This window comes from Pseudochaenichthys georgianus, chromosome 12 (genome assembly GCF_902827115.2).
Source record: "Pseudochaenichthys georgianus chromosome 12, fPseGeo1.2, whole genome shotgun sequence".
Classification (NCBI taxonomy): domain Eukaryota; kingdom Metazoa; phylum Chordata; class Actinopteri; order Perciformes; family Channichthyidae; genus Pseudochaenichthys; species Pseudochaenichthys georgianus.
Genome location: NC_047514.1, coordinates 18738819 through 18845630, shown reverse-complemented (window position 1 = coordinate 18845630; position 106812 = coordinate 18738819). Strand labels below are relative to the sequence as shown.

The 106812-nt window shown below is 41.0% G+C and overlaps 7 protein-coding genes across 10 annotated transcripts; 1 reads left to right on the top strand and 6 right to left on the bottom strand.

The window, feature by feature from the left end:
* The first annotated feature begins 16267 nt into the window (after nucleotides 1–16267).
* On the top strand, nucleotides 16268–23028 carry LOC117456268 (prosaposin-like). The gene is made up of 10 exons (XM_034096082.2): nucleotides 16268–16378; nucleotides 16495–16553; nucleotides 17757–17831; nucleotides 20527–20655; nucleotides 20746–20859; nucleotides 21275–21355; nucleotides 21481–21664; nucleotides 22233–22291; nucleotides 22382–22441; nucleotides 22532–23028. Exons 1-9 carry the CDS (start codon nucleotides 16327–16329, stop codon nucleotides 22430–22432), a joined length of 804 nt encoding a protein of 267 aa, XP_033951973.1. The 5' UTR covers nucleotides 16268–16326; the 3' UTR covers nucleotides 22433–22441; nucleotides 22532–23028.
* A 2370-nt stretch (nucleotides 23029–25398) lies between these two features.
* mat2aa (methionine adenosyltransferase 2Aa) lies at nucleotides 25399–40048 on the bottom strand. Of its 2 annotated transcripts, none has more exons than XM_034095720.1 (9): nucleotides 39722–40048; nucleotides 30482–30559; nucleotides 30251–30373; nucleotides 29513–29625; nucleotides 29234–29377; nucleotides 28622–28840; nucleotides 28352–28534; nucleotides 27858–27991; nucleotides 25399–27768 (listed from the first exon to the last, which is right to left on the bottom strand). In XM_034095720.1, exons 1-9 carry the CDS (start codon nucleotides 39813–39815, stop codon nucleotides 27666–27668), a joined length of 1191 nt encoding a protein of 396 aa, XP_033951611.1. In that variant the 5' UTR covers nucleotides 39816–40048; the 3' UTR covers nucleotides 25399–27665. The 2 variants fall into 2 exon arrangements, with proteins under 2 accessions (XP_033951611.1, XP_033951612.1); XM_034095721.1 differs by having other exon boundaries at nucleotides 39904–40048.
* Nucleotides 40049–41172: 1124 nt separating this feature from the next.
* Nucleotides 41173–57489, bottom strand: LOC117456675 (inositol polyphosphate 5-phosphatase K). Its single transcript, XM_034096623.2, has 13 exons — nucleotides 57063–57489; nucleotides 54101–54676; nucleotides 50707–50814; nucleotides 50438–50546; nucleotides 49972–50088; nucleotides 49428–49603; nucleotides 45971–46082; nucleotides 45717–45826; nucleotides 45399–45609; nucleotides 44458–44595; nucleotides 44286–44351; nucleotides 44094–44198; nucleotides 41173–43047 (listed from the first exon to the last, which is right to left on the bottom strand). The coding sequence occupies exons 2-13, from the start codon at nucleotides 54667–54669 to the stop codon at nucleotides 42592–42594; spliced, it is 2277 nt and encodes a 758-aa protein (XP_033952514.1). The 5' UTR covers nucleotides 54670–54676; nucleotides 57063–57489; the 3' UTR covers nucleotides 41173–42591.
* Nucleotides 57490–59311: 1822 nt separating this feature from the next.
* Nucleotides 59312–62560, bottom strand: smtna (smoothelin a). The gene is made up of 8 exons (XM_034096273.2): nucleotides 62391–62560; nucleotides 61823–61922; nucleotides 61544–61619; nucleotides 61321–61449; nucleotides 61199–61232; nucleotides 60230–60350; nucleotides 59963–60114; nucleotides 59312–59828 (listed from the first exon to the last, which is right to left on the bottom strand). Exons 2-8 carry the CDS (start codon nucleotides 61901–61903, stop codon nucleotides 59687–59689), a joined length of 735 nt encoding a protein of 244 aa, XP_033952164.1. The 5' UTR covers nucleotides 61904–61922; nucleotides 62391–62560; the 3' UTR covers nucleotides 59312–59686.
* An 899-nt stretch (nucleotides 62561–63459) lies between these two features.
* Nucleotides 63460–72428, bottom strand: slc35e4 (solute carrier family 35 member E4). 3 transcript variants are annotated; one of them, XM_034095766.2, is made up of 3 exons: nucleotides 72318–72428; nucleotides 70342–70952; nucleotides 63460–66322 (listed from the first exon to the last, which is right to left on the bottom strand). In XM_034095766.2, the coding sequence occupies exons 2-3, from the start codon at nucleotides 70931–70933 to the stop codon at nucleotides 65790–65792; spliced, it is 1125 nt and encodes a 374-aa protein (XP_033951657.1). In that variant the 5' UTR covers nucleotides 70934–70952; nucleotides 72318–72428; the 3' UTR covers nucleotides 63460–65789. The 3 variants fall into 3 exon arrangements, with proteins under 3 accessions (XP_033951657.1, XP_033951658.1, XP_033951656.1); XM_034095767.2 differs by lacking the exon at nucleotides 72318–72428 and adding an exon at nucleotides 71674–71785; XM_034095765.2 differs by lacking the exon at nucleotides 72318–72428 and having other exon boundaries at nucleotides 70342–71142.
* A 2033-nt stretch (nucleotides 72429–74461) lies between these two features.
* osbp2a (oxysterol binding protein 2a) lies at nucleotides 74462–87008 on the bottom strand. Its single transcript, XM_034096054.2, is given in 16 exon segments — nucleotides 74462–74565; nucleotides 75460–75632; nucleotides 75634–75679; nucleotides 76856–77076; nucleotides 77152–77336; nucleotides 77884–77979; nucleotides 78189–78292; nucleotides 78627–78747; nucleotides 78819–79064; nucleotides 79151–79288; nucleotides 79374–79440; nucleotides 79539–79656; nucleotides 80549–80717; nucleotides 80815–81065; nucleotides 85216–85421; nucleotides 86557–87008. Coding segments are annotated over 16 exon segments (2412 nt in total). The 5' UTR covers nucleotides 86724–87008.
* A 3916-nt stretch (nucleotides 87009–90924) lies between these two features.
* atp6v0a2a (ATPase H+ transporting V0 subunit a2a) lies at nucleotides 90925–106379 on the bottom strand. Its single transcript, XM_034096221.2, has 20 exons — nucleotides 105727–106379; nucleotides 105112–105190; nucleotides 104828–104925; nucleotides 103022–103159; nucleotides 102082–102179; nucleotides 101845–101971; nucleotides 100872–100954; nucleotides 100686–100779; nucleotides 100392–100604; nucleotides 96285–96435; nucleotides 96042–96181; nucleotides 95808–95965; nucleotides 95095–95185; nucleotides 94884–95002; nucleotides 94118–94328; nucleotides 93926–94045; nucleotides 93719–93838; nucleotides 92707–92824; nucleotides 92431–92602; nucleotides 90925–91887 (listed from the first exon to the last, which is right to left on the bottom strand). Exons 1-20 carry the CDS (start codon nucleotides 105835–105837, stop codon nucleotides 91785–91787), a joined length of 2544 nt encoding a protein of 847 aa, XP_033952112.1. The 5' UTR covers nucleotides 105838–106379; the 3' UTR covers nucleotides 90925–91784.
* Nucleotides 106380–106812: the final 433 nt, after the last annotated feature.

The following is a 106812-nucleotide window of genomic DNA, read 5'->3' as shown; positions in this document are numbered from 1 at the left end:
TTGATATATTTGGGTCCTAGCCCGTTTAGTGCTTTATATGTGTGCAATAAAATCTTAAAATCAATTATATCACTCACTGGAAGCCAATGCAGCTATCTCAGCACTGGAGTAATGTGATCTGTTTTCTTTGTCCGGGTTAACACTATGGCAGCAGCATTTTGAATTAGTTGGAGTTTACGGAGTGATTTTTTTGTGAGGCCTGTGAAGATGCTGTTGCAGTAGTCAAGCTTGCTAAAAACAAATGCATGGACCATTTTTTCAAGGTTCTGCATGGACATAAGGTCTTTAATACGCAAGATATGTTTTAGATGGTAGTAGGCTAATTTTTCCATTGCTTTGATGTGGCTGTTAAAATTGAGGTCAGAGTCTAAAATTATCCCTACGTTTCTTGATTGACTTTTGGGTTCGAGTGATAGTGATTCCAGGTGTGCAGCGACTTTAACTCTCTCTTCTTTGGTTCCAAAAACAATTACTTTGTTTTTTTTCGTATTGAGCTGTAAGAAATGACGGCACATCCAGTCATGTATTTGTTTTAAACATTTGATCAATAAATCAGTAGGACAGTATTCATCTATAGAAAGTGATATGTAGATCTGGGTGTCATCCGCGTAATTAAGACATGAAATGTTGAATGTTTTTCAAGTGGCAGCATGTACAAGTTGAATAGAAGAGGCCCGAGGAATTTACTGTATGTGAAAACTGTGATGTTTAATAAGTAACTGCATTATATTATACTACCATTTACAGTATTTTAAGTGGGAAGGTAAGTAAGTAAGCTGTTGAATACATTATTTTCTTATTTTCATCGTTTTTTTTTTTAAAGCATTTTTATACCATTGAAAAAAAAAAGTCTACTTTTTGACATTCTGTGGGCACATTTTTTTAATTTGGATCCAGTCTTTTTTTTTAACAGGAGAAATATTTTGTATCCCAAATGTTGGAAAAAACACTTTTTTACATATTTTTGATAGCCAACAGTAAACATATTAGCAGCACTTTGACAGTTTTCTTTATATCGCTTGTTTACTGATGTTGCCATTTTGTGGCTGATGGCCCTCAGTGTTACCACACATAAACTGACTTTAAAAATAGGAAGGGATGAATCGACAGAAAGATAACTAATTGCCATCTATTTTTTAGTAATTGCAGTAAGTAGTTTTCTATTCAAAATAGTCACACAGAGGATCGGAGGTAAATAATTTGTTTGCGTGAGACGTTGTGTAATCTTTCAACTGTATGTGTTGAGTACAAGATTGCTATATGTACAAAAGCCCTTTCAGTTGTCACCCAAAACTTTAAAACCAAAGAACAAATGCTGGAGAAAGCCATCGACCCGTGAAGAGACATTGCTAAACAATAACTTACTGACTGCCACTGATTAATGTGATTTGCAGGGTGTTATATCAGGAACTATTTTAGTCCAAAACACATTTAAAAAATCTTTAAAATGATTCTATTCTAACAACCTATTTTTATTTAAAGAAATATTTCACTTTGTATGGCCGTCAGTTGCTACAGCAGACTGAAGTAGTAGGTCCATGCAAAAAAGTCAAATTTCAGTTTTCAATTTCAACCCAACATGTTATTTTATCCGACATTTGAGTTGTCATAATTAGAATAAAAATGGACAGATACCTTATAACACCAATATTGGTTGATCTTTAAGTAAACGTATGTGGCAAATTGAATACAAAAATTCCCGAATTTAATAACAATGGGACATTTCATAACAATGGGACGTACAACCCCGGAAAGATTATTAAAACAATGTTTTAGTAATGTTTAGCTTCTCTTTGTGTAGTTGGAGCTCCCAGCTTCCGCGTTGGCAAAAGTCGGCCCCCTGCCGGAAAATGATTTGAAATAAAACTGTTTATCGATTACTAATGCCTCCTTTTTATTTGTCCGTTTACATTCTGTGTCACAATAATGTAATGTGAATCAAAATGTATTTATTGGCAAGTCTTTCCAGGCAAATATTAATGTATTCATTTAATTAATTACTCTATAAAATGTTGATCGATTGACAGATTTATCTTTGCACATCATGAATGAGCATCATTTCCCCCCCTTGCTTTATAACGTTATGGCAATGTGAAATAAACAAATAGTCTTACCATGCAGGAGAAATAATATTTAAAAAAAATCATTTGATACATTTCAATGAGAGTTACATTTTAATGCTTTTTTACCAAAGTAAAGGGTCCCTTTTCTCTCAGAACATCATTGTGTTTGCAACATGCGCCACAGAGTTGCTCTAATCATTAACAGTTCCCTATTTGGAGGAAGTAAAAAAGCAGAAACGTACAGCAATGGCTGAAACGCTATTAGTCAACCTGGGGTTGTGTTCAAGACCAAAGGGTGCTGTTGGGAAATCCAGCTTTTATAATCAAGCAAAGATTCTGATCTGTCATGGAAAGAATATCGTAACTCAAATTGACAAAAGGCCAGGTTCATCATTTAGTGAGTTGCAGCTTCAACAATGCCCCACAGTTTTATTGGTTAATTCAGTGTAATTCCCCTAATCCAGGAAGCAGAGTCAACGAGTCATGAGTTATTTATGATAACAATGACAAAGTCATATAATACAAACCTCACCTTTACTACGAACATAATAAGGAAGCATTGTATGTTGTACCGGAGCAGTAAATGATAGGTGTCTTTTACCCAGATCGATTACGCTAAAAGGAATTTCCACTTGCAGAAAAACCTATTGCATATGAAAAGCAAGAACATAACTGCAGAAGCTTATGTGTTCAACCATGTGCAAGACTGAGGGCTTATTAACATAGATGCAATTAGCACAAAACAAATAAATATGAAATAGTAGCTGTTCTTGACATATAAAATAAATGCAGCTTTCTCATTTTGAAGACATCCTGTCCAAAAATAATCCATGTTATCAAATATCAGCATCAGTGTGTACAGTCGAGAACAGTTTCTGTTTCACTATAAAAAAAAGCATCTTATTATGATCAGCTGTTTGTTATATGCACGACATCTCATAAGCTTAGGAAAGCATTAAGAAATATTAAAGCCTTTCTTTTTATGACTCTAAATAAACAGCAGCCAGTTCATTATATTTGACCCGAGTGTAAAGTCAGCAACTGCGTGAGTTTAGTTTTGTAATTTCTTGCTAAACTTAAAGCCAGATTGAGGAACACAAGGCCAAATGTTGGTTTTCTCTCTATGTTCATTTCCTTTTTTCACAGAAAGATTCATTTAGTTCAGTGTTGAATAAGCTTTACTGTATGTTTAAAATATAACATTTCACTAAAAAAGGATGACATATCTTGACTTTAACTTGCCCTAGGCCCACTTCACCACTGTGTCGATTATGTGGATAAACACATGTAGTGAGGTCTTATAGTAGATATATGCGTTTCAGATTGGTTTATATATTGTGCATAATTCAGCAAAGTCTAATAGATAACTAGGATTGAGTATTTCCTTGTTTTTGGTGTATTATTTTTGGCAATAATAATAACCTGGAGCTTGTTCTTAAACGTGTAGTTTCTGTCTCAAGTTCAGAGCCTGCAGGTAGCCGAAGAAATGTACAAAATGCCAAAGCCATTACACAAGCTAAGCAGACACAAAGAAAAAGTACCAGGAGGGAAAGTTACAAGGACGATAGGAACAAAATGCCCATTACTCTTCCAGACAACTATTGTGACGCCAGGTGACAAACATACAAGATCACTCAACAGCACACAAATACAATTCCAGATCTTTCTACCCTCAGTCTCTTTCAGCACCTGTTTTACTTCCCCTGTGTTAAAGGCCGCTAACATCACTATATGCTCAACAGGAAGTACTATGTTGTATAATTTCCAAACAGTGGTAGAAGAAGTATTTTGACCTTACTTAAATAAAATTAGTAATACCATCCTGTAAAAATACTCTAGTATAAGTTCTCACTAACATGTTACTTAAGTAAAAGTAAGAAAATATAATTAGCAAAATGCAGTTATGAAACGCTAAAGTAAACAATACAGAAATATCTGAAATATATATATCTTTTTAAACACCTTATTCAATAAATTACTATAAACATTATTCAGATATTTATACCCGTAGATGCCAATTCAAAAAGCGGTTTACCATTTGGCTTTATAAACTTTTGTCACAGATGAATAACAAAATATCATATTTTATAAACTATGCCAAAATCTTAATTTCTTAAGTAATTGGCAACTAAAGCTGAAATATTAAACAATATTACAAAAAATATGTGGATAGTAGTGGAGTAGACGTATAAGGTTTATAGTACAAGTACCTCAAACTTGGAATTCAGTAAAAATATTTGACTAAAGTAGTAGCACTACTAAGATCAATCTATCACCTGAAGCTTACTTATATATCCCTGTAAGGAATACATCAGTTAGGCACACTTATCTGAGGCGTGCTGCAGAGTTTTGAATTACTGGAATGACACACTGATACTCGCTACACCATAAACTGCTGTTTGTAAAGATAAGCCATGGGATATGTTTGGAAACCAATTGAATGAAGATAAACGGTAAAAAGCCACAAATTGAAAGTTCATCTTTAAAGCTATGGGGCAAAAATGATCCCTTTTGAACAAGTGACTGCACATCAAACATATTTAATCAGAGTTCGCCATTAACCATGACCGCCAAGATACATCCGGTCTCTCTTGAGAGTTGCAGACTTCAGACTTCACAACCACTACGGCCGCTGGTAGACACACACAACAACAAAGACTAAAATACCCCTGTTGTGCAAAACCAATTTTCCCGGTTGCATCTGAACAATGTCAGCAGGCAGCAGGTAAAGACGAGACAAAACAGAAAGGTGTCGAGGAAATAAAATGAGTCTCGCACGCGAACAAGATGAACTTGAGACGGTTGACATTATGTTAGCAGCTTGGGTTTCTAATAACTACATGGCAACAAAAAAATACAACACCTTAGATAACTAGAAAATGCATTTCCTGCTGAAAATGCGTATGAATGCTGTAAACTGTATTTGTGGCTGAATTTAGCTGAAAATGCAGAAATAGCTGAATATGTTATTAGCTGAATATGTTATTAGCTGAATGGTAGCTTCTTTTAGCTACAGAAACCAAGTAAGTGTGTTGCTGAATTTAGCGGAGAAATGCAGAAAAGTGAAATGATTTGAATCAAAATTGTTCCAGCTCAAATTCATTGCAATGACTTTGTTGAAAACTTGAAAGTGAAATGTTAAACTGGAAGAGTAGGACAAACAGTGAAGAAGCTTAATATTTAAAAGAAAAGGTTTAAAAAAGGTATAAACAACCAAATGTATAGCCTCAATGCCCTGAAATAGCTGCATAATGTAATAGTTGAATGTTTTCTGCAGCTGAAAGTAGGCTGAAGGAGTTAGATATTAAATGTAGTAGTGAATGAATGTGTATTAAGAAGAGCTTTGAAAAGCAGCAGAATATTTTAACTGCAAACTTTTGAACTAAAACCATACGGAACGTGTTGAAGTCAGTATGAAGTCTCCATCATTTCATTTCATTGTTTATTTGAAGAGGGACAATGCACATTGATGAACATTTTCAACAATTAATGCTTCAAAATGTAAATATGCCGGATTTTAGCCTTTAGCTCATTTCCATTCGTAGTCCCTCACATACAACATTTTAGAACATGACATTTATATACATAGCAGAAATAAATACTTGATATGCAGAAAGAGCATGAGCAGCATATACAAGCATTAACCATATGGCAGTACAATGTAGTGTTGCACGGTGTACCGATACTTGAAAGGTACCGCGATACCCTTTCGTTAAAAACGGTACGATTCCTCCGTTTCATTAGTATCGGTACTTTAAGAGTGACGGGGAAAAGTACTCCCGTGAAAAAGCGCCGTTTTAATAAGAGCCGTGTGTGTTCAGCGCTGTGTGTTCAGCGCTCTGCTTCCACTCCCTGCAGCGGTGCCTGCAGTCCCGCTCCTCTCAAGCACGTTCTAAGTCCCTCCCCTCTCTCGTGCACGCGGCCACGCGCTAGCTGCCAGAGCATGTGAGAAAACGAGAAGCATGGCTGCAAGTGGGAGTGCAACTGCCGCTGCGCCTCGGCTTGTTAACAAAAAAGACGCCAGAAGTCTGTGAACGGGCCGTTCAGGTGTTCAGAGCAGAGCTCCCTGTCGGAGCGGCAGAGCGTGATGTGCACTGAAAAGTTTTTCTGTCGCAATATTATCGTTGAGCAAACTTAACTAGCAAACTAGCATCACTATCTGCTAACGTTAGCTTTAGCCTTCGTTTTCTATTAGTTTTTTTCATAGGCTATAAACGGAGGTGGTATATGTCATAGTATTGTTAACTGACTACAAGGGGAGTTGTCATATACGTTACGGCATGTTTACGACAGTTACAGTAAGTGGGGGTGGCGAGAGAACCACCGGAGGCAGCAATAAAGAGTCCTGTTAAATAACCAACTGTTCCGTTGTCTGTTAATATCCAAGATATTACATGGTGTCAGAAGTGGTCGAGGATGGCAAAGTTTCAACCACCAGAGAGTTTTTGTTTCGAGAAACCCGCCGAATGGTCAGACTGGAAGAAACGGTTTACACGGTACAGGACAGCTACTAAGTTGGACAAAGAAGAAGGTCCAGTTCAAGTAAGCACGCTGGTGTATGCGCTCGGGAAGGAAGCAGAGAACATTCTCAGCTCTTTTACCTACGGGGAAGAGGAAAATGAGTCGCAGTATGATGTTGTACTGGCGAAATTTGACGCTTATTTCATCCCGAGACGCAACGTTATACATGAACGGGCATGTTTCAACCAGAGAGTGCAGCGCGCGGGAGAGCGCGCAGAGACATTCATCCGCGCACTATATGAGCTGTCGGAACATTGCAACTTCGGAACGGCTCGTGAGGAAAACATAAGAGACAGAATCGTGGTGGGAATTCTAGACAAGGATCTGTCTCAGAGGCTACAGCTGATCCCTAACCTCACTCTGGAGATGACGGTACAAGAGGCGCGTCAACCAGAGGAGGTAAAAGCTCAAGTTAACCAGCAGAGAGAGCGGGCTTACGTCGTGCAGGAAGTAGCACAACGGCATAGCAGAGGTGCAACACAGAAGTGGCGGCATCCACAGAGAGAGAGGCGCCAGGAGAGAGAGAGTGAGAATGACCACAGGAAGTGCTGGCGGTGCGGCAAAATGCCACACAGCCAGCAGGATGACTGCCCAGCAAGGAGGTCTACTTGCAATAATTGTGGGAAAAGTGGACACTGGGAAAGGGTGTGCAAGAGCAAGCAGGTGAGAGAAGTGACTGAGGGTGAGGGATCAGAAGATGGACAGTATTATTATCTGGGCTCAGTTAATAGCATGCCTCACAATGATAATGAATGGACAGTCACATTAGAGATTGGCAGCTCACCTGTAGAATTTAAAATAGATACTGGAGCCGATTGTAGTATCATAAGCGAAACTGTGTACAAAACACTGGAGCCAAAAAGGGTTCTACAGAGGCCAAAGAAGGTGCTGAGTGGTCCCGGGGGTGGATTGAACTGTTTAGGGCAGTTTATAACTCAGACCAGCTACAAGGGGAAAACATACACATGCAGGCTCTATGTCATTAGAGGGCAGAGTGTGAATAACCTACTCAGCAGGCCAGTAGCTGTAGCTATGGGGTTAGTAAAGCGAGTGGGCGAGGTCAACACAAGTGAACAGGAGTTTGGCTTACTGAAAACACAGCCTGTGAAGATAGCTCAAAAGGACAATAACCAGCCCTATGCAGTATGCACAGCACGCCGGGTCCCCATACCGCTCCTGGGTGCAGTGAAAGAGGAGTTGGAGAGGATGGAAGCCAACGACATCATTGAAGCCGTGACTGACCCAACAGAGTGGTGCGCACCCATGGTGCCAGTCCAGAAAAAGTCTGGAAAAACACGCATCTGTGTGGACTTAAAGAAGCTTAATAAGGCTGTCAAAAGGGAGAGATTCATCTTGCCGACATCAGAGGGGATGATAGCTCAGCTCAGCGGCTCCACCGTCTTCTCATCACTTGACGCAGCGTCAGGGTTCTGGCAGATCCCACTGGACAAAGACAGCCAGAGGTTGACCACATTCATCACGCCGTACGGAAGGTACTGTTTTAAACGTCTTCCCTTTGGGATAAGCAGCGCACCTGAGATATTTCAGAGGAAGATGGTAGAGACGCTGGAAGGGCTGGATGGCGTTGCCGTCTACATGGACGACATCATCATCCATGGCAGCAACACCAGCGAACATGATGAGCGGCTGCAGAAGGTTCTGGATCGGCTGGAGTCTGCAGGCCTGAAGCTGAACAATGAGAAGTGTGTGCTGAGAAAGGAGGAGCTGCACTTCCTGGGTCAGGTGATCAACAAAGATGGTGTACGACCCGACCCGGCCAAAGTGTCTGCAGTCAGAAAACTTGAACCACCAGAAAACGTGCAGGAACTAAAGAGAGCACTCGGCATGATCAACTACCTGGGGAAATATATTCCAGACCTCGCCACAGTGGGCCAGCCACTATATGCACTGTAGGAGCCAAAATGCTTGTTTTTGCCTTGTTTTTACTTATTATTTGTATTATTATCTTGTATTTCTGTTTGCATCGCGTTTCATTCTTGTTGTTTATCACTTCCGGCAATGGTCACGTGGGTGTGGTTTATTGGTATTTAGTCACCTGTTGGATGCCGGTTGGGAGGATATGATGTAGGAAGAGGGTGAATTTGCTCCGATACTTTCTGTTGACCGTCAGGTCTGGAGTCGTATATTGTTTGTTTTCGTCTTTATTAAACACCATGGACTACAAATGACTACGGACTCTTATATGGAACGCGTCACAGCAAAGAGCATCTTTTAGCCTCTCAGCAGCTAACTCATAGGGAGTTATTGCCGCTATAATTAGTCAACAGAAAATGGATCGCCGCATCGAAGACGCGACGGAATGGACCGGATCCTAAGCAGACGAAGCCAGGACGTTCGGGATCACGGAGTTGGAACACTGAGACAGTTTCCCCCTCGGCGAAGTGGAAAGGAAAAACCACAATTCACCGTGGCCGCAGGCGGAAACTGATTGACTGGAGCACATCACAGCCAGTAGGCACAATTGCGTTCATTCTGTGTATGTTTTATTTTGGAACACAGTTTGGAAGTGCCGCCGTTAGTCCATTGGGGACTGCTATTTGGCCTGTTTTGTGCGTGCTGGTTATGCCGATATCGGCGAAGGTTTGGATTTCCGGAATTGTTTGTAACGTGCACAGCTGTGATCACTGATCAGGCGCCACGTCTGTGACAAGATTGACATTAGTGAACTGTTGTGTGCATATTGGAACATGCAAAATGAGTGACAACAACGAAAATGAGGATGGAGTGGACAGTGTGTTAAATATTCGAAACAGAACTAGCAAATTTACTTTTCATGGCTCAAGATCCAGAGGAAGCCTTTCAAGAACTGCACCTGCTTATATAAAAGCTCAGGTGGAAGTGGCCGCCCTGATGGTTTTACAAAATCTACTTCAAAAGAAACATGCTTTAGAAAAACAGGAACATGCTTTAGAAAAACAGGAACATGAGCTGAGGAGAAGAAGAGAACAACTGGACCTAGAAGGAGACATCGCCGCCACCATGGCTAAAATGAAGGTTCTTGCTGCATCAAAGAAATCCAGTGTTCCGAGTAGCTGCACTACAGGATCTGATGGCAAGCAGTCATATTTTGTAAATGAATTTAAGGAAAAGAAAACCCTTCATGTCAAAACAGATCCTTTTGTACCCCAGCCACAAGTTATATATACATCTGCACCAATCATTCCAGAGCACAGTGTAGCTAATCTAAAAACATCAACAATAACAACCAAGGACAGAGCTGACACTGAAATCATCACATCTACCATAACACTCGAGTCACAACCTCATCCAGTAGAAAGCAAATTTGCAACCATGAAAGCGGGACAAATTAAATACGACATAGAAACAAAGGAAACTAAGATGTACAGAAAAGAACCAGCCTCTTTGCATACAAGTGGCCTTACTGGGGCCGGTGAAGAGGACTGCAAACTCTCAGAGTCAGTGATGGGTGCCAGCAGGACATCTGTAAGGACAGTGGATATGCTGTGGAAACATCAATTTAAGATGCACTATCCTGAAGGTGGCAGAGACATCCAGAGACTTTCCATGGGGAATCAGCGGTTCCGGGATCCAGTCTTAAAATCTGCCAAACTATTGGAAGGACCAATCACATTAGATTGGAAAAGGACAAGGAAAAAAGGACTTGTACTTGGGATTCAGATGAAGACAAATAGTGGCTTTCTGAACATACCCCTCAGCCAAGTACACCTTTTTCATGAGGCAGAGAAACTTTTGCCATGTCTAAATAATTTAAAATGTTTGACCTTGCTCCTTGCCCCCTGCATACAGTGACTATTTTTGCACCCTGCACTCACAATACTACACACAGCAGACTTGATTGCTTGTATACTGATCTATGAATACTGGATTTAAAACATGATGATCTGCATATCATTAGAATATACAGTGCTTTATTGTAATTGGTTTTGAATAATTATTATAAATTGTTATATAATAATTAGGGGCCGGAATGTAGGAGCCAAAATGCTTGTTTTTGCCTTATTTATTATTTGTATTATTATCTTGTATTTCTGTTTGCATCGCGTTTCATTCTTGTTGTTTATCACTTCCGGCAATGGTCACGTGGGTGTGGTTTATTGGTATTTAGTCACCTGTTGGATGCCGGTTGGGAGGATATGATGTAGGAAGAGGGTGAATTTGCTCCGATACTTTCTGTTGACCGTCAGGTCTGGAGTCGTATATTGTTTGTTTTCGTCTTTATTAAACACCATGGACTACAAATGACTACGGACTCTTATATGGAACGCGTCACAGCAAAGAGCATCTTTTAGCCTCTCAGCAGCTAACTCATAGGGAGTTATTGCCGCTATATGCACTGTTAAAAGCAGACTCGGTGTGGATGTGGGGTCCGGCGCAACAAGCAGCCTTTGAGCGAGTTAAAGAGCTCCTCACAACGTCACCTACCCTGGTGTACTATGATGTTACCAGGAGCACAGTGGTCTCAGCAGACGCAAGCAGTTATGGGATAGGCGGTGTCCTGCTGCAGCTCCATGGCGAGGACTGGAGACTGGTAGCATACTGCTCAAGGCGACTGAGCGACGCTGAAACCAGGTACGCTCAGATAGAGAAGGAGTGCCTGGCGAGCGTGTGGGCGTGTGAGAGGTTTCAGATGTATCTCTACGGCCTACCAGCATTCAAACTGATTACGGATCACAAACCCCTCATCCCACTGATGAACTCCAGGGATCTCGACAATGTGCCACTCCGCTGCCAGCGACTCCTCATGCGGTTGATGAGGTTCAACCCGGAGGCTGAGTATGCGCTGGGGAAAACCCTGGTGGTGGCAGACACACTGTCCAGGAGCCCACAGGAAGACAAGGAGCTCAGTAGAGACACAGACGTGGAGTGTTACGTAGCAGCTGTGATGAGCAGCATTCCAGCATCGCCGAAAAAGATAGACAGCATCCGCGCGGAGACGGCAGCGGACGAGCAGCTCCAAGAAGTGATCAGGTACATACAAGCGGGGTGGCCTGAACACCTAGCACACATAAACACCTGTGTTAGGGAGTACTTTCCCGTTAGGAACGAACTGTCTATGCATGATGGGGTAGTGACCAGAGGGAGTAGAATAGTGATACCAGGGAGATTGAGGTTAGAGATACTAGAACGCATACATGAGGGCCATCAAGGTCTTAACAAGTGCAGAGACAGGGCCAACACTTCGGTGTGCTGGCCTGGCATAGCCACACAGATCACACACAAAGTCGAGAACTGCATGTACTGTCGTGAGCAGAGGAGAGCACAGAACAGAGAGCCTCTCCTGTCAACACCTCTCCCAGACAGGCCGTGGAAGAGAATTGGCATAGATTTATGTGAACATGAGAGAGAGAGTTACCTAGTCATAGCTGACTACTACTCTAGATACCTGGAGATACTCCACATGCCTACCACGACTAGTGCACATGTGATCTTGAAGCTGAGAGCCACGTTTGCCCGGCACGGAATACCGGAGCAGGTTGTCAGTGACAACGGACCGCAGTTCAGCAGCGATGTCTTCAGAGGCTTTGCCTGTGACATGGACTTTACGCACACAACCTCTAGTCCCCACAACCCACAAGGAAACGGTTATGCTGAACGTGCAGTCCAAACGGCAAAGGGGATTCTGAGACAAAAGGACCCCCTACTTGCTTTAATGGTTTACCGTTCTTCTCCACACAGCAGACCGGTGTCAGTCCGGCAGAGCTCCTAATGGGCAGGAAAATCAGGACGACGCTGCCCACTCTGGCCAAGAACCTGCAACCAAAGTGGCCGAGCAGACATCACATCAGAGCTCGAGATGCTGCGGAGAAGAGAAAACAGGCCTTCTACTATAACAAGCGCCATGGCGTGAGAGAGCTCACACCACTGCAGCGAGGAGACCATGTTCTCACCAGACTGGACAATCAAAAGACCTGGTCCACACCTGCAGTAGTGGCAGGTGAGAGTGTTACACAGAGGTCTTATCTCATCGAGACGGAGCAGGGTGCTCTGTACAGACGTAACCGTCGACATCTCCAAGCGGTGCCCGTCGCGGTGCCCGTCGCGGGGCCTCCAGCGAACGACGACACAAATCCCAGGAATAACACACCAGACATTCAGATGAGCCCAGAACATGGCTCGCCTGGTCCAACAAGGAACACTGATGGACTGATCCAAACCAGGTCTGGTAGACCTGTTAGACCTGTCCAGAGACTTGACCTGTGAGGGGACAGTTCAATAACAACAACAAAAAAGGGTGTTGTTATTGTAAAAAAAAAAGAGAGAAAAAAAAGGAGAGATGTCATAGTTATTGATGTGTTGATATTGTTAAAGAAAGATATCTAAGTTATTGATATGTGTTGAATTGTTAGAGAAAAGATATCTAAGTTATTGATATGTGTTATATTGTTAAAAGGGAAAAAGGGAGATGTCATAGTATTGTTAACTGACTACAAGGGGAGTTGTCATATATACGTTACGGCATGTTTACGACAGTTACAGTAAGTGGGGGTGGCGAGAGAATCACCGGAGGCAGCAATAAAGAGTCCTGTTAAATAACCAACTGTTCCGTTGTCTGTTAATATCCAAGATATTACAGTATAAGTATATATCTTGTACTTGAGTAAAAGTAGAAGTACCCGGGTCTTGTACTTGAGTTAAAGTAGAAGTACCAGAATGTAGGAACAATCCTGCAATTAAAATGTTCCTCAAATAAAAGTACAAAAGTATTATCATCAAAATATAGTTAAAGTAGCGACAGTAAAAGTAGAAGTACTCAGGTCTTGTACTAGAAGCACCAGAGTGTAGGAATACTCTGTTACAGTAAAAGTACTGCATTCAAAATGTTCCTCAAGTAAAAGTATTAAAGTAGCGACAGTAAAAGTAGTCATTGTGCAGATTGGTCCATTTCAGAATAATATATATGATGTGTTTTATAATGATTGATCATGAAAGTGTTCTCAAAGCTGGTGAAGGTGCAGCTAGTTTGAATCTTGTGGATTTACTCCAGGTGGAACTAAAGTCTGATTTAACACTTGGTTATATTTCACATCATTCCTCCACATCTGTGAAGTAACTAAAGGGATTAATACATGTAGTGGAGTAAAAGTACACCATGTACCTCTGAACTGTAGTGGATTAGAAGTACAAAGTAGCAAAAGAAACATTGAAATACTTAAATAAAGTACAAGTATCTCAAAATTGTACCCAAGTAGTACTTGAGTTTATGAACTTAGTTACTTTACACCACTGGCTATAAAGATAGAAAGACTAAGCCTTGCACAGAGGCAGGAAAATAGATTTTCAAAATGCTCAACAGTGCTGCCAAAATGTTAAACTCACTGCTACACAATTAAAATAAATGCTTTTATATATATTTATATTTGATGTGACTCTTTGGTGTTTCTGTTCTTAGTAACACTGCTGCTTTAGTTGTTCTGACTGCTAAAATCATCTGTTATTCCTCATTTTAAAGCCGATATTCCGTGTTTCCCTTTTTTTAAGAAAAGTATCGAAAAAGAATCGGAATCGCAATTCTTGACTTGGTATCGGTATCGAAACCAAAATGTTGGTATCGTGACAACACTAGTACAATGTAGCAGCTACGACATTAAGTGCAAGAGAAGATACAAGAGCGACATAAAGTGCAAAAGAGATACCCCTGTGTTAAAGTGCATTTAGCGGTGATTGCACGTGTGTTTGTTTCATTCTTTTAGTTGACTTTTAAAACTGTTCAAAATGGGACAATCCCGTAACTCAGTTGGGAGGCTATTCCACATTGAGCTGCCAGGGGGGCCAGTCCATGTCAACATTTATAAAAAAAACACATACTTTTAAAAGACTTACAATGGTCAAAACTCAAGAAATTGTCTTTTTCAAGGATGGTACAGTGGTGGTGTGAATTTGGCTTTCTGTCAAACACCTTGATATCTCTTGGACAGCTGTTCTATTGGTTTAAGGTGTGTGGCACAAGCAAACGACCAGTTTGTAAAACAGTATTCAATATGGGATAGAATCATACAGTGGAGGTATGACTTTGCAGCATTGGCTATTAAGAAAGGTCTAATTTGAATTTAATGGTATTGGATACTTTCTTAATATGTTTCTTAAAAGTCAAGTTTGAGTCCAGTATGACTCCAAGATACTTGAAGTGGGAGACTAGTTCTATTTCTGCTCCGTTTACAAACACATTGGATCCTTCGATTTTGACTGGTCATTTACTGAACATCATGCATACTGACAGAAAAGAATAGGCAGAGACAGTCTGTTAAACTCCAGTCTGTGTGTTTGTGTTTGAGGTGACGACGTTATCAAACACCTGTGTGTGAGCCCAGAGATCAAAGGTTACCATGGAGATGTGCAGTGAAAGGAGAGCCTTTCCATTGATCTGAATGAGAGATAAACCTCTTGCATTTCTAACTATAGTTTAAAAACGGTAGCAGCTATCGGTAAAATGTCAACGTGTGGTGCATGTCAGGACCCTGGCGAGTGTCTCAGTCTGCTTTTTGTGTACTTTCTTGTCAATAATGTGGCATTTTTTGCAGATTTACTAAAGGTGTGCAGCTGGTGCTCTGATGAAAGATCAGGCTGAATGTACAATGAGGAACAAGAGGATTGGAAGGTTCCTCCCATTGAGTTACATGGTAAAAAAAAGAGTTTAGAAAGCTGAGCATTTCAAAAAGTATAACATATTTTGAAAAGGTTGAAAGTTTCCCATCATGTGCTGAAAAGGCTGAGTATGTTGATATTTGAATCGTTTCTGTAGCTGAAGGTATGCTGAAGTTATTGAGAGCCAATCTATTTGGTGAAATAAGAAAAAGAAGATGATTAAAGAAAAGAAGAACAATAGTGGAATGCTGTAAACAGCATTCACACTAATTATCTGCAACAATGATGCTTACATCTGTTATAATTAAATGATACCCTATGATGTCATTACGTCTTATTTTCCTTGGATTCATCTAGGCAGTAGATGTGATTATTAAGAAGTGTTGTAATGTAAATTGCGTCTCTGGGACAATTTTAAATCTTCCGCATACAATCCAGGACAAGTGTTTCAAAGATGTCAGATTTGAGGTGAAAGGGACGGCCTTACATGGTTTATTTGTATTATTTGCAGACACTACAGTTTCTGGAAAAAGTCGAGGGGACCATTTTTCAGCAGGGGGAGTATTTGTCTCACTTTAGGTTCTCCGACAACAACTAATTAGATGAGTTCAGTATATGATGTAAATGAAATGTAATGTAAATGCAGTATGAGATCATGTCGATATGTGCTGCTGTTTTCAGCCATTACAAGGCAAAGGAAACAACACCTTTTCACAACAACACCAGTCCTGAGACCCACTTGACTTCAGTGAACGTTGGTCGTGGTTGATTTTTTACGGACATTATTATAACTGCAAAACATATGGTAGGATACACAGCTAGAATAGACCATACTATAGTTGACAATGCAGCCTCGTACATTTGAATGTTTTAGCACATGTGACACATCTGAGTTACGTACAAAACTATCTAAAGTCTGTTCCCCTTTGTTTGAGGAACTGAATATGAAACTTCGCGAATCAAACTAATTAGATTATTGAGCGGCCGAGAAAAAAACAGTTCTGCTTTGTTGACAAGTTTCATCACACTTACATGAAGTCTTAAAGCTGTTCGGGGGGGGGGCTACAGGTGCCCGGGTAAATATAAGCTGCACTCACAGTTCCCCTGTGCAGACCTCAGGAGGGACATTCAGATAAACACCTGAAAATATCTGACGATGGCCATGCTCAAGATCGCTCTGCTTCTCGCCGTTTGTCTTGAAGGCTGTGGTGAGACTATACTTTATTTTACTAAGATTATCCTAACAAAGTCAATCGTCAAACAATGAGAGATAATAAGACATGTAACACTGAGGAAGATTAATTAAGAATATTTCCCCCTGCAGCTTTGGCTTCAGCTTTGCAAGTTGATGGTGTGCAAAGTGTTCCTGACGACCAGAGAGCAGTAAGTACATAATTTAAAAAAACTTCTTGCAACAAAAATATAATTTGGAATTAAAACACACTTGATTATGATGTTGAGGATTATAATATGTTTGCATTGCATATCCTACTGATTAAGAACTCTGAACACTCAGATATAGTTTATGCAAACACAAATTGTATTGTGTGGTTAAATTGCATGGTGTAATGCATTTAACAACCTTTTGCAGTGAATGAAGAAGTGTTCATATTATTGACATAAGTAAAAGTAATCAAAAATCAACAAAGTGATAATAGCAGAGTGAAAAACACTCAAGAGAAAAAATGTCCTTAAAGTATCGAAGCAAAAGTATGTGTGTTGCCCCTAGGGCAGATATAGTAGTAAATAGGACATTAATAGTCGGTTAATACTGACGCATCAATACATAATCGGTGAGCTTATTATACCAGTATTAAAAACAGATTTTTTTTGAGTGATTATCATTCTTTAAAACAGGCCTCAACTAGACACTGTCGAGTCACATGTAAAAGTGTTGATTTAAAAACTATACATTGTATTTCACTGACCTTAAAAAATGTAAACAAAATCTTAAAAAGTAAAGCACTAATATGTATATCCACCAAATGAATGCTGTTGAGTAAAGGTTAATTATTTCTCTGAATTGTAGTGGAATACAATTATTGAGGGTACAATAAAAAAGAAAAGTGTAAAGGAAAGTGCAAGTGCATCAACAATTGTACTTACAAAAACATTAGTTACTTTTCATCAATGCTATTTTGGAGGAGCTCTGGTAGTGCTTCAGGAGGACAATATGATACTTCAAGGCCATCATTCCATTTTTAGCAAAACACGTAGAATTAATGGAAATGTTCACATGAATTAAAAGCAATTAGACAGATGCAAAGACGTGGTTGACTTCTTACTAACTGAGAGAACTGAGATTTGCATTTCTTCAAAATCAGGAAGTCTCTTCATGGCTGAAGCTCCACAACTTTCACATGGTTTTATACTGTTTCGATTTTGAACATAGCGGAACTGATACAGCCATACACTAGTTGTTTCCTTGTAAATCATACAAGAAACCTTAAAAATAACAAGAAGTGCCTTTCACAAATGTATCTCATGCTCACATCAACTTAGAATAAGGAACCTGGAGTGTGTAAGTGTTCAAATCTATTTCAGATGTTTATATATTTTCATGAGGTACCTTTACTTTATACTCAGACTGGGGATGTCTGCCAGGACTGCACTAAAATAATTGAACTCCTTGCTGACATGATCTCCAACGCAGACCTCCAGGTGAGTACACAAGTCAACTAAGCAGTACAAGTGTTCGAGAGGATTTAATTATATAATTGATATTAGTTTTGTCCATATTCAAGTCACAATTACACACAGTGCATCTCAAATGCTACATTTCACCCAATAATAAAACATTAACTTCCACCTGTTCTTTTATCAGTTGAAAATCATTCTTGACATTCAGAGATGCAAATCATTTGAGATCAGGCATGCATTGCAGTGATATTCAAGCATGCACAAAGTAAAGGTTCTCTTTTCTTTTTTTATGTAAATCACTTCTCTTTTTTCTATTTCTACAAAAAGTTGAAATGAAATTTCACAGGTTTTTCTTGTTTCTCACCTGACCCCAAAGATCCTCTTTCTTCTGAGCTCATTCTGCTCTTTGGAGATACAACTGTAATTGTGAATAAAGAGTTCAGTTCAGTAATTATAAATACCCAGAAACATTTTGTTTACCAATATTGAAAATAATGCATAGTGCTTTATAAGGCAAAGTAAAGATGGAACAACAGGAAGTGTACAAAATAGAACCTGTTACTTTGAGTGTCACATTGGAAAATTACATTTATAAGTCAAAAAACAATGTGAGACCTGTGGGAGAAACTTCTGAAGCAATTGGAAACAGGACTCAGAGACACGAGGAGAGATGGAGCTTTGATGGCAAACACTGACGGTTTATTTGGAGTTACAGCCGGAGAATTGACAAGACAGGTGGTGTGTCACGAGATGACACAGCGGTTGCCAAACCAATGAAGAACTCTTCTGCAGCTCGATGTTTTAACTAGTTCGGAGTGTAATAATCAACATTCTCTATCAGTGAGACTAAACAATTGTAGACCCTGAATCTAACTAGAGCTCTCGTCCATCGAAAAGAAAGTGCGCCAGGGAACCTATGTCCCTTAACAGTAAACTACCTCATGGCGTCTTGTGCTCTGTCATATAGACTGGCAACAACAATGCGCCCAAGCTGCTCCTCCTTAAGAGAGATAGCAGCAATACCCAAGGCCGTAGACCTATGCCATGGGAAGGAGACAGTGAGAAGAGAAAATTATGAACTGTGTCGAAGGTTGAATACCAAAGCAAATTATTCCCTAACAAGACCTTGCTGTAAACCAGGGGTGTCAAACTCAACAGTGGGCTAAAATAAAAAATTCGGTAGCCTACTAGTCGAGGGCCGGACTGGTTCAATGTTTATTGCAAAACTTATTTAAATTAACTTATTGCACATATTAAACCTGAAACTAACAAAGCTTAAATTATTGCCTATAAAAACATTACACATTATATAATCAGTTGCATTCATTTCTTATGGCTCGATCTGCAAACGTCTTGTTTGTGATTGGACAGAGCCAGCCAGAGAAGCACTGCTGTGATTGGTTGTTTTTTCTGCCAGTCAAGAAATGACGCTTCGTGATTTCTTGACTGGCAGCAAAAACAACCAATCACAGCAGTGCTTCTTTGGCTGGCTCTGTCCAATCACAAACAAGAAGTGTTTTCCCTAAAGGAATACCCTTTCCGTCCAATGTGAAATGCTGTGGTGTCTTGCACTTTAGGGCCACCGTAAATACCAAAGTAGCCTAATTAAATAAGCAAACTATTGCTGATATAAAGCCCACACACAAACAACTACACAAGGCTAAATGTGCTAACTAGCTAGCCGCAGTCTAGCTTGCCTGGCTTTGACTTTTATTTGGCATTAAATTAAGGCTGTTGATAACGTCAAAGGCTAACTTTTAAATTCAGTTACCTCTGCAGCTTAATGAGTGTGAAGCTGACCGTTGAGCGGCCCAGACCAAGCAAGGAGGCAGAGGCAGAACGTCCAAAAATATAACCCGGCGTGGGCATTTATTAAAAACATGGGCACAAAGTTCATAGCCTCAATCAATCCTGCTGTTCTCCTTGTCCACATCCTGCAGCCACAAGGATCTCTCACACACACACCCACACCCAGCCCCTCAACAGACAGGGCAACAGAGCCTAAATACCCACACTCCAATCATCACAACAAGACACAGTTGAGGGGGGAGGAGACAACACAGGACACCAGGTGCACACAATCATCAGCCACAGACAACATATACTGTGCAATCACGCCAACAAAGTGCCCTCTCACCCGGCCTGAAGCCGTCAGTCCATAGTGACGAAGCCACCTTCGTCACAATGAGTCAAAATAAGTTCTTCGTGAAAAGATACAGCAATGTAAAACCAAGAAAAGACAGTTTTCGCTTTACTATTTATTTGGATCTAGCCATAGCTATCTAGCCGTTAATGGGCCTGCTAGAACATGATTGGCTGACAGAGGAGGGGGCGCCGACTGATAGCTTCACGGTCATGACTAATTTCATACAATTCATAAATTAAAAAATAAACTTCGTTGAATGTCCAAAGTAAATACATATCAAGGTATTAATCACATTTATTCAACTATTTGTTGGTTAATTTATATTACATTGAATGCTTGTAGCTCAAAGGCAGATTGCCAAAGGGGTGGTATTTAGAAGTCATAATAATGCAACTAGGCCTGCATTGCACTTAAAGATGATATGCAAATGACAGCTGAGTAGAAGTAGTAGATAATAGAGATACTCAAGTAAGTTACATCAAGGTTTAACTTGAGTACAGTTGAGTAAATATACTAGTTACTCTCCACCCCTTTTAAAGACCACACACCTAATGCAGAACTGTATTTCAGAAAAAGGTGATGGATGGCATTGAACATGTGTGTGACCTCCTGCCTGGGCCAGCTACCACTGCCAAATTCTGCAAAGACGAGGTGGAGAAGCTGCTCCCAGTGGCCCTCAACTTCATTGTTGGTTTTGTGGTAAGTAAACGTGTGTCATATAGTCTGTAGTTTGCCTTTAGTGTGTCTGATGCTAAAGAGAGGTTTATGTCTTGATCACATCTTTTATAGAAACCAGCAGATGTCTGCAATGCGATCGGTCTCTGTGGCTCCGGTGACGAGCAGGAGAAGATGCGCAGCTTTTTGGTCAAGGAACTCCTTCAGTTGGCTCTGACAAACGAAAATGTCAGTAAAGTACAGCAAGCACTCCTCTAATTAATAGATACTATACGTTACATTAACACACATCTTGTTACATCTTATGAGCCACTACTTATATGCAATAGTCTGAACCTTGCACATGTCTGCACAATCTTTAAAACAGCAAAGCCCATTTAAATTGTATTTCTTTTGACAATTTTTTCTTATTTTATCTCGTTTTAGATTTTTAAACCGTTTTTATAACAATTCTCCAACTAAATTCCTTTTACTGTATTATGTCTGCACCATTATACACCAAAGATAATACCTTAAATGTGTAAACCTACTTGGCAAATATTCTAATTTTGATTCTGCTAGAATGGACAAAAGATAATATCATATGTGGACCATAGTTGTTGACAGGCTCTTTAGACTTGACTCCCTCTGCTGTTTGTGTCAGGTGCAGCCCACAGTCACATGCCCCTTCTGCCTTCTACTCATCAAGACTTTGGAGGAAATGCTGCCAAAAGACAGGACTGAGGTGAGTCACGCTCATGCAGTCAAGGAACACACACAAACAATATCCCTTTGTTCTGCACACCCACACAGACATGCAGATAACTCTAGGCAGCACTGACGACTTTAGGACGTCTATGACTTTTGCAGGATGCTGTGATCAAGCTGCTGGGGGAGATCTGTCATATTTTGCCATCCAAGTTCAGACATCAGTGCGAGGACATCGTTGGCAAGTTTAGCAAGACTGTGCTGGATGCAATTGTGAGCCAAGCCACCCCTCAGACCATCTGCGCTCTTCTCCTTATGTGTGGCGGGCAGGAAGCTCCTGTTGTGGGTGAGTCTGGTTCCCCCCCAGGGATGTGTGCAGGGCTTCATCTTCAAACTACTTATTTTAACAAGGGTTCTCTACATCAACCACATACAGTACAAGCTTAATTTTGGATAACTTAATATCAAAAAGTAGGGCCTGAATGTCTTATCTGGTTTTCAACGTAATGTAAAAAAACGACATCGTAAAAATGTGGATAAAACTTGAAAAAGTCAAATGACACCTTCTTGCAGGAAACCAAAACACATGCAAAGGGGCTTTCAGGTGGCCAAATGAAACACACCATTACTTGACTTTAGTTTCCGATTTCCCATGTTTGACCATCTTTGGACACATTTTGGTATAAGATCAAAGATCAAATACAATACATTATGTAGAGATTGCACATATTATTTCTGTAAGTTATCCCAGTATTAAATCTTACCAGTGGGAAAGTGGGAAAGCATGAAAAAACCCCAAACAAAAATATTAACTTGATAAAGGATGACTAATCAATGATCAAAATTCAAAGATTTTCTATCAACAAATAATTCAACCATCACATTCACATGTCCGTTTTTTTTGTCCCTCTCAGACCCATGCACTTTGGCAACATACAGGTGCAGAGACATGGAGACTGCCTTCAAATGTGGAGTAAGTCAAACAAAAAAAACCTCTCCTCTCTAAACACGGTTAACTTCTGAATGCTAAATCGTGATTACCTCTGCTTTCTCTACACCACAGACTGTTTTCTACTGTCAGAAATTTGCCTGGAATCGTTACAACACGCTTTAAAATGTTAAAGTAAGTGGATTTCTACTAGAACTTACATTTGTGTTATTAAAAATAGAAAACACATCAGCAGAAATACATTTCTCCCTTTTCTCTTTTCAGGATTGGACTAATTTCAATGTTCCCATGGACGACCAAGATCTTTCACCAGCAAGCTGCAAATATTTCCCTTATTGCTCGGCCCCTGTGCCATTCTCCATGATGAATAACCTTTCCAGACACTGATCGATATCTTGTGCATTTCTTGATTTTGCATCGCCTGTCGGACCTAGCTTGACCAAATATCATAAACAAGAAGGTGATTTGAATTGTAATGGGATTAAAAGTACCAACAAACAGATACAAAGCTCAACTCTAGAAAGAGAAAGTTGAATGATTAGGAAATAAAAATGAAAGGTCTTCACAAATATTCTGTTTACTTGACAAGATTTTTGTACCAATCTTTGTTATGTACATACAGTTTCATTGCTTTGTCTGCCGTTTAATTTATTTACGTAATCCTTCATACAGTCAGATGATCGCAGGAGAATTATCTGAATAAATGTTGTTTGAAATCACTTCATCCTTCTCCTCTTCTGCCAATAAACAGCTTTAATTTATTTTTATTTTTGTCAGACTGATTGTATCGGCAGCTGTTTGGTGTAAATCAATAACTGGTAATACATGAAACCGAATGTAAGTACTGCAAAGCGAATTTTTTCATACAACACAAATTATTTTACTGAGTGTAAAGCAGGGCCGGACTGGGACAATAAGTCAGGCCGGGAATTATACACCCAGCCAGCCACTACCATTTTTTTTGTGCCATTTTGCTGGATTTATTTGTGAATATTTACAGCGTTGCTGCCCATAGTGAAAGCCCTATAGTTTACATCTACCCAATAATAATCATATGGACAGGGGTTACTATTAAAAAAAATGTGCAAATGTATTTGGGAACCTATCCATGGGAACATATTTTAAATGGGGGACGACCTCAAACCCGGGGGTCCGGGGGCATGCGTTGCAAATACAATTTTTTTATAATTTTTTTATTTTATTTTGAAAATGAAATTATGCAATATAGCATTGTAGATTGAATGATTTAATTTTCTAAACACAAATAAACTAAAAATAAAAGATTGTATTTGTATCAGTCATTCATTTTAATCATTTGTTTTGGGTGTTTGTGAGCTTGTCAGAGTCTGTTGTGAAATTGTTTCGTTAATGCAAAGTTGGATGAAATGCAGACTGAGCCCCGGAGCAGACCGCCAGCTGCGCGCTCTCGCGCGTCCTCTACTCGTTCCCGCGAGTCCACTACATTCTGTAGCGGTATAGAGCGGTGTTTCAACTTTTACTTGCCTGAAATGTTTTTAAAACGGCCGGGAGAAAAACAGAGAAACAATAACCACAGGAAGATTAGAGGGAAAGTGACATCAGCGCACGGACGTGACTGCTGCAGTGTGATGCACAATACATATGGGGGTTATTCCCTATCTTTATTCAAGAGCGTGGTCTTTAAATTTGAGAGCATACTTTATTGATTTCACGTTCAGAATATGTATTTCTTTCCCTCAAACCCTGTCCTCGCACTCAAATAGTGCCTGCTTGCGTTTAGATGTGCTCTGCTTCTGCTCAAACTACGCTTGCACTCAGATATATTGCTGCTTACAGATTTCCTGTGTTCCAGCTTAAAACCTTCTCTCACTCAGGCTGTTTCTGTGCGCTCGTGAAATGTCTGCTCTCAGATTTCTTCTGTGCGCGCTTGGATCTTTTGTGCAACAACCCTGTCAAAATCCTTCTGTGGGGATTCGCCACAGTATTGAGTATGTAAGTCGCTTTGGATAAAAGCGTCTAACAAGTAACTAATGTAATGCGCTATAAATGCGGTTGCCAGGTCCACATTGGGTATACGTACGCCGTCTGGTGTTTAAAATCACCCAACGATAATATCTTCTGTTATTTTCAGGCATTCAAAGGGAACAGAGGGACACTGAGGGCATCCTATCAAGTCAGCCTCCACACACAAAAAGTTAATCAGTTGCCAAGTGTTGGAGTTTCTTTGTCTCTGTTTTACAACAGCTCTGTTCATTTAAAAGTGTTTGTGTGTACATAGTTTTTGATCTAGTGACAAACTTAATGTTGCACTTCTGATCATTTAAATGTGGTTTCACCTGTGATGTACTATACTGCACTTCATGTTTTGTCCCTTTCGGTTTACAACATGTTTGTTCTTTGTTCATTTAAAATAGTTTAAAATGGTGTGTACATAGTTTTGAGCTAGTGACAAACTTAATATTGCACTTTTGATAATTGTATATTTTAAATTTGTACTGTATATACACTTGACTGCACTTCCCATGTTTCGTCTTTCTGCTTTGATCCTTATTTTTTCTGGGCAAGCTCAAAGGGAAGGTTGTTATGGTGAGAAACCCAATTGCTGCGATGCACTTTTATAATTAAATAAATATTTTCATTTTAAATTCATGGTGTGTTGCATTCTTTGTTTATAACTGTAGATATTATGGAAAATCATGAAATTTTTTGAGCTTGGGTCCCTTAGGACCACAACATTTCTGTTTTGGGTCTCATGCTGAAAAAGTTTGGGAACCCCTGATCTAAACCCTCGCAACCGTGCGGCGCCACACTATGCGCCGCATAATCTCATAGGCCGCCCCCCCCCCCCGACAATTTACTAGCGGTACCGTAGTGGGCCGGTCGAGAGTCCCAGTCCACCCCTGTCGGCATGCCACATCATGTAGACAGACAGTCACCCTGTGTGAGGCTGACCCACATTTGCCCCGCGTTACTTTCACAATACATACTTTTTTTTACATTTCAAACTACAACATTTTGTCATTGTATCAATTCAATTATTAAACGATTATAAAAAAGTAAAGGTGAAGTCTGTGTGTAGAGTATGTTCTTAAAATTAAATGACCAGCATCAGTTTCATGATACAAAATAAAAAAAAGCCAAAAGGACAGCAATTGAGCATAAAGAAGAGTGCAGTTTATTTTTTTAATGGTATTGAAAGAGGAACTCAACAACTCAGGCTCATCAGTGTGAATTGTTGAAGCAGGAGATGTTAACACATCAGTTTAGAAGATCGTGTCGGATTTAATTAGGCAAGGAGTAGGATATTTGGGGGGAAAGGGATAAGGACATTGCAGCAAAAGAGAAAAGGCACTTTTACACATTCAGCATCCACACTGAAACGTCATCAAGTTATACAAAGTATTGAACAGTAAATAATGTTACCCAACCACAGGAGAGAACGTAAACAGGCTGGTTTCTCTGTACAACACCAACCAAGCATTTCTCTCGTCCGTGGAGGAGCAACAGGATGCAAACATATTGTTAACAAATATTTGAGAGGTAAAGTTATTCCAGTGAATGATCACTTGGTTACAAGCTTAATTAGAAATGCTCTCAGCCCTTTGTGTTGCAGTACACTCGAAGATCCACAAGGCGATGCTAGAGGAGCCAAACTGAATCAGTGACATCAGAGCAGAAAACAAATCTTAATGTCAGTATTATATGAGCAAACATTGCCACCTGGCTACACACTGAGGACATTTTTTTTTTTAGACACGCAGCTCAGACAAAATACCAAACGTGATGATCTAAAGTTGAAAACCGACTTCACTCGGGCTAGCAGCTGGCTTAGCATTAGCAAATACATTGTGAAGATACTCATCCGAGAGTAAAGTCAAAGGGACGCATTGAAATGCATACACAACGTATTCGGGGTCAATCTGGCCAGGGTCTCTGGCACACATCACCCAACTTTATCTGCATTTCTGCCCTAACCCTCAATAAAGCCAGGACTTATTAGTTAGCTACTAACTAACTAATACTTTTAAAAAAAAGAGACTTGTGCCATCCATTACGGTTTGGTATAAGAATGCCGTTTTAAAAAACATAAATAATAAAGAAAAAGAAAAGCTGAATATCAATTTAGGAAATACTCTACACACAACATTGAAATAGAGACCTTTTCCACTTTTGGCAATTCAAGTTAAACTGAACAGTAGCATATTCTGACCCCCGTCAGCATGAGTACAACACCAACTGCTGGGAAGACCAGAGCAGTAATGTAATGTCTTACATTCACTTAGCCGACTGGGCACTGTGTGTCTGTGGCCTCATCTTCCGCCATACAAATCTACCTTTCACATTGTGTGCACGTGAGACTAAAAGGTGTCAGGGAGCCACTATTTAGTTAAAGAAATATTGTGGCACACAATATTGTGGCACACATTAATCCATCCTTACTTGTCCCACAGTAGTCAAAGCCATTTTATAAAACAAGATGCTGCCCTGGAATAAAAGGCGACTGAGCTGGGTTTCTCTGTAGCTACACCCAGAGTCGGCTCAGGCAGGGTGCGTAGTGTACCACGCCTTTATCTTGAAAACATTGAAACAGTTAAAAAAAAAAAAAAAAAAGTGGAACATTCACATGAGATTTAAACCAAGAAAATAAATTACAAAAATGTAGCGATTTTATGGTGCAGTCCAACAAAACCACAAGCAGCTTCTGACTTCTCTGTAAATCGTCAGAAAGAAAATGGCCTGAAGGGACAGCACGAATGAGAAAATGATCTGATATCAAATCAAGTCATGTGATTGATCCTGTTTGTGCCAGCAGAATTACACAAAAAGGGTGAGGTTATGAGGGGAACAGAGCAGAGACTTTTTGCAATACTTCACTGCTTGTTACCAAACACAGTAAGGGGAAATGACATGGGGAAAAATAACTGAGCACGCCAACTGCCACTGATCACTGCAGTGAGATCCAGTTTGAATAGATCCAGATAAAAGCAATATCCTGCATACCATGAATACTAGCAAATGCCCATATGGATCACGATGGAAATGTTCTAGAAATAAAGTTTAAATACATACCGCAGAGATTAAGTTATTCTATTCTTAACTAGCATTATCAGGGATATAGATGGCCATTATTGATCAAAATGTGGCGAGCTGCCAGAATAAAAGATAAACAAACTGCTCGAATCTGTACGCGCAATTCTTCCAGCATGGTTGTTCAACTTCATACATGCAACTCAAATACTCTTTATGTTTAATAGAGATGTGTACAATACTAACAGGTGGAGAAAGGGAATGGTTTTGATGATGTAGAAGCTGCGCTGATGTGGCTGTGTGTGTGAGGAAGAAGATACAGGAGGGAGTAGACGGGCACAGGTTTATCTGTAGTACACCTCATGCCCGCTTAAAGATTAGAGGAAGGGGTTCAGTATTTCAGAGCCTTTGGCACCTCCCATGTAAAGAGGTCTCGACCAAAGTGCCCGTAAGCGGCTGTGCGCTGGTAGATTGGCATCTTCAGATCAAGATCCCTAAGGCAGAAATAAAAAGTTTTTTAGAGACCAAAAGTATGTGTGAAATGGGATCTTAACTAAACGACAAATTAGACACCACAGGATACCTCACGATAACTCCTGGACGAAGATCAAAGTTCTTCATCACAATTTCCAGCAGCTCCCTCTCGCTCTTCTCGGACGTCCCATAGTGGAAGATGGAGACAGAGAGTGGATGGGCAATCCCAATGGCATATGCTACCTAAAACAGATGAACCCATCAAGATGTTTTGTGAAGCTGGAGAGACATTTTAGATACTACTAGATAATACTTTAGATTAGAAGCTGAGACCACAGCGTATACAATACGTTTTTACACAACAAGGTTTCTCACTTTTTATTACATTCTTTATGCATTAGCATCCCTAGTACTAACAGGAACTCTGTGATGGGGTAATTGGAGTAAACTGAGTAAACCATTACGTAGTTTATTCCACATGCCATAAAACCGTTTTTTGGGTGGGATTACGGTTATTGCATTTTTGGAAGCATCTATAAGCCTACAGGTCTGATTCTGTAATAAATCGATTTGGGGCAAGATGTCACTTTGCTGTACGCTCACCTGGACCAACACCCGCTTGCACAGCCCTGATTTCACCAGAGATTTGGCCACCCAGCGGGCAGCATAGGCTGCAGAGCGATCTACTTTGGTGTAGTCCTTCCCAGAAAAGGCTCCACCTCCATGGGCACCCCAGCCCCCGTAAGTATCAACAATGATTTTACGGCCAGTAAGACCAGCATCACCCTGTGGGAAGAAAAACAGGAGTTATGAACATTAATGACAAACACAACTTTCATGATTTTATTCAGTTTTAAAGTGCTCCTGTCTCACCTGTGGTCCTCCGATGACAAAGCGTCCGCTGGGCTGCATGTGGTAAACCGTTTCCTCGTCCAGGTAGCCACTAGGAATGACCGCTTTCACCACTTGCTCCTTCAGACATCTGCGCATCTCGTCCAAAGCGATAGCCTCATCGTGCTGCACGGACACCACAACGGTGTGAACACGCAGCGGCTGCATGGCGCCTCGATGCTGTCTGTACTGAACAGTCACCTGAGGGGAACAACAAACAATAAAGAATAAGATAAGATAAGAATACATTTATTGGTTTACTATATTATTGTCAATCTGCAAAGTAAATGATCAAATATGTATGCCGTTACAAAAATGTTAGGCTGTAAAAACTTGCATGTAGGGCAAAATTCAACCATGGTGTTTTTTCAGGAGACGCAGTGCTTAAAACCAATTAGAGCCATTGGGATCATTTATGAAGTGCCATAAAGCATTTAGTGTTGACTAACCCTTGCACCCCTTTTACTCACAGCAGCCCATCTTATCCCACCAAAGCAAACCTGCACTGCAAATGCATATATTAAGTCTATACCACATTTACTTACGTTTGCCATAAGTAACCATTGTAAATTATGTGTTATTTCTTTGTCCTACCTGAGTTTTGGAATCAGGCCGGAGCCACGGCAGCGTCCCATCTCGGCGCAGCTCAGCCATCTTGGCATTGAGTTTGTGAGCCAGGACAATAGTGAGCGGCATACACTCCTCAGTCTCATCAGTGGCATATCCGAACATCAGACCCTGTGAGAGGTGCAGTCACAAACCACAGCATTAATAGAGGTCAGAAAAACATCATAAACTTTGTAACACCACATTTATGGCTACAGTTACCCGGTTGTGGATCATGCTCAAACATAAATCTAAAAACCCTCTGACCTGGTCACCGGCTCCCACGTCCTCCTCTTTGCGATCCATGTGAACGCCCTGAGCAATGTCGGGGGACTGCTGCTCCAAAGCCACCAGCACATTGCAGGTCTTATAGTCAAAACCTAGAGAACAAGACCGTGAGCCTCAGTAAACTGTTTCACATGACAATCCCCACCAAGACCCTTTTAAATATTTACTTTATTTAAAAACTCTGATCACTCATCATGTTGACCATATAATTGTGTGTGTTTATTTATTCAAAAAGGTGTAATGTCAGGTAGTCAAACCTGTTTAAGACTATCAGTGCTATATTCAAATTCAGAAGTCATTCGCTCAATGTACCTTTTTGCAGTTTTCACGATGCAAAATGATAGTTTAGTATATAATATCACCGGTAGTGGACAATAACTAAGTACACTAAGTCAAGTACTGTACCCAAATACAATTTTGCTGCTTATAATTGTTGACTTTTCACTTAAAAGTATGACTGTAGTATTTATACTTTAAGTAGATCTGGATTTTTTTGTACAATACTGAAAAACATTAATTATGTGTGATGATTGCAGTCCAAAATAACTTTAATTCTCGCTACATATTCTGACAATACTGCTACAATTGGAAACGAGGAAATCTTTAGGGTGATTTGATACAATCCTATGTGTACCATCTAAATACTCACATATTTTTAAATAACTGCTATAGTATGTATTTAGGAAAGAGGTTTTAACTGTTACTTTAAAACCATACCTTTGGAGGAGTCGTCATACCCAATGTGTTTGATTGTTTCCCTGACAATCTTCTGGTAGTCAACGCTGGCTCTGGAGGTGATCTCCCCAGCCAGCAGGATCATCCCCGTCTTAGCAACAGTCTCTGAGGACACAATGACATGCAGTGGACGAGAGTAAGACTAAGTAAAACAGATCATTAAGGACAAGGTGGTGAAGGTTGTCAAAGCCAACAAAGATTTCACTTTCGTACCACATGCTACTTTGGCATCAGGGTCTTGTCTGAGGTGTGCGTCCAACACAGCATCACTGATTTGGTCACAAATCTTATCTGTAAATAAACACAAAGACATTCAGTTTTATATGATACAAAACAGTAAAGCAGGAAACTCGTTTTTGCCTGAAAAATACTTTGATTGTTATTTCCTTATTGTAGGAGCCACATATGAAGCCATTTCTGTGTTTGTTAAGATACATGTTTTTTGAGTCACTATAGGTGGTGGGCGTGTCATTGCATTGGGGTGGTGACGTTTGTGTTTATATCCGGTTGCTTTTACCTGTGCAGGTGGCAATAGATGGGGGAGTGCGCTAGAGAAGGACAATTTTTGTTGACCTCACGCAGGCACATACAAGGAGATACGTACATTCATATGGAATATTGCATTTTTGGAAAGCAAATAAAAGGTCAAACGCATACTGTGTTGGAAAGACTGAGTTTTTGCGCGTCCACAGTGTTTTTTCTCTTGTTTAGTCCCTCGCGGCACTTGGTTTAAGATTACTGCCGCAATATTAAGTCAACAAAAAAAGTTTGTACCACAGCGTGGATCTACGGAAAACGAAGATATATACGGAGATTCCTAGGATCGATCTGGACGCTGTGGAATTAAAAGGAAACATTGTGTGCTGTGTTCGCCGCTGTATTGGAGAGCGGATTAAGGAAACTTCAGCGTACTGCCGGGAGGATAAGGAAGGACTGACGGACAATCCACACAGCATCAAGAGCGAGCGGTATGTAACTTCTTCATTCATGCTGTGTAAATGGTTGTTAGAACACAGTGTGAATAAGTTACTGCTGCGTGTCCATTGGGGACTGACTTGTTGCTTGCGTGTGTTGGTTTGTGCCGCTAGAGGTTGCTTATTATCGGCAGCTGTGATATATTGAGCGTTCGGCTGAGTGGATTGGAGCTTGTGTTGGTGCATTCATTAAAACATTAAAAGAATATGTCAATAAGTGGAGCAAATTCAGATGTCAATGTGGCAAAAATGGATGAACAAAAGAGAGAGTCGATACTCACAGCCAAGGCTTTGGCAAATAAAATGGAAAAGCTTCAAAAGGAACGTCAATCAAAGGTTCACAAAATGAAAAGTGTGATTAAAACAATGAAGGGTCTCATGCAAAGGGATGACAACACTTCACAAATACAAACTCAACTTGAGCATTTAATTCAACTGGTTAATGAAACCACCCTGTTACACAAATCTGTAATTCCTCTTCTTCCTGCAGACGAACAGGAAAAACAAAATGTATGGTTTGCCAAGACACTGAAATGCAATAATGGATTTATCGACGATGTCAAGCAATGGCTTTCTGAAACTGGGAGACAACCGAGCAGCACCATTGCACATGTGCCCTCAAATGAGATATCTGATGAACACCAGCAAAGTATGTCTCATGTTTCAAAACACTCTGGGAAAAATGTTGAAACTTCCGAAGCACAAGATGAAATAAAACCAAGCGACAGTGTTTCAAACATAGGAAGCATTGTGTCTTGCAAGCAGAGCTCTGCTGGAACCAGGTCCAGTGTTTCAGCTACATCCTCATGCATCAAAGCTGAGGCTGACATGGCCGCTCTCATGGCACGACAAATGTTACTAAAAGACAAGCATGCATTGGATGCACAAGAGGAAGAGCTCAGGAAACAGAAGGAAGAGCTCAGGAAACAGAGGGAGGAACTGGAAATGGAAGTGGAAATAGCCGCATCAAGGGCTAAAATGAATGTGCTAAGACGCTCTGGAAGGTCTCGTGCTGCAAGTAACGCATCTGTGAGTCCCAATGGCATGAATTCTTATTTGGAAAGGGGACGAAAGGAAGCCACACTCAGTGCTGGAGCAAAAACATTTGTGCCTGACACAAACAGGCCTACAGGTGGCCAGTCTGACGCACAGTTTTCGCACAGAGAACATGAAGTAGCCAATGGACATCTGCAACATCAAGCCACAAGAATCTCAGAGGCCAATATACATCAAAGTTCAACACAATCACATCCACAGTTACAGCACCAAAGCAATCACCCAGCAGCACTGGCACCAAGCAGCCGTGCTCAGAACCCATTACTTAATGTCTTAGAAAGACAAAATGAAATAACATCCATGTTGGTTCAGCAACAGTCTTTCTTTTCTGCCTAAAAGAGAAATTCAGATTTTTGATGGCTCTCCATTTCAATACCAAGCATTCATAAGAGCTTTTGAGCACAGCATTGAGGAGAAGACTCACAATCCTAAAGACCGCCTGTATTTTCTCGAACAGTACACCAGGGGGCAGCCTTTGGAGCTTGTCAGAAGCTGTCAGCATATGGCCCATGACAGAGGATATGCCAAAGCAAAGGCTTTGCTACAGGAGCATTTTGGTAATGCACAGAAAATAGTTTCAGCTTACATGGAAAAGGCTCTTTCATAGCAGCCAATAAGAGTAGAAGATGTGCGAGCTCTGCAAGCTTACGGTCTCTTTCTGAGAGGATGCTGCAATGTCATGGAAGAGTTGGAATTCATGTGTGAGTTGAACATGCCTAGCAATATGCTAGCCATCATAAAAAAGTTGCCCTACAAATATAGGGACAAATGGAGAACCCTGGCCTATGACTTACAGAAAAGGCAGGGCCGGAGAGCTACATTCACTGATATTGTTAACTTCATTGAAAGACAGGTGGATATTGTGAGTGATCCACTGTTTGGAGATATACAGGATACTCCACCAGCAGCCAACAAAGATGTGAGGAAAGCTACATTTGAACCTCGTTCAAGGATGAGGGGAAGCAGCTTTGCTACTACTATTACGACAGCCAATAAAGTGGAACCTGGAATAAGAATGAAGGAGAGAGGCTCACTAGATACAAGTGTTTGCCTGTTTTGTGGAGGTGGACATACACTGGATCTGTGTTTTCAACTGGAAAGAAAGGCTCATAGTGAGAAAATCGCTTTCTTGAGGGAACATGGTGTGTGTTTTGGATGCTTGTGTATTGGGCACATGAGTAAAGACTGCAGGAAACGCCTCTCGTGCAAAGTATGCAGTCTGAAGCACCCAAGCATACTTCATATCTACCAGAAAGAGAAAGAAAATGACACAATGCAAGCTAAAGGAAAAGCTGTAAGCAGTGCTCTGATCTCCGTTCAGTCCAGTGGTCTTACAGGGGCCGGTGAGCCAGATTGTACTCTCTCCATAGTGCCCATTCAAGTAAAGTCTAAGAAGGGACATGAAACAATCATAACATATGCCTTCCTGGATCCTGGGAGCTCAGCATCATTCTGCACGGAGCGGCTGATGAACAAACTGAATCTCAGGGGAAGAAGAACAGACATTCTCCTTCGGACAATGGGTCAGGAGAAAATAGTTGGAAGTCACATTGTTTCTGACCTGCATGTGGCTGGATTAGACAGCAGTCATTATTGTGAGCTGCCTGACACCTACACCCAGAAAACTATGCCAGTTCATCGAGGCAACATTCCTCGTCAGAAAGACCTTCAGAGATGGCCACACCTGAAACATGTAATGATTACTGAGATTGATTCAGATGTGGACCTGTTGATTGGAACTAATGTTCCTCAGGCACTGGAGCCATGGGAAGTTATTCGGAGTGTAGACGGAGGCCCATACGCAGTCAAAACTATGCTGGGTTGGACTGTCAATGGACCTCTCAGAGGAGACAGGAGTAGTGAAATGACTTGTGGACAGCCAGATGTCACTGTCAATAGGATATCTGTTGCAAACCTTGAAGATCTGTGGAAGCAGCAGCTAAAGGCAGATTTCCCTGAATGCAGTCAGGATGAGCAAATGGGACCGTCAAGAGAGGACTGTCACTTTATGGAGTACGTCACAAAGTCTGCTAAGTTGATGGATGGCCATTACTGTATTGGCTTACCTTTAAGGAAAAGGGATGTTAGTATGCCAAACAACAGGAGAGTAGCAGAACAACGTACACTGAGCCTCAAGAGAAGGTTTGATAAAGATGTTTCATTTCATGCTGATTACACCGCTTTCATGAATGACATCCTTTCAAAGGGCTATGCAGAGAAAGTGCCAGTTGTGGATCTGGAACGCAGTGACGGCAGGGTATGGTATATACCACACCACGGTGTATACCACCCAAAGAAGAAAAAGATCAGGGTCGTATTTGACTGTGCAGCTACATTCCAGGGAACATCGCTGAATGCGCAGCTCCTACAGGGACCAGATCTTACCAGCACACTGGTTGGAGTCATGACAAGATTCAGAAAGGAACCTGTTGTACTCATGGCAGACATTGAAGCCATGTTCCATCAGGTTCAAGTACCAGCTGAGGATTCGGATCTGTTGAGGTTTCTCTGGTGGCCAAATGGAGATCATCATCAGAACTTAGAAGAGCACAGAATGGTTGCACATCTGTTTGGAGCTACATCGTCGCCAAGTTGTGCTAGTTTTGCCCTTAGAAAGTGTGCAGAGGACCATCGGGAGCAGTTCAGTCCCAAAGTAATCAACACTGTCCTGCACAATTTCTATGTTGATGATTGTCTAACATCAGTGGTTTCAGAGGAGGAGGCAGTGGCACTCTATCATGACCTTTGTGCACTTTGTGCTCAAGGGGGCTTTCATCTCACAAAGTGGATTAGCAACAGACGTACCGTGCTTGCTGCTATACCTTCAATGGAGAGAGCGAAAGAAGTTAAGGATCTGGACTTGGATAATGACACACTCCCTGTGGAAAGAGCATTGGGCGTACAGTGGTGTGTTGAGTCAGATGTCTTTAAGTTCAAGATCATGATCAAGGACAAACCCATAACCAGAAGAGGGATCCTTTCCATGGTCAGCTCAATATTTGACCCATTAGGAATATTGGCACCTGTGGTCCTATCAGCCAAAGATGATTCTTCAAGACTTGTGCAGAAGAGAACTTGGTTGGGATGATATTATACCAGCCTCAGCTGCACAAGAGTGGAACAATTGGCTGAAGGAGCTCTGCAATCTCGAAGAGTTTAAAGTTGACAGATGCCTAAAACCGGTGGATTTTGGGGAAGTGACCTCTGCTCAGCTACACCACTTCGCAGATGCAAGCGAAGACGGCTATGGAACAGTGACTTATCTGTTATTACATAACATCAAAGCACAAGTGCACTGTGTTTTCATTATGGGAAAAGCTAGAGTGGCCCCATTGAAACCAATAACCATCCCTCGAATGGAATTGACGGCTGCCGTGGTTGCAAGTCGTATGGACAAGATGTGTAGGAAGGAGCTGCAAATGCAACTTAAAGACTCCATCTTTTGGACTGATAGTACTTCCGTACTGAAGTACATCAGTAATGAGACATTAAGGTTTCGAACCTTCGTCGCAAACATGGTTTCAAAAATACGCAGCGTATCAAATCCATCTCAGTGGAGATATGTTCCCACCGCAAGCAATCCTGCCGACTGGGCTTCCAGGGGAGTCAAAGTGGAAACGCTCCTGAAAGATGACACATGGGTGTCTGGACCTCAGTTTCTCACTGGACCTGAAGAACAGTGGCCTGGGAACCCTGATGGCTCTGAAATGGCACCAGAAGACCCTGAGGTCAAGATAAGTCTGAATGTGAACGCTGTGCAGGTTGAAGAAGAGATGGATGCTGTAACCCGATTGATCAATCACTTCTCTTCTTGGATCCACCTGAAGAAGACAGTTGGTTGGATCCTTAGGTTGAAAAACCTGCTGCTGTGCCTTAGTCGGAAGAGGAAGCAATTGAGTCTGACTCTTGCTCAGTCTGGCTTGAATAAGGAACAACAACACCGAGAGATGAAAAAGGAAATGCAGACTATCAAGGCTCAGGTGGTCTCCGGTTTTCTTTCTATTGAGGACCTCCGGAAAGCTGAGAAAGAAATTATCTGCTTTTGCCAAAGAAAAAGGTTTCCTGATGAAATTAAAGGCTTGCAAAAGGGAGAAGGTGTGAAAAGGACTAGTCACATCTACAAGCTCAACCCAGTACTTGAAGATGGTGTTCTGAGAGTGGGAGGACGTCTCAGTAGAGCAGCAATGCCTGAAGAATCTAAACATCCTGCTATATTGGCAAAAGATCTTCACATTTCTGACATCATTCTACGGCAAGTACACCAAGATGTGGGACACGGTGGTCGTAACCACATGCTATCTAGCCTGCGACAAAGATACTGGATTCCTGGTGCTAGTGTGGCTATAAGGAAAACCCTGTCAAAATGTGTTGTTTGTCGGCGACTAAATGGAGCTCCAGGAATGCAGCAGATGGCAGATTTACCTCGAGACAGAGTTTCTCCAGATGAACCTCCATTCACTCGTGTTGGAGTTGACTATTTTGGACCTTTTGAGGTTAAGCGAGGAAGGAGTACAGTTAAAAAGTACGGTGTTCTCTTCACATGCTTAACAGTAAGAGCCATCCACATTGAAGTAGCTTCATCCTTGGATACAGATTCCTTTGTTAATGCTCTTCGGCGCTTCATCGCAAGACGTGGACAAGTACTGGAATTACGCTCAGATAATGGAACCAACTTCGTTGGAGCTGAGCGTGAATTGAGAGAGGCAATAGAAAGGTTGAATATTGCTAAAATCAACAACACCCTCCTTCAGAAAGGAATAAAGTGGACTTTCAATCCCCCGTACTGGATCCCATCATGGAGGAGTATGGGAAAGGTTGATCAGATCTGTGAGGAAGGTTCTGAATTCCAGCCTGAAGGCACAGAACCTTGATGAAGAGTGTCTTCACACTGTTCTTTGTGAAGCCGAATCCATCATCAACAGCCGTCCCATAACGAGAGCATCCACAGATCCCAATGACTTGGAAGCACTAACCCCTAACCATCTTTTGCTGCTAAAAACCAAGCCATCTTTTCCACCTGGACTGTTTCATAAAGAGGACATATATGCTCGTCGAAGATGGAAACAAGTTCAGTACATCTCAGACTTGTTTTGGAAACGATGGATTAAGGAGTACTTGCCTCTACTCCAGGAACGACAGAAGTGGTCAAATGTCAAGCGCAACTTCATACCAGGAGATATTGTGCTCATAGTCGACGACTCAGCACCTCGCAATTCATGGCTTACAGGAAGGATTGTACAAACCATTCCAGACAGAAGAGGACTTGTACGTCAGGTGCGAGTGAAGACAAAAACAAGCTATCTGGACAGGCCTATCACAAAGATCTGCCTTCTACAGGAAGCAGAAGAGCCGTGAGGAAATTAGTGAACTTGATAGACCTTGACGTTTTTTCCGATTTTTAAGTGATAGTAAAGATCACTCCTTCATAGGCTAACAAACTATATCTTTTTTATTTTATTTTCTATTTTTTGCCTAAAGAAGAAAAGGACACTTTGATAAAAGGACGTTTTATCCTTAAAAGTTTTTTCTTGATTGTCTCCTACATAATTTTCCAGTTGTGTAATTATTATGTTGATATAATTAGGGGCCGGAATGTAGGAGCCACATATGAAGCCATTTCTGTGTTTGTTAAGATACATGTTTTTTGAGTCACTATAGGTGGTGGGCGTGTCATTGCATTGGGGTGGTGACGTTTGTGTTTATATCCGGTTGCTTTTACCTGTGCAGGTGGCAATAGATGGGGGAGTAAGCTAGAGAAGGACAATTTTTGTTGACCGCACGCACTCACATACAAGGAGATACGTACATTCATATGGAATATTGCATTTTTGGAAAGCAAATAAAGGTCAAACGCATACTGTGTTGGAAAGACTGAGTTTTTGCACGTCCACAGTGTTTTTTCTCTTGTTTAGTCCCTCGCGGCACTTGGTTTAAGATTACTGCCGCAATACTTATCAAACCAGTTAGCCAAGTTATGTTTCAGTGAAAAGACCGATAAAATAATTGCTACAGCTGTACAAGGAATGTTTGCCTTTTTCCTTCCGCAGCTCCCTAATTCCTAAACCCTTTGAGGCCTTCAGACATGTACTGCAATTAATCCCCTAAACCCCAATTCAGGACTAGTGTGAAAGCATTTCTAAGAGGATCGAAGCAGTTTGAATTTGTTCCAAATAAGTAAGCAGCTTTCTATTAATGCAGAGTAAATGTACACTTAAAAACACCTTTAGTAGAAATCTCTTTAGGTTCTTCTATGTTCCTGAAACTATAAACAAATGTGTATGTGACTGTTACATCCACAGATGACCAGAAGCCCCTGCACTGCCTATAATTAGGACTACTGGTAAGCCTATTAACAATGAAGCTCGCCCAACTGAGGACGGAAACTACAGCGTATTGTACAAGCTGCTGTAAAATGTTCTCAAATTGAAACGCAGTATGCTGGATATGTACTGTACTGTTATTGGTTTAGTTTTTATGAACAGTTTTGAAGTTTAATGGATACTTTGGAGGCCGAAATGTGTATAGGTTAACATTTAGTTTAGCCTCACTGACAGCACAGAACCACATTCTTAAAGGTTTCCGAATTACCATAATGCTTAATTGAGTTCTAAAAAAGGCTTCATCATAGAGAACATTGTTCACGTACGTTTTGTGGGTTTTGATGTGGACCTGGTTCAATGTAATCTAGACCTTTAAAAAGCAGTGAAATCTCCTATTTTTTTTTGCATGTTCACAAATACGACAAAGACTTCACAAGTGGAAAATGTATCTCTTGCTTATCTGTGATAATCTAGTTCAGTGAAAGTATTGACATTTTTGTAGGAGACCTCGTTCAATGTGGTCCAGGTTTTGGCAAAAATAAAAAACACGTACTGAAGTCTTCCCTTTTTTGCATTATTCATAACAGAATATAGCTTTGACAAAGTTGTAAGTGGGTTTCAGACAGCATAAAGGCTTTACCTACCTTTCTAACATGCGACACAATGTAAGTCTCATTCAGTAAGTAAATTGTACACTCTAGAGCAGGAGAACCAGAAGCTGGGAATCTGAACGAAACTTCAGCGTGTTAGCTTAAACAGTTAGCCACTGTTTGGTTAGCATTCAGCTACGACGCTCCAACTTCAAATTTCATAAGCTGGCAACATTAACCTAGCATTTATGAAGTATGTTGTAACTTCATGCCTCAATTACATGCAGCTGGACTACTTTATATACACTTGTTAACGGTGACGACAGAGAGAAACAGAGATGATGCGCAGGGTACTTAATGGAGAGCTGACACACAACAACACGCTGAGCTACGTTAAGAGTAACAAGCAACGTGACCTTGTTTGAGAGGCTAACAGGGTGCTATCAGGCTACTTATCATACAATAAAGGAATACTACTTCAAGGAATGCAGTTAATATACATTAAAAACTTACCGGGGTGTCCCTCTCCGACTGATTCAGACGTGAAGAGGAAGCAGTCTTCATCAATGTGCGAGTTGTTATGGAAACCGTTCTGAGAGCCGTTCATTTTACCCAATAAGCAGGCGGGAAGCTAACAAGCTAGCCGTTCAGTTAGCAGTGTTAGTGAAGCCGTGCAGGGTTGTTAGAGCCTTTACCTGGATCTGCTGCTGTCAAACAATCAGTGAGCACGCTGCTTCACGTGTATCCTCAGCAGGGTGTAGTGCCGATTGAGTCAGACTGTTGCCTAAACAACTTCTTCAGGCCCTTCTAGTCATTTCTCTGCAGCCAATGTTGTTGTTGAGCACACACCATGTGGTGCAAATGGGCGTGCTCTAATTTAATAACGTGAAAGTCCCTCGGAGTAACAAATACACAAGGAAGTGACGGTTAAGCATCCTTCTACCATGCCTTCTACCTTGACAGTGGTGTTCAATATTTGTAGTTTTGCTTAAAGGTAGGGTAGGTAATTCACTTCAGAAACACCTCCTTTTATACTTTCCCAACAACAATAAATAACTAACACTGTGTGTTACCTTCTTGAATACAACTTAATCAATTAATTGAAGTGAATAAGGGACGAATTTAAATACTACAAAACTATATCTGACTGCAAACTTATGCATTTTCGCTCAAACCTTAAAAGCTTCCTCTATAAACCGCTTATTATCCGTGCTCGTCTAAAGTGTATTAAATAAGGTTTTAGTTCAAATGAATGTGCTTGGGAAGTAGGATAAATAAGAATTATATTGCCGTTGTTTTCTTTGTACATAACCTCCTTTTAAAGAAATACTTTCCCAACAACATGACCGTAAATAAATAACTACTGTGTTACCTTCTTGAATAAAACTTTGTTTTTCTCACATGCCTCCATGAGGAACCAAGAATCTTATAACTGAGAAAAGTCTAAATTAATTGAAGTGAATAAGGGATGAATTTAAATACTACAAAACTATAATCTGTCTCAATTCATGCAAACATGTGCATTTTAGCTCAAACCTTACTATTTAAAAGCTTCCTCTATAAACAGCTTTTTATCCTTGCGCGTCTAAAGTGTATTAGATAATAAGATTTTAGTTCAAATGCATGTGCTTGGGAAGTAAATGATCATGCAGGATAAATAAGAATTAGATTATACTGCACAAGTTGTTTGAGTATTTTTGTCAATGGAAATGTTGAAATAGTTTAGCTGTTAAAGTGTTTTAAACATTGTATCGGTATAAGCTTATACACATTTATTTGGGACAAAGAGTTAAATTAAAAGCAAAGCTACCATACATAAATAAATAAATAGAGGTAAATCATTTGAATAAGGTTTAAAGGTTAAGCTGATTAGCATATATTAACTTAAAGGTCTTAAAGTCAATACACTGACTCCATGTTTAAACACAAATACACATCTTGTTGGAGTAATAGTATTGGCTCCGTTTACTCTTTTTGTTCTGGTTTTATTTGCACACTCACACAATTAAATGTCATTTCCATTAAGCAAAACAAACAAATGAGTACACCCACTCACTGACTCCGTAGAACAAGGCTGCGAGGAAAAAGAGCATTGATCTAAGATTACTGTTCAAGTCACAAGGACACGTTTACATTACTCTGAGGACGTAAAATGCTCCTTTTTAGTTTACTTTTAAAATGTCAAGAATACAGACCAAGAACTACAGAGTTAAAAGTTTAAAACATCTGGTCCAAAAAAATGCACGTTTCACACATTTCTGTTTTGAACACACAGGTCTGCACAAAGTCTCTCTCTCTCTCTCACTCACACACACACACACGCACCCACGCACACTGATGTGAACTATGATACCATCTATGCTTCCGGTCAAGTGTCCTTATTTTCACAAAGGACTGTTTACATGGATCCATATTAGAGCTGCAAAGATTAAATGAAATGCCAACTATTAGGAAAATCAATTATTTGGTTTTAGAAGATTTCTAAGGAAACATAATTCCGGTTTGTTTACTCTATGAGTCTATCTGTCGAAAGCATAAGACATTTGAAGACGTCATCTTGGGCTTTGGAAAACACTAACGTTTTTCACTGTTTTCGGACATTTAATAGATTAAACAACTATTTGATTGATCAAGAAAATAATCTACAAATTAACAAACAATAAAAAATAATATCTAGTTGCAGCCCCAAATCGTATTGCTGTAATTAAAACCCGGTCACATTCATCACAGGTTTACTCTGACTTTGGTTTCACATTCAATATGTTTGTTAACGTATGATATAGCTTATGAATCTATAAATAAAAGCACTTGTCTTGAGGAGTCAGGACACATCTTTGACTCCAGGATACACATAGTGTATGAGGTGATGGTAGATTCAGAGACTGCAGTGCTACAACGGGAATGTTTGCAAACTACATTAGGAGTCACCGAATGTGCTGCTTCTACGAGCACTGCCACTTTGTGGGATATGATCGGACCCTGAATGCATGAATATTGCCGTTGTTTTCTTTGTACATCACCTCCTTTTAAAGGAATACTTTCCCAAAAAAATTACCATTTGTACATAAATAACTAACAATGTGTTACTTTGGGTTCTTGAATAAAACTTTGTTTTTCTCTCATGCCTCACGAGGAACCAATAATCTTATAGCTGAGAAAATTCTCAATGAATTTAAGTGAATAAGAGGTATGCAAAACTATATGAAAAAACAACAACATTGAAATCAGTTCCTTCATGACTTTAAAAAATGTTTTGAGGTTAATGTGAAGGCATGGAAGATAAACAATGTCTTTAATAATTCAAAATAACATAGCGTGAATTATTGATACACAAATGGCCTTTCTTTGTGTGAAGTATCCCTTTAAAAATAGATGTTCATATTCTATGTGTCTGTTTTCCCTGTCTTTCCTATGTGTTTGACCCCTGTGGGGCTAACCTGAGCTGGTCTGTGTTCACCTAGGATGGCAGCGATGAGAGCCTCGGGTGCAGTCACCCCCCTGCCCGGAGACACCGGGCTGCGGGGGGTGAGCGGGCTGATGGTGGGGGACAACACAGTGTCGGGCGAGACCAGTCGCTCCTTCTTAGCAGCAGATGAGGGGGAGAGAGTCTGTCCTTCTTTGGAGCGAGGACAGAGGCTGAGGCCCTGCAGGGAGGGGAGTGGGTTGGAGGAGAGAGCAGGGGGGGCGGGGCTTCGGCTGCGGCGATGGCGGTGTTTGCCGTTTTTGGGGCTGGGGCTGCGGGAGCACGGAGCCAGGAGGACCAGAGTGCTGTCGTCTTCTGAGCTGACCTCCGAGCTGCTGGAGCGACGCGCGGTGGGGCTGTGGATGGGGATCCTGATCTGTGCATGTAAGGGATAAGGGCATTCAATAAGTTGCAGTAATGAGATATAGCCCTGAGGTATGTGGGCACACATCTACATATAATTTCCTAAGTAAAAGAAAAAAAATCTACATTATAAAAATACTCCACTATAAGTAAAAGTACTTCATTCAAACTTTTATTGAATTCAAAGTATAGAAAACAGATCTTACGAAGTACTAATTGTATGCCCTTTCAGAGTTATTGAATCATTTGTTTTTCATTTTGGAGCCACATTTTAATGTTTTACATCGTTTAGGTGTAGTTAATTTACTTAATGTACTGTTATTCTATAGCAATGCATCACATGTTGTACACGTAGCACATAAAAAAATCAATAAACAATATGTATTTGCAACAAGTAGCAATGGATGTTAGATAAAGCAGTAAGAGGTACATTATTTCCTTATACAGTGTAATAAAAACATGTATTAGCAGAAATACTAAAGTACAAGAAAGTATCATGCTGAATCATTTTAATCCAAGCTTATATTTCATAACATACTTTTAATTGTATTTTTAACTGATTCGAGTTCATGGGTTTGCCGTTTTAAGAACTTAGATGTGGTTTGCATATTTGTATTCTTTTAGTGCTTTGTTATTATGTGTTTATGTTCTTTGATTGCTAAGGGATCTCAATTGTAACTTCGTTTTGAGAAGAGAAAATGTAATATAAGCATTTTAGGAAAATACATATATTATTATTAAATGAAATGATTGGAAACAATACATTTGTCAATCTAGTTGCTGAATTATTTTGTGTCGATTGACTAACTTTGTTGGAGTTTTGAGAAGGCCCTGTCCTGTTTAAACAGGATGATGCATCCAGTAGTAGTAGTAGTAGTAGTAGTAGTAGTAGTAGTAGTAGTAGTAGTAGTAGTAGTAGTAGTAGTAGTAGTAGTAACATGGCTGTGTGCCTGGGAGTACACATACTTATGGCCTTATACTCTATATGGGCATATTCATTAATAAACACATCATACCAAGCCGTGAGTGGCTAACCTTTTGTCCTCTGACTTTTGTTACCTGAATTGGCATCGACAGTCCAACAATGCTGTTCATGTTGTTACTGTAGTAGCCCAGGATGTATTCACCATCATCTCTCGGCAAATCCTCATCTGAAAATGTCACCTGGGGAACAAAAAGAACAGAAATACAGTTAACATTGAAATTCAGCTGCAGCTCAAAGTAAATGGCATTTGAGTGTCTGACAAAAACCTGTGTTGCATGCTCTCCCTTGGCCCATATGTATGCCTGGTAATCTTTGTGATGTCTGAATCCAACCTGTTGCAGAATAACAAATGGGCATCATTTCAAATGCTGAAACTGGGCATTAAATAAAAGAGATTTTTTTTCATGAGCTTTTGACCAAAATCGAACTGTGTGTTACCTTGTATATTGCTACCCAGTCCCACGAGCTGCGCTGATAAGTCGATGCAACTGTGAATCGAACAGTTGCTTCTGAGACTTTACACCACTCCTTGTTTACCTGCAGCTCCACCAGGGGCATATCCACCTTGAATGGGAACTAGGAGAACGAGAATATAGACGTTAAAGGGACAGTGTGGGTTGTTTTGAAGTGAGGTCGAATTAGTTACTCATCCTCAGTAAGTGAATGAATGTTGGCACGCCCCAAGTTTAAAGAAATAGACAGCAGAACCAGTAGCATTGAAGTAACCATATCAGTTTTAGTTTAATCTATATTTAGAACTGTTTAACCTCTTCATGGGTATAGGGCTAGGTTGACAATTTAATTATTTGTATATTATTGTTGACTTTAGTGTTTGAAACAGGTTAAGATAAGTTAAGAGACACACACACACACACACACACACACACACACACACACACACACACACACACCACACACACACACACACACACACACACACACACACACACACACACACACACACACACACACACACACAGCTTGAATGACACACAAAGACAGAAGTACTTGTACTGTAATGTATCCTATTCTTTTCTATGGCGTTATTGACTGTATGATCAGTATGTCAGATGAACAGCTCCTTATGCTACTGCAGCTCCTTATGCTACTGCAGTGGTTTCCCAAACTGGGAAAAGGGCTGTCTAACGGCAAGATCAAGCTGTGAAAAACTGTAGGTATAGCTTAAACTTCAACTGATATTGTTTTTAGGGTGTTTTGCTGCTACCCCTGTCCATAGCAATACATTGCTTTGCTCTGGTACCCATCATTCTGAATGAACTATCCCTCTAAGTAAAAAAATAAACTATACAAAGATATCATTAATGCATTTGTATTGCTGTATTTAAGATAAGATAACATTTGAGGGAATATCGTCTTACATGCAGTGAAAACACAGCAGACACAGGCTTGTGGTCGCTGATGGTGTAGCCCATGTGACTTCGGTACACATGCTGTGTCACTTTAGTCGCTCCACCCAGCCAGGAGGTCAGACCCCGCTGCAGTGCTGCATTGTGGTTAGGAACTGGGGAGCCGGTGCGACGAGTGCGCCAGAGGATGCGATCTGTCCAGGCCGGTTTCCTCTTCTTCGCACTGAAAAAATAAGAGTCAACGAGGGGCTGAATGTCAGAGTGGAGTTTTTACAGGAAACTGCTTATAGAAAATAAAATGTATGGAGTAAGTTTGGCGACTGAACCAACCTGGTGTCGTACGTGTGAGTGCCCACATCAAACTTATAAGTAGGAGGGAAATGTAAAGGTCCCTCAAGGAAGCCTTCAAGGACAGACTCTGTGTTTTTAGCCATGTTTAGCTGTAGAGAAGACAAATGAGGGGAGAATCAGAGCAGAGCAGTGCCCTCTGTTGGTTGTCGTTGGTTATTTAGAGACAAACAGGTGGTGTAAAGCCTTCTAAAATAATTCATATGTGTGGGGCGAAATCTTTTAAAATGCCTCACCTGATCTCGCTCCAACAGAAGAGGAAGCTTACTGCTCTCGATGGCACATTTCACCACATGGATGTCATAGTCCTCAATACGGAAATTTAAATCCCCAAACCAAAAAACGACACTGGGGACAGAAAAAACACAGAAAATACATTTTCATTTCAGCAGTTGTTTATTTTACTCTAAAAGGAAAATGTAAAGGTTCAATTGAATATCTAATTGATTTTATATTAGATGCTATCCCAAGAAAGCTGTGGCATTGTTTGTCAAATAAATTGTCTAACTTGAAACCAAAGACACATTCAAGGTCAAATAATGAGACTTTAAAGCTCCATCAGGGGTGGGGAACCTCCGGCCCGTATGCGGTCCGCAAGACCATTTGATATGGCCCTCGAGGTAATTTATTAACACACGCAAAAAAACAAATCTAGACCGCAAAATAATTAAACAAGTGAGTGCCTGTTTTTCCTGGCCAAGGTCAGGTTCCTTGAACACAACACAAGCCTAACGTGTGGTCTCATGCTCCGGCACTTCAAAAATTGCAGTAGCACAGTGGTTCCCAAAGTGGGGGGCGCAGAGGCATGACAGGGGGGACGCGAGAGACCAGGAGGAAAAATGATTATTAAAAAAATAAATAAATCATAATTAAAAAAATTATTGATTAGAAAATAATATGATACAGTACTATTACGTTTGGGTCTCTGTTTAATTGAAGCTCGGCTCTGTGTGTGTGTGAAACGAGCCATTTTGTGTGCGTGTGCGAGCGAGAGAGAGAGCGCACCGGTACCGGAGATCGTTGTTGTTAGCTTCTGGTGCTAGCGAGCTACGCTAACGGATATAACAACAAGGTGGAGGAGAGTCCTCTTCTGTCAGACTGAGAGACTCAGTGAACTACAGGACTCTGTGTTATCTCAGTGGGTCTCAAACGTTGGTCACCATTAATGTAAACAATTATTTCCGAGGCACACGTTTATATGATCATTATAGTTATAAAAAAAAAGAGAATAAATGAAAAACAGGTATGAAATACTATATGACAGTAAAAAAAGAATAAAGTTTAAAAGGGTGATTTGTAAAATATCCATAAAGAAAAAGTAAATCTGTTTACAGTTCTGTTTCATATGGATGTTGAGAGATGTATCCATAGATCTCTTCATTTTGCTTTCAAAGTGCACCAGATTGATGCTTTTAACATCAATATTTAAAAATAAATCTTCCCCCTATGTGAGGTCCACACACCACCTATAAAAATAGCACTTTACCCCTGCTTTCGAGCCTTCATTGTAACAGTTGCGGGTACATTGTGTATATGCGTGGGGATTGTTGCAGTAGAAAACTCCACTGTAGCGACCGGTACATTAATGGGAAACCCTAAATGTTTGAGCACCCTCTATGAAACGTCAAGCTACCCCACAGCACCCCAAAATAAATATCTGGAGCCGCCACTGAGCCTGACTATTTGTGTTGGGGGGGCCCCGACTTATTTTTTTCTCCAAATGGGGAGCCTGACAGAAAAAGTTTGGGAACCACTGCAGTAGCATAAGGAGCTGTTCATCTGACATACTGATCATACAGTCAATAACGCCATAGAAAAGAATAGGATACATTACAGTACAAGTACTTCTGTCTTTGTGTGTCATTCAAGCTGTGTGTGTGTGTGTGTGTGTGTGTGTGTGTGTGTGTGTGTGTGTGTGTGTGTGTGTGTGTGTGTGTGTGTGTGTGTGTGTGTGTGTGTGTGTGTGTGTGTGTGTGTGTGTGTGTGTGTGTGTGTGTCACGAGCGCATTTTGTTTGAGCGAGAGAGAGAGCGGTACCGGAGATTGTTAGCATCTGGTTAGCTAGCTATGCTAACGAATATAAGGAGCTTTTTCTACAACCAGGTGAAAGAGAGCTCTCTCCTGTCAGACTGAGAGGCGCAAATAACCTCAGCTCAGTGAGGTAAAGGCACACCTTTATATGATCATTATAGTTATAAAAAAAATAAGAGAATAGATGAAAAACAGGTATAAAATACTATATGACAGTAAAAAAAAGTTCTTACTAATAAACAAGAATACAGTTTAAAAGGAGAGTGATTTGTAAAATATCCATAAAGAAAAAGAAAATCTGTTTACAGTTCTGTTTCATTCTCTTAATGTTGCTCTCAAAGTGCACCAGATTGATGCTTTTAACTTCAACATTTAAAAACAAATCTTCCCGGGGGAGTAGGCCCATCCTCCACTTAAATCATGTTCACATGGATAGGATACTAAATACATTTGCACACATCTTGTGTCCATATCTTTCTGTTTTGGTGGTCATGCCACAACCGTGCACGTGCATACATGCGCGAGTCATGGTAAGATATCTGGATGAAGAGGTTGCCATTTCTTTGCACAGCATGAAAGAAAGGCCAAATGAATGGGCTGTGATTTTAGTTTTTTCAAGCAGAGGTTGAGTTCAATAATTTGTACGGCCCTTGGAGGATTTTGTAAATATGTAAATGGCCCTTGAGAAGGCAAGGCAAGTTTATTTATATAGCACTTTTCAACGCAAGGCAATTCAAAGTGCTTTACAAAAAATGAAAGACATTAAGCATTAAAAAAGAAAAGCTAATAAAATAAACATTAAAAGGAAAAATACATGGATAAAAGTTACAGTGCAGTCTAAAATATGAATAGTTCAATTAAACATTAAAAGAAAAAGTACATGGATAAAAGTTACAGTGCAGTTTAAAATATGAATAGTTCAATTAAAAGCAGCGACAAAAAGAAAAGTCTTCAGCCTGGATTTAATAGTAATCAGAGTTGCAGTGGACCTGCAGGTTTCTGGGAGTTTGTTCCAGATATTTGGAGCATAATAACTGAACGCTGCTTCTCCATGTTTAGTTCTGACTCTGGGGACAGAAAGCTGACCAGTCTCTGAAGACCTGAGAGATCTGGATGGTTCATAATTTAGCAGGAGGTCAGTAATGTATTTTGGGCCTAAACCATTCAGTGCTTTATAAACCAGCAGCAATATTTTGAAATCTATTCTTTGACACACAGGAAGCCAGTGTAAAGACTTCAGAACTGGAGTGATGTGATCCACTTTCTTAGTGTTAGTGAGGACTCGAGCAGCGGCGTTCTGAGTCAGCTGCAGCTTCCTAATAGATGTTTTAGTGAGACCTGTGAAGACACCATTGCAGTAGTCGAGTCTACTGAAGATAAAGGCATGGACAAGTTTTTCCAAATCCTGCTGTGACATTAGTCTTTTAATCCTAGATATATTCTTTTAGAGCGGTTTAATGACTGCAGTTTTCAGGGCCTGTGGAAAAATACCTGAGAGGAAAAAGGTTCCCCACCCCTGCTCTATCATGTAATATGCCGCCCCGAATATGTATTAATTATTGGTGAGAAAATGTGGTGCAGATAAATCTATTTTGTGAATGAACGTGTACATTTGTTTTATGGATAATCAATCTTGAGCTACTTTAATTCAAGTGTCACCCACTCGTGGTCCAGCACCCCCGTGGCAGTGCCTCCTTCAAACTGCTGCTGCTGCAGGATGCTTTCAAAGTCCTCCATGCGCTGCTCCAGGTTCCTCATGTGAGCGGGCAGGTGACAGTTAAGGAAGCACACCGGGTGGCCGAACATCGTCATCCTCGCACTGACGCCCCCTTTATTCCCCTTAGAGGGAGGGAAAAAAGGGCAGAGAGAGGACATAATGAGAAATGGATCCCTTATGTATTACATTTGTATACTTCCCTGGATTGTATCTGTGTTCAGGGACAAAGTCAGGATGTTTTTCTGCCCCTGAATCAAAGCACCAGACAGCCAGACAGCCTGCTGCTGCTGCTGCACTGACCTCAAAGAGAAGGAGACTGCAGCATGCAGGGGTGATGCTGACATCAACACACAGGAAGGTCACACATGCATGCATCCACACAGAGGAGGGACCACACACACCACCTTTTAACATCCTGATAGAAACCCCCCACCAACGTTTCAATGTAATACATCTCAGAATTCACAGCAGCGCCCTTTGAAGCACGTACCCAATATCCCCCAAGACCTGTGCGCGTACTCTCTGTCTGAACACCTCTGAGGAAGGGAAGATGGCACCATTTGGAAAAAACCAGCAGCAGCACTCCCTGCATACGCTGGGACGCCACCTAAACGGATGAAAAATAATATATCAATACGGTGAACTGGATTTTATAATGGCCAAAAGAGGATAAGAATTAAAAAATACACAGTTTAACTCACATATCAATAACAATATTCTGTGTAATATCAGTATTTCATAGGTGAAGTCATGTGAATTCAAGCATTAAGTTAATAAGTTATTTTTAATATTTACCGTTTACTTTATTATATCTATACTGTTTTTTATTAATTGTATATTTATTTTTTTGACTGATGCCTCCTGTTGCACTGTCCACTTTGCTGCGGTTATATTACAAATGTCCGCACTATGGGACTAATAAAGGATTATATTGTCTTATGAGCAAATGTACTGACCAAAACATATCCAAAAGGACTGAGTGTATCCATGCAACGCTCACTCCACTGGTCTGAAAAAAGAGCCTCCTTTAGCCGCTTGTTTATCATGGAGTTGACTTCCTGGAATCTGTGCGGTGCCAGAAAAGTAGAGAAATGTCATTAACAAGTGGAATACAACAGCAATAATAAAAAGGAGAGTGATGGGCACATCAAGATGAACACAGATGACTGAGTGGGCACAGGCTGTCTCTCTGGCAGCACTGAGCCTGTCGGAAAAACTTGCTTACCCGATGATAAACATGTCAACGCTCCCATCTGAAACATTTGGTCCAAACAGAGAAGTGATGTCATCTGGCGGGACAGCTGACCCCACATTCCACGTGACGATGTACACCCTTTCAGAGGGTAGAAGCATGGGAAATGCTGCATTAGATCCAAGTACTATATATATATATATATATATATATATATTATATAATGTAGGGTGTAAGAGGACATCATCTGTGCTATAATAGGGTTGTACTGACATTTATATTAATTGATTTTAAAATATCAAAAAATTATGAAAAATGTCAAACAGAGGTTCCCAAAATACCTGGTGGTGTCTACTAATGTCTAAAGTTCAAATCCCGCAGAGATTCAGTTAATTATTGTAGAAGAAAAGCAACACACTGTGACATTTAATATCTGGCATATTCACTTGAAGTATGACTCAAATGTTTAATTAGTATTCAAATAGTTGCCAGTTTATTTTCTTTTGATTCGCTAAACAATTAATCAACTATATTATCCTTAAATCAAGCCTTAAATTGTGCTGTTCTCTATCCAGATTTATGATTTCTGCAGTCACATGAAAACAGTGCAAGCTAAAGATATATATAGTTCTTTTAAACAGGATTTTCTTAAAGGACAACATTGGTGTTTTACCTAAATAAAATGTTCAAAGGCATCTAAGATTTTTTTCATTGGACAGTCTATAACACGAAAGTTAATGTATTGTACAGTAAAAGGAAATTAGTTTTAGACTGAAACTATCAGAGGCAAAATGTACCCTTCTTACTCTCAAATGTTTTTAGCGTTGTATTTCATGCATTTATATCTTGTGAAATATTGTGTGGCCTTGGTTTAAAAACTGACACATGAAAAGGTGTATAATTATCTTAATTTGTTGTTGCTTTTGTTATTATTATTAGTTTTCATCAATGTTATCATCATCATGTTTTATTTCTGAATACAGGCTGCTTTAAAAACTCTCCCCTGTTGGTGCATTCAAGGACACTTTGTCAGGAGTGTTGGCTCTAGAACAACATTTATTGTCAAAAATTGCCTAATTTTGGCCCAATTCTTTTACTTTTTTTAAATGTTCTTGTTTTGTCCTTGTTTGTTAACAAACACACAACATACATCATAGATATGCTTTTCAGCAGAAAACTCTCAAATCTTGACATTCTGTCTATTCAAGTAAAAACTGTTCCTACTTACATCCCTAATAACTGCTAACATGCACTTGAATGTAATGTACTTGTGTATTTCTATATAATGATACATGTTTTGAGACAGAATGACTGGCTGAATCTGAATACTAAATATGTATTTTCTCTTTCATATTAACACAATTTGGACAAAGGTAAACTGAGTTTACACAGGCAGCCACTGTTGCCCCTTTCACACCAACGCGGTTCCAGGGCCGGTTCGAAGCTAGAGCCTGATAAGCACCGGTTTTTCCTGTTCACACCGCAGCAGAGCCGTCTCTAAGCACCAAAAAATGGTCAGTCTAGAAGCAAGAACCGCATATGTCACGCTTACGTCGGGGGGGCGAGATTAACCTGAGCTAACAGTTGCAGAGTGGCGAAGTCCCTCCCCTTCTGGTGGACCTCCATGGGACCTTATTTCGAAAAAATTATGTATTGAAGTCAATGGAGAAGAAAGATTATCTTTCGATCCCGTTTGAATTGTGCCACGAATTACACATTATGATGTTTGTCAATTTAAAAGATAATTTTGCAAGTCAAAAAAAAATGTGTCGTAAAACTGTGAAGTGACACATTTGTTTGTGTGAAACGCTCAATGAACTACATCTCTGGTCTCGCAGAACAACACACGTCACCAAGATGGCCATCACTACTGTCTTGTCAACAAAACGATTGACTACCCTCACTATCACCACAATGAAACACGTCCAGAAGAATGTCATGCAAAGCTGCCTGCCTGCCTTCCTTTGATTCTCTCTGAACTGCCTGGTCTTTTTAATGTTTAATGTCAACCATTTGTACAGATAGCATGAAGTAGAAAAGATCGGCAATCGCCGATGCTAGCGTTAGCATTTCTCCCCCAGGCTTAAATTGTGTATTATAGAATGATCACACCGGTGACAGTACTCTTCAAAGGGTTCACGAAATATGACTACTACTCTTACTGTTTAACATTTTGGGTTACTTAATGTTGCCTCATTAAGGCTAATACAAATGACAAGGCTGTAATGCTAACTAACGTGCTAGCTACTAGCTAGGTAGCTAACTTGATCCAGCCACTCCTGGTCCTTTCATCAGACGGGAAGCGAAAGAACGAGCAAGACCCATTGCTGGTATGATAACAACCTGGTACTAAGCACACAGGCATCTTGTTAAAGTTATCTTATCTTAGCCAGATATTAGATCTTAGATATAATCTACCTATATGGCGCTGATCTTAGCCATCTCTTAGTGGAGGAAAACAATTGTGACATCACTTACGCAACTCTGGGATTTGTAGTCTTTCTAGTTGCGTATTTTTCATAGTCTTATATTTCAACAGTTTTACGACAAACTGCGACTTTTTTGACATGGAAATTATTTTTAAGATTGACAAACATCATATGTGTAATTCATGGCACAATTCAAACGGGATCGAAAGATACGTTGTCTCTCTCCATTGACTTCAATACATTATTTTTCCGAAATAAGGTCCCATGGACCGGAAGTAGATGGGCGTGACTTCACCACTCTATGGCGAGTACGGCAAATAAAAGTTGTAACAAGCAGTAGTGCTGAGCAAAGTGACAGTGAATACTTTACAGTGGCCGCTGCCATGTGAGTTAATGGGAGAATAAACTTTGGTGGAAGAGCAGCACTGGAGCGGTCGGTAAATGCCGCTGAAACACATTAATAAACAATTAACCAAGGCACTCTGCAAAAGTATAAGGTTGGAGAAGTCGTTATTTAATTTAATCTGGCTTCATATGATTAAAAGTAACACGATCATCGACCCAACGCAGTCCCCCATTGTTGTTGTTGTGAGCGCCGTTGGGGAGAAAATCAGCGACGTAAACGGTGACGTCATGACGCAGCAGCGGCAGCACCAGTCGGGCTCTGGGCGGTGTGAAAAAAGGGGGGGCTTAAAAGAAAAAACGATTCCGAACCAGAAGAGCACTAGCACGGAGCTAGAACTTGAACCACATTGGTTTGAAAGGGGCATGTGAGTGAGCGGGCATCACAACTCAAATATGCCTCTGGGAAGCCTGCCAATAAAATGTGGCTGTGTCACTCTGTCAGGTTCACAAAGCTCTTGGCAGCCTTGATGCATGTGACATGGTCTGGGACACATCAGTTTCCTTCCAGCCGCTGACTGCAGCTGCATTTAGACACAACAGGGAACATTCACAGTACTCAATCCTTTCTAACCACTGGATGAAGAAATGTCTACCTGAAGTTATTGTTCTCTCCTGGCTTCTTGGGCTGCTCTTGGCTTGGTGAGGAGCCCCCAGGTGAGGGGGTTCTCTGTGGCTGAGGGCTGAGGGTATTGGAGGAGCTCAGGTAAGGCTGGCTGGTGAAAGGCTGAGGGCTGCGGGGGCTCTGAGGACTGAGGCGGCAGAGGGAGGCCTCAGTCTGCGAATGCGACGTGTGGTTAGCACTCTGAGGTCCTGGGATACAAACTGGGATCAAATCTATTTCCTTGGAGAGGTCCTCTAAGATTCTGGGAGACTTATAAGCAGGTTTTGTTCCCAAAGCGGTGGGTCTCGGGCGGCTTATGCTCATCAGTGTCGCTGCAGTGGACCCAGACTTTGGGTACCCTGACTGCATTTCGTTAGTCACTCTGACAGCCTGCATGGGGCTCAATAAAGACTGTTTCTTGGGCTCCTCTGATTGGCTGAACAGTATTGGTTCCTGGGTTGTGAGCTGTGGAGGTAAACCAGGACCGAATCCGATCAACGCACAGGGTCCAGGCTGCATGTTGGGCCCAAAATGGTCGGTGCTGATTGGTTGCTGCTGCATGATCAACCTGCAACAGGAAGTATGAGAATAATTATAACAAGAGGTGGAAGAAGTACTCAGATTTTACAATTAAGTAAAAGTAGCAATACTACAGAAATTACAAGTAAAAGTCCTGCATTCAAAATGTTACAAAGAAAAGGGCATCAAGATGTACTTAAAGGTCACATGTCATGGTCCTTTCTACTGATCATAATACCATTGTTGAGGGATATTACAATAGAAAAATACTGTGCAATTTTCCAAACTCACATTGTTTCGCATACAGCATCTCTGTAAACTACGTGTATTCACTCTCTCCACTAAACGGCTCGTTGGAGCTCTTTCCCCCCTCCCTGTGAGCCCAGTGTGCTCCGATTGACCAATCCACAGACTTCCTCACACACACACGCAGCTCAGCTGATGTCTCCTCCGGGCTGCTGCTGATAACAGACAGTTGCGATCGCGGCGAAATTCTCTCTGCAGACCCATTCTCACAGCGTTTATCAACCTTTTTCTTCTCAATATCAAGCCACACTCATTGTTTTTACTTCGGCTGAGACTTGTGTGTGCTCGGGGTGATTCACAACGTCCGATTGTTTCACGTTGTGAATCGCGCTGCGCTCCGTGGAGGTGTGATTTCCTTGTTTAGCGATACACAGCGAAACGCAGCCAAACTCACCCCGGATTGGTCCATTTCGTTCCGGTTACAACATGACGTCCTGATGTACCCGGAAGAATCAAATGGATGATGACGTTTCACCAACGAGGCGTTTTGGGGAGTTCTTCTCTGTGTTAGAGTTTTACTCGCTACAGGGTGTACTTTGAGGGTTTTGACTCTGCACACCGTTTACATGCATAAAAACCTTCATAACACACAAGGGGACGGGTAATAACCGGAAAAGCATGGCATGTCACCTTTAAGGTTCCAAAGGTAAAAGCATTCATTATACTGAATAGCCCATTATTATAAATGATTGATGCATTAATGTTTTGATTTTGCAGCTGGTAAAGGTCTTATTTAAATACAGATGGGTAGCTTGTTGATTTTGTCAACTGGGGATGAATAAAGTCTTATCTTAAGCTAAAATAATAGATCAGAGTTGATTTGTTGATTATTATCAATAATCTGAGTCTGCAAAGTAACTTGTTACACATTAAGTATGAGAAACTGTAAAGGACAAAAAAGTACAATATTTGCCTCTGAGATGTAGTAGAGTATAAGGTTATATTTAAATTGTCAAATACCTCCAAAAATCTACTATAGTATTAAATGTCACTTGACACTGCTGATTACACACATTCTTCTCCAAAGGGCTGTAAGGAAAAGACACATGTGACATTCAAATTAGATAGTGTGGCTTGCAAAAAGCTCCTCAACATCAATCAGGGAGTCGTTATTGGGAAACAGGTGTAACAGCAGAGCGGAAGTGGTGTAAATGTATCACATCATATTGAGCAGCTGTCCTCTCCACATCAAGCTGCCCAGACATCACCGATGACGTTATCATGAGTTAGCACTGGGGCTGAGGCGGTGACAGAAGAAGTGCTCGGATATAATAATAAAGTGAAAGTGTGAATAATTATCAGCGTATAAATAATCTGTGAGTAGGTGAATACTTCTATGTATTCTCAAGGTAAAGTACACAACACGTATAAGCATCATATTGATAGCATTGGATTAAAATGAAAATGTACAAAGATGTGCAAGCATTTTCTAACCACTTTATATACTGCTTTATTAAATCATGATTGATTATATGTTATATTTTGAATCTGTAAGGCTGTAAACCACAGCTGTCAGATAATTATACTGTAGTGAATGAAATGCACTTAGTTATTATCCACCCCTGATCTGAGGAAATAACTTTGTACCTCCGACCTGGATTATATCCTTGTTGCCTGGCAACATTAATTAGCCTCCTGACCCTTTTACAGAGCAATAGACTGCTCATTATGGGATGCCATGGGAGTGTACATCGCGCCATAGCAGCTGATACCGGAGCACATCAGACAATGTCAACACTCCCTGTAGGTCACAAGGAGGAGGAAGACTCCCACCATTTTGTGTGTGTGCCCTCAGAAATTATACACCTCTGTAAATCATTCATGACATGCAAATGAATATAACAGAGAATCTCATGTGACCAGTAGTAACCTGGAAAACAGAGCTCTGACTAATGGTGGTCAGAAGGGGTTGTAATGAATTCACTTTAAAAGTAGAAACTTTGATAGATGAAGTGCCACCTCAGTGATCCAGTTTCACATCATAGTCCATTATCCTGCAAGTCAAGGGAATGACAGCTTCATAACACTAGGCTGGACTCATGGAAAACACCACATAGCACAATTTCTCATTCAAAATCAACACACACGCAGCTGCAATAAAAACATCCTCATGAAAACCTCAGTCTTACCTTTCATGCGTTTTCCTTTTTTACTTTCTTATTTCCAAGGTGAACCGCGAAGGTGATTTCACAGAGGGGATCAGCATCAGTCTCCTTTGTTTTTTCACACGTCTATCAACGCGACAGGGCTGTCACATAAAAAGGTTTTAGATTTTTAGATGTTCGGTCCGGAGACCGAGCAGCAGCCCGCCTGCAGGACCGAGGCTCCCCGTCGGTACCGCGGGCAGCGAGCGTGTCCGTGTCGGTGCAGAGAACTCCGGCTGTCAGGACAGGGGGAGGCGGTCACGGTTGATGTTTCCGGTGTGTTTCATCTTTATGTATAAACAACGACACGACGGCTGGTTATAACTCATCTTACTAATCACTGCCTCTAGCCCTCTACCGTCTACAGCAGATGAGCACTTCTCGGTCATGCACCTCCAGCACACCGGCCGTTCTGCCACCCATCTCTCCCTCGCTCTATGCACTCTGGGTAAAATATGAGGGCACCTGAGGGGGCGGGCAGAGCATCAAAGGCAAAACAAAAATCATCTGCCAAAAAAGGGCATCAGGCCAGAAATGATTGAGCATCTGTCCTTTCACTGACGCACGCATTAATCTAGCACCAGTGCGTCACTCGAGGGGGGAATTGATCAGCATGCCAATATCTACATTTCAGTCTGTGCTATCTTTCGTATGCAATCAATAAATGTATTCTGCAATTAAAACTACTTTTGATCTTGCTGTTTATACAGGGACATTTCTGTAAATACATATATTTTTGATTCGATGTGGTGTTTTTTTTATTTCATTGAGTTTTTCTTAATATTGTCCTGATTTATAAAAAAATATATTTACACTGAAATACCATCACATTTTAAACAGAATATGACCATCAATGCGAAATTATCCGTAAAAGTCTGAACCTATTTACCCAGATGTATCTTTTTGTCTCTTTCCCCCGCTACCTCTTTACATTTTGAGCAATCTTTTCCAGTTTTGAAACAGAACATCTCCCTTGGAAGTTCCAATGTAAAGTAAACATTATTTAGCACATGAACTGTGCAATTTGTCAAAATGCCCGTTGCAATTATGATTACTAGTGCAGTGCCTCTTCAGGAGGTGGCTGTTTGGAGACCGTGCCCATTTTGAGTTGAGCCTATTGTTTGGACCCCGGAAGTGCACTTGACAAGTTGTCATTAACCATTAATCCAATCAAGTTGGCACTCAACACTGCACTCCCTTGGGTAATCAGCATTAAACATGTTGATTGGATCATCGTTTTTTGAAAAATGCCAGGGACAGTGATACATATAGAGTGCACATCTGGAGAAAGAGATTCCTTCCTTTATATGCACATGATGCTGCTACAGCGCCACGTGTTGACAAAATGACACAAAATTGGTCATAGTCGCTCAGACAACATACTGCATCTACACTCGTCTCATAAGCGTCTTTGGGTTCAAGAAAAGCGCTAAAGAAATATAATATATTATTATTATAAAAATGGTTGCAGTAGCGCAAAACGTACAGGATATGAGACGTTTATGGTTATAAGGGCCAGCTAGCAAAACAGTCAGGAACATCAAAAACACAAAACGGTGACTTTTCCTGGTTTGGTCAAAAGATGTCCTGTATCAAAACTGGTGACCATTGCTCAAGATTTAAAGAAGAAAATCTAGGTGGCAATAGGTTCAGGCGAGGCTTTCACGGATAGATTCAACTTGATGGACAGATTTTGTTTTTGAAAGTTACGGTCCAATTTTGTTGTTATAATTTTTCCATCTGGCCAAAAAACACCACATCTGGCACTGCACTCCCTTGGGGCCCTGGCAACCAAGTGTGAAGTGGAACGGATGAATGTGATGCACCTACAAACACACAGATTCCTCACATAGTTAGATTAAGAGTTATTGTTGTTTTAAACAGGAGTATTCCAGCCATTTTAGTGTCAGGGGCCTCACAAAAGGCAGAGGATAGAAGAAGAAGATAGATAGTTTGTCAAGCTCATAAAACACTGGATCCTACAAATTACATTTCTTGTCATTAAACGCCTCATTTAAACTAATAGTCCTACATTTCTAACAGGTTTTCCATTATAAATGTAAAGTCTGAAGCCCAAGCCGAACATATATCAAAGCTATCTATTATAAATTAGATTAAATAATACATGCGTACTTGCTGAATAACGTCTCAAAGCAAATAAAACACTTAATATCTACAGTACAATTAAGTTTAGCCATCAGCTATTTAAAAAAAAAAAAGAAGAACCAAGTGAATAATGGATGGATTTTTATTAAATGCGTTTTTTAATACTCACACCCTCAGGCCCTCAACAGCATCATGATAAAATGTGTTCCCAGAGTCTCCATAGCTGTGACTGGGATTAATGCAGATGTGTAATCTCAGAGGAATGCATTTATCCCAGGCGCCAGCTGTCCACTGAGAGCAAGAGTCCTTTCTAATACAACCACACAAAGGCTTCACATAAGGCACTGTGCATTTACATAAGCCAGACACATTACATACGTAATATCAACTCAGACAAAATGTAAAAAGGTGCTTGGCATTATGTTTTTGATCTCAGCTTGTGCGTGTTGATTGTGTGAATTATAAAATCACAGCTGATTATCAAAGCCTTTCTGAGTCTACAGTCACTTTTTGGTTTTGACCAGGCCTTTCTCCACCAGGCAGCGGTAAAACTCCTGGATGTACGTGTACACACACTTCCAGTCAGGCTCTTTCATCCGGATTAAGTCATCAGGGTCCAGCAGGGGGGGGCAGCCAGCCAGCCTCCTGCAGACAGACACAGAGACAAAACCACTTGAGACAAACTTAGATAAATAACTTCGTTTTGAACTGCAAGACAGGGCTGGACTGTGTATCAGACAAGATGCTCCTGCTTCTTCATATAAGGGAAGACGGCTCACTCTGCGGTGCTGAAGGCCAACTCAAAGTTTTCCTTGGGCTTGGTGGGATTTAGGGTGTAGTACTCGAACGCATCGGGGAAGAAGCGGTGCACCAAGGCGCAGAAGGCTATGCCGTCCTTCCAACTTGAGGAGAAGTTTCGGATGTTCACTCCCTGAGTTGTTTCAGTTTAGGAGAAATAGTGACAGAGAATGAAACGTAAGGGGCAGAGCTATATTTAGCTCCATTGGGCAATAATTTACAGACAAAAAGACGTAGGGCATGTTTACCTCATATGGCTCTGTTTTGGCCCTGCACCAGTCCAGAAGCATCTGTTTGACATTTTTAATGTTGGGTGCTGCAGCAGGAGAAGGACATTTCTGGGCTGAGGCTAAAGCGGGACTGGCCTTGCTAAGGAGAAATAAAACAACAAATGCTTTGCTTAATAAATGTAATTGTGTCCTTTTTTTGGGTGAAAGACTATGAAGACTTTGCTTTGCAACCATCAGGCTCCTATTAGAAATGTCATTAGGATTTACCTCACAGTTAACATTCAACTCGACTTTATTTATTCAGCACTTTTCATACAAGCATGTATTGTAGCCCATAGCTCTTCACAATGCAACATTAAAACAGCACAGAAAATAAGTAACGAATGCAAAAACTACAACAAAAAAATGTGTCAAGCAAGACTAAAAATTGCACCATTTAAAAACACAATGTAAGATATAAAAAAGACACTAGAATAAATAAAAGCAAGGGATAAAAATAGTTTAGTTAGTTAAAATACAATTTCAGTTGAGTTTTTTGTTGTGATTTACCTATACTCCATGTAAATATGAATTTATATTCTGAGCAAAGTGCATAGAAATAAGCCAATAATTAAAAAGTATTTAAAAAAGGACTGAAAAACAAAGGCATCAAATAACAACTAAATAAATAACTAAGGTCAGGCTAGAAAATATGTGGTTCCTTTTATGATTATTTCCAAAACATCAAGTAACATTTTGTGGATCTGGGTACTTAAAGGTACAGTGGTTGGATTTAGTGGCCTCGTGAGTTTGCAGAAAGCAACCAGCTGAATTCCCCCTCCGCTCACCACTCCCTTTCCAGAAAAAAGAAAAAGTGTGTGTGCGTGTGCGTGTGCGTGTGCGTGTGTGTGTGTGGGCATATCTGGGATTAAATAAGCGCCATAACTGTTCCCAGACATTACAGTTAAAGACACCAAACATGTGAAACTGAAAATACATTTGACTCACCTGCCTGCTGACGGAGAGGCCTGGCCTGACGTCTCTAACAAAACGCAGAGAATCAAAAGTCAAGAATCTTCATTGTTCAAACAAAACATAGAAGTATCACAGAGACATCTTTATAAGCTCACTGTTTGTTGGAGGCTGCTGGTTCATGGATGCTCTGCCGATGCTAACAGCCCCCCCGGTGGTCCCTCCTTTACTCAGCCCCTGCTGCCTCAAGTCCTGCTGCCTCGACCCTCGATCCTGCTCTCGCTTATCTGAGGAGAGAGGAGTGGTGGGACATTTAGTAATGGAGCAACACATCAGAAGTTCATTGCAGATTCTATCATGGTAATTTGCATCAGATTGTACCTCTCTTTTTCTTGAGCAGGTCCCTTAATGCAGCGCGTAAGATCTTTCTCTCTTCAAAATCTTTTGCATTATCCAGCTTAAAAGACAATTTGAGAAATGTTCAGAGTCAGAGGGGTGAATAAATATCATCAGCGCAGCAAATACAAAGGGCTGATTCATTGAATTAAACATGCAAGGTTTTCTGTGAGTTTTGTTCCCCTTTAGACAAAGACAACTCTCCTTTTTCTTCCAGCACTGCGGTCAGAGACATATTTCATTAAAAGTCACACATCGGCTCACCATCTTGTTGAGAACTTCTTCATCTTCAATAGCAGACAGTTCTCCCGTGGCCACTGATCCATCGTCAGTTTTTGATTCCATTTCTTGAGAAGCAAATCAACTAGTTGGGATAAAGACACACTTAGGGCTTTGAGAAGAAAAAAAACATTCATGCAAAAACTTGGTCTGAATAACTATTGACAAGGTTTGAATCTGTTCCACAGACGCGATACTTTGTATTGTTGCGTGCAAATGTCACGAGCAGAGCATAAAATCACACTCATTCAAATATTAACAGCTGTGTGAGTCACAAAGTGAGCAGCCTTGGAAGGAAATGTTTGTCTTACTGGAGAACCTCTCAGTGCATCTCGGGCCCCGAGTGCACCAGAGAAGAGCCAAAAACATGTACAAATATAGTAATGTGGCGGAACAAGACCCAAAGAATCTGATAGCAGCGTACAACTATGTGCTCAGACACAGGGGGGAAGGAGTGGCAGGACGCCTAAAGCACAACATGGGAAGAATAAAGGAATACAAGTGTGAGAAATAGACCCTGATGATGTGTGTGATGAGGTGCAGTGTCACCCACCTGTTTCCAGGGTGCAACCTTTTGTGGCTCCTTAGAAAGTGTTCAGCCTGTCCTGGGTCCTTCAGAGTTTACTGGAGAGCTGTGAGATCTCAGCCCTGACATCCCACCTCACACCGCAGCGCTTCATAAGGATACATGTTTGGAGAGCGGGTGGAGGCTGCTTACATGAACCACCCAAGATGGGAAGGAGAACGAGGAGGAGGAGGAGGAGGAGGAGGAGGAGGAGGAGGAGGAGGAGGAGGAGGGGAGATGATTCTGTCCCCCTCAGCAGTCTCTCCTCCTCTAGTCCCTGCATCCTCGATGATGTCATGTGAAATGTTGTGGGGCAAAACCTTTTCTTTTTCTTCACAGTTTGTACCGCTTCATCTGGAGGCTGCAGCGTGAAACTCCTGTGACTGGGAAACAACGGGTTAAAAAGGTTGAAAAAAAAAAAGTGAGGAGCAAAGCCTTATTCAGGCAAAAGTCTGAGCAGTGACCACTCTGTTTACAGAAACACAGGAATCTGAGGACAGGGGGCGTACACACACTAACACACACACACTTAAAGAAACAGTTAGCAAGTGACACTTTTTAACTACATCAGTCAGTATCTATTTAAGTTCATGCAGATTTAGAGAACAAGCTAATAAATCAGAATTAGACAAATTGCTCCACCTAGTGGTGAACATGCACAGCTGCTTAAAAATAACATGTGGATGTCCAACAACAAAATGTATTTAACAAAGAAAAAGTACTATGCCAAGTGTTAGGTTGAACTGCAGGAGAGTTGTTCACGTTATAAAGATTGAAAGTTTAATCTGTAATAAAAATACCCTTAAATTGCAGCCGTAATTTGTACAGATTTCATCAACTCAATGTGGTAAATGTATGTAATTCAATAGTTTTACTTGTAAATGGCAAAAAAAACGAAATAATTAAAAGGTAAAATAGCATTTAACACCATCAGGCCATAAACATGTATTTAGAAGTTAGATATTTCATTGACATTTTTGAAAAACTAGGATAGAAATATGAATTTAAACTTCAACTGTAAAATAAAAATAAAACATTTGAGTCAAAGAGGTTGTTGGTTTGGTAATTGTTATTGTATTTTTTATTTCAAGCATCGGCAGTGTTTATGAAACGCGCATTTCTTTACCCCTCAACAGAAGCACCAGCCGCTGTTGGCATTCAAAGTATGGATCAAAGAAATGGACAAAATGACAAATCAAATCACTTCTGTCTTATCTACATAATGTCCAAATAAGGCATGAGGCAAACGCTTCATTCTTGAATCAGTTTAGCTTAAACCCGCCATATACGACTATAAAATACACTACTATCATAAAATAACTATGTACACCAAACTAGCTTTTCAAACAGTTTAAACCAGTATTTACACAGGAACCGTAGGCTTTGAAGGCAGCGTCTTCGTAACCTCTTTAAGTGCAACAGTTTCTTTTCCCCACACTCATAATCTACTCAACATGATGTACTTGAAGACAAGCAGCCACACTCCCACAAGTTAGTGATTGTTAAAAGAAGTCAAACTAAAAGATGGAGTCCTTGGACACAACATGAGTGTTTTGAAATATGTTAAACATCTGTGGCCTAGTGGACACAGTGAAATCATTCACATGCTGCAGTTCTATTGTGGTGGGTGTCAAGCTGCTTGGTCTCAGTCTAGTAGTTAATAATAAAAGAACACAGGGCATAACAATTCCTATTTAACATCTGAGGTATTCAATCATGTAAAACCAGTGAAATGCTCTGCTGTACACAAACTAGTTTTGAAATATTACACCCACAAAACTATTTATCAAACTGCAAAATAAAATCTTTTCATGTGTATTCTCCCAATAAGTGACTGTGGGAAAAGTGTACATATGATGTTATGTATTTTTGCATGAATGGCACTCTTGACATTTTAAATATGCAATAGTAAAATATTTAAGCAAACAATGCTGCCTGCAGTTATTTGTATGGCATAACAGAGAAAACGTGGCAGGTGTCATAAATAAAAAAACCTTGACGTATGGCTTAGTTGTTATCGTCGTCTTGTGAGAAATCAAACTGCCAGTGAGCAATGATCGTGTTGGATTGATGACAGAACAAATATTTCGCACAGTGGTGCCAGAAATCTTATGGAGACATTTGGCACAACGTACATGTCGGAGGGATCGTAACAGACTTCGCTGTAATGTTAAAACGTATGCATGTGCAAGACACTTCAGGACCAACATCGACAGCATCACAAAGCCAGCGACTGCTCTGGCCGGTCAACAATGTATATTTTCTGACACAAAAATATTAAAAGCGGGATAAAATGTGTTTTGTCACAAAATAAAATAATGTCAGTAAAAGGATTTTCAAATACTGAAAAAAACCAAAACATAACAATGTTCAGCAGAGGTCAGTTTTTTTTCAGGAAGTGTTCCCAACTTTAAGAAGATGTCCCCGGCAGAGAGGGGAACATCAAACCTAACTGAAGATTGGATTTAAGAAGCAACCTTAAATTGTCTTTTCCCTTATCTCTTCCACAGGGACACGGCAGCTAAAGTTGAGTGACACTCCTTAGAGAACTCGTGAACCTAATTATTGAGGAAAGCTACAGCGAGGAGCGCACTGATGGAAATAATTGGACTCATTCTACAGAGACTGCCTGAGAACTAAATCTCGGCCTCAACTGCAGCCACACTGAGGGTGATATGCGAGAACAAACCATGCAGACCTCTTTAAGTTCAAATGTGCTTCAGGAGAGGAAAAGAGTTGAAAGAGTTGCACAATTATGTTGGCTTTGTCCATCGTTGCTGCCTCTGAATATAACGATCAGTGTCCTTATCTAACAAGCTGCCTGCTTCACATAACAGTACAAAGAAAAGCTGCCAAAACCCCAGTCGCTCACGTGGCAGGGCCAGGTGAATGTCAGGTCACAGTACCATTCAAATATATTTTTAGTACAAACTGTGCCGTTCAGATCTGACGGAGTGAAACACACCAGGCTCTCTGCAGGATCCACGACCGCCGCCCAAAACACGCTCAGAGCCCTCTGTCAATGAGAACGTTTTCACAGTGGAGGAGTACGAGTGACAGTGCGAATACCTCATGAGGTATCAGACCGCTTGGTGTGCTCATGCATGCATATACCGCTACAGGCTACGGTTGAGTGACCGACAGATGAAGGAGAGAATTCAACCAAGCTCCACCTCTCTAAAGACTCGTCTTCGGTGTGACCAGAGAAGACATTAGGGAGGACGTTAAGTCACATAGAATAAATCTGTCACATCACCAGTGATTATGGCCTTATAAGGTCACACTCCCTCTGCTGCTGCTCTTGACCACTTACAGACACAAACGGTACAACTACAGCAAGAGGCTTTTCATTTCATCCTTTTGTATTCTCTCCTTCATCCTCTCTGTTCAGTCCATCTTATCCTCCCGTTTCCCGTCTGCTCTCGGCTGAGGGTGTGTCGGTTCAGATTCCCTCGTTTTGTCCACGTCCTCTCCGCTTGTCGTGTGAGGATCCACATGTTCAGACTTTTCAGCTTTGGCTTTGCGTGCGTCCATGAAGCTGACGATGTACTCTGAGTTCTGATAGATGAGCATGCCGGATAACGTGAGCACGGCGCCGGCGCAGCTCAGGGCGGAGAGCTCGCTGCCGAAAAGCAGCTGAGACAGCAGCAGGTTGCCCACCACGCTCAGGTTGCCCAGGATATGCAGAGTGACGGCGGAGGTGAGCGTGATGACGCAGCAGCTGGCCAGGTTGTACATGACTGAGCCCAGGCAGCTGAGCAGGATGAAGAGCCACAGGTGGCAGTCGTAGTGGAACGGGGACTCCAGCACGGCCCAGTTCTCCAAGGCCAGAGCGGCCACCGCCAGGATGCAGAAGCTGGGGATGGACATCAGGTAGAGCAGGAACACAGAGTTGATCTTCTCCTCCTGGAGTAAGATGCCTGAGGAGACAGAGACATGTTTTCAGCCATTACAAAACATGACGGTGTGGATTGACATTGACAGTGTCATGTGTAGACTTTGAACAACTCAAGGTCTGCTATTGTGAGGGTAACTTTACATTTCTACTGGCCCCTGTGACTTCTAAGATATATGTAGAAAGCGTTTGATTGGACACAGTCAGTAGTAACATACAGTAGAAATAGGTAATACATGTATTTAATGAAGGTTTATCGTCTTATAAAATTGATATATAAAGAAAATGTATCTGCTGTGGTTGCAGGTGACCTATTTACCCGACAGAGTTAAATGTACACTGTATTTGGCAGAGGGGAGGCACTCGTGTCATTCCTTTACAAACAGTAGTTAACTAATAAGGTCAACTGTAACAACAAGTGAGAAAGAGGATTGCTAAGATGCCATTTTCACAACCTTAGGTAAACAGAAATATCTGTGGCGGTTAAAAACATGAACGTGTTTATTGACATGGACAGTGTCATGTGTTGATCAAGTCTGACTGTACGATGTCCGTCATTCACTCGGGTCTGAACTTAAGTTTTACCTCCACTGCCACTGTGGAGGTAACGGGTGTCCAGGTCTGTGTGTATATATATATATATATAATATATATACACAAATATGTATATCTTGTTATTTAATTATATATATATATATGTATTCTTTTTATCTTCATGATTGTGGGAAACAGTATTTCGATCTCTGTCTTCAAACAAACTGAAAGATTCACAATAAAGTTCGCTTGACTTTGAACTGAACATTTCTACTGGCCATTTCTTGTTTTTCATCTGGCGCTTCCCAAAATCAATGAAGGTTTTTGTTCTGTATACACATGACTTAAGTTTTGAATGTTGCTTTAAAAAATGACATTTGTAATTTAAGGATAACACAGCAGCCATTGTGGAAGGTGACCTGACGCAGTCAAAATGTACAAGTGCTGATTATATTCTTATATTATAGGTGAATACATGTTTATTCTTATTTTACTTGTATTTCATGTCTAATATCTGTGTTTCTGTTGCTGCCATGACAGGTGATTTCCCTAGGATAAATAAAGGCCCATCTTATCTTATATTCCCTGCGTGCACTACAAAGTGTGCACTACAAAGTGTGCTCAAGAGAACTACAATATAAGATATACTGTAAGAACAAAATGTCTTTTACACAACCTTAAGTAAACACAAAAACATATACGCAGCAGTTACAAAAATGATCCAAAAGACAAAAGTATGTTTTCTTCAACTGCATTTCCTACTTCAAAGAAATTGTTAAGCCACTTAAAAGCCTGTAAAATACCCAAAATACCTATATTTGAGTGGAATAATTACAGAGGGTTCCAGTGTGCTTCTAGTCAAAACAACAAGGACAGACTCTTCTCTGAGAACTCAAGCCAAAGCTATGAAGTTGTCTGATAAGCAGGAAATGATGCACCTCCAGTTTGGAACCTTACATGTATCATGGGTCCGGACAAGTAGCACATCTATAACACCTCTTTATGTTTTAGTAAGAACTCACGTCACTGTGAACACTTCGAAGTGTTCACAGCCAGTGGCAAACCTGGGGAATTGCGTTAAACAAAAACATGTGCACTACCAAAGTGCCTCGGAGAAAATAAACTTATAAGGGAAACAGAGTTTCAACAACAACAACAACAACATGTGGAGATGGAAATAGATTTTGGAAACTTGAGACAACCTCTAGATCAGGGGTTTTCAAAGTGTGGGAAGGTGAGCCTCCCCCAGAGAACATAAGAACAGAACATTATTGCTATTGCTATTATTATTATTATTATTGTTGTTGCTATAATGCAGGGGTATTCAATTGCATTTCAAAGAGGTCCAGTAAGAGAACACGTAATGAAATGCTCTGTTTTCGCTGTCGACCTTTCTCTTTTTTGAGCACGCCATTTGAAATGACTCCGATCTTTCTTCTTGTCTCGTCTCTCTGTGTGTTTGAATCTATCGTGCTGACTCACTGACTGCACCCATTTGATTGGCTGGGTAGCCATCAATTCCAATGGAAATTCAAATCAAAAAGGTAATGTGCTTCAACCTGCTGGACCTTGTTTATACATTCTGCCTCCAAATCCAAAAGCAGGACCTCCTTTTTTAACTTTATTTGAAGGCAGAAGTTACATTGCCTCTCATGCTCCGGCTCGGAGCTGGAGCCTGAAAAGTACCGTTTTTTCCTGTTCGCACCGCAGAGGCGCCGCCTCTTAGCTCCGGAATCCGGTTCACTTCCAGCTCCAAAAAATTGTCGGTCTAGAGGCACGAGCTTCGGAGCTAAGAGGCGGCGTTGCTTACGTCTCTCTTACATCGAGGCGGGGGCAGATTCGTCGTTGAAGTAGATGCTGAAGACCACAAAGAAGTCTTGCATTTCGCATGTGATGTTTGTAAAGTTCGAAGTAAAGTCGTCCGATGCCTTCCATTTCACTTCGTAAGAGGATAACCAAAGCGAACAGCGCTTCAATACAATCGGCCATTGTTGTTGTTGTTGTCGATGTGAGGGATTTCCGCGCGGTTTGGATTTTATGAAGCAGGCACGTAAACGGTGACGTCATGACGCAGCAGCGGCAGCTCTGGGCGGTGTGAACAGAGCGGGAGCAGAAAAGGGAAACCGGAGCTGAACCAGAAAAGATCCCGCTCGGAGCTAGGAAGGGAAGAGCGCTGGTGTGAAAGCCGCATTAGTGAAGCACGTGTTTACAGTCTTGTACTGAGCAGCTACACCGGATTATTTGAACTGATGACCCGATAGTCACAAGCCTGCCTCAGTAATCGTGACGCGAGGTTCCCCCCCCCCGCCCCCTCGAGGTACCAAGTATGTAGCCTTCCAACCTTCTGGGAAAAACTGATTAACTGCTTAGTGTTACATAACCATTTAATACAGGAGCTCTATATATACACCTTGATGTATGTTTAGAAACTCATTACTTCTCTCTGGTAACTACAATAGATAGATAGATAGATACAACTTATTGTCATTACACAGTAACCATGTAACGAAACGGTTTCTCTGCATTTGACCCATCCTAGGAGCAGTGGGCTGCCATTATGTACGGCGCCCGGGGAGCGGTGTGGGGAACGGTGCCTTGCTCAGGGACACCTCGGTAGCACTTGGTCTTTCCGGGACATGAACTGGTGACCTTCCAGTTGCCAAGCCAAGTCCCTATCGACTTCGCCACCACCGCCCGTACAATGTTATGGAGAGTAATTATGTGAGAAAACCTTATCCTCTACAAACTAACTTGAAGGCAAATCCTGCTACAAAGGCTTTCCTGAGAACACAGAACATTAGATTGGATAATTGGCACTACTCAGCCTTAATAACATTCGTTCAAGAAAGGAATCCTTTTCTCTTCTCAAGAATCACCTAAACTATTGACATACATGCAAGGTCAAAATGTTTGTTTAGTCATCAAAATCCTCTTTGTTTTTACCAGGATTCTCCAGCAAGTAAAAATTAAACAAAAAAAAGATTATTAATTGACAATGAATAAATTGTCGAGAAATGTTAAAATGTTACCAGATGCTATAGTCTACAGTGATTCTGTGCGTCTCTTGCAGTATGTAACAACAAATAGTGTCCAGAAGCGTAGGGGACAAATAAAGGAAACTCTATCTAAGCTTAACTGAGCTGATGATGACTGAAAAGGTTCTTCCGTTTCTTTCATAAACCAGCAATGCAGTCAGACCACAGATCAGCACGTACAGTCTGTCTATTGATGTTTGTATAACACTCCCTAAGTAACCAGAAATGATTCCAGCGTGACTTTCCACTTTAATGTAAGGGCGTGTTACTGAACTGAGAAGTGAATCAAAAAAGTTCCAGGACCATGTAGGAGGGGCTGAGGCACTAAAATAACCTCTGATGTCTATGGCATGAGATGAATTTTCCAGTATTAAAAGATGAAAAAGGAAACTTTCTATAGTGACAGGAAAAAAACACAGAAAACTAAATGTTAACAGTCTGAGGCAGGAGAATGAAGAGGCTCAGTTGTACTTACTCTGCTGAATGGTCTTGACGCCCCTCAACATGGTGGCTGCCAACACAAAGAAGCAGCCGGTCCGGTCGTACTGGACCTCTCCCATGATGCTGAAGGAGGCCCCCAGGCAGATGGGCATCATGGCTGTGTACTTGAGGAAATGGTGTTGCTTGCCCAGGATCAGCGTAGAGATGGCCAAAGTAAAGATCGGGGTGGTGGTGTAGATCATTTGTGCAAACGACAGCTGGACATAGTTCAAACCCATGTTCCCAAAAGCGATACTCGCACAGAAAGTCAGACTCAACAGGAACACCTTACATTTTGCACTGTGGGTCAGCACCTGCACTGCAGACTCTTTATGGCGGATCACTTGCAGTTTGATCAGCCCATAGTCCACCACTATAGCTGTCAGCATGTGCAGCGCTGACAGCAGTAGAGGGTACCTGAAGTTGTACACGGCAAATATCCATTTGTTGAGGCTGGAGATGGTGGTTCCCGTCACAAGCCAAACAATAACAGCTGACAGCAGATGGAGCGTCTCTGCGGGTGGCCTCCTCCTTGCTCCCTCTGGAAGAGTCGCCTCGCATTTTGAGAAGCCATCGGCGCTGATCATGTTCTTATCATCGTCCTCTCTGGAAGGAAAACACATGTCATATCCAATTAAAATTAATGATCAAACCGGCATGGTTGTGGCAGTAAAACCGGTTAAATAACATGCGACACAGCTATCTGTCCATCCTCTCGGGTCTTTGTTATTCAGTGAACGTGTATTTTTCAGCACCGCCAATAGACACGTGTTTCTATTTTGCATGACGGGCTGGTTGTGTAACTTACTCCGCGCAGGCAAAATGACATATGCCGGACCAGCAAGACAGGGAGGGAGGGAGGACTGAGGAGGGCGGGCTGGAAAACAGTACGTCCCGTCTCCCCATAAGAGGACCGAGGGATTGGTTACTATCCTGACATTCAGCAATGGACTGACGCGGACGATTTCACGGTGTTGCACCAAAAAACCCAGCACTGAAGTAAACACCATAGGCAAACTAACGCAATAAATGTAGGAAATGTAATAAATACCAGACAGTGGCCCGCCGCCACAGCTGACAGAGGTGATGGTTAAGGCTTTAAATAGCAGCGTACTTCATTGCCCAAGGAGATCGTGTGATTCATTTCCCAGCGCAGAGGGAAACCCTGACAACTCACTGTTGTTCATAAACACAGACTAGCTCGGGGTTTATTTTTGACACAGTATAACATGTAGCTAGCTATCGGTTTCCTGTTTGGCGCAAACAGAGCACAACATTTTATTTTTGAGCCAGAATAAGATAAACAAGGTTGATTAGGTTAGCTCACCTCTGCTACAGACTGTCACTGGACTCCAAACATGTATAAAGACAACTGGATACTGAGTTGGAGACAGGCTCTGTTCATTCCTATGAGAGTCGCTCAGTGGCGCATGAAGCCTAACATTGGAGCGGCTGTAGATTCAGGAAGTACCCGGATAATCCGGGTACTTTTGTTTACAGAGCATGCTCACTTCAGTTTTCCTTAAGCCCCTCCTTCGATCTCCCGCTCCCATGAGTCAAATGAATGGAGAGGTAAAATAACCATGGATTCAGCTTTTGGCGCATTTTAAACCCTAATCTTTTAAACAAGACCCATGAAAGTGTTCATGCATGAAGTTTCACTGGCTTAAAAGAAATGTTAGACAATGGGAAATAGTCTTTTTGGGCCAACATGACGTCACGTTAGTTGTAGTATCACCGTTTGGCCACAATGGCCATTCCAAAAATCGGCTTCAACGACCAGCGCACTTCTGAAGGCAGATGTATGACTGCGAGTTTGCGACTAAAGCTAACAGCTAGCAGTAGGTTGCTATATCAAAACAACACCAACCTTCACTCTGGCTACCTAACACAGGCTTACATTTGTATAGTCAACATTAGCAAAACTACAACTGCGGTCACTGACATTTTCTTAGAATATGAGGTTTTTACCTTGTTCTTCGACGAGTACCTCCGCAACACTGTCAGCAGAAGCATCCCTCATAAACCTCCGGCTGTGGGTCACCGTGCTGTCAGGCTGGTCGAGGCAGCGGACGCGCTTCAGTGTCATTGGATGTTCGCTTGAAAGGGCGGTGCCAGTTCAGGGCATGGTGCAAGCTGAAAGCAACCTCAACCGCAAAATGCAAATAATCACCACAGAAAATCAAAACATGCAGTCGCTAGCAACATCTGGGTTTAATTTACATAATGCTAATAATGACCTATAACAGATGTGTTATAGGTCATGTGTTCTTTGTTTGTTTAAAGTAATAACAATAATAGGCTATGATAATTACCTAAACAAATTAGAGATATTAGTGCATTTTACCACACCATTCAATATTCTTTACACATAACTTTACACAGTGTAATGACTTTTAGGACATAGTTTGTTGAGGACACAGGTTTGTTAATCATACTGTTCAGGGCGTTGAGTAAAGCTTAATGCAAATATATGTTCACAATTCAAATGTTCATGTGGTTTAGGATACCAGTTCAGTCAAGTGAAAGTATAAATCATCACATAAACCACGATGAATGCAACATGTGTTTACTTGTTCTTGCTCAAATTCACCAGATGATTAATTATAAAAGAAACAGCTATTGCAAAAGTTCAGGCATATGTCTGTAACATAATGGAGAACAAACCTGAGTTAACATTTATGCATATCCTTATATCCTTTAGCATATCGTTAACACACATTTCTGGTGTCTCGTTTCTTTTTTTGTTGTCTGACATTTGACCTCATCCCAGAATAGTGACACTGTCCCAAGATAAATGGGTTGTTGTTCTTGATGCATCATGACAGACAGTTTCTCTGGAAAGCTTCATTTACATGCACATGAACAACAGTGGTGTGACAGTATAACAACAGCACAGCTTTATGTTTTTATTGAGCTAAAAAATATAACATTTTTCAGGTCATTGGGCACAAAAGGTGAGTTCACATCATGTTTCAGTAAAGAGTCCAAACAATTAGCTAGGTGAAGAGGCTTCCACTACAGAAATGCTTAAGCACTCTAAAACCATGCATAGCTATATGTTGAGATGATGTAATATGTGTAATTACCATGATAATTACCTGCAATGAAACATAACATTGTGCTTTATTTAAACAACACCTTATTTCTATCATCTTATTATATATATTATAATCATCATTGAATTCCTCCAACATCTCAGTATAACTGGTATACAATCCCGACTCCATTTAAGATACACAGATAGATTTTAAGAAGTACCCAAAATGTAAATGTTCAAGTAATGTGAAACAATATTTCCTTACAGTGATTCTACATTAGGCTATTCTATTTCTATTATATTCTTGCTGTATAAAGGCCAAAAGCAACCGGCTAAATGTACATGTGCATCATGCCCTATTATAGTACACCATTTGATGAAAACTATAAATACAGAGGTTAATATTGGTTATAGTATATATATTTACTACTAATGTACACACGAAAAACTATTGCCAAGCCTACTTTAATAAGGTGTTCTGGTCATGACTGATGTGTTTGAATCTGATTCCTTAACATAATGATCCGTCAGCTAATTGAATGCCAAAACATACTTTTGTGCTGCCTAAAACACGCCTCTGACCTGGGAGTATGTTCTTCTTATGTTACCGGGCAGTTATGTTATAGCTGCCATGTCCAAATAAAGCCATTTTAGGATTGACACCAATACAAAGCTAGCATCTTCTACACTTTAAACTATTGGGAAACAACTTTGTTGCTACTTTAAAGAATGATCAATCCAGTTATTTGTGTACATTTTACTTAAAATAAATCACCCTGAATGTTAATCCCCTCAAACAAAATAGCTTGACGGATTTCTATAATCTGTACACAAACTCAGAGTAGGCGATGCAGTGACTACTTGGGATTTACTACTTCATTACATAAATAAGGCTAAAATGACCATTAAGCACCAATATAATTCTTTGCTGAAAGAAATCCCCCAGGCTAAACCGGTTTAACGTGCGCATTGTGTCCCTGCAGCTGATTACTGTTGCGCTTGCATTAAGTCTTAAAGACACATTTAAAAGAAAGTGATCCAAATATATGCAACAAAGGTATAGATATCCTGACTCTCACTGGTCGAGCTCAATGCTGCAGCCTTCATTTCCCATAATGCAACCTAATAGTGTTCTCAGAGAGTACTCAAGTGACTGACTCGACACATTTTCTGCAGAGCCTGTGAAAACATCCAACTGGACACTGTTTCCACAGGCTGTGTAGTAATCTTCATAGCTAACAGGGGAGGTGCTCCTTTAATGTAGTCAAACAGAAGCTTGAGTTCAAGATGTGGGAAGCAGCAGTGTCTGTAAAACATCTGTGTATTCAGTCATTTGTCCGTCCAAAGAGAATGACTTCTACTTTGGTTTAGAGGTCCAGTAGCTGCTTGTCAGCTGTCAGTCAGACTGGGCAGTAAACTCTTCAAAATACAGTTTGGGCATTTAAATACAAATTCCCAAGAATCAGCGGGATCAATAAATGGTCTGCTGTGAAAAAGTCTTTAAGTTACGAAGAAAGCGTAGTCCTGCTACTTTCCTTTAAATCCCGGTGCCTCTGTCAGAGCCCAGCAAGAAGAACATGTTGTTCCAGCTTTGAGGAGAACAAGACATTCCGTACCAAAACGATCCCCCTCTCGACACACACAGACACACATGAGAACTCTATGTACTCCCATAAATCAGTTCTTTGCGGTGCTGAATAAGCATACAACTCACACACACTGAAGCCATGCGTTCTGAAAAGATAAGTTAGAGTATATCAGAAGAGAGAAGGAAGTAGGAGTTTGTTTTTGTGCTTGAAATTCTGGAGTGACGGCTGCTTGCAGTACTGCGTTCCCACACACACACACACACACCACACACACACACACACACACCCACACACACACACACACACACACACACACACCCACACACACACACACCACCACACACACACACACCACACACCACACAAACCACACCCACCCACACAACAACACACACCACACGACACAGCACACACACACACACACACACACACCACACACACACACACCCACACCACACCACACACACACACACCACACACCCACAACACACACCCACACATCTTGAGTAACCTATACGGAGGAACCTCTCAGCTTTCCTGATGCCATGCTGTAAGGGGAACCTCTTAGAAATAGTAGGGCATATGTTCCAGTCCTGTCTGTCTTTGGCCTCCAGTAGCCTCCCCTGGTAGATGTAGGTGTCTTTCCCCCGAATGTTCCACCCTCTTCTCGAACCACAGCGGCTGGTAACCCTCGATGTCTTGCCCTAATGACACAGAAAACATATTTTTAAGGCAAGGCTTTAATATTTACTATTTCTCAGATCACCAAGGCGAGGCAAGTTTATTTATACCACAACGTCACAATGTCTTTTCCTGTGTCTCTTGCTCTGCTTCAGTTGACTGTGCTCTTAAGTCAGAGGAAAGCTGAATACAAATGGATGGACCTTACTTTTCAGAAAGAGCAACATTATATGCACAACCCTTTTATTATCCATCATTTATTGAGCATATTGAGATATAAAAAATCTCTCCTTCCAGAGTCCTGGTCCAGATGGCAGCACCCGCAGCTTCATATAAAACCATCGAAACACATCGTACATTCATATAGGTAATAGGAAAGAAGTAAAAGAAGAGCGGCATACAGGCCCTGCCAGCACCTCTCATTCCACCTGAGTTCATGTTTATGTTAGACAGCAACATGTCCCTTCAGGGCAGAATGTAAACAGGTATTTCAGAAAGGCGTTTTTTCTAATGCGACGAGACTTTGCAGTTTTAACAACCTCTGCGCACACCCTGTAGACAGCCGTTGCATCTGTAATGTGACTTTGTCTATTACTACCTATTCTGCAGTTTAGAAGCAGTTTAACTTTGACCTGTCAATGGAAAACAAGTACAGTTCAAGGTTATCGTAAAATTATGTTTGAAGATCAGTAACATGTATTCTTCTAAAATACAAATTAAGTTTCGGCCTTTTAAAAAGTGGTTTAACCCACATCTGTGTGTCAGTAGTTTGAATGCCATGAGGTAAAAGAAAGAATATTATCATGAAGATCAACTCCAGACCTGATAACAAAACAATTATTATTTGTCTGACAGAAAAAGAAAAAAAAATGTAACGGTTAAAACATCTTTAAATCAAATATATCTCTTTTTATGTTAATTTATCTTTAATGGTTATATAACTTTTATTTATTTTGTTAATATATCTTATATGATCTTTTATTGCAGATTTTCACTCATTATTGATATTTGAGTTTGATTTCATTTGATTTTATTCATTATTAAATGGAACAGCTGTCACGAAAACCAATTTCATGATGTGTGTTTAAGCTCAGATATGAAACACAGCGAAACTAGTGTCGACCTGCGTATGGATAACATGGAACTCAAACATCTGTGTGAAGTCACAGCAAGCTGTCGTCTTGTTTCCTGTTTCTCACCTTCCTCCAGAGCCTGGTTGGCTTGCGCCTCCCTCTTCTTCCTCTCCAGCCTCTGACACTCCTCCAGACGCTGCTTCTGGATGTTTGCTTCGTCCCACACCCCCGCCTCCATCAGCCGCTGGTCCGGCCTCAGACGACTGTCGGTGGGCGCTATTCCATCTTCCTGCTCATTGAGGGTCAGAGCCAAGGAGGAGAAATAGTGCATGTTCTCCGCATTATCTCTGGAAAGGGAAAGAGAGAATTAAGAGAAGTCAAAAGGGAGTCTGTTTCAATGAAATAAAGAAAGCTAAACTTACGGGAGAGGGTATTTTTTCCACAGCAGTTTGGGCTGAAGAGTCTGATAAACGGTCTTCTGTTTGCCTTCAGAGCCTCCACATCCTTGGCTGCTGTCCACTATTTTGGCACTCTCCATCTTGTCGTCCCAGGTTCCTGACAGGATGTAATTGGCTGTGCCTTCTCTGTCCTCCACCACTCCTGTCACCTGCAGGCACCACAGAAGAAGACACACAGGAAGAGATCAGTTACATGTGTGCTCAGACAGACTGCTATACTGCTGACATATTCACAGCTGGGTACTACTTCACTTATGCCGAGGTAGGATTTCTCCCAGTTAATATTTCCAATTCCGACCTATAAGCCTTCCAGCTGCAGCATGTAAGTAAACAGGAACCATGTGCTGACAGTGACCAGCTGATGTAAACACAGTTGAACTCTCAGCAGTGCAGCCTTATGACCATTTTCAACACATTCTTGACTACTGCTTACATTGAAGCACTTTACGTCAATATACATCCAGAACAGGGTGTAGTCGTCTATATGATAATCTATACAATGTGATCATCTAAAAATGTGCTTCTATTGCGATGTATTGACCACTGCTACTTCGTGAAGTCAGGGTAGATAGATTTTGACAAAGTTTACAAATAGGATTACAAACATTCCAGTGCTGTTTCATTCTACTTTTTCTGTTCTCGCTGCTGTCAGTTCCTCATCTGAAATGAACCCTGACGGAATAGAAAGGTACTTACTTTTCGTGGGACATCTCTGGAGAAGTAGCTGTAGGGGGAGAATTTGAGACGGCAGGTTTCCTTGGTGGTGTTGTTTACAACGTCAATGTCCCCAGACTGCCAACGCCAACAGACAGGAAAACAGACGTGTATATCTGTTTATTTATCTGTCTAGCTAATTTGTTCTTTTCTTGGGAATTAACTGTTTTTAGAAGGTTGCTTGTTCAACATTACGTTAATACTTTCACTCTTGGTTTAAAGATAGGCGCAAACTCACACATGACATGTTATTCTTAATCTGATAATTAAAGTAGAGAGGGGCAAACCTGATCTATCCAAAGCTTCCCGACAATAATGTTGTGAACCGTTGAGGTCACTTTGCTCCACACGTAGTGATTCCCGCTTGAGTGGAAATGCAGGTGAATGTTACCTTAGTGAAGAGAAAGGAGAAACACAATAATAATAAAAAAATAATAAAACAGTTGAATAACAAGTAATAGCATTATTGTTATTGTCAAAAATATGTTTTTATTAAATTACATTTTATTTTCATTTAAATTGTTTTCACCTTGATTTATTATTATTATTATTATTTTTGTATCATTAGTTTATTTTTCTTCTTTAAGAGTGTTCTTGAGTTTTTGAAAATGAAAATGATGCAACAAATACAAAAGTGTGAATTGTTGTGTATATGAATGTGTGCTTATGGGTTCGTCGTGGTATATAGTGCCATCATGAACTGAGTGAATGTCCTTGTCTCTTACCTAATGGCATGACAGAGATATATTTCCCGCGGAACTTGCTATCAATAGTGATATGCTGCCAGAGGGTCCACCCCCGCTGTGAGGTCACATGGTGGGCAGCAGCTGGTGGGTGATGACTGACCTGAGGGGGAAGGGTATCAGCTGGAGGCAATGTGTGTAAATGATACCTGTAGGGTCATGTGTCTGTGTTACCTGCTCAGAGATGGAGCGATACCCATACTCCTCCAGCCGGTCCAGCTCGTGGGTCTCCCCCAGCAGAGGGTTGAAGGGCTTGGCTGTGCGATGGACTGTGGTGGAGTACGAGGACACGGAGAAGGCCGCCACCAGGCACATCTGCTCCAGAGACGAGTCGCAGCGGGCCGCTCGGTCCAGGAGCTCGCTGTACTCCAGATCCTCCGTCAGGCGCTGCAGCATCGACAGCGGCTCGTTGAAGTTCACCTGAAATCACAGGAAAGGTTTTTCCTAAGTCACTCAAGCTTAAACGTTATATAACAGCTAACGTGTACTGTATGCTTTTCATTTACAGGCATGGGGATCTTGGACAGGTCTTTGCCAATGCAGTTCTTCATGATGCTCCACAGGTTAAGGGAGTAATTTGGTTTGTCAGGAATACGACTGCGTCTTGTTCTTCGGAGCTGGATGTGGTTTGTGCCTGAGGTGTCCTGAAAAGAAACCACATTCTTTTGACTTGAATGTCAGAGTTATAAGAGTCGGTATCGCAAGAAGAGAGCAATGCTCAGGACTTACATTCTCATTGTGAGTCCAGTCATTGGACATTCTTCCACTCGTCATACTCTGATTGCTCCCTGAGCGCCTGAGAGGAAGCAACACCGTTATAATGCAGTTGAAAGTGATGCCTGATGGATAACACAATTCCGAGACTATTATTAGCTATTGGAGGCCATTTCTCACTTGTGCTGTATGCTGCCAGTAGTCACAGTTATGAATGCACGGGAGTCCTCCATGGCATCGAAGAACTCTGCGTCGTCATTCTCATCACTCGCGTCCCCCTCCTGAGGCCGCTCTACACCTAGTGGCAAGGGGATGGATTATTTATTTCATCATTCTAAAAATCATGCATGTTTTGTGCTGCTTTACAAGGTATGGCCGAATAACATTTACATGATACTGTGTGTTCAAACAAACCGCCACAAAGGGCATCACCTAACCCTAACACAAGCAAAACAATTATTAAAGTTAAAATAAATGACAACATGAAACACAGCTCAAGCTAGATGGAACTAAAACATTTGACAGGGATGGATATCTATTAAAAGGCTTGCCCATAAAGATGTTTTTTAATAAGCCTCTTTTATTTAACATTCCAAATAATTAGCCCAATAGAAAGTAATAATACACAGTAACTTAAAAAAAGCCTTGACTATATTCTAGACCATTTTAAGTTCTGTAAACGGCTTCATGTTGCCATAAAAACAAACATGTGAGAATATCTCCTAATATACAATTCAGTTTGATGTACAGTAGATGATTACAGCTATACTTTGCAAACTTCGTAAAATATTGTTAAGCTAAAGAAATGATACATTATTAGAATATGTACCAAACAAAAAACATTTGCTGACAAAGGGGAACTTTTGTCAGAAAAATCCCTTATTGGAAGATATTTAATACAATATTTACTTCACACTCTTATACCTACGACCTTCTTTAATTCATACATAGTACAATGTAAACAACACATTTCTGTCAGTAAATAGGTAGTTTGGGAGGGCTTCTTTGTAGTCAGGTGTTTCTCTACGTGCTCCGTAGAGAACAATACGATCAGTCTGTCTGAGCCACATTTCTGTTATACACATGCATCTCTACCACTGGCCAGAAGAGGGCCATATTCTCACTCAGTGAGACTCTACAGAAGTGTGCATGCCACACGAAAGAGAGCGGGTGCGTGGGATGTACCTCACCTGTGTACGAGGTGGGGTTCTCCTTCCAGGCTCTCTCCAGGCTGTTGTGCTGTTTGGCTAACTGTTCGATGGTCTCCTCCAGGTGGTGACGCTGCTCCCTCTCATACTGCAGGGTCTTCTGCCATCTCCGGCTCTGAGATTCCGCTACGTCCAGGAAGTCACGACAAGCCTGAGGTGTGAACACAACGCACATGAAAACATGCAGGCAGAGTCTTGAGACTGCTCATTGAAGAGAGACATCTGACAAGTGTCCTGTTTACACTCACATTGATCATAGCATTGGAGGTGATGCGGAAAAGCGTGGCTCGCTCGTTAACGGCTTTCACTTTGTCCGAGCTCTCAGAGGATCCACGTAGTTCCTCGAGCTCGCTGAGTGAGCGCTGGAGGGCGGCGCCGTGCTTTCCTATCAGCTCATTACAGGTGCTCAGGTCGTCTAGCTTGCTGGCCAGAGTCTTGAGCACCCCTTGGGTTAGGGCTCGATACTCCTGAGGTACAGGGCCTTCATCTCCCGAGTCATCTTCACACACACACACAGACAAATAAGGTCATTGCAAGAATGACATCATTCACAGGTTATTATGAGAAAGTGTTTGAGGATGGAGGTAGGTAATTCAACTTCACACCCTGTTCCCCCAAAACCCCTTCCTCTACAAGATCAGGAAGCTGTGAATGAAAACCGTTGCCCTGGAAACGTGGGACTGTGCAATCAGAAGGCTGAGCTATTTTTAGAATAAAGGGGAGAAAAAGGATGACGCACTACCCCGTTTCCTCCTCCTCCCTTTCCTCCTCTCTATCTCTCTCTTCCCTGTTGTCATGAGCTCCATCAGTCTCATGGATGTTAGACTGGACTGATTTTCTAGCATCATAAAGGAACATTTAAAATCCTTTACTAATTGAACCCTACAGTTATACCTTTGTATTGGCTCTCTTTTGGCTTACAATCTTTTTTCAAATCTACTGAGCCCTTTTTCGATTGAAGCTAATTCCCTATAGCGAGCAATTAAAAACAGTTTTGGTAGCATCTTGAAATAAAATAAGGACACATCTTCTTGTAATTCCTCCTGACATATTTGGTACAAAGCCCTAGGGTTTAAATGTACTTTTAAATAAATAGCAACTTTGTTTAGTGCTTGTTCACACAATATATGTATCATAATGGACCAATGCCAAAGTGTGTGTTAGTTTAAGAGGGTCATCGTGAAAAAGACTGGTTTAAAGATGAGGCTTTATTCTAGACGCCTAAAAAGGTTTTCTTTTAGTAGAGATGAACAGCGGCTTGTTCATCGATCTCTAGACTGATATAGATGCCGACACAAATAACCCATCTATTAAATGCAAAGGACTGCCTCCTATGCAGAAATGAAAATGTTCTGGGTCAAAACGTGTGTGTAGTCTAAAAGAAAAACTATGACTGACCATGTTAACTGAATCTAGGCCAGTGTGAGTAAAGCACAGGAAGACAAAGGAACACTATGAGAGGGGAAAGGGAATACAAATAATCGGGGCGAACTGGAATAACTAACTCTCAGAAGGAGTAGATTAAAAATGAAAGTCTACAAGAAATCCTACGCGCATCTGTTAAGGGTTTCATGACCTACATTCAGCCCAGAGAACAGGATCTCACTTGTGTTCGAGGCGTCAACACATTTGAATAAGATCTACCAGCTGTTCATAGAAAGTGTTCTTTTTATAGCCACACAACACATCAGTGGGAGTAATAACATACATGAAGGTGGGAGGCTTGCTGGTGTGCATAAATGTTTTTGTTTAAATGCAGGACACCAGAGGGTCTGAGACATATCGGTGACTCATCGTTGAATCACGATAACACACCCACAGGTGATAGAGAGAGCACTGGTATGGAGGACACAGTGTGGGACGTGAGAATCACATTTAAAGATCATGGGGATGCACTGGAAGCTTCTGGAATATAGAGTCTGAGAGCTCTCTGTGGCACAACATGAGCTCCACTGCTCTTCCTTGTGAACACTCAAACGGATGGATGTATTGATCTACATGTTAAGTCACAGCATAGGCATGTGGTGCCTCTATGATAGCTGTAACAAGATACTGTGTAGGTGATGGATAACTTCCGCAAAGGTCCACTCAATTACTTTGTTTCTAATCCACTTCCCGCCACTTCATCTGCCCGGCTATCACTGCAACTGAGCCAATAACCCGAGGCTCATGATATAATAACCTGTAATCACATCCCACACACCAGAACACATGAGGACTTGTGCGTGTGTGTTTGCACGTGGATGAGAACACATTTGTTATTCTGTTTGAAATAGTGTGTAGCAGACAGTGTAATGGCAATCAAACAACAATAAACGCCTCTTGAGGAAATTGAAGGCATTTGGAAAGCGTTGAGGGGAAATAAACGAGGTCCCAAATGGAATATCCAAATAAATGCAGGATTAAACACAAATCTAAAAAACGGGTGCAATAATTGAGTGAGAATTAATGAGCTAGTTCAAATCCAATTTACCAACGAATAATAACGACATATAACACACTGTTAAGTGATAAGTTCTCACAGCTGTTCGCCAGAGAGTCCGCTATCCTATGTAAATAGTATACGTGACCGCCGGTGTTGTTACCCTGAGGTGGTGACCTGGCAACAGCAATACTACATACCGGTAATTTAACACACAAACAACAAAGCACTCACCCAAAGTGGCAACAACAGACAGTAGTACAAGAAATAGACAGTAGATAGGATAATAAAAAATATATGATGAAAATGAATGAAAACAATACAAAATAAAACCTGAAACTTGGAAAATTCAGAAACAAAGTAGAAGAAAACCCCTTCTAAAATCTGGTTTAGTATTTTGGCTGTAATAACTCCCAGTGTGGCAAAGTCCTTTGTTCTACAATGGTAGATGCAGAGATAGAGCATCAACACCTCACACGTGACATCATGGACTCCATATGTTAATAGTCCAGAATCCAGATGAACAGAAAACATTGATTTACTGCAGGTCGGACCTTTTACTCAGCAGTTCATGCTGCCTAAAGGTGCACACATGTGAGCTAATGACACTTCAAGGTGTTGCATTTACAGTCATAATCCCGAGAATGAGGATACAAATAAATACCGCTCTGTTGTTCGGCAATGAAATAAGGTTCCACAGCCATTTTGTTAACTTGAAATCTAATTCTGTCCAATAATAAAATCCAATTGCCATATTTACACACACTCCATAAACACATCCCATCGGCAACATTCACAAACCCACACATGCATGCCGGCACGCGAGCACAGCCCTTCTATTTTTTATCTCAGTTCTGCTCTCGGTAAAATAATTAAAGGTTACTTACAAGGTGACACTCATAGATGAGGCTACACTCGTGTCTCTCTATTGTCCACAGAGTGTATGGTGGAAAATACACCCTCCCTCTTTTTTTACCCCTCCTGCGACCAGAGCGGGAGGAGTCTGAACGAAGGAAGGTCATTTCATTCAGCTCTCACTGTCGTCATACTGAAGGAGACGGGGAGGGAGAGAGGCGGCGGAGTGGAAGGGAGGCCAAGCTGCTGCATGTGTGTTTGTGCACATTTGTACAGAAGAGGGAGAAATAGAGGGGGAGAAAAATCCACGGTGCATCTTTGCAGGTGTTTTAATAGACAAATAAGGATGGACAGCAAAATGTCTCCCAGACTCATAGAATACAACATATAGTGTGAAAGGGGTAAGGAAGAGGTTATTTTAAATTAAATGATTAAATGCAGATTTTGCATCAATACTGTACCATATATCCATCCCATCCTATGGTACAACACTGCCCTCTTGTGGTTTGTTGTTGGCATTACATTAAATGCTGCAAACTGATAAAATGTGCATTTTGGTATGAGCCTGCATTCAAGATACAGCTCAAATTAGTTTGACCTACCTTGGACTCTCTCAGGTAAACCATGTTGTTTTTCAGAACTAACTGCAGGTCTGCTGCAACTTTTAGACATTTAAAATCAAGCCGCAGACTTTCCTGTTTGCCTTTTATTCAGTCATATAGTTATTCAATTATACGCAGCGATTTGAATTTTTATTCTTGTATTTTAAAACCCGTCTTATTCTGATTTAGCTTGTTTTTCTTGGCTTTTTAAATCTGAAGCTAAATTCCTATAATGTATTTTGCACATTTAATTGTGTCAGTGCTTAAATGTTATATGCTTTTTGTTAAAGCCCTTTGAATTGAGCTTAAAAGCAACAACACATTCAGTTAATCCAAACATGAAAAAAGAGATAGGTTTGTTTGCCTACATGAAAGGACTGCCATATTATTTCTCAGCACCAGGACAGTATTATGTGTGAACATGAATCATCACACATTTTTAAAGAGGGAAGTTACCATTGACATTTAAATAGGTCACACACACACACACACACACACACACACACACACACACACACACACACACACACACACACACACACACACACACACACACACACACACACACACCACACACACACACACACACACACACACACACACACACACACACACACACACACACACACACACACACACACACACACACACACACACACACACACACACACACACACACACACACACACACACACACACACACACACACACACACACACACACACCACACACACACACACACACACACACACACACACACACACACACACCTGAGTGATGCATCAGCAGAGAGGAGCTAGCCTTGGCCTGCTGCAGGGCGGTGACCCAGCGCTGACACTCCCCCTCAGAGGTCGCCTTCATGTGGTAGCTTCGCCCCCTGCTAGTTAACACCAAGTGGCAGGTGTCCCCCACCTCGATGTGTGTTGTTGCCAAAGGAATGGTGCCCCGGCAGGTGTGTGCCATTTCAGCCTGAGTCCTGAAGGGAAAGAGAACAATAGAAGGAAATGTGAGAAAATTATGCAGCTCCTTTTTCAATTGCAGTTGACTGTTGAAATAACACACCCAAATCAATACAGAATTGTATTTATACACTGGACACATTTGTTTTGGTCTACCTTCTTATATGAACATATGCCGATTCAGAAGTTTTACCCCATAATATTTGTTTCAATTAGAGGGTGGACTCAAATTCAATAATCAGAATTGTTTCTTATATTTCCAGTGTAGTGATTCAATGCTGCATAAACCCAACAGGAAGTTATGGAAAAGGAAATAGAATATCCAATAAAGAAACTGCTGAAATGAAATACAGTGTAGCAAGAACACTGTATGTAACTAAGGATAGCTGATAACTGGTTAAATATTGACAACTCCTGAATCTTCAATATCCATCTTATGAATATTACTCAGGTGATTTTTGGAGCTAAACTGGCATCAGTCAGAGCACAGCTATTTGGCTATGGCTACATAATCAACATAACCTTAAACGTTAAAAAGTTTTTATTTGCCAACCTGCTGCTTGTACGTTTAACAATTACAAAATGTTGACATTTATCGAATCAATACAGGCTATTTAAAGCGACAGGCAGTGGTGTAAAGTAACTAAGGTACATTTACTCAAGTACTGTAATTAAGTATAACTTTGAGGTACTACTCCACTTTAATTCAGAGGTAAATATTGTACTTTTCCACTACATTAATATAATACCTGTTACTTTGAAGATTTAGATTAACGACGTGAAATATAATCAACAAAGACTTTATTTGCACTTGCCTAAATTCACAAACTCCAGCAATAACATCTTTAGGCTTTACCAGTTATGGTAAACATATTAATGTATCAGTAATTATAATCAACACATAATATCATTCTGAAATGGGCCAATCTGCATAATGAGTAGTACTTTTGGTCCTTTAAGTATAATTTGATGCCAATACTTTGGTACTTTTACTTGATTAACATTTTGAATGCAGGACTTTTACATATAACAGAGTATTCCTACACTATAGTACTTCTACTTTTACTTAAGTACAATATCTGAGTGCTCCCATCTGTTGGGACAGGTGTACACCAACGAACGGTCGCTGCAGTAACCGTTAGTTACCGTTACCTGTAGTAGGACAGCAGGCCGTTGCTAAGGACGAACCACCGCCGCTGGTAACCCTTCAGGTAGTTGGTCCATTTAAAGAGCCAGCCTTTGTAGGTCCCGCTGTCCAGACAGGTCAGGTGCAGCCCCGGGAGAGTCGGGGACGGCAGACTCTTCACCAGCTCGTTCATTTGCTCCTCTTCTTCGGCAGCGGGATGGACGGAGAGTCAGTGGAGTCAACAGCTGTACCGTTAGCTAGCTGCACTGCACCTCAGCTAAAGCTACGGTTAGCTTGCAGCGGTTGGCTCTTTACCCTGAGATAGTTTAAAAATAACTACGTAGATGTGCTAAACGTGTCAGCTAGATACAAAACAAGCACATTATTACATAAAATACATGAACTGCACAACAGTTATTAATAAAGCCTGTGGATGAGAGTGAGAGAGAAGGGGAGATCATGATGACGTCCCCATCATCACAGGACTCACTGTAGCATATGGGTGCAGGTCTGTTTGTGCGCGTGTGCGTGCGTGTGTGTGTGTGTGTGTGTGTGTCTTTATATATCACACATGACATTCACTGCAGTTTTCCACATCATTGCAGGATTCTGAAAAAAGTGCTGAATCGAATACAAGGCTTTTCTTTTCATTTTAACAATGAGGTCATGACCAAAAATAATCATAAAAGAAAAAACATTAACACAAATATTTGATAAATCGTGTCTTTAAATTTGAGAAAAAACGTTCTGATATGCAAGAAATATGTGATTTTATTAAGAATGTCCGTATTAAAACAGTTAAAGAAATGTGTTTCAGAAATTTAAAAAATGATGTTCTCAGATTTAACACATCATTTTTTATATAGGCCTAAGTCAAGTTCTATTTCGTCCCAGAGGCGGTGCTTTAAGCACTGGATATGTCCATCAGGCTCATGCGCAGCTCGAGTACCAATAACAACAAAGTCACCTGTGACCCACGTGACACCGGCTATATCAGCCGGTGTCGTCAGAGGATATGTTCCTTTCATCTTCTCGCTGCGCGAGAGTACCGTGGCTACATTTTTGTAGCCTACAGCGTTCAGGTTTGAACGTTTGATCTGAGGGATTGCTCGGCAGCCGGCTGACACTTTTAGGCACCGGCGACAGTTACTACTGTAACTAAGGTGAGGCCCACATTAAACAGCTGTGCAAGAACTCCTTTTATCACCTCAGGAACATCGCCAAACTCCGCCCCACACTCACTCTGTCTGACGTCGAAAAGCTGGTCCATGCCTTTGTCTCCTCCAGACTGGACTACTGCAATGCACTCCACATTGGGATCCCTAACAAAAGCATCCAGAAGCTCCAATACATTCAGAACAGCGCTGCTAGGTTCCTGATGAGGGTGCGCAAATATGATCACATCACCCCCATCCTTAAAGCACTACACTGGCTACCCGTGGAACTGAGGATCGAATTCAAGGTCTCCGTCCTCAGCCACCAGTGTGTCCATGGAACTGCCCCTCCCTACCTCAAGGAACTCCTCACCCCCCATACCTCCTTGCGGACCACCCGCTCCAGCAACTCCAACTTCCTCAAACCCCCTAGGACTAAGCTCCGTACTATGGGAGACCGGGCCTTCTGCTCGGCTGCTCCCAGTCTGTGGAATGCTCTCCCCGACCAAATGAGAGCACCACAGACCGTGGAGGCTTTTAAAAAAGGCCTCAAAACCCATCTCTTCAAAAGAGCCTTTGCCTAGACCTTTTTATTACCCTTTTATTTATTTTTGTATTGCTTTTTATTAATTCTACCGTGTTGTGTAATGTTTATTTATACTGTTCATGCTCACTACTTGTAGCACTTCGGGATTTGAAATCAAATATGAAGTGCTTTATAAATGGAACCCATTAAGGTTCTAAGCCGTAAGTACTGGCCATAATTACTACTGTAACTACGGTTCCAAGCCGTGTAAGTACTGGCCATAGTCAATACCGTAACTACGGCTCTATGCTGTGTAAGTACTGGCCATAGTTACTACTGTAACTACGGTTTTAAGCCGTAAGTACTGGCCATAGTTACTACTGTAACTACGATTCCAAGCCGTGCAAGTACTGGCCATAGTCAATACCGTAACTATGGCTCTATGCTGTGTAAGTACTGGCCATAGTTACTACTGTAACTACGGTTCTAAGCCATGTAAGTACTGACCATAGTTACTACTGTAACGGTTATATGCCGTGTGAGCACTGGCCATGGTTACTGCTGTAACTACGGCTCTGTGCTGTTCTCTTCTTTGGAAGCTAGTTATCTGGTCTTAAACATGTGTGTTATTTGACTTGATCTCGCTTGATCGTTAGCAGCAGCCGCTCGGCTAACGTATTGCGTGTACTGTTAAGCTTCTTTATTTTACCCAGCTAGGTGAAGGCAGTGCTCTCGCTCCCGGTAATTCGGATGTAGCTACATCCCTTTTTCTGTTCGGCGAGTAGTAGCACCGCTCTACTCTTCCCGTTCAGCAGGTAGCCGGTGAAGGCTGTGTTCCCGCACCCGCTCCCGGTTACGCTGCATCTGGCATTCGTCTCTAACTCAACCAGTGAAGGCAGTGTTCTCGCCCCCGCTCCTGGTAGACGCTGAACTGCCTCGTTTTTCCGTTAAGCAGGTAGCCGGTGAAGGCTGTGTTCCCGCACCCGCTCCCGGTTACGCTGCATCTGGCATTTGTCTCTAACTCAACCAGTGAAGGCAGTGTTCTCGCCCCCGCTCCTGGTAGGCGCTGAACTGCCTTGTCTTTCCATTAAGCAGGTAGCTGCCGGTGAAGGCTGTGTTCCCGCACCCGCTCCCGGTTACGCTGCATCTGGCATTCGTCTCTAACTCAGCCGGCAGTGTTCTCGCCCCTGCTCCTGGTAGACGCTGAACTGCCGTGTTTATTAATCCAGCCAGGTGAAGGCAGTGCTCTCGCTCCCTCTGCCGGTAACGTGGGTGTAATTACATCCCTCTTTCTGTTCGGCGAGTAGCAGCAACGCTCTACTCTTTCCATTAAGCAGGTAGCTGGTGAAGGCTGTGTTCCCGCACCCGTTCCCGGCTACGCTGCATCTGGCTACCTACAGAATGGCTCATTCATGTAGCGCCTGTATGGCTTCTCTTGAGCCCGAGGACGGCCACGACCGCTGCGCCTCCTGCCTCGGCCGCCTCTGGCGGTCAGTGGGGACGAATTTCTAGCATCTGAGGGAGGTTCTCACGGTAAACGCCTGCATGAGCTGTAGCTGCATGCCTCGGGCGCTCAGAGTGGCTAGAATCACTGAGGTGGAACGTCTGGCAGCAGCCAACAGACACCTCTCCTTGTCACGTCCTCCTCCAGATCAATTCGGCCGTTCCCGGCGACTTGAGGGAGCGATGGCAATGTGTGCTCCCCCCAATAGAAGGACTAGAAACAGGCTGTCCTCTAAAGTGGATCGGCTAGCTGCCGATAGGGGCATGATGAAGTCGCCTCTTGGCCCTTCAGCCTGGGCCCGGTGTAGGGGCTGCTAGCGGGCCGAGCTCCGCTGCTTCCAGAGGTGAGCAAGGGCTTGGATTCTTCATGACATTGTTGGTATAAGTCATCCAGTGCTTAAAGCACCGCCTCTGGCGGTCAGTAGGGACGAAATAGAACGATAGTTACGGCTGTAACTATGGTTCTATGAGTCCCGGATGACTGCCAGAGTTCCCTGTCACTCAGAATTCTTGTGTGCTCTGGCAGTGCTTTAAGCACTGGATATGTCCATCGCGCGCATGCGCAGCTCGAGTACCAATAACAACAAAGTCACGTGTGACCCACGTGACACCGGCTAAATCAGCCGGTGTCGTCAGAGGATCTGTTCCCAAAATCTTCTCGCGAGCACACAATAATTCTGAGTGACAGGGAACTCTGGCGGTCATCCGGGACTCATAGACCGTAGTTACAGCCGTAACTATCGTTTTACTGTGAGGAAAAAGCCACCAGAGGGCGTCTCCATAGAGGGCTAATAGACATCACATTAAAAATACATTAAATACTAGTTTTGAAATGTTAAGACCGTTGGATGCCTTGCATTGAGATATTATGTTGGAGGTTTTAAGATTGATCCAACAACTTGCAACATATTTTTTCATTTAATGTCTGACCTTCCTTTTCAAATTGTCTCTGAGAAATTAGATATAAGTGAAAACACACAACTACCAATGGTTTAATTTCATACCATAAATAGACTGAGGCTTAGTTTGATGCCTTGTCAAAATGAGACTGTGACGAACTTTGCACACTTGCTCACTCACCCAATTGAGATTCTGACAAACCAGCCTGTAAGTGAAGAGGATGGATTAATGATTGCTTAAGTCGTAGGTTGTAACTGGCCACCAAAATTTATGAATAAGGGAGCAAAAGACACATGAATGCTTTACTTGCTTGCATTTCTTGAAACCTTTATTCAACACATCAAAATGGTAAAATATTGGACTCTTGTACAGACAATAATTTAAATAAATACCAAGATTAATTATCATTAACAAATGCAACAAGCAGTATCGTCAGAGAGGCCTAAAGCTTCTAGACTTCTTCAGGAGTCTTTTTCTATCGATTACAGGGGAAGTTATACGCTTAAATAAATGTATTAATAAGTAAATAAGCAAACAGCTAGCAGTTTAATATTATTTCCATTTGGCATCATCACAGTCGTCAGTGAAACGTTTTAATTGTACAATCATTTATGCAAAGTGCTTTGTGACAATATGCCTCACAATGTGTGTTTTTTCTTTAGATTTCGATACCTACAGGGTTTCTCTCCTCATGTAGAAAGCAGTTTTAAAAGACCTCAAAGCATCCCCTTATCATCAGAAATAAACCTCTATGGCACTACACGAGGATGCTTGATGCGGTCTTGTAACTTTACATTGCACTGTTTAACTGTTTTTAAATACCATGTTCTAAATAATGCAAAACCAGTTTACACAGCACAATGCAAATTAAAGTTGAAAACTCACCCAACTGGTGTAGCAAGTAGTGTAGAGCTCATCTACTAAATTAAATAATTATCATTAGAATATTTTCCAACCTCTGTATGCTCAGCTGGGTACATTAGTAAGGCAGTCAGCACAGCCGATAACATTTAAAAAATCGTCATGGTGAAAAACGTTGCTACAAGAGTGAGTTTCAGTCCGTTGTGTTGAAGGTTTATTGTCGTCATCACAGTGTAAATTGTTTCCAGCATCCTTCCCAATTCTGAAGTCTACTTCCAATCATATGCAAAACGTCAGAGTCCATTTGTTTCTAAAGCAGGCCATCTTGTTCAAAAACGGAGGGCAGGAGGGAGAAGTCGAAGGGCAAAAACTTTACACCGGTCCCATGGTAGAACTTATTCTGAAACTCCACCCTGAAATCAAATGGCCAAGTGGGCAATGAGGGAACTTTTAATAAACGACAAAGGAGTGAGAGCTAAGTCACACCACCAAAACAAATATTTAAAAGAAAAGAAAATCAATCATGTCTTAATACTGTTACTTTGTTTTAAAGATATATATTTTTCAAGCTCTCATTAAATGTATTTTTGGTCAAGTTGAACAAGTCATCATCAAATCAAGTATCATTAATAATACCATGATATTAATAATATAGCTAATGTGTATGATGAATAGATGTTGTGTTGTTTGGAAAATCAATTGTTTGATTTATGATTTAAAGATACAATACAGTTTTTTAGCCTAATTTGCATTGGAATTATTTGAGATGTTTCTTCAAGACAACAAGTCTTTTCCACTATTTTCTGCACAAAACAATTTTTATAAACGAAGAAAACAATTGGCTAATTACAATAGCTAAAATCCAAACCAATGTCTCATATCACAGTATTCATTTTGAATTCCTTAACTGAAGAATGATTGTGAATATTCAGATGAGTCGGTACAGGAAGACTCACCAGTGCAATCTCAGAGCGTGGAGGAAAGCTGATAAACCCTCCATCACCAGCAGGATGGACACGGTGAGCACAGCGAAGAGGCCGAACACGGGAACTAAGAACACCACCCCCACCCTCGTGGTCATCCTCAGGCCCAGACGCATCACCATGCCCCACAACACCTCTGACAGCTCTGAAAACAAAACAGAATACGTCCATGGGGATGCACTAAGACACAGAAAAGGAATTAATATCTGAGGGAAATAAAGTAGTAGTAGTTATTGTGACTGCACTCACGGGCATGGGCCAAGCTGAGCGCCCACAGACGCAGGTATGATGCAGTGTTGGAGATGCAGCCCAGGCAGAACTCTATGGTGTGAATGGACTGGTACAGGAGCACATCCCCAAAGTCAAACTGAAAAACAGTTCAAACAATACATATTATAGCCCTGATGATGTTATACTGAGGGGAATGATGTCTGCGGTTCTCCTGTTTAATACATTACATATTTATCTTTGAGAGAATATCTTTTAGTTCTGGAAAATACAAGTCCTCTCATGCTTTGGGAAACATAAGCAACATTTCATAAATGTCTGATATTTTATAGACCAAGAACAACATGATAAATTGATAAAATAATCAACATTTACTTTATTAATGGACGATTTAAAGATTCATAAGCTGTCGCCCCTAAAATACACAAGACAACTACACACTTTTTCAAAAGGCTGTAACTAAATACAGCTCAAAAGACAATTTCAGGCACAATGCTAAATCTAGCCATGCATACACAGGATGACCGACAGAGGCAGCCAGACAGTGTACAATGTCAGGTCATTTAAAGTGACATATTACAGCTTTCCAGATCAAAGGTATCTGGGAGCATGGCCATTGTCATGGTGAATGGCAACTGAAAGAAATCTAAATATCAGCATTTTCTTTTTAAGGGCTGTCAATCCACATTACAAATTAAAATTAAATTAAACTAGGATATACCATCTATTACAAAAAAGGGAAGTGTTGGCTATAATCAAACCAAAGCTGCAAATCGTACTGTATAACTAAAGGCATATTGCGCTTGTTTTATAGTTTTGTTTTTTTCAATATCTGTGGTGCATCTTGTTTCTATGATATTGAAAGCTCTATATATTTGACTACAATGTGAATGGAAAAGCCTTACTAGGTATAAGATTAGAAAATGTGCAATAGCTTTAAACTCTGTGCATCAGTTTCATTATCTTATTTGCATGAAATAAAATACATTTAAATGCAACATTTAAAAAGGCATGGTACTTGTGGATCTCTGACCTCTTTGGGAAGAGCTTCTCTGCCCGGCGTTTCATCAAGTCCCTCCTCTTCATCATCATCTTCATAGGATGCTGCTGCTGAGGTGTCGTCCTCACTTACACGCCTCACCCTCTCATAACCCTGAGGTGAGACAACACCGTTACAGTTGAATGAAAAATGACTCGTGAAGAGTATAAATATTTATTTTAAATGTTGGATCAGACATACTCTGCGTCTGCGCAGGCCTTTGCCTCCTCGGTACAGCCAATACAAGTAGAGCGGTTTTCCTAACAGCATCACGGGAACTGACAGCATAGCTATGACAATTAAGAAGATTTGCAGCCCAGTCTGTGGAATACAAAAAAATGCATTAGCACAGGATCAAAGACAGCCAGAGCTAAGAGTGTTTGAGGTTGTTACCTGTCCTGGGTAGAGAGGAGCGAGGTCCTTCCCCTGCATGACGAACATGTTAATGAAGTGGATGAGGATGCTGGGAGCCTGGCTGGAGTCTCGAGCCCCGAACACCAACCACTTGTAGACAATCATGAACACCAGGTAGCCAAAGAGACAGAGCAGGAAGAGCAGCTCAGGAAGAAACAGCAGGTAGACGTTAAACTTCTGCTGGAAGTGCCTGAGGGGAGAGAACAGAGTATGGGAATAGAGGAAATGATAAGAGTGGTTTTAATGATTGCACCCTTTACATGCTCTTCAAAACAATATATTGTTTTGTAGGCGATAGTAGAGAAAGATTTAGGATTTAAAGGCTTTACTGGCATATGCCCAACAGCTAGTTTCAGTCCCAAGCTCCTCCAACAATTCAACACAAATATGCATAAAAAATGGTGCAAGTGACGAATATAAAAGTAAATGCAGAAGAAGGTAAACTATAAACGTGTAAAATAGATTAAGATGAAATAAAGGGTGTAAAATGAGATTCAGTACAGTGGAACAAAATACTGCTAGAAAATATGTGAGCTGTAAACATATGCGTGAAATAAACATGAAGTTCTGTGGTGTGTTATCGTTTCATATTCCAGTTTTATTTGTGACATTTATGAGAAGCTGCTGGTACAGCTATGATAGAAAAGCTATGGGCGCTGTATTTTTGAATTGATGGATTGCATTGCTGTAAGAATACATAAATAAAATGGATGTACGGTTCCTGTCAGGGACTGGAGCCACTCACAGGTGATTGAAGATGCTCAGCACCACGCCAAAGCTCATGTGGATAACACCAATAACCACTGACATCTTCATCTTGTAGGAGTTGAGGAAGGACAGCCGGTTCACTGCCAGGTTCCATATCTGATAGGATATTAAAAAGCATCTCAGTGAAAATGACTTGGAGATATGAGTCAATTATGTTCTGACGGTAAAGCCTGAGTGCATTTACTCACAGGATCGATGCCGAATGGGTACGGTCCAGTGAAAACGCCAGTGACGTTGGGGTCTAATGTGAGCAGAGAATTCGTTTGGAGGGTTTTATTTCTGCAATGTAAAAAGAAGAAATGCATCAAATACAAAACCCATGAAACACCACACGCTGTATACTGACAGCTTTTGTTAGACCATAAACTGAGCTGGAAAACACATTAAATGTCAATATTGCACAAAACAAAAGACATCCGCAATATAAATTAATTACATATGTTGCGCCTTTCTTTCATAGTTTCATACATTTGGGGAAATACATTCATGACAATCACACATATGGTTTTGATGCTTCAAAGGAGTTAGGAGAATTGTAAACAGAACTGGTTATTACAAAACAACCAATATATTATTTATAGTTTTAAATACAAGGTGTAATACATTTGATAGATTTGAAAAGAACCTGGAAAATAAGGTGATAAAGAAATATACAACCGGGGGGGAACAATAAATGATTTGATGTGAGGAACATAGATTTTATTTGGTTTCTTTATTTCATTTCAAATGTATCCTTTTAATGAGAATTGAGGATAATAGAAATTGTAAAAATGTAGGAACCATTTAGTCTGTATACATTTGATTTGTCACTATTTCAAAGTAATGTGTTTAGTTTTTTCTAAGTGAGTATTTGAGTGGAATGTGTTGAAAAATAAATGGTGTGTATTTAATGCTAACTCACGTCCACTGCTGATTTGTGAACATGGCCTTGACGCTCCAGGCTGAGCCGAATATATTCAGAGACTTGGAGAAACAGTCGTTGTAAATCAGCCCGGTGTAGATGGAGAAGATCCCCATCATCAGGATGATGTAACGTCCGCTGAAGAACGTCTCCCATATCTGAGATCGACAGACACACAGCTGTCAGACGAAACTCACTTACAATCACTGCATTATGGATGAGACTCATTCCTACCTCATTACTGGATCGCTTCTTCTTCTGCTGTTTTTCCGTCAGCACCATCCACAGGGCGAAGAGACTCATTACTATGCCGTGCCCGAGGTCGCCAAACATCACGGCGAACAGGAAGGGGAATGTGATGATGGTGTAGGGAGCTGCCAGTGAGAGAAACGCCCTTCATTATGCTTGTTCACTCTCCAAAGCAAACAATAAGACACTTTAAAGTTGCTTCTTAATGAGCAAAGAGTGGGTTCTTACCTGGGCTTACCTCGCGATAATCCCCCACCCCGTACGCCTCCACGATGCTCTGAAAGCCAGACGTGAACTTGTTGGTTCTCAGCAGCGTGGGCGGGGTGTCGGAACTTGGGATGCGGTTCACAAAGGACGGAACAGTGGCATCACCTTTCCGCTGTGAAGAAACGAAGACAAAAATGTAAAGGAGAATTCTGGACTCGGAGTTATATATTCACAGAACACGACACATTGATGACGTTTGGAGCTCCCAGTGTTGTGTTAAATATTTACAGGTTTGAGTGATTCTCTGACCAGAACGTTTACCACTAAAGCATTCTTGGTGGGAAATGTAATCTTAACATAAATAAAAAATAAACATTGAGACATAAATGCAGCCTGGAGCAGTAGGACTTACTGGCACTTACTGCACCGCAAACACATGCAATGCTAACCGACAAAAAGCAGGAAATGAAACAACCAACAATAATACTAGAACACAATAAAAACAGTCAGAAAGTGAAGTTATTCTGCTGACAGTATTAATAGGAAAAGCATTTTTAAAAAGACTCATTGTGATACACCTGAATTAATAGGTCAACATTTATTTTTAAACCAGCTCAAAAGATTAACAAAATCAATCTTTTACTCTATACCCTTAGCTTAATACTCAGTGTAAATTGTATTTTGGCTTACACAAAGATTCTTAAGTAATGATCAAATCTTAATATGAATATCAATACCTGGTGTTTATTGAATGTTAGTAAGTATGTACATTTTATTATTTTAGTCTTACGCATCCGACCTGGAAAACTTTGCAGCCAATCTTATTTGTTACAGTGTATCGTGCACCAGGGACTTATTCAGAATTTTTATCAGAATTCTCTGAGTTTTTATCAACTTTGGTTCTTAGAACAGACAAAGTAATTATCGTAGGTGACTTTAATATTCATGTTGACGATGATAAAAATAGCCTTACTGTTGCATTTAACTCTATATTAGATTCTGTTGGTTTCTGTCAGAGTGTAAATAAACCAACCCACTGTTATAATCACACTCTCGACCTTGTTCTGATTTATGGTATTGAAATTGAGCAACTATTAGTCGAACCGCATAATCCTGCTTTATCCGACCATTTCTTAGTAACTTTTGAAGTACTGTTACTAGACTACAAAGCATTAGTCAAAAGCTCCTGCAGCAGAAACCTATCTGTTAGTGCTATAGCCACATTTAAGGAAGAGATTCCACCAATACTTAACTCGATAGCATGTCTGCATGTAGGGGAGGAAACTTATACAAAATGTACACCACCCCAAATTGATCATGTTGTTGATAGTGCTATAGATGCGCTGCGAATAAAATTAGACTCTGTTGCTCCTTTGAAAAAGAAGAAAATAAAACAACATAGATTAGCTCCATGGCATAATGCCGAAACCCGCAAAATAAAGCAAAAGTCTAGACAACTTGAAAGGATATGGCGTTCCACTAAACTTGAAGAATCTCGTTTAATTTGGCATATTACTCTCAACGAATATAAGAAAGCACTGCGTAAAGCGAGAGCAGCCTACTACTCTTCATTAATAGATGAGAATAAGAATAATGCAAGATTTCTTTTCAGCACTGTAGCCAGGCTGACAGAGAGCCACAGCTCGATTGAGCCTTCTATTCCCTTAGCACTCAGTAGTAATGATTTTATGTGCTTTTTTAACGATAAAATTGTTACTCTTAGAAACAAAATTAATGACCTCTTGCCTTCGACCAGTATAGTGTTATCAACAGCTCCCGGAAACGTAAGTTATAATATTACACTAGATAGTAAACTAGAATGCTTTTCAGCCATTAACCTTGAACAATTACATTCAATGATTCTCTCTTCCAAACCATCAACGTGCATGTTAGACCCAATTCCAACTAAGCTGTTGAAGGAAGTTTTTCCATTAATTAGCACTTCTTTATTAAATATTATGAATATGTCTTTATTATCAGGCTATGTTCCACAATCATTCAAAGTAGCAGTGATAAAACCGCTTCTTAAAAAGCACAACCTCGATCCAGAGGTTTTAGCCAACTATAAACCTATTTCTAATCTTCCGTTCCTCTCAAAAATTCTTGAGAAAGCGGTCGCAAAACAGTTGTGTGATTACTTAAAAAACAATGATTTATTTGAAGATTTTCAGTCTGGCTTTAGAACACATCATAGCACAGAGACAGCTCTGGTTAAAGTCACAAATGATATTCTAATAGCCTCAGACAAGGGACTTGTCTCTATTCTTGTGTTGCTCGATCTCAGTGCTGCATTTGATACTATCGACCATGATATCCTATTGCAAAGACTAGAGCACTTAGTTGGCATACAGGGAACTGCTTTAGGCTGGTTTAGGTCCTATCTATCTGAACGCTCTCAGTTTGTACGTGTTAACGATGAATCTTCCACGCAAACCAAAGTTAGCCATGGAGTGCCACAGGGCTCAGTGCTCGGACCTATTTTGTTCACATTATATATGCTTCCGTTAGGCAATATTATAAGGAATCATTCTGTAAACTTTCATTGTTATGCGGATGATACTCAACTATATCTATCAATCAAGCCTGATGAAATTAATCATCTAAATAAAATTCAAGACTGCCTTAAGGACTTAAAAACGTGGATGACCTTAAACTTTTTGATGTTAAACACGACCAAAACGGAAGTTATTGTACTTGGCCCGAAGAATCTACGAAACAAATTATCTAAAGATATACTAACTATGGATGGCATTAATTTGGCCTCCAGTGAGACTATAAGGAATCTTGGTGTTATATTTGATCAGGATTTATCCTTTAACGCCCACATAAAATCAATTTCAAGGACTGCCTACTTCCATCTACGTAACATTGCAAAAATCAGGCATATCTTGCCTCAAAACGATGCAGAGAAACTAGTCCATGCATTTGTTACTTCTAGGCTGGATTATTGTAACTCTTTATTATCAGGGAGTACCAAGAAGTCAGTCAAGTCGCTTCAGCTGATTCAAAATGCTGCGGCTCGTGTACTAACCAGAGTTAGGAAAAGGGACCACATTACTCCTGTTCTGGCTGCCTTACACTGGCTCCCTATAGAACACAGGATAGAATTTAAAATTCTTCTTCTCGCCTACAAAGCCCTTAATGGGCAGGCGCCCTTAAAGAACTCATTATACCTTACTGTCCTACTAGGGCATTGCGTTCCAAGAATGCAGGGTTGTTGGTTGTTCCTAGAATCTCTAAAAGTACAATGGGAGCCAGAGCCTTTTCTTATCAAGCTCCACATTTGTGGAATCAGCTTCCAGTTTGTGTTCGGGCGGCAGACACCCTATCCGTTTTTAAGAGTGCGCTTAAGACCTTCCTTTTTGATAAAGCTTATAGTTAGGGCTGATTAGATTCAGCCCCTAGTTTTGCTGATATAGGCTTAGTTTGTCGGGGCACATCTTACTTCTTCCTTCTCTCTGTCTATACCTGTGTACTCTCATGTTCCGATTAACCCAGCTTCCCCAAATGTCTTTCTTTTTGGTGTCTATATACGCCGGGATCCGGAGTCATGGATGATCCTGCGGTCCTGTGTCCTGGATCGCGACCGCTGGATCTTGCGTCGTGGCTGTGGTCCTGGATGGATATCCTCGTGGATTCATCTTCCTATTATACACACATGCATCTCCAAACATTTGGACTACCTATGTTGCAAATGTATTATCTTTTCAATTTACACACGGCATCTATTGCACGTCTGTCCGTCCTGGGAGAGGGATCCCTCCTCTGTTGCTCTCCCTGAGGTTTCTCCCATTTTTCCCTTTAAACTGGGTTTTCTTTGGAAGTTTTTCCTTGTACGATGTGAGGGTCTAAGGACAGAGGGTGTCGTATTGTCATACTGATATTCTGTACACACTGTGAAGACCACTGAGACAAATGTAACATTTGTGATATTGGGCTATATAAATAAACATTGATTGATTGATTGATAAACACAGCTTTTTCCACCCTCTTTTATTAAAAAGTATTTTATTGTTCGAGAGGCTTTTGGGCATTTTTTAAACGTGTCATTTTAAAGTTTATTGAGCTTGATGGCAGTTTACGGTTCCCATAAACAAAAACCCAGCCCTAATAATAATTTTCCCTCACCGCTCCTTCTTCCAGCGCCCCCCGCAGGTTGGCCAGGTCACTGACGGGACACCACACCTCGGCGATCAGACACTTGTTGGTGACGTCGAAGCTGCAGAGGTTCAGGATGTGGTAGATGGCCTTCATCTTCTTCACCTGCACCACCCAGCTGAAGGCCGACTGAGAGGCCTTCTGCAGAACCTGCCTCAGGTACTCCTCAGTGCGGTGCAGCACCTGGGGGAAGACAACAGTTACTACAAACTCAGAGTGTGTTTGGACGTGTTTCATGTTTCCGTCTTTCTTCATTGATCCTACGTTGTTCAGGTCTTGGATGCGTGTCCGTAAACTGTCCAGCACATCTGCTCGCTCCTCATCGTTCTCAGGGTGCGGGTAAAGGTGGCAGTGGTAACTAGAGAGGACAGGACATGTACGCTGATTAATGATGAAGGAGAATACAAAGATACACTGAAAGATTTAATCATGTGATGATGTTATTCTTACCAATCGCAGATTTTTTGTACTTTCTGTCCGATCTGGTCTCCCCAGAAAGAGATGAGAAACACAACACTTTTGCTGATCTCGCCCTGAAACAACAAAGATCAGGCAAGTTTTTATCACAGCTTTAAAAAACAAAAATACTTTTACACCTAATACTGTACAGCACTTTTTATTTGAGTTTGTAGACAAGTAGGATTTAAGTGTCATCATTGTGTCCTTTTTTTGACATGCCTAAATCCCAGTCATGAAGTTTTAATTTAAGAACCCAAAAAGGTTAAATGACCTCCGTTTCTAAATACATCTAAATATTCATAAGCTTATAAGAGCGATGTGTCTTCTACTGTAATTCACAAACCACCTTTGGCTAAATTCAAGCCAGCTGCAGAGAGCACACTAACCAGGGAATAGCAGACACATTTTTAGTTTAGCTGTTACATTTACCTGTGATGTTTGTCCAAGTAAGTGGTGACAATCAGCTAGAAATATCTGTCAATATCTTTATGTTCGCCATGGCCCTTCGCTGTAAGACTTCGCTTAATGGGTTTGCTTCATTAAGCCTAAATGGAACCGGTTCCAACATATCCCTAGTTTAAATGTGGTTGAATCAGATTTACAGAAGCAATATAAGCCAACACACCAATAACTTACATCACATTTGAAATCCAATGTTTATAACCTCTGATTGGTGCACAACAATGGTTAAAATGTGAACAGGGTAACTTGTAATCTGTAACCTATTGCATTTCAAAAGCAACCTTCCTAACCCTGGAAATACAAAATCACCTCCAACTGAGCTTTGCCAACCCATAACCAACAGGAAACGCAAGAAGAAACACAGAAAAGCGAAATAAAGGGAAGCTAGACATTGTGTTCATGTTGCTCATAGTAAGGAGCCGATAGAGATAACAGCTTTTCATAAATAAATAACAAAAAAAACAGCAACAAATGATACAACATCTCCCATGCAGTAACTCACAGTGTCGAGGTCAGTGAGGTTCTCGTCCACCTCTGCGTAGCTGAGGATAGTGTAGCCCTTACACACTCTCCACAGCATGCGCTCGAAGGCCTCCACCTTCACCCGCTGGATGAGACCGGAGACAAACCTGCAGCCAGGAGAGATCAGCAGAGGTTAGAGGTTCATTTCTTTATGATAGCACACATTAACATGTTGTGTTGTGTGGATGTTAGTGACAAGTATTTCCGCGCCGCTCACCCCAGCTTGGCTCCGAGCCTCTGCATGCCGGTGCATCCTGACACCGAGTCCGTCTCCATGGTGGGGAACTCTTCATACTGAGGACCAAGAGCCTCGTGCTAATTATAAAAGGAAACATGTGAAAGTATTGGCATTAAAAAATCCACTGCTTGTCAAAGTCTGCTTTGAAAATCATATTTAATTAAAATAATGTAAGCATTATCTGCAAAAATATTTATTGAGAATTCAAAAGTAAAAGTCTTTTTCTATTAAAATGTCCCCTGACAGTGTTTTACTATAATAACAATGTAGTAAGTGTTGATAGGAGTGCTGTATCATTGTGCTTTTTTGCATTTGACTGCTGTAGATGTTTATGGTCATATTAACTCTTTTATATATTGTATATTCAGCTCTTTTTTCTTCTTTGGGATAATGCATTTTCCAGGTTATCCAGCCCATAAAGAAATACTTTATGCTGCAGTTTATTAAAAAAAGTCAATTTCAAAATCAGATAATATGGAGTTATATGGAGTTAACTGGACAGGAAGAGGCTGAGAAATGACTAAAGCTGTCAGACTTATGTCGTGGGATAAAAACCAAATGATTTCCTATTAGATGTAGGGACACATCATTATAGATCAGTACAAATGTGAATGTACAGTACTTGAGTAAATGCACTTAGTTATATTTCACCACGATCCTATACTTTGTGGTGTTGGCAGATTCTCACATTGACACCATCGTTGCTCTTTGCCGTGTCTCTTATTATCACAGCAGTCTGGATGAGTCATTTTTTAGCGACTGCACTGTGACCGTGTCTTTAATCTGAGCCTCTGTCACCACGGGAAACTAAACACGTACGTGACAAGAGAACAAGCTGACAAGGTTAAGGGAAGCGTTTCACCTGAGATGTAAACAGAGTGGGAGGAGGACAAAGCAGAACATTAGGAAGCACACTCACTCTGGAGCGGCTGTGGATGAAGGTGCGTGTGATCTTCAGCATGTGTGTGTACTCGGTGAGCTCCAGGAGGTTCCTCTGCAGCTTCTCTTTGTTCCGAGCCACCTCGCTCAGCTCCATCTCCAGCCTCTGAAGCTGCTCCTGCACACCAACACACATCCAACACCACCTTAAGTTTGCATTTAGTTAACTTACGAAGAGGAACAACTGGGAAAATAAAGCAGCAACGCCACAAGTCCACACATTTAAAACATTAAACTGTAAAAGACACATTGACCGATAGCAAGTAGACAAAACATCCTGACAAATTAAACTAATTACATTAACTATCACTGGATAAATACCAATATTCAATACACATTTAATCATTTGGTCTATGAAATGTCTGAAAAAAGTAAAAATGTGTAATTATTAGGGCTGTCAGTCGATTAAATTTTTTATCTGTTCTAAATGTACCTTAGAGGAATATTTTTCAAGTTTTTAATACTCTTATCAACATATGAGTGGACAAATATGCTTTATGCAAATGTTTATTATCATTTGAACAATGACAAATATTCTAATGAATATTAAACACAACAACCTCTGAACATTACAAATATTCGCCTCAATTAAACCTGGAACCTCTCTCATTCAATAATACAATACAAATGGGGTGTGTGTACAAATGGGGTGCGTGCGTGCGTGTGTGTGTGTGTGTGTGTGTGTGTGTGATGGATCGTTGGAGCTATGTGCAACTCAAGGCATATGCTCGAACGGGAGCTGCCTGGACGCTGCAATCATGTTGCGCACTATCCGTGCTGAGTGTGCTGACTTTTCGTGCAATGTCCCACTGTCTGGCTGCCTGCATAAAGTCAAGTGCTCGGCGCAGTTGTGTGGATAGAGCACTCCTCTGTTTTCATTTAAACAGCTCCTTATATCCGTTAGCGCAGCTAGCTAGCACCAGATGCTAACAACAACAATGCAAGTAAGGTCTCTCTCTCGCTCGGGCCACACATACACACACCCTCCCGGTCCTCCCGATGGCCAGTCGGTGCCTGCCGGTGAGCGTGGAAGTGTGGTCTGCCACATGCGGGCAGCAGGAGCGGGGCTGTCAGCATCAGCTTGTAGATGGTATTTTAAACTCGATGCGCTCTGAAATTACCGGGGCGGCCGAGGACAAAAAATACACATGCGTTAATCGCGTTAAAATAATTAGTGGCGTTCATATTTTTTTGCGTTACCGCGTTATTAACGCGACAGCTAGTAATTATGTTTCTCAAAGTCCAAAGCAATGTCTTTAATTGTCTTGTTATGTCAGTCTAAAACCCAACACATTTGGTTTAATAGGTTATTAAAAAGAGAAAAGCAGGAAATGTCAATATTTGAAAGGCTGAAAACAGCATTGAGTAATTACCATTATATGATGTTTTTACACTATTTTGTCAACCCTCCATAAAAGGGAAACTATGCATGATACCATTAGACAAGGTGGAATAATTGATGCTTTGTGTAACCATGTCGACACTGAACATATGGAAAAGATAAGATAAGATGGACCTTTATTAATCCCTGTGGGGAAATTCAAACTGTAGGTTTGTAGACCTGAAGGTGGAAGGACATGCTCAAAAGCAATCAAAAAACTTGTATAATATATTGTTTACATAGAAATGAACAGCCAGGATCTCTATGTTGTATATACATAGTTTATCCAGAAGTGATCAGAACCAGGACACTAGTGTTATGTGTAAACAGACAAAGATAAACACTATGAAAGTGTAAAAAATGGTTAATTTTGCAGTAAAATCTGGCTGTTGAAGTGAATCTTACCATGATCTCGAGCACCTGTCTGGGCAGAGGAGCGAGCGGGCTCTCATCCTCCTCTGGAACAGCGATGTGAGTCTTCTGAATCTCCCTCAGAAGGTAACCTGTCCAGGAAAAAATGCTGACAGTTTGTTTCGAGGTAATTATTCCAGGAGTGTCGGAGCTAAATCCCAGAGGGACTGCTTTAATAAATCAGCCGTGAGCTGCTTACATAACCCTGATGATAGATCATTGAGGTGTACACTAAAGACTACACCCACATGAACCACCCCAGGTGCTCTCTCTCTTACCCAGAATCCTCTCCATCTCCTCACATCTCTTGATTTCGCTGACGAAGCGCCGCTGGAACGAGCTGACACTCGGGTTGAGCTGAAACCAGAGGAGAAGCACAGGTTACTGCATCATTCTGGGCAGGTGCTAAAACAATCACAGCTTTACACTGTCCCTAATATTTTAAATTATTTATTGTTGTTAATACATATTTGTTATATCTTTGTAATGGTAGACTTTATTCTTTTCAATTTAAATGATTTCTTAATGTTTTTATATGCACCAACAAGGGAAAAGTCCTTCAACATATGCTGTACTTCACAAAAAACCCATGATTTAAAATATTTAAATATTGTTAATTTAAGTAAAGCACAATGTGGAATAATTTGACCAAAAACCTTGACGAAATAAATACATTTTACATTAAAAGTCAGTCATAATGCAGACAGACAGATAGATAGATATATAATAGCAGGAGGTTCCCCCATACACCAATCCTCTTATGTATCCATGTTTACCAAGAGAAAGACAGAAGTAAGGTATCAGTTTATTCTACATTAAACATAATATAACGCATATGAATGAGCATAAAGACTACTTCTATACGAGTGTTTTTGCATCCTCTTTATACTTACATCTCGAAACTCGACCAGCCCCAGCTCCCCCAGCTCACTGATGCAGTCATATTCTGAGCCGGACTGCAGGAACAGTTGCGCCAGACACATCTCCTCACTCCGAAACACCATCTTTATCTGCCTCAGATCTGCTGCGCCGTTTAGTAATCCGTCTGTAGCCCAATGAAGCTGCACACCGAGCCTTTCACCACCCGCCAACACAGGACATCACAACACGTAACGAGTCGGCGCGTGCATTTAATCAATTAACACCCCCTCGAGGATTAATTATCGTCAAATAAAAAAGTCCCATTCCAGATGAGGCTTTTTTTCTCATTCCGAGTCTGTGGACAGTTTTATCGTCGCCTGTAGTCTATTTAATAAAGAATATGAAAACAAAGAAAGAAACCTCCCTGATGCACAGGCTCGCGGAGAAAGGCGTCATCCCGCGAGCGTTTTACCTCCGACACCTGTCATTGTTCCGGCGCTAAAACACGGAGACGATGCAACGCTGGCTGCACAGAAACGAGCAACTAGCAGACAAAAAGATAAATGTTTAACCCGCCATGATAACAAACGCGGCTGAAGCCAGCATCACGCGTTAATAAGAGAAGCCACAGTCAGAAATAGGCTCCGGCCTTATTCCCACTACGTCGCCCGGCAATTTGACACAGATTGCGTCGCCGGGTTGCCAGGTAGGGTCGCATCCTCTGAAATAATCGTTGTTTCTTAAATTGACGACGAAGTATATCATTTCTGCTTGTAAACGTTATTTTACTTACGTTTGCCTTGTGTTGAGATTAAAACTGCAGGTAGGCCTATTTAAAACCCTGCTGTATCAACAGCGTGTATTTGCTTTACTAAAATATATATTTGCTTAGGAAAATGCAGCTCAAGAATACATTTAAAGTCTGCACCAAAGGCTTTTGGGACGAGGAGACTGTAGTCAACACATGAGGAACAATAACATTTAATTGTAATCATCCTAACTTTTGTATCATTGAAATGCTTAATGTCTCAAAAGTTTTATTGTAACTTAATTGAGCAGTTTTGCCATTATATCTTCCATTTTCAATAGTTATAAATAAAGGTCTATTTTCATATTTC

Bases quoted from the DNA above. Each gene is read 5' to 3' on its own strand.
- LOC117456268 (XM_034096082.2), top strand. From the start codon at position 16,327: ATGGCCATGCTCAAGATCGCTCTGCTTCTCGCCGTTTGTCTTGAAGGC. The intron at 16,554-17,756 runs GTAAGTACATAA...CTTTATACTCAG, and splicing joins TTCCTGACGACCAGAGAGCA to ACTGGGGATGTCTGCCAGGA. The intron at 17,832-20,526 runs GTGAGTACACAA...ACTGTATTTCAG, and splicing joins TCTCCAACGCAGACCTCCAG to AAAAAGGTGATGGATGGCAT.
- mat2aa (XM_034095720.1), bottom strand. From the start codon at position 39,815: ATGAACGGCTCTCAGAACGGTTTCCATAACAACTCGCACATTGATGAA. The intron at 29,626-30,250 runs GTATGGTTTTAA...CTTGTTCTCTAG, and splicing joins GTATGACGACTCCTCCAAAG to GTTTTGACTATAAGACCTGC. The intron at 27,769-27,857 runs GTATCCTGTGGT...TTTCTGCCTTAG, and splicing joins CGTCCAGGAGTTATCGTGAG to GGATCTTGATCTGAAGATGC.
- LOC117456675 (XM_034096623.2), bottom strand. From the start codon at position 54,669: ATGCAGCAGCAACCAATCAGCACCGACCATTTTGGGCCCAACATGCAG. The intron at 45,610-45,716 runs GTTGGTTCAGTC...TTATTTTTTCAG, and splicing joins ACTCACACGTACGACACCAG to TGCGAAGAAGAGGAAACCGG. The intron at 44,199-44,285 runs GTTTTTGTCAGA...TTTGTTCCCCAG, and splicing joins AGGGAGAGCATGCAACACAG to GTGACATTTTCAGATGAGGA.
- smtna (XM_034096273.2), bottom strand. From the start codon at position 61,903: ATGGAATCAAAAACTGACGATGGATCAGTGGCCACGGGAGAACTGTCT. The intron at 61,233-61,320 runs GTGAGCTTATAA...GCGTTTTGTTAG, and splicing joins CCAGCAGCCTCCAACAAACA to AGACGTCAGGCCAGGCCTCT. The intron at 59,829-59,962 runs GTGAGCCGTCTT...GTCTGTCTGCAG, and splicing joins TTGGCCTTCAGCACCGCAGA to GAGGCTGGCTGGCTGCCCCC.
- slc35e4 (XM_034095765.2), bottom strand. From the start codon at position 70,969: ATGTGTTTTCCTTCCAGAGAGGACGATGATAAGAACATGATCAGCGCC. The intron at 66,323-70,341 runs GTAAGTACAACT...CTGTCTCCTCAG, and splicing joins CGTCAAGACCATTCAGCAGA to GCATCTTACTCCAGGAGGAG.
- atp6v0a2a (XM_034096221.2), bottom strand. From the start codon at position 105,837: ATGGTGTTTCGGAGTGAGGAGATGTGTCTGGCGCAACTGTTCCTGCAG. The intron at 100,605-100,685 runs GTAGGATCAATG...GTCTTCCCCCAG, and splicing joins GCATCCAAGACCTGAACAAC to GTGCTGCACCGCACTGAGGA. The intron at 95,966-96,041 runs GTAGGAATGAGT...TGTCGATCTCAG, and splicing joins AGAAGCGATCCAGTAATGAG to ATATGGGAGACGTTCTTCAG.